This window comes from Nesoenas mayeri (assembly GCF_963082525.1).
Source record: "Nesoenas mayeri genome assembly, chromosome: 2".
NCBI lineage: Eukaryota > Metazoa > Chordata > Aves > Columbiformes > Columbidae > Nesoenas > Nesoenas mayeri.
The window spans coordinates 24639793-24783971 of NC_137543.1; the positions used below are offsets into that span (position 1 = coordinate 24639793).

General features: G+C 40.4%; 4 protein-coding genes across 6 annotated transcripts; 2 read left to right on the forward strand and 2 right to left on the reverse strand.

Moving 5' to 3' along the window:
* Positions 1-282: 282 nt before the first annotated feature.
* POP1 (POP1 homolog, ribonuclease P/MRP subunit) lies at positions 283-23802 on the reverse strand. 2 transcript variants are annotated; one of them, XM_080339270.1, is made up of 15 exons: positions 23512-23802; positions 20839-21021; positions 19839-20014; positions 17229-17477; positions 16581-16668; positions 16097-16272; positions 15224-15474; positions 15000-15093; positions 14097-14208; positions 12998-13117; positions 6587-6702; positions 5051-5242; positions 4004-4158; positions 2814-3158; positions 283-1988 (listed from the first exon to the last, which is right to left on the reverse strand). In XM_080339270.1, the coding sequence occupies exons 1-15, from the start codon at positions 23615-23617 to the stop codon at positions 1331-1333; spliced, it is 3021 nt and encodes a 1006-aa protein (XP_080195396.1). In that variant the 5' UTR covers positions 23618-23802; the 3' UTR covers positions 283-1330. The 2 variants fall into 2 exon arrangements, with proteins under 2 accessions (XP_080195396.1, XP_080195397.1); XM_080339271.1 differs by lacking the exon at positions 17229-17477.
* A 199-nt stretch (positions 23803-24001) lies between these two features.
* Positions 24002-32379, forward strand: RIDA (reactive intermediate imine deaminase A). 2 transcript variants are annotated; one of them, XR_013921846.1, is made up of 7 exons: positions 24002-24126; positions 27899-28004; positions 28585-28639; positions 29441-29509; positions 30769-30824; positions 31251-31489; positions 31808-32379. XR_013921846.1 is itself a non-coding variant. In XM_080339594.1 (6 exons), exons 1-6 carry the CDS (start codon positions 24062-24064, stop codon positions 31311-31313), a joined length of 414 nt encoding a protein of 137 aa, XP_080195720.1. In that variant the 5' UTR covers positions 24002-24061; the 3' UTR covers positions 31314-32379. The 2 variants fall into 2 exon arrangements, 1 of the variants encoding a protein (XP_080195720.1); XM_080339594.1 differs by having other exon boundaries at positions 31251-32379.
* Positions 32380-55813: 23434 nt separating this feature from the next.
* RPL30 (ribosomal protein L30) lies at positions 55814-59811 on the forward strand. Its single transcript, XM_080340338.1, has 5 exons — positions 55814-55917; positions 56005-56055; positions 56992-57137; positions 58256-58386; positions 59639-59811. Exons 2-5 carry the CDS (start codon positions 56035-56037, stop codon positions 59686-59688), a joined length of 348 nt encoding a protein of 115 aa, XP_080196464.1. The 5' UTR covers positions 55814-55917; positions 56005-56034; the 3' UTR covers positions 59689-59811.
* A 597-nt stretch (positions 59812-60408) lies between these two features.
* On the reverse strand, positions 60409-121260 carry MATN2 (matrilin 2; the record flags this gene model as incomplete). Its single annotated transcript, XM_080340337.1, has 26 exons — positions 60409-61679; positions 64086-64172; positions 64418-64525; positions 65091-65162; positions 69034-69186; positions 71702-72115; positions 74943-75065; positions 75230-75352; positions 75491-75613; positions 75815-75937; positions 76110-76232; positions 76311-76433; positions 76528-76650; positions 79194-79316; positions 79525-79647; positions 79739-79861; positions 80222-80344; positions 80514-80636; positions 82155-82277; positions 83418-83540; positions 88210-88332; positions 90687-90809; positions 97361-97483; positions 101707-101829; positions 106873-107442; positions 121107-121260. 26 exons carry the CDS (start codon positions 121258-121260, stop codon positions 61627-61629), a joined length of 3825 nt encoding a protein of 1274 aa, XP_080196463.1. The 3' UTR covers positions 60409-61626.
* Between the last annotated feature and the right edge of the window lie 22919 nt (positions 121261-144179).

Here is a 144179-nt window from a genome sequence, read left to right on the forward strand (position 1 = left end):
TGCAATCAGATGCTCTCCCCCTCTTCCCTATGTGTGTGTCATATTTAATCCAACAATGGCCCTAAATGTTAATAACTGCAAAGGTAAGGTACTCTCAATCCTTCCTCCAGCAAACAGCACCAACCAACATAAATTTGTTCACCCAAGACCTTTTCTAATGAAACTGTGAATGCAGGAATTAATTTGCAGACTGATACTTAGAAAAACTAAGTCATTAACTGATCCTTATTTAATTTCTTAAAAAATCAAGATTGGTCAGTAGACTCCTGAATTGAGAATAGATTAAGATTTTTATTTGTACATGATCATTTCAGGGTAATTTTACCAACTGGTATCTATTTGTATCATGCTGCTACTAAACTACAGTGTATTATTGTAAACTTTGTTTTCAGGCTGCTTAACTCAAGAATGGCTAGAAGCTGAAGGCTATCATTAAAAAAAAACAAAACCAAACCCAAAACAACACCAAAACCAACCAAGCCACCCTGCCCCAGCCAAATCAAACACGATTCTCCCCTCATCTCTCCAGCATACGAGTTTTACAACTGTTTGAACATTATTAAACCATACCGTATCATGAAGAAACTTTCAGTCCTAGAATATTGCATATAAAAATAATCTTATGCTTTAAGGAACCAAAATATCCCATATTATTAACAGAAAATGTATGCTGATCCACCAACAGCAATTTGCATCAGAAAGAGACCAACGTGCTTTCCAGTTTACAAGCTCCAGTTGCTACAATTCAAGATTATATAGCCAGGTTATATTTTATTTGCATTCCATTTAAGCATAGAGCTTTTACACCAAAGTAAGTACCTTCCTGATCTCTGTGCTAGGTTTGTCTGCTGAGCTCTGTTTCATTGCAGGCACGTGTAATCAGACATGAGGAATTGGGAAAAGCCACTTGCTATATACATCAGCCTAGATTGCATGTAGTTACATGTGAAAGTGCACTGGAAAGTTACAATCCATCTGACCAAAAGATTTACAAAAGGTAAATAATGATTTTCTGTGTATTGTTATACTATCTACTGCTCTGAGGTGAAAAACAAACACTATGCTTCTTTAAAGATAAATATGATGAGGATAATGGATGAGTTATTGTTAGAAATCCTTAGCAATGCATACATCAGAAGTAATACTAGGTCTGTTTATGCATTAGTTATTTTCATGAATAATGCTACAAAGCTTATTAATTATTTGCATAGTCCTCACAACATGGTTTGGGCTCAAAAACACCTCAAATTTGAGACATACCAGAAAGGCCACAGAAGACATAACGGACGTTCTTTGGTATATTTGGCATTCTACTGCATTGCAATGACACTTAAACTTCAATATTAAGTCTTGCAAATCTGTACTGGAAAGATGCTGGAGTTCTTAACAAAACAAGCCCTTTTTTATCCGCTGGCTGGTTGTGTAACATATAAACTAACCCAGTCACGCTAACAAAACCCTGTGCTTCTCCATAGCCCACAGCCAATGAAAAATCCCCTCGAGTGACATATCCCAAGAGAGTTCTGGAGCAGTGGGACGTGACATCTGGGAGAGTGTCTGACCAAAGACCAAGAATGAGGTCTTCATGCTCCTCAGTTGTTTCTTTATCTGGAACACTTGGAGAGTCACTTTCTAGAGCCTTCATGTTATCCTTTTTCTTCTTCTTCTCCTCTTTTAGTTTCTGTACTTTTTCCTTGAATATATCACGATGTTTGGGTTCTTGAGGACCACAGAAGAGTTTGTCTTTGCTTAAATGCAGCAAGTCGTCTTCTGTTGGGATGCAAATCATGGCATGTAATTCAGGGTTCCCCTTTCTCAAGAGAGATAAGTTGACCCATACGAGAGCCCTTGGATAACTCATCAAGATTGGCAAGAAGACATCTTCAGTCATTTCCTTCTGTCCCAGTCGAGAAATAAGGCGGATTCGCCGATCTTTTCCAGCAGTGGGATAGCACCAGGCTGATAACTGCATCCGTAGTTTTTCACTCCTATTCATTTTTTTTAAAAATAAACATCAAGGATAGTTATTAACAAGTATTAAAATGGAAATCCAGCACCACACATATTTGCAAGAGCATGATTTAAAAAAGCCCCAGGGGCTTCTGTAATATTCCAAGCTGGTATTTGTATCACTCTGAGCACAAAAAGAACGCGGGTGAGTGGAATTCACGTGCAAGGCTATTTCTTCAGAAGGAGACATTACTCGTTCAAACCCTAAAACCTGTTAAATCACAAATGCTCTAAAACTTTCAGTGACATTAATGCAGTCCAGAACTGCCAATGTTTTCTTCCACTAATAACTACACAAAAATGAAAGACCTGAATTCAGGCACTTTCCAAACACTGTTGCTGCCCTCATGCGTTGCACTGGAGTGCCAGGGATTCTCTGTTTTCTTTAGAGACCTTACCAAGTACCATGAGAACCACCTGTGATTATACATTAGAAAAGAGAATGCAAGCTGATTTACATGGCAACAGTCTTAAAATCACAACTACGAGCCTCTAAAAGTTTCACCCACCCAGAAGCAGACAGAACATGCCAATTCCAAGAATGTACTAAACTCTGGTGTTAAATTTAACACAATTTAAGACATTCACTTTGTCTAGTCATCAAGTTTGCTGGGGAAAAGCAGGAGAAGGATTTCCACTCAACAGCAAATTCTGATCCATGACAATAATATTTAATCTCCTCATTCTATTTGGATCAAATAGTTCTCTCATCTTAATAATCAAGGCAGAGCTCTTCCTTTCCCCAATTCAATAATTCCCAATATAAAAATAACACCTCACATGTGTTTATCATTTTGACATACCTGAGAACAATAAAGTCACTTCTTGTCATGGTTTCACCTCTCTCACCAAAGTCTTGGGTGCCTGTAACATCCTCTGTCTTCAGGACACCTTCAGAGCTTGTTATTTCCATGGTCTCTTCTACTTCTCCAGTCTCAGAGGAACCTTCTTTGACCATTTCTGCTTTGGGGTCACAAAGGCTGTGCCCTTCAGTTGCACAGTGCTCAGGATGTGGGGAAGAAGAATGAACAAACTCTCCTGAAGCTTTCATTCTTTCTTCCCAGTTCTTCGCCAGTTGTTTCCAAGGACAGACAAAAGGGGACAGAGTGCCCAGCTTGACGTAATTTGCCCTTTTTGCAGGTGGACGTCTGAATGATAAATCAAGTAGGTAAGAATATTTGTTTCCTGGGCCCTTGTTCAGTCCCTAGCACCTGAAAAGGTTGTCTGCTTTGTTATGCTAGTCTAGTAATGTTTTCCATTTTCAAAAGTAAGTAGTTAGAATAGAAAGTTAACTGTACATTCCCATTGCAATTTAATTGAGCAAGGATTTTCAAGTTTTACTTCTAGACAACACTGCTCTATTTCTGACCACCATATATCCTTTCAGCCATATTGGATATTTCTGTCTACTGTGACTGACACCACCACCCTTTCCTCTAAACTTCTCCTACTTCTCCCTCCTAGCTGGAAGGGGAACCAACACCAGTCAGTGCACAGGATACTTCCAGCTAGCCCATACTCATAGTTGAGAGTTCTGTCTTTGATGTAGTGAAAATAAAGGCAAACTTCAGAATACCTGGTATTTAAAAAGTGGACACTGAAATATACCTGTTCATTCACTTTAACACTTAGTACATACTTTGATATTCTGCCTTTGCCTTCTCCTACCTCCTCCCTCATTGTCTGCTAAGGCAGCTTGAAATAGCTTGCTTTATTTTATTATCATGCAGCCTTCTTACAGCCTTAAAACTGAGCATATCTGTGGGAACAGAACAGTTTAGTTCATTTATATGCCCTGTTTAACAGAGCTTTTCTGTTAAATACATCTAGGATTCTTTGCTTTTTTATACTACTAGGACTTAAAACACTAGTGAAAGATCTTAATATATTAAGTCCAAGTCTAAATGAACACAACAGCAGATAACGAAGGCAATATTTTAAGCAGCATTCTTTTTTTTGTTGTTCTTGTAATCAATTTTAAAGTTAATAATACCGTTTGAATTTTTCAAGAAGACTCATTTCCAGTTCTTTGGCAAACTGCATTCCCGCCTGGCAGTCTGGGAAATCATTTGGAGTGTGAGGTGTTCTTTGATATTCAGAATGCTTTAAAGCCTCTTGCAAACCACCGACTCGTACACCTCGATATATCTGTTATAAAAACAAAACCCAAAAAAGCAATGTTTGTACTGATTCCAGGTTCCTAACAAAACATTAACGCTCCAGAAGCTACTGCCTTAGAAAACGGAAAGTCTACCACTTTAGCTTTCAAGAAAAATAAACTTAAGTATGGTTTTCACAGTTCTAGATGCTCATTTCAACAAAAATGTTAGTCACACTCTTTAAATTTAACTCTGAAAAACTATCAGGAAAACTGAAGAGAATTTCACAGGTTCGGATCTTGTACATTGCCAGGAATGTTGTATTACTTCAAGAAAGTTACTGACCAATTTATTTTAACAGTACAATTGGTATCATTGCAATTAATTGCCCTGCACATTCAAAAGCATAATGTTAGCTGCAGAAAGACATTAAAACCGCCACCTAAAAATTTGAAGTAGGATACTCCAAACAGCACTAGAGGAATATCCAAGTTTAACTCAAACTTTGTGTTTCAAGCTGTCTCCCAAATAAGAGGCAACCAATTTATTAAGAGAGTGGAGGAGATAGCCAAGCTGCAAATGGATTAGCACCAGACATGAAATTATTTCTCTTTAGAGATACACACCCTTAGGAACACAAAACCAAAGAGCTACGGCATCAGCTTTCTGTCCTTACTCCCCACTCTGATTTCCTGCTTTAGACTGCTATGTGGGCACAGTTATACTCAACAGAAGATATGGAAAGCTGTTGTTTACTTTTAAGATTTTAACACCAAACCTCTGTCATCAACCAGTTCATACACCCTCTTTTAAAGTATGATTTTGACCCCGTGATTGTGAATTCGTTATATGCTGTGAAGTATACTCTCTAAAATCGATTATTTTGAACCAAATTATATACTTTGTCAAATTTATTGGCCATTTCAATGAAAGCCACTTACAAAAGGAATCCAGAAGGCCATGCCCCAGCCCTTTGGGAGATAGATATCCCAGCCACTCCCCCATCCTGGTCGATCTTCTCCAGCCATTTTCCCTGGCTGCTGCACCAACAGTATGGGAATCTTAGATTCAGAAGGACCCAAATCTAAGTGTGATCCAGGTACCAGTAACTGAGCTCTCATATGGTTTAAATCCTGGAAAGGAGGAGACATTTTCCATAAGTCAGTAACCAGCTTTCCCTCTTCCAGATACCCTTCCAAGATACAGAGAGGAGGTGAGCTTATAACTAGGAAAAATACACTAGTAATACGCTACACATTTGAACTGACCTTCACCAAGGCACGAAAAATGTTTTTAGAAAAAAATTACTAAGCACACTTTTTCTCCCCTTCTTACTTCCATAGACCTTGATGGAGGGCAGGTACTGAAACTCAGAGCAAAAATGTACAGCACAGACGAAGGAGGAAAAGCAAGTCTTAAAACTTGGTACTTTACAGATTTGTGCACAAGACCAGACTGAAAAGGCACTTTCAGACAGCATGTCAATACATGGAGCAAATCTGAACTACATCCAGGGAGATGGGAACAACATTTGGTCACAAAACAGTTTCACACAAAGCATGCTGCCAGCAAGGCTTTGTCAATCACCAGTTGTTATACTTCATTGTACCACACTAAGAACACATTTATAAAAAAAACAGACCATCAGGCAGCCTTTTCACATGTCCCTTCTAGATCAGCTGTTTTACAAGGTAAACATTACATTTCATGACAGCATGAAGAACACTGTCACATACAAAAAGATTGTGCTGATAACTGTCATGCACTAGCATAGTAAGAATTCTGCTTTTTCACACTATGGCAGCCAGCAGAAAACTCATTTTCAGAAACAGAATATTTAGAGGGATGTTTCTGCCGTACACATGTTTTTCTCTTCTTGAGTACCACGGTGCCAAAAGTTTATCACCTCTTGTGACTAAATCATCTTTTTATCTATGCATCTGACGGGTTGCTCCTCCAACAGAATTGTCATGACAGGAGATTTCAAACCTGTAACAGCACATTTAAAGCTGTCTACAAATCACAGGTATTGTCCAGAATGTTCACAAAACAGTGTGCTATAGTTCAGAACCAGAGAAATTTATTTCCTTCCAACTTCCATGATTCTTTTGTCAGGAGAATTGTCCTGGCTATGACTGAGGAGTGAATTGCCAGAGCTTCTCTGTGTCATTTCATCCCTTTTATTTGCTGCACAGCAGTCAAGACGGTGCAGGAAAATCCAATTCAAAAACCTTCTGATAAATATGCCTACAACTATATAGTCCTGTAGACAATCCAAAACAGCTTCCTTACTGAATCATGAACAGTGATTGTACAAGAACATTACACAAAATCTACAAAATAAACACTTCAGCAGCTGGATACTAAGACATTAGGAAACTACTGCTCTTGGATTTACACCACTTTCAAGAGTCACAGTCTATGGACTCTAAGGACCATTAGCCATTTTCTCCACAGCAATCCACCTCCTTAGTTACCTGCTCTGAGATTTTATTTTCAGTGACGTTCTTACAGATGTCCCGGTCCCAGATAAAGCTGTGAGCACATTCTACAGGTACACCCTCCAGGTACAGCTGCCTAACTTTATCATAATCTACAAAAGAAGAGAAACTTAAAACAAAATTCACACAATTTTTGTGACTTAAGCATTGAATTACCAAAACCACTTCACTATCCTAAGTACAATGAGCACACAACTAAGGAATCAAACTACTAAAACCTTAATAAGCATCACTGCTTCTGGAGTATCTTACTATCTATCACATGTCTTTCCAAATACAAAATATAAAATAAATTGTTAGTTTTAGAAGCAATAACCTGACACTGTCTTACAGGCATTTCTTATTACAAGTGACATCACCTTTGGCAATGTAAGTTACACCTTTAACATGCTGCCTTTAACATTCTGGAATCTGACCTTTCAGGCAGAGTGTAAAGCTCAACAAATGTGGTAAGAATCAGAAAGAGCAACATTACAAAGCCTGAAATAAGTCCCCTAAGTAAACCTGTAAGAGAAGCAATGGTGACCTTTACGAAATGTACATACAGGAAATATTTTAATGGATACGACTAGCATGCAACTATTTATTTAGCACTAGCTTCCCACTCTGGATCTTTTCAGGCTCTGTACTTCAAGGAAGGGACTATTTTTATTATGTCTGCAGAGACCAACAGTTGTGTGCATTAGTGAAGACAAACACTTACTTTAAAACTGATCACTGAGGCATTAAATAACATACATCTTCTTTGGCCCTGCAATCTAACCAAAGCAGAGAAAACGTATACCTACCTTTAGTGATTTATAGATCTGAAGCCTTCAGTGTGTCATGCATATTGATCCATATTTTAAGTGAAATAATTCTTACCAATAAACAATACAGCAAACCTATTAATAGTACTGTGATTAGAGCTTAAAGAATCTGTTGCTGCTCATTTTGTCACCTACAAGGTCTTCTATATTAAAGGAACATAATGCATTGGATTGTTTTTTAAAATCACTTAGTCTTTCAAGAGAAGATTCAGGTAATTTTTCCAGTTAATGCTGACAAAGACTTTGAGCACAGAAAATATGGATTATTCAGTGGTATCAACAATTCAATAGGTACTGTCAAACATAAATGCAATAGTTATTTATTTTAAATCTATAATCTTTAAGACGCCTCCATTACTACGAGTTGCAAAATCCTTTAAAAATTATTAAATATGGTAGCACTCTAGACAGTTTGAAGGCATTATAAAGCTGATACTTATTAGGCATTCTTGCTGATGAGTTATATTTACATGGGAGAAAGAAATATTAAGGAAATTAATAGAATCATGGAATGGTTTGGGTTGGAAGGAACCTTAAATATAATCTAGTCCCAAACCCCCTGCCATGGGCAGGGACACCTTCCACTAGACCAGGTTGTTCAGAGCCCCATTCAACCTGGCCTTGAACACTTCCAGGGATGGAGCATCCACAGCTTCTCTGGGCAGCCTGTTCCAGTGCCTCACCACCCTCATGGTGAAGAATTTCTTCCTTATAGCTAACCTAAATCTACCTTCTTTCACTTTGAAGCCATTACCCCTTGTCCTATCACTACATGCCCTTGTAAAAAGTCCCCCTCCAGTTTCTTTGAAGCCCCTTTTTAGGGACTGGAATGCTGCTATCAGGTGTCCCCAGAGCCTTCTCTTCTCAAGGCTAGGCAAGCCCAACTCTCTCAGCCTATATTCACAAGAGAGGTACTCCATCCCTCTGATCATCTTCATGGCTTAGCCACCTCCCACACCACTTAGACACACACGTCTATGGGGCCAGATGGGATCCACCCAAGGGTATTGAGGAGGTGCTCACCAAGCCACTTTCCACCATTTATCTGCAGTCCTGGCTAACTGGGGAGGTCCCAGTTGACTGGAAGCTGGCAAATGTAATGCTGGCAAATGTGATGCCCGCCCCCCCCCACCCCCCCAAGAAGCGCTGGAAGGACAATCTAGGGAATTACAAGCATGTCAGTCTGACCTTGGTGCCAAGGAAGGTCATGAAACAGATCATCTTGAGTGCTGTCAGGCAGCACACACAAAATGACCAAGCAATCAGGCCCAGTCAGCATGGGTTTATGAAAGGCAGGTCCTGTTTGACCAACCTGATCTCCTTCTATGACAACGTGACCCACTTAGTGGATGAGGGAAGGACTGTGGATGTTGTGTACTTAGACTTCAGTAAAGCCTTTGACACTGTTTCCCACAGCATTCTCCTGGAGAAACTGGCAGCTCCTGGCTTGGACAGCCATGCTCTTCATTGGGCTGGGCTGTCAGGCCCAAAGAGTTGTGGTGAATGGAGTCAAATCCAGTTGGTGGCCAATCACAAGTGGTGTTTCCAACAGCTCAGTATTGGGGCCAGTTCTATTTAATATCTTTATCAATGACCTCTCTCTGCAACTACCTGAAAGGAGGTTGTAGCATGGAAGGTGTTGGTCTCTTCTCCCAAGTAAACAGTGACACGATGATAGGAAATAGCCTCAAGTTGCACTAAGGGAGGTTTAGATTGGATATTAGGAAACATGTCTTCACAGAAAGAGTTGTCAAGCATTGGAACAGGCTGCCCAGGGAAGTGTTTGAGTCACCATCCCTGGAGATGTTTAAAAGACATATAGTTGAGGTTCTTAGGGACGTGATTTAGTGCCAGAGTTAGGTTAATGGTTGGACTCGATGATCTTGAAGGTCTCTTCCAATTAAAATGATTCTACAGTCCTACACATAATTACAAGCAAACATAAGGAAAGTGACTTCTCCTTCTTCTGTACAGAAAGCATTTGTGAACACCAGAACTGCTTTACGTTAAATTATTTAGACATGTTCTAGTCGTTTCAACTCTAAATTATTCACTGTAACTTCCTCTGAATTTTTTTTACCACTTCTTTCTATTACCACAGTTTAGGAAGTCTATCCCTGTCATATTCTTGGTGTTTTTCACAATTCCTATATTATATAATGGCATGAGTATTTTTTTTTCCACTTTAGAAAGCACTTTTAAGTCAGTTTCTTTCCATCATCACAGTCCATCCAACATCTCACTCATTACCGTAAAATATCCTTCTCTAACTTGGGACATTCTTTCTCCTTGAACCGCATTGAACTTGGAAAATTTAATCTCTCTCCTAAACACATTAAAATTCAAATCATAATCCCAAATCCTCACACCAGTCATCTTTATTTCTTACGTCTCTCCTATTTTCTTCAGTCCGCATTTTAAGATTGCTGGGGAATTAGCCCTACTGATGAATAAGTTGCAGATGACAGTGGAATTAAGATGTTTCAGCTAGTGTAGGAAACAGGGAGCTGTATTACTAAGCACACAAAGCTCAGTGACACTCAGTACATTATCTACTGCTGCTGTCAACGGGTGGTGCTTAGACAATACAGACATAAGGTTTTCTTCCATTTCAAGCTGTTTTTCTGATTTGCACAGTTGATTATCTTACAAGTCTTAAAAGACAAGCCTAAGAGTTCTTCTATTGGAGAATTTTCCTTCCCTCTGTGAATAAATAGCAGAAAAAGCACAAGCATAAACACTGCTAGGGAGCGGTTTCAGCCATATGTATGTAGCAGTGCACGGTACCAGGACAACTGATGCCAGACACCTAAACCTCTGCAAGAGGTGCGTTTATAGGCAAGGACCCAGGCTCTGCATCTGCAGAAGGAACTCTACCTCACTTATCTTTCATGATGCATTTTCCTTTTATGTATCTCATTCACCAATTGTTTAAAAGCTCCACCATACTTCATGTTGAGCAGTTTTTAGGGTGGTGAAATTTGCATTCTCCCACAGAGGTCAGTAAAAGCCTATCAAGATGCTAGAAGTGTACATTAAAATGGAGAAAAGAACAGCACTAATTTTCAGTCATGTAAGCACTGACTTCTTACTGGGATTCTTGACTTCCAGAAGGCAGAAACCTGCTGAGAAGGCAGTGAAAAGTGATATATTCACGAACTTTCTATCCCTCAGCCTGAAGAAATGAGGACAATTCTTTGATTAAATCCTATCAGCATTTGTCTATAATACACAGCTTGCACACATGCATATGCATTCGGGAGTGAGAGTAACCGGGAAAGAGTGAAATGATCTGATTTGTTAGCATGTCACTCACAGGGGTAAAACTGCACAGGTGTATCTTAGAACAGCATTTTGAAAACAAAAAAAGAGTGGGGGGGGATATGGACAGATGTGTATCATTTCACAGACTGTATGTATGACCATCGACAAGAAAAGATGATGGCTGTAACTCACCTAAATTATTCACTCATTTCACAAACAATGCATATTTAAATTAGCAAAGATTTCCTAATAAAATCAGTTAGCTTTTATGCAACATTAAAGAACAAGAGAGGCTAAAACACATACAGAATCTACTAACATACATGGTGCCATTTCGAATCTTAATCCCAATAATATTTGAATGTCCAGGATGCAAAAAGGTAAAGAAGTATAGAATACAGCAAGGGTTCCTTTTTGTTGCTCAAGCAACATGACACATCATTAAGACAAATTAATGACTACTAACACTTCTTAGATAAAGATTAGCTCACTATATTATCACATCTGAGTATCAGGAAGTCACTCAGGTGGGTAACGTGGAAAATAGCAGCCACTTCCCCTGCTGAAGTGCTAGTTCCCCCTATTCTCTCCTTAACTGCTTCTGGTAGGAAGGCTGCTCTCTCCTTTTCTACTCCCTTACCATGATGTCCTTTTCATTTTCTACCAGAAGAGAGCTACATTGCTTGTCTTCTTCCATCCTTCTGCCTACTCAACTTATTTAGCAGTGACATGCTTGTGTGACATCAAAGCCTTTAGCAGAACCTAAATTACAAGGTATCATGCAGTTTACCTTTCTTTGCTAGCTGATCAAGGACCTTCTCCCTCTCCCGAATAAAAGTTGGAGAAGGCAGATGCAGTTTTGAGTTCATGATGAAACACAAAAACAGTCAGAAAGGAACCAGAGAGCAACTCCAGATTTTCTGAATGTTTGTAGTTTGGAAGATTTTTTACATGTGAAGGATAACCCCAAATAGAAAGGTTTTGAAGATGGCCATTTCTAGCCAGCCAAAGGAAAAAAGGCATAGGCATTTTCTTTCTCTTGACTACCTACCCTGCATCACTACCTCTTCACCATGGCCCCCCTTCCTGAGGGACAACCAGCTCTGGCAATGGGAAACTACTATGAGACATTTCCAATGCCTAGATGCCTTCTGCTGATCTTGCCTTCTTGAACGCATCTTCACAGATATGACAAGCAGAATGAAGGGGGGCAAATCATTTCTTGTTGCTAACTCCTTTATCAGCTCAAACCAGCAACTGTAAACAAGTGCTCACCTTACTTCTCAGCAGGAAGGAATGAAAGTAGCGGTCATGTATGCTGCAGAATTGCCAACAGGAACATTAATGATGAGAAAGTTAATAAAACAAAACTAACAGGAAAAAGGCTGTTCTAGATACAGAGGGTAGAATAGGAGGATGTACGAAAATCCAAATAACAGAGTTGTGCAGAGAGCTAAAAGACAGTAACTGAAATAGACTTTCAACCTGATTTAAGTGAAAGGTAAGGCTAGATGATTCTAGCACTATCAAAGAAATAAACTATTTTCAAGTCTCTGGAGCCTTCAACTTGTCCTATTTGCTACTGCTTACTAGCTGGCTATTATGTTTTTCATATTAGGTAAGGCAGTTCGTGTCCAGTCAACCTAACTGGAAATGCTTACATAGCACTGTACACAAACCCCACTGTATACTGTATATGCTCTTGGATGTTTTTCGAGGACATTGAAATTCAACTGAATTTCAATTTTGCACTGAAATGTTGTAGAAGTCAGCATTGAAATGAAAGCTTTAGAATTCATGCATGCATTTTTTATTTTTTAACATAAGCAGCTCTTGGCCACCTGAAATGTTAATCTTGCAATGTAATTTTTCTTTTTTCAGTGGAATTGCAACTTTCATCATTGTAGGACTATAAACCAGAAACAGCAGACATCTTCTTGGAGAGATAAACAGCATCAGGAAGACTAAACACCAAACAGAAATTTCTAAGTAGCTTTTAGCACCTGGTTGGCCTTGCCAGGATTCGAACCTGGATCATCTGTATGGTCAGACAGAGGCTTCCACCGAGCACAAGACCAGCTTTGGTGCATATCCCTCCCTCACAATTGCTGTGCTAAAACCTATGCAACTTTCAAGCTGTTTCTGTTCTGCCAAGGGTTGTGGAAAGGGGAAGGAAACATTGTAAAATCCAATGCTAGATGAAAAGAGCAAGAGACAATCAGTAGAAGATGACAGTAAATGAAAACAAAAGGGTAGAGAAAAACTGAATCTCTTGCCTTTGGTAGCTCCAGAGAACATAAGCAACACATTTTACCTTGATATTTTTCGAAGTCTGGCATGGCTTTTGTCTTCTTTTTTGGCAAATTGACTCGAGGATCTCCAACAGTGAGGCCCAGTATTGTACCTGGTGGCATTTCTGATGGTGAACTTAACCCTTTAAAAATACAGAGATTAATATTGCCATGAAACTACCAAATAAGTTGTGATCTTTCTCTGCACTACTGTTTCATGCATTTTTGCCTGCAGGGATGTGACACCACTCTAAGGCAGAGAAGCAATCCAGAATACTCAATTCAACATGTTTTGAAAACTCACCAATGCTTGTTAAATGCCCAGTAACAAAAGACAACATAGCAGCCTAAGACTTAGTTTGCAATTAAATTTTTGCTTAGCGTAGAAGTGAGGTCACTCTCACAACTTACAGACTCAATTCATCATTTGCATTCACTACACCTCTTGAAGAATAGCCAGCCTTTGTTTTATATTTGCCTTCTAGAGAAAGGAAATAAAAAAAATGTTTTTTTAAAGTTTTACCTCATTTCTGCTTAACTGCCACACATAGGACAGCCCAAGTATAGTGTGAGATCTACCAAAGCCAGTTCCTTACCTGCTTCAGTGCTAGAAAGTGAGGAGATGTTATCTTTATGACAATTTACAACTCGGCCAAATATACAACTCTTCATTAGAAACAAAAATATATAAAGAAAGTTATAATGCTTTTAGTTTGGGTAGGAGACTACCGTTTTATCTGTGGAGGTATTGTACAACTTACTGCCTTAATTCGATGTGTATATGAGGGGAGAGAGTTAAAATATATGTCAGACTGTATATCCCATCAGCAAACTCAAATCTAAGTTCATGAAGATAAGGAATAAACAGGAAGATACAGTTTATCTATTAATAGTTTTGACTGCAGAGAATATTAAAATTCCCTTAAAAGAACTTAGTGTAACATTTCTCAGATCTTTGACATGCAACAGTAAATACCTAAGCACATGCTCAATGGCATCAATCTCTTGACCAAGCAAAAAATAAGCATTTCCAAACTGAAGTCAACTTATTAGCATGCCAGTTTTGACCACTAGAGTTTGAGAGTTTCCCCTTCCTCCCATAGCACCCACGTGCCCAAGTACCTTCTAAAAGCTCAAAGATAGCAGTTTGACGTTGATGAAGAGATACTTTTTCAGAGTCCTTGCAGTTTTCTACCCACCAGTTATTCAACTCTGTCTCTGAATCCGCCATCTCCTGGAAAAACAAAACTTCTAATTAAACTCAAGTGGTTATTCAGTATTTTCTATCAGTAAGAATTCACTCTCAGTTTGCCTTAACCACTAGTCACTTTCTTCCTCTTCAGTTTTCAAACCAAAATTTTTGATGCAGTCTATTCCTATACTCCGCCTTACAGTAATCCCCAATAAACTGTTCAGTTTAACCTGTGTTCCAAAAAGAAACAAAGCAATCCACAATGCTTCCTAATTCTGTCATTAATTATTTCTTACAGAAAGCTAGAGATTTCTTGGCCTCATCATGTTTGCTGCAAGAGACAAAAAAGAGCCCTTTAAAACCACAGTGATGCTATGTGCCAAGAGGTGGACAAAGTACTAAATCATAGAGAGATCATGTATTTGATTGAAAGCACAAAAGTCTTCTACACCTTGCATACCTTGCTCTTTAGCTCAAGGTACTCTAGCTCATTGCTCAAGAAACATGACCCATGGTTTGTCTACGATAACATGAATTGTTCTGGACCTCTCAGCACAATACATCACTGCAGTAGAAACTACACAGCCAGCTCAACATCACTTTTGCTTCTATCTTCTTCCTACCTACACCTAAAATCCAGGTAAGAGTACTTCCTGAGATCAGTGTTGGTCTAGAGGCTCAACACAGAGAAGCTCACAGAGTACAAACACATAGATTGGCCTTCATAACAAGTAAGGCTAGACAGTTCATGATTCTTTCTAGCAAAAACAAGCTTGCACATTCTAAAAACCTTATCAAAATTACAGTAATATCCAAACTGCCAATTTCCTTACTGTTTGGAGAGAAGCAGCTTTCAAGGTCTCTGTAAGGACAGAGTGTGATAATGGGCCAATCAGCCGGTACCTGAGAATCTCCATAGTTCTATCACTGAAACAGAGGAAATTTCAGGTGAATGTACAATTGTGCATCACATGATTTTTCCCCCAGTACTGTTAAGCCAGAATTCAGCTACATTAACTGGTAAAGGCCATACTTTCTAACTCCACTATGAACAAACCTGATCACAATGCCAGTAGCCTGTGAGATCCAAGAGTAGGACTGGAATGGATCTCTAGTGCCATCACCAATTATTTTTTTCACTGGTACAGCCTTTTCTCCTTCTTTATCCTCCTTCTTTCTTTTCTTTCCAAGGCTCAGAGCAACATCTATTTGTTTTTCCTCTTGCATTGATGTTTTAACAGGCTCAGGAATATAGATTTCTTCAGGTTCTGAACACTGAAAAATTGCCTTTAACTCTCTCAGTATGTCCTTCCAAAAAATGAGAAGTTTGTATTAGGATCATAACAAGGGCATCACAAAGCTTAAGTACAGTTTTAAGAATTACACTCTACTATTTTATTTTCCTATATGGATGTAAGGGAATAAACTTCCTTCTGCTGAAGTCCAAGGCTTGCAATAAAGAGCTGAAAGTAATACCAAGTGCTGCTAACAATTTATTCTCCCTCAAATTAACATAATAAAAATTTCTGCTACGGAAAATTTTACTTATTTTTATTTTTTAAAAGTTCACAGCTAAGTGTCAGATTATGGTTATCTGTGATGACACCAAACGTAGCCTGACAGGGGTGTCAGTGGGAATGATGTGAATCAAGCAACATCCTATTGCAAATATATCCTGACGCAAGTCACACTAGAAAACACACAAGCTCAAACACTAAAAAGCCCTCAGAGGCATGCACCTTCTGCACAAACTTTCTAAAAACAAGCTGCAGAACATGAATATTGTTAGAGTGGAAACAGTCTTCTAACTTTTAATTCCTACAGTGAGGTATTACATCCAGCTCTTCTACACCTTCCAGAAGGTATTGTCAGCATTAAATATGTGCAATGCATAAAGAAATCAGAGTTCAACTAGGAAGAAAAAAAATACCTGTTTGAGAGCTGGATGTACCCAAATCCACAACTGTCTGTTTTCAGATCCATCCCTGGGTTTCCAAATAAATGTAACAGGACCAAGCATATCCTCAGGATAGCGATCTGCTCGGTAAAGATTCAGGGAACCCTCAAATCTTCCAGACAGACAAGAAGCCTCTTCAAATGTTAATCCTGAAGAAGAAGAAGATACTTACTGAAAAACAAAATAATCTCTTGTCTAAAAAATAAAAAATTGAAATTCAGTCTGGCTGCTGGGACAGTGTCAAAAAACATGCATCACAATTAGTTCATTAATAAGCAACTGAATATAAGAACATCTAGTTCAAGACATTTTAATTCTGTTTTTGAACAAAAATCATAACTAAGTATCAAGTCTGTTACTACTATTGAGATTGTCAGGATATTAAAAAAGGAAAAGGATAGATCATCCGTTAGCCTATTCAGAATTTTAATTTTATTTTGAACTACATAGATTTTACCTGTGTCATTGCTACATATTCGAGCAAGTTGCTTCAGAAGTTCATTCTCTTTACCAGTCACCTCCAGGCAACAATAATATGATAAGTCCTAAAACAACAAGATAGTGGTAAAGTGAGACTAACTCTTGAAAGCAAGCCTGGCAACAAAGGACCAGACAAAGCTTCACAACTTGAATGAAGTAGTAACTTTTCATTTACTAAAATTTGTATCAAAGAGAAATGAGTTTTCTTTTTGAACTTAAAATTGTTAGTTATAGGAGAGCTGCCAGGCATTTCTCATTTGAGGTCCAACCTCACCTCTCAAACCAACAGACCAGACAAGGCATGGAACAAAGTGCCTGCCTTTAATAGCATCCTTTAACAGCTCATGAAGATGATGCATGGATTCACTGCATCTCTTAGCTCTTGAGAAGACTGAAGATGATGTATTTCAGTCATAATTATCATAAGGCTTTTATCCAGGTTCATCTTGTTCTCTCTGATACTCAGCACCTTTCTTTACAACTATGAAATCACTCATTTCATACTCAACAATTATTAACAGCTGACACAACAGTACTTCAAATAGACATAAACATTCACTACAACTGAACAGTTGATTACTTCACCTCAGTAAAATAACAAAGAAAACAGATGTAAATGTGGTACCTGAAGAAGGCAATGCTTTGTCATGGCTCGGTAACAAGCCCTGTAGCTTTTCTCCGTAGGGCTATCTCCTAAACAGTATCCCCATTTTTTTACCATATGAAATCTCTTTGCATGCCAAATATGCGTTTCCAGCCAAATATTCTTTCTTTGCCTGCGATTAAACTCTGCTACCAAATTTATGTGGCGCCTTCTAGCTTTGCGGCATTTAGCCTTCGACTGTTCTTTTTTCTGATGTACAGCTTTCTCTGCCTGTTTTTAAAAGAGAGGATACTGAAGTAAATCTCAAAAGGACAAACTTCTGTAGAAGAAAAAGACTGACATACATAAGGATACAGGAAGCATTATCATTAAGTTATACTTTATTCTGATGTTAGCTCTCCATATTTCTTGAGGCTAACTAATGCTTTGAAACTTTATACACAAGCCAAATCTACACAAGTGGTTCAAGGTTTGACTGGAACCCATAGACAAACCAAAATCTCCACACACACACAGAAGCTTACCAGTGAACAGTAACATCTGCTACTTCCTGTGCGAATTTGAGCATCAGTATATACCCATGAACAAATGAACGTGACATTAGGAATACCTGGAGATCTGAGCAGCTCAGACTCTCAGGCTGACAGGTAAGACCCTAAAGATTCTGCAATGTGTAGGAGTGAACAAGAAAGGACTGTGGTGATGTCTTGACCAAATTCTTGATAAATACCCGGTCGAGGTCTGAATTATTACGGATGAATGCATGGCTGGAGGGGAAGGCTTAACTCAAAGTTTGATTTGTCTTTTTGTGAAGAGAAGTGGTAAAAGAAATAGGCACTATAAGACACACGCACACAAAAAGTTAGGATGTCCTTTGTAAGCACACCAAGGAATAGTTGACAACAGACCACTGGTTATAAAAATAGCAAAGAAATAAGAGCACGGAAAACACTGAAGCAACCCACGACATCAAAATAGAAAAACACACACAAAAAAGAAAAATGTTCCCACCAGAACCATCATTCCACCACAGAGTAGGCAATATAAGCCACTGGATCAATGGTGATTGATTGGATCAGAGAGTCGATTGGAGAAAAAGGGACGTGGTATTGTAGATGAAAAATATATGTATTTAAGCTTATGAAGAGATAAGAGATGCTCGAGGAGAATGTTTGGATTAAAATGGTCATGATAAAAGATCTAAGAAAAAATAAGAAAATGCAGCAGAATTGGAACAGTTAACTTTGAAGAAGCACAGTCCAGACACTGAAAAGAAACAGGCAAAACCTTTACAAAAGGAAATAGCTTAGGAAATATGACAAGCTGCAAGAAAACACAAAGCAAAACAGCTTGTGCAAACACACAAACTAAACCAAAAGACCTAAGGAAAGAAAACATAGCAGAATTCAGCCACACCAGCATCAATTAAATAATCTAAAAAAACCCCAAGAATTACGTAAGGAGCGGAAACAAAGATGCAAGAATAAGAGTGAGCATGAACAGAGAACTCAGAGAGGCCATCACGTGAAAGGGACTAAAAAAACAGAGCATAAAAGAACCAAGTATAAACATCAAATAAAAACAGATTTTTTATCAAGGATAGAGGATATCACTAACTACGCAAAATAGCCCATGCCGTCTTCCTTCATTCTCAGGAAACAGGACAAATTGCACCTTTTGACATGACTAATAAAGCAAAAAGAATGCCAACCAGAGCAGTAAAAGGAGAGATACAGGTTATGAAGATCCAATAAAATACCCTCAGGAACATGTATGGAAGCACCCAAAGCAATTTCTGAATCATGGACAATTATCCTCAGGAATTCAGGGGGTACGGTCTCAAAGAACTTAAAAAAGACAATGGAAAGGAAAAAAATGATGCCATAAATACATTACTCAGACAATCTTAATACATAGAAAACTTACCAAGCAAACTCACTTGATCACTTTAAGAAGTGTCTCCAGACAATAAAGTGATCAATGCCAAACATCAGACAGATCATACCACAATGAAACCCTGCTGAACCAATTTATCTTTTTTTTAAACACACAGGAAGGCCACAGTGGGTAAGGAGCAAGTAACTCCAAAAGAGCATTCTAACTAGATGTTGAGATACTGCCACAAAATGAGAGTTTCATCAGTAACGAGGAACAGCCAATTAGCAAGTCTTAAGCTGCATGCAGCCTGCCAACAACTCCAGTGTACCTCCCACACTGAAGCTGTAACACATGAACCACCGTGTGGGTCACGAACAGGCTGTGCTGGCTTGAGGCTGGCAGGGTCACAGCTACAGCTGTGGTGGCATGAGAGGCACACAGGGGATACTGACGATTCCTGCCTCACCTGGGACCAATGCACCGCCTGAAGAACCCCTCCTGCAGTAGACATCTTTTGAAGATGTCAAATAATCACAAAGACAAGTGGTTAGTGAGATGTACTTGAGCTACCATCTAAAAGTGAGGAGTTCCTGTGTTTTGAATCCAAATGTCAGTCAAAGTTTGAGAACTCGTGCACGCAGGGAAGCTTTGCAGATAAGCTCCGGTCTGAACATTAATAAATGTAGAGCTGAACACTGTGCATTTGCTATGCCTGCTATATAGTTTATCAAATACTATAAAGTGCAATTATACCTCTTTCCTGGCCATCTCTTGGAGCCGCCTGGGCAGGCGTTTAATATTATGACTCATAGCTCGCCTTCGCATGTGCCTCGGTAGAGTCTGGAAAACCAGGGAGTTTGAAGACTTCTGCGCAACTGCTTTCAACATGGCATTGATCTCAGCAGCACGAGCTTGAGCAAAGGTGGACACTGGAATAAAAAGAACTGCATCAGAGCATGACAAACAGAAAAAAAAAAAAAAAAAAAAGAAGGGAACACTTTACATAAATTACTGAATTCCAGCAGAGTATTCCTAGTACATCAGTCTAATGACTTCTTGCAATATAAGCAAATACTGTATCCTGTTACTAAAGAAATTTCAGTTCTTTAGGTAGTCTGAAGCTTACAGATATGGTTAAAGAAATACTCAAACATGACAGAATCTTGAAGCCATGGTATAACCAACAAGTTCTATTTGCATTAAGTACTTCTTTATTAGAGTAGCAACCTTTTCAGATGGTATTCAGAAATGAAAAAAGCTTCAGTGTGGGGGAAAAAAAAAAAAAGGAAGGAGTAATCTTCTTACAGACTGTTTTAAAATGACCCAATAAAAAAATCCAGATGTCGGTCTTTTTTATGCTTATGGAAGTGTATCTACTATCACAGCACTGCCACATTTTTAAAAGCTAAACTCCTCTCCTAAATGAAATTTCTGTTAGATGAAAAGTTGTTTTTAACTCACATCATGGGCAAAACCAGTTTCAATGGGTTCACTAAAAGCAGATGACTGTCAGTATTCATTTTACCAGCAAACAGAAACAAAAATGCATATCCTTCATTACAAGCAAGTACAATTTTTCAACTCACAAGTCTGAAAGGACAAATATTTCTGTATTTTGGAGAAAATCAGGAAAAACAGAACATAGTAACAGTTCTAATTTTTGTTCTTGAACAAAAACAAAGACAGACAGCAAACTTAATCCTAGCAAGCTGCCCTGGACATATAAATTATGACCTCTTTATTATGTACAAACCTGTTATGTATTTTGGCATTTCCTCAGAAACATTCTGGCGTCCTCCTTGCCATCCTCCTCTTCCTCTGCCTCTCTCTCCTCTGTTTTGCCCTTTTTGAAAACACTGTTCTTTCCTGTAAGTAGGCCCAGATGACTGATTCGAAAACTTCTGCTGTTGATACTGCTGCTCAGAACGAACATCTCCTGGAGGGTTTAGAGATGAACAGAGGTAACAGAAATGCAAAGCAGTCTGAGTAACAAATAACTACACGCAGTCTTTCCTAATAAGATTCCATTGCACATTCCTCCTATTATATTTATCATATGTACCTGGAAAAGCCACCAGAAATCAGAAGAATTAAGTTTTTCTTTTAAAGGAAGAAATAAAAATTTTGCACTGTCCCACAGCAAGCGTGCAGTAGATCAAGTAACTTTCGCACATTCTGAAAATAGTGACCCAATCCAGGCATTGCCTTCAATACTCTAACAGACCCAATAGGAAAGACATGACTAAAATTGGTCTATGAAACATCAGTAGTTATTTTACTATTGCCTAGTCCATGCTTTGGTACCAAATCAGCAAAGATAATATTTTTCCTTCTTGCCCCTTGATTTTTTTTCCCATAAGCAAATGTACTTTTGACTCACTTATATGTATTTCTGTTACACTGATAAATAAGGCAAGCATGACACATGTATGTTGGTGCAGTAAGTTACCTCTCTGGTAGAGGCATTTAAATCAATATTTAAATTAAATAACTAAAGTCTATAGTCAGCTTCCTAAGGTACAGAAATACCTTTCACCTACCAGTACTTCAAGTTTAAGAGAGCCTTGAAGTCCATTATAAAGATTAGTTTATATTCTACCTATTCAGTTAAGTCTTGGTTACGATTTCTACTACAACTCAAGATATGGTTCTCAGGCAGCTCATGTCGGACAACTGCACTGAAAGGGCAACAAATTAAAAAAAATCAGTTTTCAGGTTGATCAGCTTCTTATACAAGCCTATCATATTGTCCCAAATATGCTACCACTGGTATGGGGAGCCAGGAGCAAATTCATCCCTGGTAGCCTCAATTTAAGTGAACTTAAAATGACAGTGAACCTCCTTTTCGCATTTCAAATAAGCATGAAGGTGAAGTTTTATGCTCAGCAGCAATGCTGTTGCAGCCCTGGTGCAACCACACATTATGCAGAACTGCAGTAACCCAAATTAAAAAATAATTTGGGGTGGAAACAGAAGTTACTTTTTATGCAGAAGAATTCCCTGATGTGAGCTCTCCACATGGCTGAGAGCAGCACTGTCCAGAGAGTGAAACGAGGAGATATCAGGGAGAAAGGGGCAGATGATGCCTCTGTCAGCAGATCTGTGTAGACCTACAGCCCAAATCAGTCATGGGAAGGTGACTGGACAGCAATTAACTTGTACCACAAACACACCCTTTCACTATCATGTTAGCCTGAGAAGAGACGACCTAAATATTTTAATCAGAAGATGCAAGAGTGTTTCAGAAGACAGTGACTGACTCAACACCTAAAGAAAAATTAAATTATTTCAGGTACTACGTAGATCCAGAGTTTTAGAAGCCCTATTTAGATTTTTTTCTTTCCTGTTTCTACAAAATAGCACTACAAAACCAAGATATTCACTGACATTGCAGAAGAATGTCATATGGATGAAAATGTGTGGTATTCAACAGGAAAGAAAACCATAACCATGTCATCTTAGAAGTTCCCTGCTACAAAGAAAGTTAGAAAACAGTGTTTAATCTGCCAGTAGCCCTTTAATGATATTCCAGAATCTTCAGACAGGGCTTACCATAATTTGCTATGTCATTCTGCCTGCATGAGAACTCTTCAGTCACTCAAATACGCAGTGACACCTCAGCATTTTTTTGTTCAACCACAAAGATGCAATTGTTCAATTTCTGAAGGCCTCACAGTAGCAGTGCCTATGCTTGGGGTGTTTTTTTTGGTGTTTTTGTTGTTGTTATTGTTTGTTGGTTTGGTTTTTTCTCCTCAAAACAATACAGGTAAAAAAAATAAAAACATGAAAGGGGGATAGGGATGGAACTTAAGTTCAACTGAAGCACACAGGATGCAGGCTGAAACACAGACCGAAAAAGCATCCTGCATACAGGTTGCAAGGATCCTTCGGTCTCCAGCCGCACAGTTACCTGTGTATATAAATGCTCTGACACTGACCTTGCAACGCTGCCATTTTAAGAGAATGCCTTGCTGCCTCCTGCTAATACTCTTCCATAGATGCAGGAGCCACAAGCACCAAGAGGCAGATTGATCTGACGGAAAACCAGTGCGCTTATCACAGGGCCAGCACGGTAAACCAGCTCCTCCTGCAGCTCCTGGGTCTGACAGGAAGAGCAGGGAGAGCACTGGACGGACGGGCTATAACATCTAAATTCACTTTAAGGCTGGAAACCGCAGTGAGCAGACCGGGATTTGTCGTGTAACCGAAGGGATGACACAGAGAAGCGTGTGTTAACGAGCTGTGTGGCAGAACCAGGACTAAAGAAGTCAACAGCAGGGGACGAAGCCCTGGCGTGTTCCCACACCGGGTTCGCCGCGCCGGCTGCCCAGGCTGAGGGGACAGCCAGCCAGCCCTGGGGACCCACACACATCCCCCCTCCGCGTTCGCTCACCCTGGCCCTGGGTAGGGGGTCCCCCAGCCGTACCTCTGCTGCCGCCGCTGGGGAAGGGCCCCGGCTCGGCGGGAAGGGTGACGCTGGCCGGCTGGTTCCTCATCTTCTTGGCCCGCTTCTTCTCCCTTGCCCCGGACATCTCCGGCAGGGCCCGGGCAGCGCGCGGAGAGGAGACTCACACCAACCCGCTCCTCAGCCGGGCCAGAAGGCGCCTGGCGGGAGCTGCCTATTATCTCCGTAGCGGGACAGAGCCGGGGAGACGGGGCGGCTGGGCAAGCGGTGCAGCAGCAGGCGGAGCGGCCTCCGACACCAGGCCGCCACGCACCCGCGGCGCGACCTCCACACGCGGCCGCCAGACCCTGAGCACCGCGCACGCGCACGGCGCAATGACTCCGCCCCTCCGGACTACATTTCCCAGAAGCCTCCGCGAGCCGTTAGTGGCAACGTGCGCGACGGAATCACCCAGCGTCCCTCCCCTCGGAGGACTACATTTCCCAGAAGCCCCCGCGGGCTTGTAGCGGCAGCGTTATATTGGGCAGGCGGGGGGAGCCGTTGGTATAGCGCTCGGGCAGCAGCAGCAGTTATGGCCTCGCTGGTGAAGAAAATAATCAGCACTTCTAAGGCGCCCGCTGCACTGGGCCCCTACAGGTACGCCTGTGAGAGAGCGAGGTCTCTCGGAAGAAGCAAGAGTGCGTGAGCAGGTTTTGCCGCTTGGGTTCGAGGCGGTCCCTGGAGGGAGGTCTGTCAGGCGGCCCAAGGGGGCTGCGGTGCGGGGGCCCTCCGGACAGGGACTGGTCTGCTCCCCGGGAACCCCTCACGGACAGCTGGGGCACCAAAGGGGTTGCGGTGCCAGCGGGAAACTATAGCCCGGCTGCCAGGGGTCCTGGTCGTTTTAGGAGAGGTTGTAAGATGTTTCTCAAAAAGTAAGTTAGGGGAAATAATTATGGAATTAGTGATGAGCAGTGAATGGAAACAAATGAAGCAAACAAAAATATTCAAGAGAAAGAATGATTCCTCTCAAGGGGAAAAAAAAGCTTGCTTAGAAAAAAGCAAGTTACAGAGGCAAGCTGGCAGTGCCTGCTGGCTCCGGAGGTGATGGGCAGTGAAGGTCGGACCCGACCCAGGACGTGCTTTGGCAGCTGGAGACTTCGCTGCCTGGGGACTGCAAATCTTCCCTTATTTTGAATGTGGCTGCCAGCAGGTTATAAATGCTTTTCCATCTAAAAATTAACAGCTGTAAAAATACATGAGATGTTGTTCAATGTTTTCATAAGTTGTTAGCACCAACAGCTCTGAATGCAGTAAAAAAAAAAAATCCCTATTTTAATTGGAGAAAGGCTTCTCTGCTACCTGGATGTGAAAAAAATGTTCAATAGCTGTGATAGACTCTTATATCTAAGGTTCTGATTGATTTTTATCAGGGCATTTTCTAAGAGTTTTTAATTTTGCATTCAAGCTTTGTTTTCCTAATATTAACACAGAGTCTTTTGGTTTAAACTCTTCTTGTAGCATTTTGGTGCTGTCCAGGTGTGGGTTTTTTGTCTTCATTACTTTGGAACTGAGCTTTTAGGGCTTCAAACTGTGTGTCCTTTTAGGAATCATAAAGATTGACAAATACAAAGTGTAGAAGCAGAGAGACATGACATGATGTTTAACTTCTGTAAACAATAAACTGTTGGCAGATTGCAGCCAGGGGCCTGGCATCACTTGTAGTTAGCAAAACATCTAAGACATGGGAAAGCCACAGTACTTTAGCTGCACAAACACACACCAGCTGGCCACAAATGCACCTCAACTGGCCTAGCCTGCAGCATAGCACCCCACTTCTATGGTAACTTAACTGCACTCCAGCGTTTTGTGTTTATTGGTAGTTCTTGATGAAATATTGCCTATTATGTAGGCTGTTAATTGTGTAACAGTTCTAACATCAATAAGTTTATCACTAACTTAGTTTGTCAGATTTTGGCAAACTTGTCAAAGTCCAGTGAGCAAAAGTTGCACAAGAACTAACTGCTGCATCTCTGCTGTGGACTCTGAGCATGGTAACAGATCAATGAGGTTTTAATATGGAAGGGAAAATTGGCATGTATGGGCTGCATTCCTGGTTCAGCTACAGCCCTTCAGTATGCTTTTTGGTGACCTATTTTAAATGTATTTTTGTATTTGCTTATTGCATCCGATTTCCAGTAACTTGAGATAGGTAGGTAGATATATAAAGACTCATATGTGTGAGTATGTATGTGTGTGTGTGTGTATATATATATATTTCTCATTAATTGTATTAAACTTTTAAAGAGATACTGTTCTTGTATTTGTGTTAAGAATATCTGATTTCTTTGCAGTCCTTGTCTTTAAGAGTGTGCTTCTTAACACCCTCTCTCTGATGGATGATGTTCTTCTGAGGTTGCTATGTCCATCCAGATATGCACTTAGGCATACTGAAACCTGAATTACTTCAGGCACATACTCAGATCTCTGCTGAATCAGAGATTAAAGAGTAGCTACAGCTGACCCTAGTTATAGGATACATCTGCAGTTAAGGTCTGATTGTGGTTTGTGTAGTTGAAGTTTCTCTGAAGTTCACTCATGCGTTTGCTTACAGTAGAATGATGCCCTTCAGCAGGTAAATTGTTAACAGTCTCAGTGAATGGAGGATTCCACCTTTGAGCATATCAAGAGAAGAAAGCTGGGGAGCAGGGGAGGGGGACCCAGTAAGACTGCTGCAGATGTTGATCAGGCAGTGGTATCAGAAGGCTTCAGCTTGTCTTTTCTCCAGTTATTTGTGATTTAGGACTGTCGAAAGGCCTTTGTTGGGATAAATATTACATTGTGTCATTTGCTTTATAATAAGCTGTACAAGACAATCTTCTTTTAGAGTGCTCATACCTTCGTGTTGTGTGGTTCTTTGTGCTTCATACTGAAACAGAAGCTTGTGGTCCAAAGGCCTGTGCCTCAAACAAAGCAGGACGTGGTAGGAAAGAAAATAAATTAAAGAAGCCTGTGTGTTTGGTTCATAAATACATTTTCTATCAACAAGATAATATCAGGTAGAAAACCACTTCACTTGTTTCTCTTCTTTAAATGTTGTAGTTTTGTGATTTACTCCAGTTCTGTTAGTTGGTGATGGAATTTTCACCATATGAGATATTTTACTATATCACATGAGTTACTGACTATTTTTTCCCCTTATGAAATTACAGAATAATGGGGTAAAAGGAAAGATGGGAGTGATGGTGTTCTTTGGATTGCCTAACTGTAATCATTTTACTAAGCCCCTAAATTGGGTTGGTCCCCTGTGAAGTCAATGAATTGAGTCAATCTCAATTAAGAGGAGAGATGTAGTAAAATTGTTCTCTGAAAGAGTCCCTTCCTTCCTTAACATTAAAGGGAAGCTAACCTTTGAATTTAGATACTTAAGGGAGGTGTCTAACTCTAGTTTGCATAACTTGAGAGGATTGTTGAACTGTCAAAACAATGCATTTCCGTGTGGAATGGGAAGAGAAAAGATAATAGTGCTGAAATATCATGAAGGCTTTCAAAGAATCTTTCTCGGATTTCTTTGCAGAATATCTTTAATTACTAGCTGAAGGGGAGTAAATTATGTCTTTTGCATAATGTTCGCTAGATAGTCCAAATCTTTGTTTTGGTATTTTAATCTCTTCATGGCAACCTTAATAGTTGCTGACTCTACTTCAGCAAAAACACACGACACTTACAAAAATGTTTTGCAAATACCTTGAATTCTGCATTCTTCTGAGTTAACCCAGCCAACAGGTCACTTGGGTTATTTAGTGAGAATGATTGTTGTGAATGGAGTTGTGAAGGTGTTGTGCTGACTGGCCAAATTAATAACTCTGGAGGAATACTGCCAGAGAACTAGCGTGCAGGGCTTCACCTCACAGCTCTAACTCATTATCACGGTACCTGCTTCAGAAGAAAAATGTTGAATTTTCTAATCAGCCCTCATAATTTTTCTTTCTGGTGGTGTTGATTTTTTGTTGGTGATGGGTTTTGTTTGTTTTCTTCATTGCACTGCAGCTGAGATGTGGATGAAAGGTATAGTCTGCCTCTTGAACTAGGATGGAATATTTATCTGGGCAGGTGTAAAAAATGTGTTTATTTACTCTGCCTGCCCTCTGTGCTATCTGCAGTGCAAAAGCTCTGTAGCTCAGTTCAGTGTTGTGTCTTTGTGAGAAACAGGGTTTATTTCCTCAAAACTAGAGCTATGTGCTTCCATAGGTCATCTAATCCCAGCTCTCCCAAAGCATAAGCAGACAGAATGTCCAAACCTGTACATGCGTAACCTCAGTCCTCTTTCTGAGATATTATAAACTACTGAAGAAAATGTGAAATGTGCTTTGAGATAGTTAATTGTTTTGATGGAGAAACATTAAGCCTAAAATGTCACTTATGTTTTCAGCCAAGCAGTGCTGGTGGACCGGACGATGTATATTGCAGGACAGATAGGAACAGAACCTTCCACTGGGCAGCTTGTCCCTGGAGGGGCAAAGGAAGAAGCTAGGCAGGTAAGATGTCTTCTAGCAATAAACTTCTCATGATGTTGGCATGTGCTTAGTTGAACATGGACTCGGGAGAAATTGAAGAGGCCTGAAGAACACATTTCACAACTTCCAAGATGGGGGGAAGAGCAGGAGGAAACAATTCCATCCTAATATTTTTTTTTTTTCCACTCAAACAATTAGAGGTCAGGAGAGGAATCTGTATTTTGTGTAGGAAAGAATTGGTGTTGGTAACAAAGGTTCAGACCCCAGTTAAAAACCTTGGCTTGAGTTGGGGAAAGATTTGTTCTCCTGGCAGCAAAGAGGTGGTGTGAGGTAAATGGATGATGCAGCTCCATCTCATCCTATTACAGGTAATCAATGGATGGTTCAATCCTTGTTTATTAGAAGCTCCCTTTGATTAGTGTGTTTTGTTCTTTTTTCTTGCCCGTTGAGGACCATTGAAGATTTTCTGAGTGAACTTATAGTATAACATGGATGTAGCCAAGTTACAACTCATATTTATATATTATTCATATTACATATTACTCATATTTACGTATTTACCCAGCTGGTATTTAAAGTTTTATGTCTCATTTTTCATTAGGCTCTAAAGAACATGGGAGAAATCCTGAAAGCTGCGGGCTGTGACTATACCAATGGTAAGTGCTGCTCTGATGGTGGCAAACCTAGTTGTTTTCACCTGGGCTAAAAAAAAATGCTGTATGCTAAACATTCAGTTGTTATCACTAGCTGGAAGAAATGAAAGGGATCATGGGTTAAAAAAATAGTCTTTGCAATGGGTATTGATGGAATACTGCCTTTCACCAAAAGTTTCTGCCCATGGTGCTAGTATTTTAACTCTAACTGGGAAAGCTCAGGCATAGACAGAGCTGCAGCCAACTGCAGGTATTTCCTAGGCTTTGCTCCAGGTAAAAGAAGGTTTATATCTATGGTGTTAATATTCTAAGCACTTTCAATACTTTTTTGGGGGGAGGACTTTGTGGAGCCAGACCAGGATTAATGGTGGCTTGGGCAGTCATGGGTGAAACATTCTAGCATAGACTATATTTTCAGGCCTTTGTTGGACTTTTCTTTTGACAGTAGATATTATATATGATGTAATTTATTGCCAACAATTGGCTTACAACAGCTTTTTTAATCTACCTGCTTTACCGATTTTGTGCCTCTTGGAAGAATTTGGTTTAGACTGAAATTTAAAATGGATATTTTTCAGAGCTGGTCAGGAATGTTTAATTCCTTAAAGTTTTATTATGTACTAAGCATTCAGTTTTTTTTTAGGTGGCAACTATCTAGGTGGTCAATATCTGTATGCAAAACTTCTAGAAGTGTTTAGAACACGCAAGAGAAACATTTAATAAAAGCAAGAAATGCACTAAAGATTTTCAACTTTTGCCTACAAGTTAGAGGTCTAAAAATAACTGTGGTTATGTAATTTTTAGTTGTGAAGGCTACAGTTTTGATGGCAGACATGAAGGACTTCAATGATATTAATGATGTTTACAGACAGTGTAAGTAGATTTTTGTTGTTGTTTCTGTTTGACTAGTATTGCTTGTGTAACAAATTATATTCACAGTAAGGAAAATGTTTTAGTGATTCAGATGATGTAGTTCCAGACTTTTTTGAGATTTCAGTAAAAATAACATTAAAAAAAATAATTGCGAGCCCCAGTTCAAGTACAGCCTAATTTTCTTTGCCTTTATGTCCTACCACACCATGACTCACTGTCATGCGAAGATCAGCCCCTGCTGTCCCTACAGTTTGATGTTCTGTGCCTCTAGCTTGGTAGATGCTGTGTTGTCCCAATATAATTCTACTGTAGACACCCTTCAAATACTTAATTTTAGATTTTGTATTTCTATTTCTTTAGAGTCTGTGTGTATCTTTGAATTATTTCTGGGTTATTGTTAAAGGTTTCACTTTTTGTACAAGGATGAGACATGCTGCTCCACTTGAGAATAGAAGAATAATGCTTGTTTTACAGAATTGAATGTAGAATGAAATAGGTGATTCCAATGAGCCATATTATGCAAAGAATTTGGGAGAGTATGCGCATAAGCTCCTTATTTATATAGCTTTGGGTTTTAATTAGATAGCAATATCTGGCCTTGAATGACATCTTGTATTGTTGAGCTACCAACAGAGTGTTCTGCATGTCAAAATGGAATTGTGTTTAAGCAGGGTAAAAACAGCCCAGCTGGATACTTACTTGTTGCCTCCTACCTGTAGTTCAAGGAAGCACTTAGTTGCTGTTCTTTGATCGTGGGTCCAGGCCTAATTAGGAATGGAGGAGTAAGTCAAGGGGCTGTTTTTCCTCTGCTTTCATTTAATATGAGTAAGGTTGCCCCCCCTGTTGACTTTATATAAATTTCAGATCTTTGCTCTTTTGGCAGAGGGGCATCTTTCTCCCTCTTGCTCTCTGAAAGAGCCCTCTCCCACTTCCTGGTGTTTGTGATTGGATGATCACCTTTCTGATTTAATCTTTCTTTTTTGGCAAAATTGGTCATGCTGTGTCAGTAGGGTGCAGGTTATTACTGGCCGTGAGATCATGACTGTAGCTGGCTCCTTGATGATGAATGGTAGCTTGCTGAGATGTTAGAGCAGTCAGTGACAAAAAAAAAAAGCAGGGAGGGGAAACAATAACTGGCACAGAAGACTATTTGTCTTGTAGCCTTGAACTCTGATGACTTCATTTTGCACAGATGGCTTTGAACTGTGTTTTTTCAGGCAAAGTAAAGTGATTGGTGGATGTTTCTGTTTAAATTGCAGTTTTTAAGACAAACTTTCCAGCCAGAGCAGCCTATCAGGTTGCTGCTTTGCCAAAAGTAAGTGTCACTTTTCTGCCTACAAAAAAAAAAACTATTCTGAAACTCTTTACTTCTGAAGCATTCTGACAGCTTTTCTTATTCTGGAATAGTTTCAATTGCAATTGTTGCAATAATAATCTTAAGTATTTAGCTTTTGTTTCTACATAAACCTGGCTTCTTCCCACAGATAAGAGATCTGATAATGAGACATTTCTGTATGGTGGAAGATGGCTACAACACTAGAAATAAGGGGTTGTGATACTGAAAGAAGTGTAAAGTGAATTTTCAATATTACTTTACATTGCCAAATTAGTAATACAACTGTCAGAAGTATAATCACCCTCACATGCCACTCTGTTCTTACACCTGTTTTACAAAGCAACTGGATGTATAACACAACCTTGTATTAAATTCCTAATATGTTTCTTCACTGTATTCTCACAGGGTGCTCGAGTTGAAATTGAAGCTATTGCCATCCAGGGACCCCTCCAAGATGCTTCAGCCTGACTATAAATAGAGACTGAATATCCTACAACAGCAGTTTTAGATCTAATACTTCTGCCTTACATCCTATTCCTACAATGACTATCAGCAGTTACATACAGTCAAAAGCACTAAACTTACCAAGGAAAGGTGCTTTCTTCTGGATTGTAGCCTTGGATTCTCTAAAGTCTGAGTTTATGGTGAGTTCTCTGCCAGCAAAGCCTGAAACCTCTGGGAGGTTGATTGCAGGACAGGGCCCTTGCTTTGTGATGGTGACTGGATATTCAGGTATTAAAGTACACCTTTGGGTGAGCATATGACAGTTATACTGCGAGTGATCTGGACATGAAAAACTGTAATGACTTGTAATAATGGATCTTTAGTAACTATTTTAAATAAGAAAAAATGACAAATAGGAAAATTGAACACTTCAGTTGCTTAGTATACATTTTCACTTCTGTATTTTGGAGGATTTTGCTGTATTTGTTTCTGAACTGTCTTAAATGCTTTCTTTACAGAATAGATTACTGTTGGGACTCTACTCATATTTTGTTCATATGGAATCAATTGCTTAAGAAAGTCAACACTAATTTCAGCGATAAGAAATTTATGCTGTTCTGAAGTGCTAACTTTATAAATCAGCTGCAAATGAATCTCTGTAAGCTTTTCCTTACTCTTTTTCATAGCAATTCAACTTTGACTATATTTTGATTTTTTTTTTTTTAAAAAGACATTCCATGTGTATGAGGGAAGATATCCTGTTTAATGAGAATAAATAAATAAATGATAATTGAATCTGTAAAAAATGTGCTTGTCTCTTCTGGGAACAAACTTTTCCTCATTATGCTCTGATACTCCATTACAAAAAAGTCCCTATCTTGCTGCTTCAATAAGAAATCATTCAAACTAAAAGAATAGCTTTATCTCCTAATACCTAAGGATGAAAATAATCCTTCAAGACAGGAAGCTTTCAGCTACCATGGCACTAGTTCTTTGCATTTTTCTCTTCATTAAAGACAGAACATCAGCTTGATGGGGTCATTAAGCAATATTGAGAAGTCAGACTGGTGATGCTAGTAAGTTATCTTTGCATTTATCTTCTGTCTGAGCAAGTAGAAATGAATACCATATTTTTAAAGAACTAGTTTGAATGTCATCTGTCTCATGGTAAAGTTGATTCCCTGTCTTCTACACAGCAATATGCCTGAGCATAGTATTGGTTTTATTGATGGAAAATGAACAGAATTTCTCTTTGCTGTCATCTGTTCACTTCAACATGTTGTGTGTTTTTTTTCCTCTTCAGTCAAGTTGGCCATCTAATTATATATAGGTACAGTGACAGTAGCATTATCTCATGTCTTCACTTTCTTTTTGTAGAAAGCAGCCTGCAGAATGTACTATTTCAGTGGTAGGGAAGTATATGGGCTTTATCAAATGTACTGTAAGAGGGAACCCTGTAGGCTGCTCCTGGCAGAGGCTGCTGTTTGTATGTGAGAGGGTTGTGACTTCAGAATCTGCTTCTAGTCCCATATTGTGTGACCACCTCACTCAGCACAGTAAGCCACAAAACCAGCACAGTAAGCCACAAAACCAGCAATAGCAAGGAGAGGGTGTAACACTGGTTTGCCACAGGTCAAGACACAATACTTTGAGTTCAGCTGTCCAACAACTGAAATCCAAACTTCATTTCTCATGAGTGCATGTCATTTGTTTTCTGTGTATCATGCCTACCAGTGGTTACCTTGTGTAGTCTTTAATTTGTTGATGATTTTCACATGGTAAGTGTGCAGGAAAAATCCAATCTGGCAGCACGGTGTCTGCCCTTGCATGGCTAATGCAGTTAGTGCCTTGTCTGAAAACCCCCCTGCACTCAATACCACAGCCCTGTTGTGTGAATTATCTTCCATCCCTGGATAAACCCTAAGTGTCCCACTTGTGGTTTCTCACCTTCCTGCTTGTAAGATGTGCTTTCCAGCTCTTGCACTTCAGTTACACTATTTCACTAATTCTATTTCATATTTTTCATGCATTCCTGGTATCACTTCAGCATATACCAGAAAGGCAGTTAGAAAGCTGTGAGAAGAGTCAACCCTACTTATCCCTTCTAGATTTCTACAAAGCTTGTAAATTGTCTTTTTTTCTATACAGACTAATAATGAGACTGTGACAGCATGTAAGATGGATGGATGGATGTTTTACAGCATTATTTTGCTTTCCCTTGACAAAACGGGAGATATTTGTGTTAGAAGCAAAGCAATGCTTTCAGTATTTCAAACATGAGCTTCCAAGCAACAGTATTTGAAAAGTACCTGACTTTTCTGCATATAAACTTCCTCTATGTAAACTTTATTAGTCTTGGCTTCTGCTCTTCTTTTCTCTCCTCAGCTATGTTATTGTCTATGCTCTATAGCTCTGACTTAAGAAGCAATCCCACCTAAGAAAAAAACATAACCAGAATTATAGAATAGTTTGGCATGCACGGGACCTCCAAAGCTCATTTAGTCCAAGACCCCTGTAATGAGCAAGGACATCTGCAACTGGATCAGGTTGTGCAGAGCTCCTTCCAGCCTGATCTTGAATGGTCTCCAGGGATGGGGCATCTACCACATCTCTGGGCAAGACCTTAGAAAAGAGCCCATGCTACCATGAGTATGACTTTTTAGGAAATGTAGAGCAGATGTTGCTTCACTTTGTCAGTTAAGAATAATTAATGTAATTGAACTGAGTCAATTTGAACAGGTTCCCAATCTGTATTTGTGTTCCTCTGTTACAGTTTTGCTCACATATAATTACTTTGTTGGAATATATTTAACTTACTTGTAGCAGATTTAATTAAAATTCACCTTCAGCAGATTTCAATAGTGTTGAACCGGAGCTAAATTCAGCCTTGTGTCCTTGCTATGGTTCTCCCTTCTTACCTCTCACATTATTCTCCACTGTGATATCTGCCTGCCTTACTTGGGTTATGCTGCCTCTTTGCCAACCTAACACTAGATGGCAGGTGGGGGCTTGGGAGGCTTTTTGTTGTTTATTTTTCCTTTCTTTGTGCTGACTTGTTCATTTGCTGATGTAAGTCCTTTGTCGAATTCCTTTGTCTTCAGTGTCTTCAGTGGTACAAGGGATGTGAGTACCCCATTGCTTTACCCAGTAAGGTAGAGTTGGAGGCTGCAACGTAAGCGAAGCATCTGAAAAAAATGAGTGCTGGAATGCAGCTAAGAAGACACAACAACTGCTGCTAAAAATGTTTGTAGCAGTTAAGTAGGTGCCACTCAAAAAAAAAAAAAGTCGGGAACTAAAATCCACTTTTATCTCCATGATTCTTTAGCTTTTAGCTGGAGACCAATTGCACAGTTTCCTGAATGCCTGAGGCCTAAATATGTATTCTTCAGGTACAGGATTTCTAGAATAACTGAAAAAACCTCTTATTTACAGCTCCAACATAGCAGTTATTAACATGAACAATCAGCCTTCCAAAGAGATGTTTAAAAATTTTATTTTTTTTTAAGGAAAGTTGTATTATTGAATTCTATTATTTAAGATAGAAAGGCTAAGTCCCATAATGACCCAGTATGACAAGCAAGTATTGTGGATATCCCCTTAGGTCTTATTTCAGCAAAGTATACAAACATTAAAGAAATCTCTGTCAACTAGAGCTAAGTTAAACTTAGGGGTTTTTTGTTTGCTAGACTGAGCTGTTGCATGCAAAATATGAAGTTGCAATTCAGCTTGTGGCAAACTAATCTCACCATTTAAAATTTGGTTTAATCACATATAACTTAAAAAAAAAAAGTAGTCCTCTATTTCTGTGAAAGTAAAATAATGCTTAAATTTGCATGTTCTATCAGGTGTTTCTTTTAGTAATTTTTTTCTCCAAATGATTGTATTCTCTACAGATTAAACAATGCAAAAAAGAAACCTCAGTACATAATTTCAATAAAATTTTGTTCTCTGCTAAAACATATAGCCAAACTTAAACTGCCCTAATCTGCTCCAAGCACCTTGCTCTTGCTCCAGTTTTTACCTGAAAGCAGTTCAGCATTGAGTGAAAGAGACAGCCCCAGCCAGGTTGCCAAGTACCTTCCCAGATCTAAACACAGCATGCATGCACCTGTGCACAGAGCTGACAGGGTGCAAATTTAACCTCTTCCTGTTCTAGGGCTGTGTTTATTGGTGACTGAAACAAAATTCCTTCTAGAACTTTCTTGTTAGCTTGGAAATCGTTCCTTCAGCTGACTTGCCCAGCACACCATGCAGCATGGAATGATTACCTCTGCCTTAGATGAAGTTAAGGGCTGAAGATTGTCTAGTGTTTGCTAAACAGTTCTGAAAATGGGTTTGTATTGTGATTATGGTAAAAAAAAAATAATAATAATTTAAAAAAATTAAAAAGCTAGGGCATATTGCCCTATCTCTGGAGGTATATCTGGTAAATACAGACATCGGAGCATAACCTCTTCTCAGCCTTTAACATGAGAAAGCTCTTTGAACCACAGACTAATTTCTGCCCTTGTCAATCTCGGTGATGCCTGCAGGTTTGCAGAGGCAAATAATCTCACACCTTTTGGCCCTTTATGCATAGTATGTGCTTTGGTAGCTCACAATGAGGTACACCAGGCCCCCAAGTAGGCAGGAGTGTTTAGCATACATCTAGCAGCCAAATTCTGATCTTGTGGTAATCTAAGTGATTTAGCATTTAATGTTTAGTACAGTGTCAAGCATATTTCATATTTTAGAAAGGAAAAAGCAAAATAGCTTTAATATGTTGTAATCACAGAATATGTAAGGACTGAAGATGACTGTGAAGGGCTGACACTGTTGAGTCATTGCCTGGCTTATATTCCTCTTGTTTCCAATAAGCATTGCTTAATGATTTGAAAAAGTCGAACAGTGAGGTAAGAACATATATTGCCATCTGTCTGCCCTATAACAACAGTGGCAGAAAGAGGTGCTCTGAGGTGAGCAGGTTATCTTGACTCCCTTGTATCTTCATATTTTATTTCCAAGTGCAGTCTCCTCTGTTGCTATTAATACTACTGACCTCTGACACAGGACTCCTCATGGTTTATGCTTTCAAATTGTCCAGTGTAGCTGGTCAAACTGGAGCTCATGATCTAACATGCAACTTGCACGTAGTCAGTAGGGCTGCCCCACTGATTTCATGGCCTGTGTTTGGGAGCTGGGCTGGGATGGTGCCTGAGCTGAATTCCCAGCTTGCAGAAGGAAACCAGCCATGAGATGCAGCTAATGGCTGAAGTTCTTGGGGCCTCCTGGGCCCTGGCTGTGCCCCCAACTTCTATCACCCTGGTGAGACCACACCTGGAATATTGTGTCCAGTTCCGGGCCCCTCAGTTCCAGAAGGACAGGGAACTGCTGGAGAGAGTCCAGCACAGGGCAACATAGATGATTAAGGGAGTGGAGCATCTCCCTTATGAGGAAAGGCTGAGGGAGCTGGGTCTCTTTAGCTTGGAGAAGAGGAGACTGAGGGGTCACCTTATTAATGTTTACAAATACATAAAGGGTGAGTGTCACGAGGATGGAGCCAGGCTCTTCTCAGTGACAAGCAATGATAGGACAAGGGGTAATGGGTTCAAACTGGAACACAAGCGGTTCTACTTAAATATGAGAAGAAACTTCTCAGTAAGAGTAACAGAGCCTGGAACAGGCTGCCCAGGGGGGTTGTGGAGTCTCCTACTCTGCAGATATTCCTGTGTAACCTCATCCAGGTGTTCCTGCTCCAGCAGGGGGATTGGACTAGATGATCTTTCGAGGTCCCTTCGAATCCCTGACATTCTGTGATTATAGAAGGCTAGTGAAAATAAAAACTCTGCAACATCCACCTACCAAAAAATCCTAAAAAGAAAAAAAAGTATGCATTTTGGTTCTAAAAGTTCATGGTGTTTCCTAAAGAAAGGTAACATTAAATGAAGCTGGTATTAAATTATGCTGACAGGTTTGTAAGAGTGCTGATAAGCAGAAAACCTTAGATTTAGTGATTTAGCCAAGGAATATCAGCTTATAGAAGAGGCTGATAGGCCAAGGATATCAATTAGATTATTTAATACAAACTGAAGTTAGCTGGGGTCAGATGTGCACATGCAGCACAAAAATGAGCTCATACAGGGGATTTGTATAATTTTCTGGTGACTGTAAAAATGTTGTGAAGCCCTTTTATACAATAAAGCTAATAAAATACCAATATGTGCTTGTCATTTTTAGATAACTGACCTTATCTCTTTATGCCAGAGAATCCTGTAAACACAGACCCCAATAATGATATGTGGTGCCTTTACAACATTCACCATCAGAACAAATTTCTTCTCTCTGTCTGATCCATAACACCAATTATATTCAGGGCCTGTTTTCGCAGAAAATTTGTTTGCAAGCTTTGCCACGCATCTTCAGCTCCAAAATTATTATTTAGCATTTTGGAAAATAACCAAGACAGTCCCTGATAGCTTACTTCTTCTGGAGGACAGCATTACAGGGAAATATACTAGAGGACTTCTCATTTGGGAACAGGCTTATATATGTCTCTGGTTAGAAATCTATCTTAGAAGCTACAAATGTGTATGAGGAGCTACACAGCTAATGACAGGTTAATAATCACAATGAATGCTAACAGCCGTCAAGTTTTCTTTATATTTTAAGGATGTTAGAATTTATAAGCCTGAAACATCCAACTCATAGTTAAAAATATCCTCTTTTCCCTGTTTGTGCAAAAGCCACCACATATATTATACTACTAGCTGTGCTGTGCGATAAAAACGTGTTAAAAATGGAGAGTGAGCAGCAAACACCCAGTTGGTTCCTGGACATTGCACCTGGTCTATATTCCATTTTCTGGAAGAATAACCTCTGCATTTAGTTACAGCCTGGTAGGTGGGCACTTTGATCTTCCAGTCCTCTACATGCTTTACACTTCAGCAGCTCCATACAGTAATAGTACAGGCACCCAAGAAATTGCCTGCATACTACCATTAAACAACAACAAAAAAGCTACACTGTATTCTTTACCCTATAGAATGCTGGTTTAAAGTTTCGAAGGTTTGAAGCTAGTTATCTGAACCTGGAAAAAATACTAATTGAAAACTAAATGGTTATACTGCCGTTGGAAAATCATCCTCCTGTGCTAGCTGTGTACGGAAGGGCCTCCGGAGCAGGCAGGTGAAAGTTCAGGTATTTCAAACACTTGAAGTCTTGGCAGCTTGACTTCAAAAAATACATATTATATAAAACTTTTTCTGATGCCTCTTGCCTGTGGCTTGTGGCTCAATCCATAGAAGCTTTTCTATTTTCCCAACCCAATAAAATTTAAAAGTGTTCATGTGGACAGAAGAGCAGGCCCAGGATGAGGATGGTCATAGAGACATAACTTCTATTTCTTGTTATTAGCTGTCTCTGAAACACATGGAAAAAATAATTTGACAATTAATTGAGGGTACAACTTGATATTCACTAAATCTTACAGGAATTCGAAGTGAAGGCTCCTTGGGAGCATCACAGGATGAAGGGGATATCTCCTATCTACTTTTCTCCCACATCTGTAAGGATGTTCTATGTGGACCTGAAGCAGCCCCTGGCTCTGCTCCCTCCTCCTCTGTCTCATTCACACACAGCCTTCCCCTTACAGACATTAGCATCACCTCCGTGCAATCCAGTTATGCTGCAACAGTCTTATGCTCCTCCTCACCCTTCTGCCTTTCCTCTTAAACAACTTTTGAAGTCACTGGGTAATTTCAGTCATATTTGACATGGAGGTAGAGATCTCACGGACATTAAATCTTAAATAAGGACAAAGGGCATAAGTTCAAGTACAGGGTATTCCATTTAAGTGTAAGAAAACCTTTTTTTTTTTAAGGACAATTGATCAATTGGAACGGGCTCCCACAGAATTCATGGAGTCTACACCCCTGGGGATATTCAAAACACAAGCAGACAACATGTTCCAGCTGACCCTGCTTTGAGCAGAGGGGCTGGACTAAACAAGCTCCAGAGGTAACTTCCTACCTCAACTATTCCATGACAAGGTGTGATTGAGGAACTCCACCCAGCCCCTGAAACTGCATGTTGGCCAGAAGCAGCTAAGAAGCTATAAGTCTTCCTCGCTTTCTTTATAGCTATAAGATGGTACCCAAGGGGATGAGTGGCAGAAAGCATAGCGTCGTACTGCTCCAGCTCAAGGTACTTCTTTCCCAGCGAGAAGACCCTGCAAGGATAGGCTGGGAACATGGAAACATGAGATTTCCTTGTAGCAAATGATGGTACTGCCACACGGCTGGGTAGGGAATACAGGGAAGGTGGCAATTCTGCAGCAGAATACAGGTGATGGGAGAGAGACGTCCAACTGCAGTGACTCTCTGTGACAGACTCTGACATTACTTTGCATGAACATTGCTAATATAGTGTGGAAAAAAATACCCTTTAGTTGTTTTGAATTCAACAAACTTACTGAATTGGACCTCAGCTACCTTCAGAGCAGTATTACACATGCACTAGAATCAACTCAGACCCTCTTAGTCATGCCCTCTCAGAGGCAAGGCTCTGAATGTTTCTAATCTCTCTCAAAGTAAGAATTTTTCCATTCCCTTTAGCGATCTTGCTTCCCTGCCCAGAATCTTGTTCTAGTTCTTCAATATCCTTTCAAGATGGAAGAATTGCTCCCTTATACAACAGCAACCTAGATTTAAATGGCCACTGTTCTGTTCTTAATGTTGTTTGCTTTTCTTGCCCACAGCTGTTCTCTGAGCTGTCTGCATCATACACACCTACCATCTGAAATGTATTATGGACATAGAAGCAGGGCTGCTCTTTCTGCTTTCTTACAAAACTGTAAGTGAGAATATTGTCAAAGCAGGTACATGCAGAAAGTAAGTATTTAAATAAAGCTGTAATCGCTACTTGATGAAATCTCTTACTCTTCAGGAGCAGGATGCTGTTCTTTGAGGTTTCCCAGAAGCAAGTTAAGTGCCTTGCTGAACTCACAGAACAGACAGATAATTACTTGCAAAAGCATACAGGCAACACATTAAAAACCAGTAGAGCCGATAAACTTTTTCAGGTTTCACAGACAAAGCTATATGGCATAAGTATAAAGATTCTGCAAGAGCACAGCTGCCAATGGCTGACAATAGTTTGTCTTCACAGGCTAGCTTGAAAAGTAAAAGTATAAAGCCAATCAGCTGTTACATAGATGAGAATTTTAGGGAGGTGAGTGCTTGGTTTTGGTTTGGTTTTTTTGATCACTGCTTATCTAATTCTACTTGAGTAATCACAAGGTCATAAAGGCACATACGCCTTGACCAAACTGCCTGACCACCACTCTGCTGTTTTTCCAGGCTGCAGCGCTCACGCTGCAAACCTTTTTCCTTTATTCCACAGCACAGGTGGAACATGCTGGCTTGCTGCTGTCAGCTCAAAGGCTGGAGCAGGTACTGGCCCTGAGAGGAACAAAAGACGTCTCATCCCAGGTGCAAGAGGTTCATCTGGAAGTCATGAAGGTGCTAGTTTAAGGTATGTCCCACCCTTCCTGCTGAAGCTGTCCTCTTCCGAATTATAGAAATAGCCCAGAAAAATTTTGAGCACAGCTACGTAGGCCAGTGGTTGGGAGGGAGGGGAGAGGGGAGAAGTGGTTTCAATCATTGTAGTAACATTCCATGGGGGAAGGGAAGAGGTCTCTGCATTGCTCTACTCATCCTTTTCTACATTACAGCAAAACGCCAGGGTAACCTCTGCCTTCTGGGGCACGCAAATACCTTACATGGTGAACTCAAAATAAATGCAGAGGGTTCTTAGTGAACGTGGAGGAAGAAGAAATAACCTTTGCAGAAAGACTGTGATGACAGAATTGTGAACATCATTTCCAAATCTGCTGCAGGGACAGTCCTATCCCCTTGAATTCTTCTCCTCATTGGTGTGATGATTTTACAAAAGCACTTTATTTGGCATGTGACTTTTTCTTCCCACCATGTCACTGCATTTGCTGTGCAATGTGCTTTCATCTCAGCCCTACATTGCTGATTTCTGCTGATAAAGAGAATGAGGGGATCTAAAATGACTGTCTGGCACGGAATGGAAATCACAAAGCAGTGTTAAGACATTAGTCTGCAGATAATAATGAGCTGAATCATGATTTTAACACAGGTTTTTATTTTCTAAGACTGCATGTTACAGTCTAACGTTCTCCCCAAAGTGGGTTAATTTATCACCAGTATCACTCATGGTATTATAGAAAGGCGACAACCCATGTAAAAAGCATGACTTCCGATTGATTGCTTCCAAACATATTTCTTAATGTAAACAAAAATATTTATGATTCTCTCTCTTGTGTTAAAATGCAGAAAGCAGCTGTAAGCCATCAGCAGGATGGCAAGATGTACTCATTAAGGACAACACAGTCTCTTGTGTCTCCTAAACAATAACCCATGTGGTCCTTCCCTCCTCTGTCAACATACCTATCTCTGTCGCTGCTGCATCATCCACAGCTTCTCCTGTTTCGTCTTCTTTTGTTTCAGGCCCTCCACTTACTAACTCACTCAGCAGCTCAGTTTCCACCTGTTCTCCCGTCTCACCTGGGAACAGTAACCATGGAGATCAAATTAGGATCCACTGAGAAAAGCACCAAGTGTCCCCGCTCCTTTCTGGAAATTGACTTGACTTTGTCAGCTCTCCAATGTCCCTTGCCAGGGTACCCCCTGAACGAATCCGTAGGGAATGAATGGGATGCTCCCAACCACTTTCCATCATCCAGCTACATCCAGCCTCATGCCCATAAAGTTTTCCTGCTGCTTTCACAAAATCCCCTTGACGCTCTATTCAGTACACATCATGAGTACTATTTCCATACAAATAATTTCTCCAGGATTTTATTTGATACATGTGCAGTTTTATTTGCAGTTGGAACAAAACAGAAAACACAGTAACATGCCAGTCTGGCTGAAACTGTGCTTTCCCAGAGAGGCTGCTACCTAATTAATTTACTTGCACAGCTACTGAAAAATAAAGGAAAGCAAAACAAATGTTTAGTATCATATTCACCACAGCATAAAAATGGAAGGTCCCTTCTTCATCACGTACCTCATGGAAAGAAAATGCACACAAGTTAAGATATTACTTCTTGCTTGGAACAAATAGGAGCAAAACTCTTTTTCCCAAAAGCCTTGTTCACTTTTAGCGCAAGAGCATGAACTACTTGATGGCCAAAGCCCCATAACTGATCTCCAGGCAAATGGTCATTTGTAAATGTGTTTCCATGGACATGAGGTCATACCACAACATCCAGGGCATACTGCTGTGCCTCCAGCACTGTGCCCCAAAGCTTAGTAACGGTGATTAATGAAATTGGAATTTCCAGCTAGGCAAGACTACGTGTTTTATAGGTGAGCATCCAGTCATTTGCTGCTTACATAAAATGAGACTTCAAAGGATAGGCGCCCATTTTATGTAGAGGAAACTTCAGAAGTATTTTGTGAAGAGACATAGGACAGGACAAGCCAACTGCCACGCTCAGCCACTGGGATGCAAAGAGTCAGAGTTACACAGCCAGTTCAGAGATGCACAGAGCAGAGACCCAGGGTTGGGGCAAGTGCCTGTAACTGGCTCTGGGCCTCACACAGGTCAGTCCTTCTGCATCTTGCACTTCATCCAGGCAGATGTGGAGCGAGAAAGGCTGCTGATACCACAAATAATTATCGTGTGCTTATTTCCCAAAAAAATGTTCCCCCTGGAAGTATCTAATTGCTCACTGAACTGCTTTGCAACATTTAGGAGAAATCTGATTCCTTCTGAGAAGTGTTCACCTTCTGTGTGTGCAGCCCATGGGAGATTCACTAACCCAAAGATGAGCACAGCCTGCAATCTCTGGCAACGACCATGCCTCCCAGTAAAGGTCCCTCTCACAGCACACAGAAATACCTGCCATCTCAGACACCACTGCTTCCTCACGCAGCCTTCTTCCCCAGCTAGTCAGCTCCAAATATTTTTGGAAAGCTCATCCCTATGACCCTTCACTACTACTTCTATTCTGCTTGTGTAGTAGCCAGGCTTCTAGGACAGGCTGAATATGCAAAGGGTGCATCCAAGAGATGCTTTCTCTTCTACATCCAGACATGCACCCTCCAGCTTCATGTGCACAGGCACAATTGCTTTATAATTAATACATGTAACTAAGTAATAGAGCCTTTAGTCTCTGTAAATATTAAAGAGCAAGTATGAGCTACACAGAAACACAACATTTTAAATGAGGAGTATAATGGGGCATTGTACCTGCTAAGAATAATAAGAGCATGGAATGAAATAGCAGAGATAATGACTGGAAATGCAGAGATAATGACTGGAAATGCTGCTTAAATTTACTACAGCTTGGACTTGTGAGTCTGAGGCTTCCTCAGCCACATTCTTCTACACTCCACATTGTACAGACTCCTCAGACCAAATTCTGACTCCAGAAGCTCATGTGAAGCTCTCAGTAAAGTCAAAAGGACCCATGCACAAGTCCCTGGAGGCAGAATTTGGTCTCCTGAATTTATGAAAGCACAAATATTACCCTCAATGAGGTGGTCCTCTTCAGTAATATGTACTTTCTCGATGATTTCCACTACAGAGCTGTCACTGCCCTCTACCAGCCCACTGTCCTCTGCTGGTCCTGGTGATGGTGACCCAGTGTCTTCTCCTGGTGCTGGTGGTGAAGGACCAATGCTCTCCTCTCGCCTCACAGATGGCAGCTCAGAGGTCTCCTCCGCTCCTGCAGGCAGGGGCTCGGTGCCCTCCGGCTCCTCCCTTTTACCGACCGAATCAATCTTTCCTTCCAGGGCTGGAACCACAGCTGCAGGCTCCTCTCCTGGCAGATGCTCACCCGGGTTTGTCTCCTCAGAGGCAAGACTCACATCCTCCAACGGGTCCAACTGCGTTTGGTCAGCTATGGTTTCATGATCGTCTGCAGTCGGGGTGTTCTCACCTGATGATGCTTTTAGTTACAGCAGGGCAAGGAAAGAAAAAAGAGAATTACAGATAGTTGATGAATGGGCATGTAAGCTGGATGAGAACTAGACCCACAGGTGATTGCACAAGCACTGCTCCCTCCTGTCCTTCACCAGATCTGCTGCTCATGGCTTCATGTGCAGTGTATGCTCAAGAGAACAATGACTTGATCTTATATGAGAAGAGCTGACCTGTTTACAGGCCAATGTCCTATTACACTTTGCCTTGCAGATCTGAAACGTGCCGGAGGTTTGCCAGTGATGGGATGCTATGCAAAGAAACACCTTTCCCTGCCCCAAACCAGGCACGGAACCAATGTGTTGAGCAGGAGGGAGCTGCTACCCTGGGCTGCATGGGAGAAACTTCTGGTGGTGCCTTCAGGTGGCTGAACAAAAAACACCAAAAAGAACTTTCTCATCCCAGAGGGTGAGCAGTGCTTATTGCTTAAAACAAAAACCTGTTTGTCTGTCTTTTAAAACACCGAACTACCATTCACAGTGCGCTTTGTCTAATAAAACATCCAACAACAGGAAGCCTAGCCAAATTTAACCTTCTGTTTCTGTCATCTTCCATCAACTTATTGGCTATGTAAAGCAATGGGCCTTTTTGGCAGATGAAATTTATGAATAAAGAAATGGCAAAATCACTCTGACAGGTATTTAAGGATAAAAGGCAAAGAATCAAAATGAGCTATACCTACCTATCAGGCTGACTTAATAACTCTCTGATTAAATTCAGTTTGACAACAGCTTGTACTTAATCTTCTCCAAAGGAATGTAAAGATGAAAACCCTGGGAATTCATGCACAAAATCTGTTTATATAATAATTACAAAACTGGACAAATTGTATTTTCCGAGAAAATTATTATTTCAGTGTCAAAGTCAGTAAAGCAGAACCATATGATACTTCATACACACATAGATGAACAGTGAAAAAATGTAATACATCCTGCTTTTAGGAGCAGCTGCTTGAATACTGCTGCTCTTAAGATAAATTCACAGTTCTTTTGAGGGATTCAAGTAAAACACTTCTCCAGCAAGCATCACCTAGTTAGCCTGTGCCTATGGACCCAGGGAAGGACAGCTAAGCCAGAAGAAGAACAGGAACCAGGCAGCCTGGAGGGTCAAGACAGACAGAAACCAACTTTGACTGTGCAATACATAAAATCTCATTTGTCCTGGGAACTGTAAAACCATCGAATGTCCAACCAGCTTCTCCAAATCCATAGAGGTGTAGCAATTTATAATGCAACTCAAGAAAAGGAGGTAAACTCAGCTACACACATCAGACCACTGATCCACCTGGGGCTGCACCCTGACAGCTGCCATGGGGCAGTGGAAGGGGCAGAGGGACCCAGCCCATAGGGACAGGTCTCAGTCCATCTGTGGACGTTCCTCTGTGAACCTGCCCAAGCTCCTTGTCAATCATTTACGCCCTTGACCTCTACCATGACCAGTGACAATGGGGTATACAACCCACTCACACCCCCTGTAAAATACATTATTGCTGATATTATGCCTGCTGCTGGTCATTTCACCAAGTGACACAGTTCTTGTGTTACAAGGAATAGCAAATATATTACTCTGTTTACCTTCCCTGGATCTCTATCACACCTTGTCTTACAGACACTCCTTTTCCTAACACAAGGCTCGATGTGAAACAGATACCCAATCAGAGTAACAGCAAGCACATCTGAAGCTATTCTAAGCAATGACTAAAAAAAAAAAAGCAGTGTATGCTTGGAGATCATAGACTTGATGTTTTCATGTTTTATTTTTTATCACTTTAGGCACTTCTCATGTCTTCACCTTGCTTGGTACTGGGTGGACAGGGAGCATTTAAAACCTACAGACAGAAATAAATGAGCCATGAAAACTAGCATGTTATACAGAGTTTTCAGCTGGTGTTACCATCTAGAGAAACAATTCAGGCCTGTTATTACTAGGGATCTCCTGCAGCTTCTATAAACATCAACCGCATAACTTCCAGGTAGTCCTCTCTTCATCAAGATGTTTTATATAAACTGGATTATAAAATACTGCCATGCAATGCAAGACTCTCACTGCTGGAAACCCTGGGAGCATTAATCTGCTCTCATCTGAAATGCAAAGAATTCTCTAATATGGAAAAAATAAATCCTCCCAGTAATCGGTTCAATACCTTTATCCCCAAGAAGAATGAACATCAAGTGGCAGTCAACATTCCTAGGATGCCTTCCAGTTTTGTTTCATTTTTAAATTTATAATTTTTATTTTCCCTGCTGTAGACAATTTTAGCTTGAGAAACAATCAAAAGCACAGTCGACTTCAACAGGTTATGGCTACAGTATTTTTCTCTTTGCCTTTTTTGGTTTGGAAAAGCCTCACCTTTTTGTGAGTTACACATCAATGGAAGGAAATTAAATACATTTCTTTTTCCCTATTAACACATGTAGAGAAGTTTATTTCAAATTATCGACTCTTATTAAACTAAATTAGCAAATAACTAACATACCTGGCCGGTAACTGCCCCATTAACATAATTACAAACTGCACTTTATCATTACTATGACATTAGCTTATGTATTTAGTACATTTGATAACCCATCCTAAGATGAACAGGCCTTTAGACAGAATTCCTAAAATACTCAGAATAAATTACTTCAGTTGTTTTCCTGAGCACTTCAGTGTTCCTGTGCAAATATCTTTCAGCAGAGGATGGAAAGGCAGAGGAATATGGTACATTGACCAGGTAAACAAGACAGTGGGTACAGCATAAAGAGATTTCTGTTGATATTTTCAGTGAGGCTCCTTGGTTTGCAGACATCTGCTGGCTCTACAGTGGCACAGACAATGCTTTCCCCATACAACCTGCTGTCACCTCTGCAGTCACAAACCACAACACAGCAAGGCAACAAATGGAAAATAAACCCATACAGAAAACATGGATGCTGCAGCCAGAATAACAGCAACAGATGATACTTATTACTCAAGAATACAGGGAAGAAATCCAGTAAAATGAAATGCAAACAACCTTTACGTATCTATCTTCAGGATGTATCTGTCCAGAGAGGCCAATCTCTGTATACAATAGCATTCAGGCTCTTATAAAAGTGTTTCCAAACCTCCCTTGGAGCAAAGAGCTAAATATGGAAACAAAGTTGTATTTAATTTCACTGAATAGCATGCATACTCTTATGAAGCATTCTACAAATATACCTTGCACCCCAGATTAATCTGCTATTACTTGACCCAAATCAAAGTCACAAGAGTATTGCTGGTGCTATAAACGGTGTTGGGGTGGATGTATGAATTTTATAAGAAAAAGGAAGGATTGCGGGGTCAGGTATTGCTAGTTCACTATTATTTTAAAGGGAATAAACAAACAAAACACAACCCAAACCAAAAACATTGAATCTATAAGGTATTACACGAAAGGACCAACTGCAGGACCTGTCTGCAAATTAAATAAGTTGGAGGGAAAAAAAAAAAAAAGTGCAGAGTGTATGGAAGCCAGCAACTGATTAATGTAAAAGGATCAGCGGTTGAGGAAGGCATCATTCCCCAGGCGCAGCTCCCTGCTCAGTGTGGGCAGAATTAAGAGCCTGGAGCATCCCGCCGGGGTCCCGCCCTCGGGGTCTCCCGCGGGACGCCCACCCGCGCCGCCTGCCCAGGACGGGACCACCGCCCCAGCTCACAGCAACGCGACCCCGACCTCAGCCCGTCCCGCGGGAAGCCCCCGGCCCGCCGCCCCCTGCCCGGCCCGGCTCACCCCGCGGCGGCGGCCCGGCGGCGGCTCCGGGGGGCGGCGGCTCCGGGAGGCGGCTGCGGGCGCTGCTGGAGCAGCCCATGGCGCTGCGGTCGCTTCCCGACTGCCCGGCCCGGGGCGGAGTGAGGAGGGGCTGGAGGTGCCGCCGTGCAGCACGGAGTGACGGAGCCGGGGGCAGGGGTGCAGGGGTGGCCCTGGCAATGGTGCCTTAAAACACTCCCCGCGGCCGGCGGGGCTGCCCAGAGCAGCACGGGCCACCCGTGTGGTGGGTTCCTGCCCTTGAGACACCGTTCTGTGCTACGTCTCAAAAGGTGTAAGTGGCAGCAGCAGAGAAAGGGACGGCAGGTCTGTGTGACAACAACTGGAGACCCAATAATTTAATCTTGGATGCGTGTATGTGTATGTAAAACTCACCAGCAAACTTCAAGACAGGTTAGCATCGAGTAGAGGGAGACCCATGCACCCAGTAAGAGGGTTCAGGGTCTTGGCAGGGGTACTAGACAGACTTGGAGGCCATGCTGACGCTTGAGGGTCCATGAATGTGCTTGTGATTATGAACCTGAGACTGTGAGTGTGAGTTTCTGTAGGGAACCCCAGTCTGAACCAACCAGAGAGAAGCAGTAGGACCGAGCTGTCATCGTATATGTGGTATATGTAAGTGCTACTAAGTGCAGTGCTCTGTCTTAGCTTGTGCTTGAACACACACAGGGGGCTCAGCCTCGCTACTGGCCCTCCTTGCAAATGGGAACAGCAGTGATGCATCCACAGGATTGGGATAGGGAGACCTCTGGGGTCTCAGCAGCTGGGAGGCAAGAAGGAATCTCCAGGTTCCAGAGTCCTCTGAATTCAGCAGCCACATGTTCACCATCAGCCTTAACGGTAAAATACTATTTTTATATTTCTATACAGGCAAATTGGCAGATGTCCAGTGAAGTCCAGGTGGCTTAGAAACTTTCCAAAGAGTAAGAATGAAGAATGTTTGCCATATACTTGCTTGCATAAACAAGTCCAGTGTATTTTATTTATTGCACCCAAGACATGTTTCATTATGTCCTCTCAGATTTAGAGTAATCACCCATTAATCTACGTAAACATTTTTTATCCATCCAGAAACTTGTCCAGACAAATCACATTGGTTTTGGACATTTGTCCAGGGTTTGTTGATGTCCTGCAGCCAAGGTGGAGCACTAGCCAGGCTGCAGAACATGTGGAAATCCTGGAGATGTGGTATATCATACGGTATGTGTACTATCACTATAGCACAAGTGTCAAGCTCTGGTGCACCTGGGAAGACTGATGCAGATAAGGTATGTATTGTATGGATACAAGGGGTACCCTGGAGCTGTAAAGTCTTGCTGCATGTGCAATGCACACTGCAGCTGGATCACTCCAGGAAATCACCTGGCAAACGTACATGGAGTAACACAGGAAGGAATACCCCATGTGAGCCTAAACCCATTAACTTCTGCTCCCTCAACTTGAGTTCATTTTTAGGACACTTTTAAAAAATAATAGAAAAAAAAAACAAAACTGTAAGCTGTATAGATTTCTCTGTGGGTATCTATAAGATTTCTACTAGACACTGGTCAGTGAAATGCTGGTAACTTCAGTATTAGCAAAGCACAGTGCTGGGTAAGCACAAAAGCACAAGTGCAGCAAAGGGTTTAGTGACTGAAAAGTCAATTTCAGACATACCTAATGTTCATGCTGCAGATGTGAAATCCCAACAGCTCTGTGGTGGGAGCTTGGTTGGTTCCTTACACAGAACCTGTGGGTTCCCTGTACAGCACAGATGCGAGTGCCTCAGCATCCGAGGTGGACATGTCCCTAACAACTGGGACAGGCTCTGCTAGCACAGATAAGAAAGTAGAAGTGCCTAGTGCTTGCAGAGGAGTCCCAACAGCTGAGGAAGCTGCCTGCAGACAGCACATATACAAGGGAGGGACGGCAAAGATATCTGACATCCCGCCTTTCTTCTATGATGTTCTTTCAGAGAACACAGTAAGGAGGTTGGACCACCAGGGCAGACTCTTTGAGCACTGGGCATGGAGAAAAATAAAAAAGGCAAGGCTACATTCAGTTCCTTCTCATGCCTGCGGAGCTTTGTACCTGCTTCCCTCCGTTTTCTAACCAAAGGGTAAGTACCTACCATCCATCTTACTGGAACAGTGAAGGAAGGAATTCATGATTTACGAGGCCAGAGAGAGGGAACTTGTGTGGGCACGTATTGGCAGTCAAGGGCACTCACCACTGGGGGGGCAGGACTACTGTGTACTTCACGTTCTTTAAACAGACCTTGGGTAAGGTACAGAAATAGGAATGAGAACCCAAAGGCCATTTGGCAGGTGACTCCTGACATCACTAAATAACAATTTTATGGTTTTCTTCCCTCCTCCCATGAGTAAAGGAGAAGTTGCATCTTTTCAGCAGGAAGACTGGACACAACAGAGCCAGTGCTGGAGCTGGGCCTAGGTAGGGCCATGGTAGGACAGGCTGCACCTCAGTGTATCAGCTGTATTGCCATGTATCAGGTCAGGCTTGGACAATGTGTGTCCTCTGCAGATCATTCAGCACAAACACATTCCCACAGGACAATGTGCTGCTCTACAGCTGCCTCTGTGCCACTGTACTGCTGTGCTGGTAGCACCACGATGCTCACCCCTCCACCAAAAGCAGTAACTCCACAGGTTTACCATGGGGGCAGGTTAGCATGCTGATGTAGATGAAGAGTTCACTGGGCAAACACGAGCTGGTGCATGCCTCTTTCTTCAAGCCCCTGTATGTCCAAGCAAACATCACTGAGGCCAAGACAAGGCTGGAGCTGATGACAGTTAGGCTCAAACTTTTTATTTCTGCTTTCTAGACAGCATGTATCCTCGTGTCAGCATGCTCACCCATTTGCGAGGGCAGGTGGTAGTGATACACACTTTCCAGTGAAGATGCAGGGTGAGGAGCTTTGGAAGTAAGAGTCTCAGGGCTGGGGAAGTGAGATAGAAGTGTGAGACTGGAAATGAGATGAGGTTTCTGGGTGTGTGACAGGTGGTGGGATAAGGCAGGGGCAAAGAGGCAGAGGGTATGGGAGCAGAGGTTATGGCAGCAGCACTCACAAGCTGTGCCCTGTCCTTGTAGAGAGCCCCTAGAAATGATTGCAAGTGATCCAGTGGCTGCAGAGTGATGTTGGCAGATGAAAATCCTTAGTAGCCTTCCCATCTCTTCCCCTGGGCAGGGCACCTCTCCCCAGACTCCCTGCCTTCTCTGATCTGAACCATCCTGATACTGCCCCAAATGAAAGCAGTATCAAAATAGCTAAAAATAACCTTGAACAACAAACAAACTAGATGATCCTCTTGAACTGGTTATTTTTACAAAGGAAAACTATTTTACTTAGGAATATAAATTGTGAAATTAAAATAGAATGTAAACTGGGAGTGTTAATTGAGAGCTGGTAAAGCAACAAATATGTCCTCTTATACACACGCAGAAATACACTTCCAAAAGCAAACTTCTTAAAGATTTCTCTAAGTTCCTGGCAATTTTAAAATTCCCCAGGCCAGTACTACATAATCAAACTTGTTTCACTCACTACAGAGCTCACTAGCTGTTAATAATTTTGAATATTTTAGATATTATTCCTACTGCAGCTATTAAATTTCTATCTATTTTCTGACACAACTGAATCCTGGGGCTTTCCAAATCACATTAGACTTTTCAAAACATCATATTAATCATGTTTTCTTTTTTAAACTGTGACTCCTTTTCTCAATTCTTTGGCTATTCTGTACAAAAAGACCAATACTGAACAGGCAATAAAATATTCTAAATTGTTTATTGTGGTAGATAATTCAGGCTAAATATTCCACCGATCCTCTTCCCTTTCCTTTCCTTCCCTTCCCTTCCCTTCCCTTCCCTTCCCTCCCAGTAAAGCCACTGCAAGGGTGGCCAAGGAGAGGTTTGCATCCAGACCCAGCATATCTGTGCATTACTGGGATTCCAAATTCCCAGCAATCGGAAACAGAGAGTTGCATTTGTCTGCCTGACAATACAGGGGATAGTTTGGTGCATGACCCTGTGAAAATCAGATGAACATGTTTGCATTTGCTGTAAATGTAATGATTACCAGAGAACACTGTCTGTCACTCTTAATAGCCCTGACAAGTGCAAAAGGAGAAAATAATGCTGCAGGTGTTCACACAACCTTGTTGTGTAACTGTGCAGAGATTTTGATGGGACTAAAAATGTAAGAGAGAACAGGACTGTATTTTTGAATATTTTCATTCAACCAAAATAGTATCCTTTGGTCATGTTAGTAAAATCAAGATGTAGGAGGCCTAGCTTTTCTTTTTTGAATTGTATCCTGTCTTTCAGGGTTAGCATGAGGCCTCTGGCACCTGAAGGACAGCTAGAGGTACACTGCCCCCTCACCCCCCCACCCTGCAGTGGCTTTAGCAGAGGTTACAACTGGAAACATTCCCTGTCGCATCACACAGCATTTCCTGGTCCTTTGCTGGTGACAGGTCAGTACCTGTGATCTTCTCAGCAGCTCTGACAAGTAGCAAGTCTTTAACTCTCCCCAGTGCCTGCTGGTGCTCAGGGAAGGGGGTACGCAGTGGTACAGCTTCAGATGTTCCCCTGTGTCCTCGGATGTCAAAGTGATCCCCACTTTCTCTCAGGGTCAGCAGTACTACCACTTCAGATTTATAAAGATCTCAGAAGTTCAGAGAATTTAACAAAATGATCCACCCTAGGCTGTACCATAGTGTGTCCACTCACTCATTTTTTAGACTTCAGTATTATTTTTGCTTTTCTTTCCAACTTTGTCTTCTTTCCAACCTTTTCTCTCAGTTAACTATACACCATCTACAACAGCACACCTAATAGCACATGTACCTCTTTTCTTAGTGCCTCATTTTACTGTCATTGGATTACACATAATTTTTCTATGAGCAATGAGACCATTCTGTTAACAAGCTGACAGTATTATTACCATGGCATTTGAGGGGGCCATGCTTGGGGTTGCATAATATGGATTTCTCCGCAGAAACTCATGTGCCCATGCCGCACGGACGGGCCTGCATCTGCAGTGTGCCCAGAGCTTACTTCTTGCAGCTGAACTGCAAGAGACCCCATGAGTGATCCCAGTGGTAAGAGGAACAAAAATCTTTTAGAAACCCCAAGGCATAACGTAGCAAGATTAAGCATAATGTAGCAGAAACATATTAGAGAAACAGTAGCTCTATAGGGACTGGACATGAGACAAAGTGGTATGTCCTTGGTTTGCAAGCTGGGAAAGCAGAACGTTCCACTAAAGAGCTACATGATTTTTGCTGTGTCATAGCACAAGATGACAACATGCATGCTCAAGAAATTAGGTCAATAAGCCAACACAGGGTGGGCACCAGGCTGCAAAGACCACCTGGGATCCCTAGAGACTCCTGATGACGACCCTCAAATACCAAAGATAGACTTCCAGCAAAGGGCAGGATTAAGTAAATAATTTATGTTTAATCCATCAACTAAGCAGTAGAAGCAAACGAATATGCAATAGGTATTTGTAATAAATACCAAGAAGTGTGAGTCATGTGCACGTTCCATTAGAGGAACGATCCATCAAACATCCAGAGTGCTTCAATAAAAGTGCCTGCTTTTTCACACTTTCAAAACAGTGTTAAGGAGTCTTTTTTGCCGACTTTTCGGTATCACCAGCCACCCCCATCTGTGCAGGAAAATACATGAATTTGCATGTCTGTCCCCCAAAATTAGTACACCCGGCGAGCATGGCTTGCACTGTTGTCTGCTGATGTGTTGGCATCAGTGTCAGTGCTGCCATGGGAGCTCCCTGCCTTGCCCTTTCCTCTCCTCCTCCCGGGTCACACATTTCCACCCCAGCAGGACATCCCACCGGCTGTATCAGTTCTGCTATGGGTTTGTTACCAATTGAAGCACTGATTTGACTTAAAAGAAACTCTGGAAAGAAAAAAAAAAAAGGCTAGGGGTGGGAATTCCTTCAGCTGCCATCTCTACTGAAGTCAACGTATCATGAAGTTATGGCCCTAGCTAAGTATGGCCATTAGACTGTTACTCCAGTCAGGAATCTGTGATTGCATGTCCAGACTCAAAGAAAATAAGGTTTCCACATGATCTTAGATATTTTGCATCTTCTAGATCACTTAGAATTTTTCAGATACTCTGAGTTGCTTTCAGTTTCCTCCAGAATCAAATGATGAAGATGCTTTTCAATTTTTGGGACAGGTCAACATTCCATCAGTGATTTTTCTGGCAGTGCTGTCACTCTCCTAATTCACTTTGCTAACCAGTGCTTTATTATACAACCTTAGCAGCATTTTAGGTGGGGAGAGGTGGTGAGAGACCTTCTTCAAGACCACTGCTCTCCACATTTGAATTAAATTATCTCCATCTCCTTTGGAAACCCTGCCCTCTCACCAGGCAAGTGCAGAGTAAAGGCCAGGGTGGAGAAACTGTGAGGGAGGAGGAGTGGCCCTGCTTTCCCTGTGCTTTTCCCTGCACGCTCTACTTCATGGCGAAACAGAGCACCAGCCTGCAGAGCCCCTGAATCAGCCTTAATACCTGGGTCAGCTCATGAAGGAGGTGATCTCCTGGGCCGTGTGGCTGGTGGGGCAGGCAGGAGCGCTGGATGTGGCCACAGTGCCGGCTGCCAGGACTCAAAGAAGTAATGCTGCTTCTCCTGAGGTTGCCACCTGCTCCCTGGATCTCTCCATCTTGAGACTTGTTTGTTCGAGATGGAGAGGTTGTCTGCCGCTTCTCTCCCTTGCTTTTGTTCCTGCTGTGTCATGGCCTCCTCATGGAGGCTGAGCTCAGCATCCCCTGTGAAGGATGCCTGGGTGCCAAACCCTGCCTGACCTGCCTTCCTCCATGCTTCACTTCTGCACCTGCACTGTGAATGCCCACCCGCCCCCAGCTGCTGAACTTAAACAGTGACTGTTTCATACTGTTTAAGGAATTTTGGTTGGGGAAAAGCCTTTTCTTCCTTCTAGTGTTGCTTTCATCTGATTTGGACCGGCCCTTTGCCTAAAGGACATTTGGTGGACCACGGACCCCCAGGAGAGACCTTCACAGCCACATAAGGAAGATTTGGGGGGTGAGAGACCATGGTGCCCATTTCTGCATGTACTTCCCCCTACAGATCCTTATTCCACCCAGATTTAGGGACAGAATTTGGGGTCCAATGCCTGAAGTGTCTGCCAGAAAGTTCTTCAGGAACTGCATGTGGGTTTTGGTTGTTGTGGGGTTTTGTTTTCTGTTTTAGTTTTTTTTTTTTTTTTTTAGAAAAACCCACATAACTGGAAAGAACTAGTTTTATAAACTCTTACGGAAAGTATTCTATTCTCTCCTAATCTGAGTGCAGGTTGCAGGGGTACCCCTGAAATCAGCTCCCTCTTCCAGAGCCATTCATGGCCCCCACATTCTGCAAGGGAAAAGATGGCAGAGGTGAAAGGGATGGCACTGAGCTCGCGGCTCTGCCTGCAAGGACCTTCCTTCACCCGCGCCTGAAGCCTCCCGCAAGGCCCTGACGCGAAAAAGTGCATTTAAAACCGCTCTGCAGAACACGGCAGGCTGTCCAACTGCGGAAAGCAGGAGCTGCAAGGCAGCGCCGAGCCGCGGCAGCCACGGCGCGGCACCTCACGGCTCGCTGGCCCCGCCCCGCGTTCGGCCACGCCCCGCCCCGCGCTCGGGCAGGCCCCGCCCCCGCCCCGCCGTCCCGCCCGGTCTGGCCATGCGTGGTTGTGCGCAGGCGCATTGGTAGCCGGAGGGAGGTCCGGGCAGGCCGTGCGCGGCTCTCGCGAGAGCTGCCGCGCGGGGATCCGCGATGCCTTGTGGGAGCTCGCTCCTTTCTGGCTGCCCGGCCATCTTGGCGGCGCGTCTCCGGTGAGCGGGGCTCGGCCCGGGGCTGTGGGCGGGCGCGGGGGCTGCTGCCGGGTGCTAACCCGTCCCTCCTTCACCCCTGTGTTCCAGGTACCGCCCGACCCCGCGAGAGGCAGCAACATGGTGGCCGCGAAGAAGACGGTGAGTGGGAGCGGGCCGCGCCGGCTTCACGTGGTGGCGGCCCGGCCTGCGGGCGCTGTGCGGGGCGGGTCGCCGTGAGGCAGAGCGGGCCGAGGCGGGGTCCGAGGCGGTCACCGGAGGCGGCGGCCAGCCCTGGGCGCAGCCGAAGCAACTTGTGGCGGTTCTCGGAGCTCGGGCCTTGCCCTCCCTGAACAGGCTGCCAGCCGCGCCTGCGGCCGCCTCACACCCACCCGCCTCTGCCCTCGGTTTCCTCCTTCGCCATCCCGGGCTGCTGCTTACAGGGGCTCTCTGGTTGCTGGGGTGTGGGGGAGCTGGTGCTCGGTCCTTATGCAGAGGGAGCTCGGCTGTTCCATTTCCTGCTGCGTTCTTGTCTTTCTCTTAGAGCGGCTCTGGCAAATATGGGTTCCTTGTTAGATGATGGTGTTCGTCCTTGCAGATGCATTTATTGTCGTGAGCATCGTGCTGTCTTGCTGGAGTGTCAGCTTGTATTGCATTTGATTACTTGTTTTTGCTGACCTATATAATACTGCTAGTGTTGCTCTGGGAAGAGACATACTCCAAACCTGGCTTAGATTTGCAAGACAGAAGCAGCACTTACTTGGATTTGAGTAGCTAAGCTTTAGTAAAGTCCTGTCAAATACACCAGGACATTACTGATTAAGATGAATAGCAGCAACAATGCTTTAAGAGGTATTTTCCTGTTGTAAGATGCATGAGTAAGAGTTATTTTTATGAACTTGGAAAAACATAGTATCAACCCCCTTATGCACAAGCTTTCTTCTACTTGTCTGTTAGACTGGTTTTCTTATTCTGCATTGCAGATTATAGGGGAATTATTAAAAGATTGCTCATATTTGGAATTCTTTCATTATCATATGTTCTCTGCCATTTTGCAAAATGTAAAGTAACATAATGCTTTTCTACATCTTTTTTCAGAAAAAGTCCCTAGAGTCCATAAACTCCAGGCTTCAGCTGGTTATGAAAAGTGGTAAATATGTGCTAGGATACAAACAGACTCTGAAAATGATTCGGCAGGGCAAAGCCAAGTTGGTCATCTTAGCCAACAACTGTCCTGCTCTGAGGTAAGCAGATGTACGAAAAAACAATTATCTTTAAGGCAGGTTCGTTGTACAAAGACAGTGTGTACTTCATGTTAATCACTACAGTGAGTTATTACTGCAGAGTACTTTGCTGGCATATTCCAGAGTGCCATGAAACAAATGGGATGGGTTGTTAGGTGTGTAGTGATTACAGATTTGGACATGTTGAAGTGCTTCCCAACGTTTTTCTAGCTTTCCAATTCAAAGGGTTTGTGCTAGTGAAGACACTGTAAGATTTTCACCCTGGGATAGCATTCAGTAAAAGTATAATGGAGCTGAATTCCTGTGCTTTTTAAAAGTAGCATACTGGAAAATAATTTTACAGGTAGAAAAACTGGTAATTAACAGTGACGTAAAATACTTGAAGCACACAAAAACTGCTTCCAAGTAAGTTAAAAATTTAGGTTCGTGGCCACTGAAATTGCTTTTTTTGAGAATTAAGTCTTTACTAGCTCCCCAACATTTTCTTTGTTGAATTTCTGTGCTCTTTTTGTCATAAAAGGATATTGATGGATTCAAGAAATTGCAAATGCAGAAAACCAAAATTAAATGCTTGAGAAATGGCAGGACTGTTACATAGACAGTATGTTAGTGGGGATCCCAGAAGTGCTTGAGGAACAATATTCACCACTGAAATCTCCTGGTGGAAGTCACAAGAGAAAGGAATATAGATTTTTGTTAAGAAAGATACATAGTTTCTTGCATAGGAGCAGTCAGGTCTTTGGTCAGCATCTGGCCACTGGCTATCAGCATTAATAATGGTCATCATTTATGTACTTTGGCTTAGCTCCTACAAACTTTCGGAAGCCTGAAAGTCTTGCATCCTCTTCTTCCCTGTAGAAACGAGCATGGGTAGGAGCAGCCTCGAGGATTTGCACTCCAGAAGTGTGTTTGCTGTTACATCTCTTCAGTATAATGCTGGATAAGGGAGCCTGAGCCACAACACAATAGTGATGTTTGACAAAGAACAGATGTGTTTTCCTGGTGGGAGGGAAGCCTGTGTAAGGTTTAAGTGTGACTGGAATTAAAGCTGCTCTCACTGTATTACAGTCAGTCAGAACTGTTTGTCAGTACCGCAACACCTGGGTTTTGAATTTCAGAAAATCAGAGATCGAGTACTACGCTATGCTTGCCAAGACTGGCGTCCATCATTACAGCGGGAACAACATTGAATTGGGCACAGCATGTGGAAAATACTACAGAGTGTGCACACTGGCCATCATTGACCCAGGTATGTCTCTTGAACAGTGTAGTGACCAGATGGGGGTGTGTGAGTGGTTCCTCTGTTCACCTGTGAGTAGCAGCACTGAGCAAGTAACGTGCAAGAGTGATCACTCACCTTGCTGTCATTTTCTGTCAGTTTTAGCTCTCAATTACAATTTTTTTTTTTCACCAAGTTCCTGTTCTTTTTGAGTCCCAGGTTCTCAGAACCTGGAGTTGCTGCTACTTATGTTTACACATAGCTCCTTTTACTGCCAAACCCTGTGAGCATGCGTTGTGTCTACCTGTCAGTCTGCAATGAGGTTTCAGTGGCTGGGAAGCAACTTATGGTACCTGTTTCTGAGCCCATCAGCTAGAACCTGAGCTTGTGCAACATGCTGTTTGAATCAACCTTATTTGACTGTTCTGAATCTAAGACAAAGGACCATGAGTTGTCCTGCTTCCTAGAATAATATATACAAAAATAACCTATATGCAGGTGGATACTAATCCAGGGCTGAAAGTTACATGTTTTATTCTAAAACTGTAAATCTGTGTGTAATTACTATGCTTTGGTAGCACTCTTGGTCCTGGAGAGTTGCTCAGGTTCCTCATAAAGACTGCTTACTAGGTGACTTCTCATGCTCTTTCCAAAATCTTATAAGTGAAGAATCAATCTTTTGTTTTACTTGTTGACCAAAATGCATACACATGGATTTAATGATTTCTGCAATAACTTTAACCAACTGTTCCCCAAGTGACATTGGTTTGAATTCACTGTTTCTTCAGAAAACTTCATTTAGCTTGTTTACATTCAAATACTAGCTGTAAACTTACTTTTGAAAATGTGCAATTTAGGTTTGATTTTGGTGGGGGGGGCTATAAGTAAGCTAAGGAACTGCAAATAAATCTTACCTCTGTGTAACAATGCGAATATTCTCGCTGTCCTGATGTTTTCGTGATCAGGGGAGGCTAGACATTCGCTATATTAAGACTATGCATTGTGTCCTCCAGGACTAGATTTTTGCTCTAGTACTGGCTTTGTAAATGCTAGTGACAGGTACACAATTACCATAAAAAATAATGTGTATGGATTAGCAAAATACAGTTACAGGTATTTTTTTAATCAAGCCACTGTTTCTAAACAGGCTGTCTTTGTATTGCTTTTAGGTTGTTTCCTATTTGTGGAGTCAGTGTGTTGTGTTTTTTTTAACATTTTGACTTATTCCTGAAAACAGATCTTTCTGTGGGTCCTCTTGTAACAATACATTTTTGTTTCGCAGGTGACTCTGACATCATTAGAAGCATGCCAGAACAAACCAGCGAGAAGTAAATTACCTACTGTAAAGGTGTTATTTCTACAATAAAACTGGTTACAGATCTGTTTTAAGAAAAATTTGTATTATACCTTTGCTGGTTTTAGGGAACAAACTATATAAATGAAGATTCATTACCACTCCTGTGTTTCCTGTTGTGTTAGAAAAAACCTTCACAGGACAAAACTTGCATGTTTCTTTCTCTAGAAGTTGTGGATCTTGAGAGGTAAGTGGAGTAACACTTGGTCATGGCAAGTATGATGCCAAATCCCAACAGGCTAGTGCTTCCTTAGGTTTTGTTTTGGAGTGCGAATGCAAAACCAGGTCATAATGCAAGGTACAGTAAAATGTTTGGGATGTTGGGATGGGGGGGGTACTGCAGGGGGTTTACTGACTCTAAAAAAAAATCACACAGTTTTTCTAAGTCAATCACAAAGTAGTAATGCAAACTATCCCCTTTGTCTTTTCATTCGAGAACGTATATATCAAATGGCAAATAGCATAGCTGCTAGACATAATGTATAACATTGTACTTTAAATAAGATACCAGTTAATTTCTCAAAGCTGATTTTAAATTTGTCCTGTTTTTTTTAAGAAGTTATGTTAGAGACAGATGAGTTGGTGTTCTCAAGTCAGTATTGCTGAGGACGTTGATATCTTACAGATTTGTGCCTGTTTTGTGCAAGACCATGACTGCAGGATGTTCCTTATAACTTGATTATTAATTGAGGTGCCAGTGCTTTGCTGACGCAGTAGAAGAAACACCTGAAAACCAGTATGTAGTGGTAACCTTGCAGAACTTGCATTGTTTGCCAAAGTATGCCAAAGCACAAGGTACCTTAAAGCTTGCCATTATTTGTCCATGTTTATTAGCTTATCTGGGATTGCTTAATCTAGTTTTCCTGCTTCTGCTGTAAGATGGATGAAGTTGTGTATTTCCATTCAGAGATAATGAAGGGGCAAGCTGATGGGGTTAAAGCAAAGGATGAAGTGCTGGTGTCTCTATCAAACCTCAGATTTGGATCAGTTCAAGAGATAGTTTACATGCTGCACTTAGTGTGGAATTAAAGCTAGCAGAAAAGTTCTGTTGCGGCCAAGGGGAAGGAGTAAAACTTGAAGTCACTGCAGTTGGCCAGAATAGTTGGAAACAATTTGCTGATTTCATTTGTGTCTTAGTGTTTTACAAACAGGTGTGCAGCTAGTTGTATTGCCAAAATAATATTTTCATCATTAAAATACTTGTTGTATTCAGGAAAGTTAGGGAGTCACTGAATGCTGACCAGGGAACAGTAGGGTGAAGTTATATTGTCTGGATGTGGTAACAGAAAAAGTACTTAAAACTTCAAATTGTGATACCCTGATAGTCCAGCTGACATCCCACTTTGCTCATTTAGTTTCATCACAGCTTCAACACATGTATATATACCTGTTTTTATTTTAAACTGATTTCAGTAGTGTAGTCTTGTTGGAAGGATATAAGTGAGACCTAATTGCTGTGAATACTGTCCCACTTGTTCTGTTTTTATATATGTATGTATATATAGAAATATGTATCTCCACACAAATAAGGTGCTTAAAGTACTAGCACAGTGAGTGGAGGAGGGAAATAAAGAAAAGCAAGCCAAATAAATTCATACCCTAAAAGTACTTCAAAACATAGAGGTTTCACTTCAAAAACAACAGCACTTTATTATTTTGCATAGCTTATTTCAGTTGTTTAGTTCTGCTTAAGAATTTTTGCTAGTTACTGAATCATTTGTATATATATATAAAGTTTTCAGTATTTATCTGCAATCAATGCAAGATAGGACGTAGTATATAGATGCAGGGATCCAAAATATTATTTTCAACTTCAGACAAGGATTTGTTATTTTACTTTGAACCTGTTTAAGAAAATAGCTCTGACAAGTTTGTATGTATAAATATACAGTATAGTGTACACTTTTACATTTTGATCAGTATTTTAGCCTGTTCTCCAGGTCTTCCATTCTCTTCGTCATTTCTTCCAGTAGACAAAAGTTAAGGAGAGAGAGTTACTGATGTCATGAATTAAAAGAAAAACAGTGTCAGCTGCCTGATTGCTATGGTCTGAAAACTTGCTCTTGTTTCTGCTCCTTGTTACCCTTTTTGACTCTCAATAGTTTCTGATATAATACTTGACTGCGTTAACTTATTCTGCTTTGATCAGCTGTGTTGAGAAAGCTGTGTGAAGCCCTGTTTGTTAACAGACATGTCTCAACATGGAGTTCAGGCTGCAGCTTATTGCAGAGGCTGGTGGTTCTGAAAACTGGCCATTTTCCTGTATTTAAAGGGAAGGTAAATGTTTGTGCTAGTTAATGCTGTTTAAAAAAATGTTTCACTTAAGCATATGGTAAGCTAACACTAGATTGTAAACCCATATGTAGCTCCATGACTGCTGTATGAACGTCTGCTGATCTTATATGGCTGCCCTATGGTGGTGTAGCGTAGGGTACTGACTTTACAAATCCAGTGTTCCAGATAGATATGGAGCAGAACACAAGCTCCATGGGATCTGGGGCTGTCTCCGCTGAAAGTAAGAAGCTGTAGCAATGCAAAGCACTGTACAGCATCGCTTTGCTGAGGAGTACCTCCAGCTGACAGGAATGCTATGTCTGGTGTAGGAGGAGGCTGAATCAGGACTGCTTACCTGACCACCTCTCTCCAAGAGCCATGGTAAGGCTGGAGCTAGGGGAAGCTGAGAGGAAGAGGGGACCGAGCATCCTTAAAAGGACTTAAGTTGCTGTACTGCACTCTTTGCTTGTGTTTAGTGTCTTAATTTCAATGTTTTTGGGACTTGCACAAGGGAAAAGCAAGAACTGGGCATGTAAAATTTGGATCTTTGACAAGGGGTTGATAGAAATTGAGTGGGGTGACAGGCCAGAACAGCTGTGTGCAGCCATCCCATGTCACAGTGACAGCAGGAGGATCTATCCTCTTGCTAGTAGGAAGCAAGAGTGGGAGTCCCACTTTTGTGGGGACCAGCCTGCTGTACATCAGGTTTATGTTTATGTTATTCCTCAACTGTCATGCAGAAGGGATTACTATATGGAAGCTAGCATCATCTGAGCTGCTTTCTCTGTAACATCAATGTTTCTTAAGTGTTTATAGAGGCAAAGTTACAGCAGTAGAAACTACATTAATCTACTGGTAGAAAACGATGTATCTGGAGACGAGTCATTAACAGTTTGGATTGGTTCCCTCTAGATTTATATTCAGTAGTTGGAGCTAGTTTTGTAGCTCTTTGTCCCTCTTGCCTCTCCCCCCAGATCCCTGGGATGGGGACTGGCCAGCAGAGTCTTCAGCAGTTATCAAGACCTAGTGAATCACTCAGGATCTAAGCTGCTCTTCAGATTTGGCAGGGAAATGAATTTTGTAATGGAAACAGAGTAGTTCTTATTCTGTTCTAAGCAGTGGTTGCACAGTGCTCTGGGCAAGTGCTTGGTGCTGTTCCTATCCAAATGTGTAGGTCTACAGCTTGGCGTTAGTCAGCTTTTCCATCACCATGAGTTCTTCTTGTACTCTAAGAATCACGAGGTTGTGGAGGTATTTCAAAATCGTGTAGATGTGGTGCTTAGGGACATGGTTAAGTGGTAGACTTGGCGGTGCTAGGTTAATGGTTGGTCCTGATGATCTTAAAGGTCTTTCCCAACGTAAATGATACTGTGATTATGATTTGATTAGGCAGGAGCAGATTTTATGAAGAAAACGTGTTTGCTGCATAAATTGTGCATGATGCAAAATACTACAGAAAGTTGTGTTGCCAGTTTGCTGCTGTTGTCTCCCAGACATCTGGTGGGTGTTACAGATACTGTAAAGGGTATTGTACTAACAGCTCCCTTGGAAAGACAGACTGACTAACTGGGGAAGGTGGAGCTATTGGTCTGCACTTAACTAATTTTTATCTGCATGGATTTTAATGCAAAATGAGTTAGTCCTCTGTATTCTTCTTCATTTGAAGCATTATTTTGAGTGACTCGCGTAATCTGTTGCTTCACCAAGCACTTCAGAAGTGAAACATCTCCTGCATACTGGCTACTCCTGTAGCCAGTAAATGCTGTTTTGGTACCATCTGAAGAAATAACCCAAAGCAAAGAGTGTTAGTCTTGAATTTGACCAGTCATTTCTTTGCTGGCTCTGGAGATGTTTACTGTTAGGGATTATTAAAAGTTAAGGCTCTTATTAATATCTTGGTCCCTTCTATGAAGGAGAGGCAGTTTTCAAGTATTAAAAGGCTTGCTTCTTGGAGATTAATATTATCTATTAAGTCGTTTAACTTTTCACTACAGTAGACTGAACTATGGAGACAGCTTAGACCTGATGTGTTATAATTATAGTTTCTTTTAACCTGCTCCCTTTGTCTTATATGTAAAAAACAATTATTCTGAAAGGATATATCGCTCGGTGAGTTTTCTTACTTCATTGGTTGCATAGTTCTGGAATGTCACAAGGTTTTCACATTTGCACTGGTCTTTATCTTTTGCTGAAAAAGAGGAAAAGTCAAGCATGGACTAAATGCTGAATAAATTAAATGGGATAGGGGAGGAAATGACAGAGACTTATAAATGCAGAGCAGGTTGAATACAGCTGCCTGTCCTCAAAACAGGTCAACATCCAAAGGAATGCTTTGGGGCAGATTTTGTAAATACTGCAAAGTAGTACGCAACACTTAGGCGTATATATTCAAAGAGCAACCTGGATTATTTGAAACAAAAGTAACCTGATTACCTGTTGTTGTTGAGTGAGTGTGACTGTCTTCAAAAAGATACTTGTGGTGTATTGCAAGATTGGGACAGGCAATGACGTCTGTGATGGTTGTTGTGGTTGATTCAGGTCCTGCAGGAAACCCCCAAAAAGTCTAAAAATCAAACCCACTTTACTTAATTATACAGTATTGTTTTCTACTCACATGCACAGAGTTCTCCTTAATTATTGAGTAATCTCACTGATTGCAGTGAGGATCATTCATGGAGAGGACTAGGGATACAAAGATGTGAGGGAACCAAGCTGTAAGGCTGTATTTACTGTATACATTATTTTAAGTTCTGGGTTGCAGAACTGAAAAGGAGTTGTGAAGGTTCCTGTGAGAAACAGAAGTGATTGAAAGCTGTGCATGCTTTAAAATATCAAGCACAGTGTTGAAATACGAGTTTCCCAATGAAGTGATTCATTTGGATGGTGTAAGAAGCATGCAACCGTGTGTTTGTTACAGTGCATCTCAAATTTTTTGTACAAAGCAGATTTGAATTGCAGAAAGCAAGGTGGCTTGGAGGGGGGTGGGAAGGGGAATGGGATGAAAACTCTCCCATAGGTAAATTGCTAGGATTCTGCACAGAAGGCAACATGAAGAGGCAGCATAGCAATGATCTGGAGGGACAGGAGGACACTGAGAAGAGCCAACCTGAAGGTTGTGAACCAGTCTTGCGAAGCTTCCCGGATAGTGGATCCTGTTGGTGAGCTGACTCTTTCAAGGCTAGTAGACAGAAATTACCAAAGGAAATGAGATCACAAAAGGAGCAATAAAAATGTTAACGCTCCCTAGAAACAGAGCTTGTAAACACCAGTAACTTGGTGTTTGTCTCTCCTGACACATGGAGAATGCCTCATACCTGTGCAGTTTAAAAGAGGTCCAGTGTTGATGGAAACTCTAGGACTCACCCTTCAACTCAGACGATCAGAGGAATGCTTCCAAAACCAGAAATGCTTTATGGATAGATTAGTAGTAAAGCAATCTGAAATGACAGTAATGTACTTTGTGTTCTTTAGTGAAAATTCTTGCATGTTTCATTGTCATCCATGAGTCCTTTGGGGTGAGCTGAATAGGAATAAAAACTGCCTGGCGAATGAAGAAATTTCTTAATGTCCTTCATGGAAAACATGATCAGGGAGTTGAGTGTTTAGGTGAGAAGGGTGCAGTGGAGTTTTTGATGCACTATAGTTATAAGCAAAAAACCAAGTTTCTAATTTATGAAGTACAGCGTTTAAAATGTAGGTATTTATTTCAGACTCCATGTATCCATACAGTGTGTTTGGCGAGAAATGGAAAGTGTTTTACAGGTAGGTATCACCACCTCCAGGGTCATTTTGCGCGCTACCCCTTTCTTGCCGCAAGAGGGTACTGTAGAGGCAGCTGTGGTTCAGAACGGGTTCCTTTCTAGAAACGACGCTTCACCTTCAATTAACTGTGGAGCCTGTAAAGGCCCAGATGAGCAGAAGAATGTCCATTTAACAATTGCACACGTTGATCAACTGTGCTGGGGGGGTGAATGGAGCATCTGGGACTCCCTCCTTGGGATAAACCCCAAATTCCTTCACTGAAACTGAATGTGTGAAGGTAAAAGGTGATGGTGCAAACTCTCCTGATAATACCATCAAGATGCAGGAAAGAGGCAGAGAATGTTCCTGGGCCCCACAGGTTTGTTTTAGCTGTTGGGATGTCAGTTGGTCTAGTGCATTTTGACAGATGCACAATAATATGCAGTTGTGCTAAGCTGCACTGAGTGAGAGATGAGGCACTGGGTGGGGGGCTGGAATGACTGAGCCCAAGGAACAGAATCAACAGAGATGAGTGGTTGAGTAAGACCAGAGTTCAGTGGGCAGAACGATGATATTTATATATATCTCAAAAAGCCTGCAGGGGAACTACCTAGTGGAAGGAACACAGGTTTTGGAGAAGAGTTTGGGGCAGAGAGGTGTGGGATGAGATCACAAGGAAAGAAACAAGCTGGGTGAGGAGTCCAGCAGAAGAACAACCAACTGTGAACAAGGATGGTGAGACTTCCAGGAGGGAAGAAACAGGTAAGACGAACCTCCAGTGTTAGACCGTGGCTAGTGACTTGCTCTGGGAAGTTGTTTAAGAGCTGTAGACTAATGAAGCTGTCTAGGAAGGGCATAGGAACTGACCTGAGAAGTCTGAGCTTTGGACACTGGGCTGGGGCCCAAAGATTCTCATCTCATCACTTACATAAAGCTGTGAGTAATGAGACAAGTAGTGACAGAGGCTGCTAACCTTACATGAGTCCTGCGGTGAAGTCAGTGCAATGAACATAAATACTCAAATTTACTGGGGAACAATACTAAAGTTGTCTGTTTAGTGTTCTGTTTTGTAACAAAACCGAAGTACTTTCTTAGGAAAAACCTGTGAGGAAATGTCTTCAAAGCACTGGCTATTTGCAGCAGTGATAATGATCTGCAATTTGGAAGGAGAACAGAATGTTAACCAGCAGGCTGCTGAGTACTGTCATCTGATCAGGGCCAGGGTCTTGTGACAAAAATAGTATGTGACTGTGTAATTAAAGGCTCCCATAATATATGTGCCCAGAACAGGGGTGAAGAGGCAATCATGATGAGTGGCTATTATGGATGACACTGCTGTAGCCTTGTTAGTGCTTCCAGTCAGATGAGAAATTAATATTAAGCAAAGCAATGAATGGGAGGCTTCTGGCTAAACTCCTCTTAATAAGAGGCAAAAGAAAAAAGACTTTTTTTTTACTAGTAGTCATAAAGAATAATTAATAGTAATAATCAGCTATTCTAGAAGGGTGATGCTTTCTTGCAGAATAGAAGGAAAAAGCCTTATTTCAGAAGAGATTTGGGGGCTGCTGCTTTTCTTGGACACAGCCCATTAACAGCTGAAACTAGGGATGAGAGGTTTTTGTCAGTGAGCCCATGAGGTTCAGAGGGTCTCCCACTGCCATCACAGGCTGGAGCCTTGGAAGTCCTCAGCTCAGGACCAAGACCCGAGTTAAAATTACTGCTGATACAAAGGTAGGAGAAAATTTAGGCTGGAAACCAAAACAGAGAGGAAACAAAAATGAACTTTCAGCTTGTGTAACAGGGTTGGAGGCAGCATTTCTGGTGGAGTGAGTTGATAAGCAATAGGTAGTCCTGGAGTCTCCAGAGGTCAGTCCTCAGTGCACAGGTGTGAGGCATTGCATGTCAGTGACAGAGGAGGAGGACAGAAACTGAGGCATCAGCTCTGCCCAGTTACTAGAGGTGTAGTCTAGAAACTGCCACAAAGGGGCAGGATTCACTTATTTTTCATATGGTAAGTAATGTAGTTTAAAAAAAAGGTAGCTAACCCCAGCTGTGGGTACCTGAAGGATGCATTTCCATCGCAGAGCTCTGGGGTTTGCTAATGAGTGAGAATTTTTATACTGGTTGCCAGATAGTTTTGGCTTTGGCGTCCCCCCAAGTTTTTAAGATGACATGCTGTCATCGGCACATTATCTGCCTAGTAAGATGGTTAATGAACAGACTTGGTTTCATGTTTTCATAGTATTTTGCATTTCAGAAAGATGGTGCTAGAAGATTCTTAGGACCGAGAGAAACACAAATAAGATAGAATCTAGGTAACATTCTCAGATTCTTCCTTGACATCTGTATGAGGAAGAAATGCACGGCTTCTAGTCAGCCAGTTTTACACAGTAATGTTACAGAAGAAAATGATACCTGTTTGCATTTATTTCCAAGAAAAACAGCCAAATAAAATCTAGTGAAAATTAAATCATGTTGCACCATTCTAGTGCCTATGACCAATGTTATTCACAGTGATGTTTCTGAATTTTGCTTCAGGTACCAATTTGAATGTACAAATAATACCAAGTCCTGGGAATGTGTGAGTGGGAAAGATGTGCTGTCGTCCGGCTGAGCAGCTTTCTTCCCAGCTCATATTTCCCCCTTCCCCTTGCAAAACTTCAGCTTGGAATGTTTATCTAGAGGCTGTTTGTGCCAGAGTGAGGAAGGGTTCTTTCTAGAACAAACCACCTACATTTGTGCAGCAAAACTTAAAGCTTATGCATAACTGAAATCCCGTCTTTATAAGCTGGGAATCCATGGTCAGTGAACTATTTTTAGTCTTTTATAAGTATACACAACAGCTCCTGATCATTTGGTTTTATGCATTTTGGGGTTTTTACCACTGATATTAACAGCAATTTTTTATTCTCATTAAGAGATTACAAATCCCTGATTATTTTCCCACATTCCTAATGAAGTAGATCATGCTTCTTTGGAGGGGTGCGGTTCAGTGCATGCCTGACTTAACTGTAGAAAAAGAAAGGGGAGGGAGTAATTGATTCTTCTGGGCACAGAAGTGTACATTTAATGCCACTGTTAGGAAAATAAAGGAAAAAAGAACTATTATAGATCTTGGTGATAGATTAAGGGTATAGATTCCTCATATATTAAAGGGCACCAAAATTACCATGAGTGACTTATGCCTTGCAATATCTGACACCAATGATCTATGACTTACACTATGACACTAGTTGTCCTTTTAGGCCTGTGAAAAATCTCTAAGCATTCATTCCTCCTTGATCTCAGTGAAAATGGAATACTGTTACCTTCACAGATTTGGGCTCTTAGTTCTTCACTTATGTCCTCCATAGCTGTGAAATCCTCAGCATAGAAGAGATGTTTGTATGATGGCTCAGAAGCAATTTCTAGCAGTTCTTCCTCAATTGCTTTTCCTATTCCAACAGCATAGATAATTATGCCTAGGTTCAAAAGAAGTTGCACAAAATTAATACATCAGCAATTCTAAACCCTGTTCCTCTACAAAAGGAAAATATGAGCATTAGTCATTTTAGAGAGAGAGAAATGGAGAGCACAAGAAATGTATACGCTGTGTGTATTTTAAATTGTGTTCAAACAGGCTTTAATATGCTTTATTTATTTAGAAGATGTGTAGAAACTCACTACTTTGTAATTTAACAGCTAGTTTTTAAATTAGAGAGATGACAAGTTGCCTGGCCACTACTGATAGTAAATGAACCCAGGAAGAGTGCTGCAAAACACTCAAGAGGATCACACAAGTCAGCCTCATGGTTGTACTGAAAGTTCCTGGTTTGTGCATGTCTGTGTACTGAAGGTATGTGCAATAAAGGTATTTACTGGGTTGATAGGGAGCCCCATTATGTATCTGCAAATGTGACAGAACCCTGAAAGATGCCAGTACTCTTTTAGAAAAAATATAACTACCTGGCGTTTCATCAGAATCCTCAGGGCACATGGAGACTAGATTCTTATGCTCTAATGGATAATAGTGGGCTGGGTACAAAGAACAGGGGAAAGAAACTAATTGTGAGGCTTGGAAAGAAAGAACCTTACAACAGGGATGCTCAGTGTGTTTCTCCAGCAGAGGTGCCAGGAAGAAAATAAAAGAGGATTCACAGTTTTCTTCACTCTGACAGTGGGGCAGAAGGAAGCTGTTCACAGCCCGCTCACCACACAGATTTTAAACGAAGAATGAATGCAAAACATAGTGATCTTCAATGTCTCCCTTTTCAACAGTTAATAATGGACTTTTTATTCTTGTGAACATGTGATCTGATAGAACATTTACATCAGTTCTGGTTTAGAAAGTGACCACAACTAGTACTGATTCCGTGATTCATAATACAGCTATTAGCTGGATTATGGTGAGGAGGTTTGATATCTTTTTTCTATCACAGGAAAATAACAGCTACACGTTGTTTGAATTGCAACTTTAAACTTTTTGCTGAAGAATCTTGGGCCTAATAACATCATAAAATATACATTTTCCAACTCTTTAACATTTAACATAAGCATCTCCTTTTTGTCATGAATCTGCTTTCCACTGCACTTTAGTCAGGAAAGTAAAACATTCACCAGAAATGGATTCAATTTAATGAATGGACCAGTCATGCTGAGGTCTGTTGCTTTTTAAAGACTTGGAGATATCAGTGATAAAGCATTCAAGGCCAATTTCGTATTCAGCATTACTACATTGCCTATGCTGCAATTACACAAGGGATGGATTTGGCTTGTAGCATTACAAATATCAGTGTAAGCAGTCTGGAACGGAGGTTTCATTCAGCAAGTAAGCAAGGTTGGCTTGTACTTCTTTCCTTCTCCAGTCCTATAAATGCTCCACGTACTTTCCTACATCTCATTAGTTAGCATACAAATATTTGGATTTGGTTTTGATATTTAAAAAACCCCCACTTTGTTTCTATTTCATTGTACAAGCACCCTTGTTAGCACACGCTCTTCTCATATCCTTGGATGTTTTTCTCCTTACGCAGAGGTATCAGCCCTGACCAGGGCTTTACTAATCATGCATCAAGTCATGATTGTTTTATGGAGACAGTAAAACAGATGTGCAGCATCTCCTAAAGTCTGGCTGTTTTCTCTGTGGTGTGGGACATCAGCCACAGTTCTTACAGCAGTTTCTCAGAAACATTTTGCAAACAAAAAGGGATCCTTTAAAGGTTGGACCTGAAGCTCCTTGTGGTCCCTTCCAACCTGGTATTCTATGATTCTTTATTTCCTTTAAAAATTTTCAGATAATGCTGCTGAACAGCTGAAAAATCTCTGCTTTGTAGTACAGATATCCTAGAGGATGGATTTCTGTGCCAGACATACTGTGTTAAAAATCACCAGTTTTCAATTACATTTCAACATGAGCTATCACCTGACAAGGCACATAGAATGGTAGACGTTGCTACAGCGATATCCTTTTCAAAGGATGACCTTTCGGAACACGATTGGCAGTATAAAATTGGTTAAAAATACAGAATACATGTTAATAAAAATATAACCAATTATTACCACAGTATTTCTCAGGAGGATATATTTCTGTATTTTGAAGAGATATGATTGGGATTTTTTTTGTTGTTGCTTTCTTAGTGTCTTCTTAGATTTTTTTAATGAAGTACCTAGTGTTCCCCAATCTCTGTATGAAATGTGTACCCTTAGTGGATATGTTCGGAGCTCTGCATGGCACGCCAGGCAGGTAGCGCTGCTCCCTGTGGATTGCACGGAGACATTCATCACAGGCCCCACAACAGGGAGGACGTGCACACCTTGTAGCAAAGGCTCCTGTGAACACCAAAGATATGATGTTCTGCTGCCGTGGTCACTTACTAGCTGGACTGTATGGCAAACACTCTCTTCATTAGCACGTACTGTAGTGCATTCATGCTACTCCTACATCTTATTTCTAACAATATTTGCCTTTTAGAGTGAGTCAAAACCATCTCCACTTACCACTTCGCTTTGCTCTAGCAGCCCACTCAGACACTTCATCTTGGGCTCGTCCGTCTGTAATCACAATGGAGATTCGAGGGACGTTTGCTGAAAATGGTCTCGCTCCTTCTGTTTCAGTGAAGCTTCTCTCAAACATTTGCTTCAGGGCCAGTCCTGTCATGGAACCTCGCCCCATGTATTTCATTTGCGACACAGCTTTCTTCATGTCTTTGGCTGAGCTGAACTGCCTTAACGTAAACTCAGTGCGAACTTCAGTGGAATACTGAAGCAAACCAACTCGAGCAGCTTTGGGTGAAATCTCAAGTGCATCCAAGATTCCCAAGACAAATTGCTTTACAGTTTCAAAATTATCCTCTCCGAGACTTTTTGATCCATCAATCACAAACACCAGGTCAAGTGGGCCTTCAGTGCATGCTGTGAAATGAGCAGAGTGTTCAGATCATGAAAAAACTCCACAAAGCAGAAAATCGGACCTAGATACCCAGGGACTGTATAAACTCAGACATCATCTGCAGTACCTTGTTCCTGGCTCAGCCGGCCTTGCCAGTGTGTCTAAAGATGTTGTGTAAAGTCTATATCAAAAGTGAAGAGTGTGCCTATGGCTAAGAGTTTAACAAAAATATAATCACAGTGAACACTTAATGAGACATACTGCTTTGTAGAATACTAGAACTCTTAAAAATACACCAGCAATCAGTAAATTTTAAGAATGACTGTTAAGTAGAGAGAACTGTATAACTGAATAACATCGCTAGGATATTGAGACAGAATTGCCATTGTTTTCTTCCAGGGATAGGCCAGTATGCCAATTTTGCATTTGCGTAGCTGACCAGCATTGAAAGACATGGAAAAGAATCACTGGAGCTGCATTTGTGTCACAGAAGTAGCAAAAAGGTAATGGTGGTACAAAGAAACAAGTCAATGAAGTCACACTTGTATACAAGGTGAAATCTAAGAGTCATATTTAGAGTGGCAGGGAACAGTGAGGCAAAAGCCAAAGAGCTCGGGGAAGGCTGAGCGGTAAGAGAAGGGTTAGGTAGCCTGCCCTGCAGCTTAGGATGAGGTTCAAGTCTGGCAACATAATTCAGACAATGCACATGTTTTTTTATAGCACATACGTAAACCTCTATTGGCAGAAAAAAACAGCTAAAAACTATAGGTGAGAGAGGAAATGCTAGAAATGTGCCTAGCTGCTAAACATGGATCAGATTTTTTTTATATACCTTTTTTTGATTATGACTCTAACAATCTTGTAATTAGGAGACTTATGTATTGCTGAAACTAACCTTTTCTAGTTTAGCCATTAAAGCTGGGAGAGAATCCAGAAGACTGACAAATTTAGAGTTCTCATACTTTTTGGCAAGTGCACATGAAAAAATCAAAGCAGTTTGTAGGCACCCTGTATCCATTACAAGGTTAGGAACTTTAGGGCCTGGAGAATGTCTTCAAAGCTGCAGACTGGTTCTGGCAGGTGTTCTTGTATTCTGGAAAGCAATTGCCTCCAAAAGGCATAGACTAGTGCACCCTGTGCAAGGGGCTGGCTGCAGAGATGCTCAGCTCCGATTTGATCAGTGTAACTTCCAGGAAGAATGTGCTGTACTAAGGAATGTAAGATTTGCATCTTAGTCTGGACCAAATGAACTTTGTATCATAAAATGCTGTGAGTAGAACGCAAGAGAGAATTGTGCAGCTGCGTTCAGTTGTTTCCAAGTCTCAGATGAATACAGTCCTAAGCTTTGGGTATCATCACCCTTAAAGACAAACTGGAGAGTCCTGAGTTTCACAGCAAGAACAATGAGATATTTAGAAAACGGGACACATAAAGAAAGCTTGAAGGAGCAGAGATTGTTTGCTTAAGGAAAGATTAATATGAAGCATGATAATACCCTTCAAAGGTGCAGAAGGGGATAATTTTAAACAAGACAACAAATCAGTTATTTTCATGTGAATAGAAAAGGTAGCAAGTGGCTTCATCTGCTGTAAAGATAGTTGCTTGTTAGGGGAAAACAATATTATAAAGGTAACAGCATGGAAACAGACTACTTGGGGCACTGAAATCAATGACACACTGTTATTAGAGAGTTTTTGAAACATTACTGAAACATCTATCAGATATTATTAGATACATATATGCACTATTTTTCTGCCTCAAGCATATGCCATGAACTAGATCACTTCTCAAAGCTACTACAAGTGCTCTGTGTGCCTTCTATCATGGAAACTGGCAATGCTATTTTTCCTGTAGTTTGCAAGGTTTCTTCGTGTCTGCGCATCATACAATGTAACTGGAAAGGTCTGTAACATTTCTTATTATTTAAGCTGACTGCAACTACACTAACAGAACCTGAAGGTGACTGGAGGACACTGAGGATTTTTATCAGAGTAGATCTCCCACTTATGCTCTTTCCACATTTATTTCTGCTTTGACTGCAGAAATTACTGTAAATGTCTGTTACCAAGTCAGTGTAGGAATAAGGAATTTTCAACTTTTAAGCTTGAGCTTTTCTTCTTAGACAATAGCTCTATTTTAGAACTGCTGTCCAAAAATTCCTTTCTGCAGTCATCTGAGGAAAAGATGTGTCACATGTACTAAGGTAATGGAAATACAATGAATAGGAATATCAGAACCACCTCAGTATCATTGCGTAAGTCAAGACAGGGCAGCAGTTCATGGTGAATGGTTTTAGTTAGGATTGAGATCAGCCATGAACGTTACCATTCTTTTAGTAATAACAGTCTCCGCAATGAAAGCATCCATTTTTGCAGAATGAATGTTTTTACTGAGTTCCAGTAGAAGATCTTCTCCAAGTATTAAGAAGAGATCAGATAAATATATGTAATTCTCTAAGCATGTCGTGTTAGAAGATAAGCAAATAGAAGTAATGATACTTTAAAATGGAGTATATAAAGATAAAAGCTCCACAGTATATGAATCTGATTAAAGTGCACGTTCGTTGATAATAAGATTTTACTTTGGCTTTTTTCATGAAGTTTGGAAAGAATTTTATTGTACTTGATGCTATACCAAAACAACTCTTTCAGTTTGTTAGTTTTTTTGCATATGAGAGCATCAAGTTAATTGCTCGAGACATTTTCCATCACACTCACATATGCTTTGGGCTTTCAAATATTATATAATTTTTGAAGTGAGGCCTTTTTTTTTTAAGTGAGGCATTTGAAGTGAGGTCAAGTAATTCTAGAAATCAAAGGAACAAGTGCTTTCTAAATAAAATGTACTTACTTCTGCATGTTTTCTGATCCTCTTTTAGTACATATCCCTCCGGGCATTTGCAGATGTATGAATCATCATTATTAACACAAATATGTTCACAACCATGGGCAACTGATTTGCAGACATCTTTACCTAGGAAAAATTGAAATATTTATATGTATTCTATTTCACATATTTATCAATCAAAAGATTCCAAATATGATATTTGAAGAACGTATGGCAAAGTAGTATAACATCTTTGTTCATTTATGTAGTGATGCCAGAGAAGACTGGCTGACAGACATATTGTTACTTACTTCGACATGTTTTCCCGTCTTGTCGCAGGACAAAACCCTCATGGCACTGACAGCTGTATGAATTGTTATTATTAATGCACACGTGTTCACAGCCATGGTCGATGGATTTACACAGGTCTTTATCTGAGAATTGTTAAGAGAATGTCCTTATTAGAGCATTTCTCAAATGCAAAACTGGCATTAACAAGCTTTGAATGAATTTGTCTGTTATTTCTTTATGAGTCAAAAGACTTGTTCCCCATAAAAGTTTCAGCTACTCACTCCTGCATGTTTTCTTGTCTTGCCTCAGTACAAATCCCTTGTGACACTGACACGTGTATGAATCGCCAGTTGGAACACAGACATGTTCACAACCATGGTTGACTGTTTTGCAGATATTTTTACCTTGGGATAATGAAAATTATATTTAGCACAATTAGCTAGGCAAATAACTTTCACAAAATGTAAACATTATGGCAAAAATCTTCCATGAAGGAGCTCACTTCCATGAATTGGTTCTATATTAAAGACAAATAACGCACTACTGTTGCATAGTGTGTTTCATTGACAGACCAAGAAGAACAAAACAATGATTAAACAACTTACTCCTACAGTTTTTCCCATCTTCTCTCAGTATGAAGTTCTCATGACACTTGCAGATATAGGAATCATTGGTATTAACACAAATATGTTCACAGCCGTGGTCAACTGAGTTGCAAACATCTTTATCTGAGAAGAGTGAATGGAGTTTGTGAGGTGAGGTTTGTTAGGGAGAGAGAATATCTTTTATTAACCAGCTCAAATAGTTAGAAATCACAAATATACACTTGTGCAAGCACTCATGGCCACAACACATAAAAGCTTCAAGTGAAAACATACTTTTATAGCTCAGGCTACTTACATCTACATGTCTTCCCATCCTCTTTCAGTATGAATTTCTCATGACACCTGCAGATGTAGGAATCGTCAGTATTCACACAAACTTGTTCACAGCCGTGGTTGACTGAATTGCAAACATCCTTATCTGCAAACAGAAGAGCTGGTAGTTGACATACAGCATCAGAATGTGTAATTCATCACATTTCGTTTTCATGATACTTACTTCTGCAGGTTTTCCCATCTTCTCTCAGTAGGAACCCATCATGGCATTTGCAGATATACGAATCATCAGTATTCACACAAACATGTTCACAGCCATGGTTGACTGATTTGCAAAGATCTTTATCTGAAAACAGATGACAGCTCTTGCTGCTTAATGCATTTCTACACAAGCATGAGCTGCAGATAAAAAGTATGCTGATAAATATCAGTCTACTTACTTTTGCATGTTTTTCCATCTTCTCTTAGCAGGAATCCCTCCTGACACTTACAAACAAATGAATCACCAGCATTAACACAAGCATGTTCACAGCCATGGTTGACGGATTTGCAAATATCCTTGCCTGGGAACAGTTAGATAATATTTAATGTAGTTTGCTACTTAAACTTTTTTTTTATAAATACAAAGACTGGGGGGGTAATCCTATCAGGAAAGAAAGATGGAAGCCTGCAAACTGAAAGCACATCTCTGGCTAGTTAAATGATAGACAGCTTAGTTTACATTGAACAAAAGTTCTTTACCATCTAAGCAGAAAGAATTGCATGGTTTGGATGGCCTCCTCCTGTCAATAAATTATTTTAGGATTAATCTGACTAGATTAACGAGAAGGAATTTACATTAAGATCAGCAAGACCAACAGAAGGGAATAATGTAATACAGACATATAGCACAAATTCATGCTGGTAAAGACAAAATTAAGCAAAACGCCACAGGACATGAAACAAAATAATTCTTTAACATCCTTAACATGCCAAGAGTCTGCATAAACAAACCCCAGAAGAACAGGAAATACTCATTTAAGAGGATAAATGAAATCTAACTGGTATTGCTGAAAAATGGTGGGAGGATTTGTACGACTGCCGTGTTAAAGCCAGTTGGTTAAAACCTCTCCAAGAAGGATAGATGGGGAGAAAGGACAGAAGGAAGTGGAGCGAGCTATCAGCATTCCCTGCACTGCAACACAAAAGAAAATATTCTCAATTGCTAATGGAGAACTTACATTTATGTAGAAATTGCAATAATACTGACAGCCAAGTTCAGATTGAGTCTGAGAAAAATACTTAGCTTTAATGTGTAGTGAAAAAAACGCTTGTATTTTCACAAGAACTTCAATCTGAGCCAAATTACCTGGAGCTCTCACGCTGGCAATACAAAAATGCCAAAAAATATTACAGCAGACAATCTTCTAACTCAACAAGCATTATATTCAAGACACAGCAATCTAAGCTAAATCACATTATAACAGATAAAGAAGAAATGATCATGTAAGTAAAAATTAGCTTCAGCTTATACACAACTGTGTACAACTCAGACACATTGTTTATAAACAGAATCAAATAAAAACCAGCAGCAGACATGGCAATTACTTCAAAAGGATTAATTTTACACAGCTGAATGCCAAAGTATTTTGAGACAGGAGGGGAAATAATAATAATAATAATTAAAAAGTGAATTATGATGGCACTATTTATTTTACTAGATATCCCCCCAAAATATGGTCTCTGTAGCTGAGCAGTTTCCATCCCCAGTGCTTGCACACACTCTGAAAAAATAGTGCTATTCCAGTGTTTGAAAAGGGTGACTAGTTCACTATAATCCTGTCAGCCTGACATTGATTTGCATTAAAATAATGAAATAGATAATGCAAAACTTGATCCAGAATAAAATCAAAGAATGAAAATTAATATAAATCGGTATTAGGGAAAAATAGAACCTGGAAAACTAAGTATCTTTTTTAATTGATTATGAGGCTTATTCACAAAGCTCATGCTGTTCATGCAATGGAGCCCTCAGTAAGGCAGCAGTCTTGGTATTTATTTTGATTAAGAAAATGGACTACAGAATCAACTTTTAATAGATTAACATTGGCTAGAGAGGGCTTCAGAGTAAATTGTAAATGCCTGAACATCAAGTAGTTTTCTCTCCAAGAATATGCTGTGCTCCTCTGCTACTTAACGTCCTTATGAACAACCCGAAAGAGAACACAAAATAGTCACTGACAAAGTTTGTAGGTTACTCCAAGTTTGAGAGAATGGCAAATAAAAATAGAGCAGCTGTGATAGAAGGACACATGAATCTTTTTGCAAACTGGGTAACAGCAAACTGTCTGTATTTTGAAACAGCCAGAACTAAGTCTATACATTTAGAAACAAAGAATGAAGGCTGTACTTAAAGGATATGGGACACTGATGTGACTGAGAGTCTTAAAGACCTTATGATCATGGTAGATAACTGATTGAACGCAAGCGCCGGCAGAATATTTTGGTCACAAACTAATGCTATCTTTGGTGATCCAAAAAAGATAGATTAAAAAAAAGATAAAAGATTAAAAAAGGTAGATTCAAATAATAATTAGGTGACTTATAGTTCCTGGACCCAGCTGTGCCTCCTATTAAAACTTCGTATCTCTCTGGTGTTCCCACAAGGATGCTGATGAATAGCAGAGGTTTTAGGGGAGCAGGAAGAGACTTAGGAAAAGAATGAAAAACAGATAAAGAGCCTGAAGGAGTTTCATCTGCGTATCATTTACAACAGGACATGGTAAGAGGTTAAGGAACAAGTTAAGTCATGGTCTGAATGAATATACGCAGAACAACACAGGAGCAATTAGAACATCAACGCATCAAAGTAAACTGTATCAACATGCTATGCTGAAGATTGATACTTGGCATACTGAATCTAGAAATGAAGTTTGCATATTTTAAAAGCTACATTAAAACCTTAAAATTGGCTGATTTTCTGAAATATATCTTTAGTTCAACCAATTAACTAATAGAAATCTTATGATCTATAGAGAACAATATTCCATTCTGACCACTATGAATCAGTGAATAATCTCCTAATAAAGGAAAATGAAAATTCTTCTTTTATTCACAAACTACTTACTTCGGCACGTTTTCCCATCTTGCCTCAGTACAAATCCATCATGGCATTGGCAAGTGTATGAATCATCATTATTAACACAAAGATGTTCACAGCCATGAATGACTGATTTGCAGATGTCCTTATCTAGGAATAATTTAGATTTTATTTACTACAGTTTGATGAATGAGAACATTTCCAAAACTTTGAAGACTAAAAGTAATAAGCTCCTAGTAAATAATTTATCTTCCTTTTTGTCAGGTAAAATCACCTGTAAGAATATCTGCCTCTAACACAGTTTGTTTCTTCAGTAGACTTCTGAGTGCAAAAAATATAGTACCATCAAATAACTTACTCCTGCACGTCTTCTCATCTTCCCTCAATACAAAACCCTCATAGCACTGGCAAATGTATGAACTATCAGTATTCACACAGACATGCTCACAGCCATGGTCAACAGAATTGCAAACATCTTTATCTGGAAAAAAATAAGATTTCTGGCGTTTAAAACATGTCTACAAATGCACAGATTATAAAGGAAATTTTCTATTAAAGGTAAGGATACTTACTTCTACATGTTTTTCCATCTTCCCTTAGTACAAATCCCTCGTAACACTGGCAGATGTATGACTCATCAGCATTAACACAAACATGTTCACAGCCATGGTCAACTGAACTGCAAATGTCTTTATCTGAGAACAGTTGATGGTGTTTGGTTAAAGCACATCTAAGGTGAATGTATAATGCAGGGAGAAGTAATAGCTTTTATTAGATCTACTGACATCATTGGAAGAAATGTGCAAAAATTTAGGGAGCAAATACTGCTAACTCCTGGTACCTGACAAACTGTGGGTCTTTTTTTGTCCCAAATCATATCAGTTTGGCTATTATAAGACACTATTTCTGTCCACAGAGTCTCTTAAAGGCTCCTGGCAGGTTTAACAATACTACTGTATTATAATAGTAAACTACTGAAGGGGTATTTGTTAGAACAGTTCCACAAGCCTACATACCATAGATAAAAGTCTATTGGTAATTATCAGAGTACTTACTTCTGCATGTTTTCCCATCTTCTCTCAGCTGGAAACCTTCGTGACACTTGCAAACATATGACTCGTCTTCATTAACACAAATATGCTCACAGCCGTGGCTGACTGACTTGCAGATGTCCTGTCCTGGGAATGATATAAATACAGGTTTTGAATCGTAACATGCTAAAAAATGTCGATATCAACAGGAAGGCTGTTTGGTTGGGTTTTTTTTTTCCAGTAAGAGGTGAAAAATCCCTTTCTTTCCTTGCCTGATGCGCATGCAAAAATGTTCAATAGATAACTGGTCACTCACTTCTGCACGTCTTGCCATCTGCTCTCAGTACAAATCCCTCGTGACACTTGCAGGCATAGGAATTGTCAGCACTAACGCAAACATGCTCACAGCCATGGTTGACTGATCTGCAGACATTTTTACCTGGGAATAATTCAAGAGATAAAAAATTGTGTTAGCTAAGGGTAAGATGTTCAAAGTCTTACAATTCCCAGCTACTGAGTGTTCTTGTCCTAGCTGGTATACTGGACTCAATCCTGCAAATAATTTTGAAAAAAAAAAAGAAGCTGGGATGTTTTTCTTCTGTATCAAAAAGATACATCTTTGTCCTGCTAATTTTACAACCTTACTATTAAGGAAAAGTGCACTGTTGCAGTTCTAGAGGCTGTAGAACTTCACATGTCCCTAGCATGCAGACGAGTGACCCACGGGGATTTCCAAAGTGTGAAACAGATCTTTCTATCATCATCTTCTCAAATTCAGTAATAAACCTGCTCAAACCTGAAATAATTACACTTTTTTTTCTCCCTGTGCTTAGGTTCAGAGGTGTTTGTCCCTTTTTCGTAACATAGGTTTGCAAAAGCTCAGCGTATGCAGTATTTCACAGTAATGAGAAAGACAGATTGTATGATCCTGTGAAATTCTGGAATTGTCAGCTGTAATTGGGCAAGGAGATTTTCAATGGGGTTTTCTGATACAGAATTTAGCTACAATTCATGTTTCAAAATAAGATAACACCTTGCTTTCACTTTTTTCCCCTTTCACATCCTTTATTTTCCTGCAAGGATTTCTGCAAGGGCAGAAAAATTCACTTGCTTTTAGCCTTTTGCAAGATGAGAGTGTCAGCATTTTTTGAGACAAGCAAAATGTCTCTGTTTGCATGGACTAACAAAGTAAGGTGTTGTGACACACAGACTGATAATAGGGATCTTTTCATTTGTTATGGTAGTATCTGGATGACTTCCAATTTTTTTTTCTGTAAATGCTTTTAACAGCAGATGTTGACGAGATCTGTGGATATTATTTGAATTACCGTCATAAAGTATTTCATGCCTGTGTGTTTTTCAGGGATTCATCCATGATTCTTCTTTGATCACTTAGTGAACAAAACTATAAAACTGGAGAAAAATTTGCAATGATTTTTTTTTAATATCTGCCACTTTTCATAACTGCTAATGCAGTCAAATATGGAATGCAATTATGATATCTCTTTTGAAATCATCCTTACCCCATGCTGAATGAACTTTCCGTTAGTAATTCTGCAAGGCTATTCATGCTATATAAGACTTCACAAACAGTATCTATTTTTGCCTTGATTTGAGAATAAAATTACAGTGGTCCCATACAGGGATGTAAGTCAGAGTAAAATAGTTTTGGGTTCCTAATAGTCCAGTTTCAGGGCTAATTTTTAAAAGGCAAAGACATTTAGTGTGTGATTCAGGTGCCTAAAAGTATATATCCAGTGCCACTATAGATGCCCTAGAGTATCCAGGATACTGACATACTGCTGGCAAATATGACACCAAAGGGGAAAGCGCAAACTTTTTGAATCCTTGAGCATTTAAAATGACACTGGATGGCAATGTTTAGGCAATCAAATCCTACCTGATGGATTTCTTCTATGTGTGTAATAAAAATCTGAGTTGCTGAACAATAACTTACGTTTACATGTTTTCCCATCATTACGAAGCCTGTATCCTTCAAAACACTGACAAGTGTAAGATCTGTCACCATTTACACACAAATGTTCACAGCCATGATCGCTCAGAGCACAATAGTCAACTCCTGCAGGAGAAATTTAAATTATTCAAAAAATAACCCCAAAATAATTCAATTAATTTTCATCTCTAGTATTTCCATGGTATATAAGAAGTAAATAGATTGAACTGCTTAAACAATAATCCAGTCCCTTCTCTGATAACATTCATATACCTTTAATAAAATGTAAGAGGGCCTTATGGTGTACCTTCCATTGGCTGCTTTATGCAGAGTTGAGAAATCACACTTTGCTGGATCTGACATAGCAAAAAAAACTCTCAGGGACCTCAGTGGGTTTTTGTGTAGATGATTCTTTGCTTTTGCAAAGAATTGCAAAAAACAAGTACTGTCAAATATGGTCCATTTTTCATCTCAAATTTCCTAAATGTTTCTTCTGTCTAAGACACAGGAGCCCTGGGATCCTGCAGACAGCACTTGCCCCAGTCCATTGGCAATACACACAGTGTCACTCATTTTTTTGTAATTAGTTGTCAGAGCAGAAATCTGTTTACCATTCAGGTGTTCCTGCAGCTGTCTTAACATACTTGTGCCTGTGTATATGACACCAGAATTGTAAATCCCAGATGTTTTCCCATTAGAAGTGGTATATGATAAATGCTAATCCCTGACATTCAACTGCTTATTCAGGAAATCCCAAAGTGCAAAAACGCTTTTCATGATGGCCTGAAAATGTCCACGAGATTTCAACAACTCATCTGAAGCTCAGGAATAGGCTAAGTCTCTTTCCTCAATATATATGAGGAGAGGGATTCGCTGGCAAGAAAAGGAGCTATTCAAAAGGGCTCAGTTTAATTGCACAGAGGGATTTCAGACGCCACAGCACCATGATTCTGCTGCTAAGTCTTCAAGTATGGCCTGGAGAAAAATAACTCAGAGTGAAAAAACACCTTTTTACTACAAAGTAAAAGGAATTTCCCATGTACAAGTTGACAAATCTCTATAGTTTGGCTGTTTCTAAATTTCCAGTGGTTCTTGACAGGTATAATTTCCTAATTCCTCTTCCTGTCTGTTTCTGCTTTCAAATCATTATTAAAGTATTATCAAAATGCACTCTAAGAATAAATTGAAGGTGTGTCCTCTTCCCTGTACAAAACCAGAAACTTTTCCCAGGTGAGCTGAGATCAAGGAGGTTCTCACAAGACTTACGTGTGCAGGTTTTTAGGTCCTCATTGATGACAAACCCTTCAGAGCACTCACAGACGTAGGAGTCACCAGTATTTCGGCACAGTTGCTCGCAGCCATGATTGCTTTCAGCACAGTGGTCCACTCCTATTGATTTGTGTTAATAATTGAAGAAATCACACTGGAGCCTTAGATACCTACACTGTGACACTGCAGTTAGTACACAATGCCTTTGCGAATCAAGGGAAAAAGATCATTATAGCTTTTTATTTATGCAGTATACCCACCTATTTGAGTAATCTGAGTCAACAGCATCTAAGTGAAATTAATACAACAACCCTACTTGGCGGATAACAAACCTGATGAAGTACAGATCTCCCTTGCCAAAAATCACAAGGGGAAACTAACGCAAAGTGGAGTGAAGGGAGAACCTTGAAGACCTGCCTGGTCTTACCCACAGAGTCATGCCTGCTTGCTTTCAAAAGCAAGACTCTCTCTTTTGTTCACCATCACATTTTCTCAGAGAGCAAGTATGAATATTAGTAACTCTTGAAATAGAAATTATGGCTTTTAGATTATATCATAAACAATAAATTATTTTTCAACAGGATGAGAAATCACCAATTTAAAACTTTAACCAGCCAACAGGTTCAAGTGGTTAAAGCATCGTTGAGGACAGATATAAGTTATCAGTGGCTTAATATGTTCCTTTTCTTTGATTTTCCTATTCCAAACAAGGTAAAATTGATTTTTTTTTTTTTCCAGTCTTGTATGCAAGTGGCTGTGTGAAAGATGAAGGGTGAGGAGAAGGGAGAGAGAGGTGTGAATCAGTTTTAAAAATTATATTGTCAAATAGAATGGATAACAATGTAGTAGGGTGAGATATGTGCACATGCAGATGTACTATGTAATCTATTGACTCTGTAAGTACAGAAAAAGCACATTTTGGGAAAAAGGCTTTACTCTGAACTTCCTCATAATATTTTATTGCCAATCTGTTAATGGCTATTTTTAGTTATATAGGCCCAAATCACTTTAGCTTAACTCAATAAAAGATAGTGGAGTTCCCTCAGACACAAACACAGTCTCATATGTCTCTATTTGAAAACCATTTACAGATGTGAACAGGCAGGTCTGCAGCTATTTGTTTACATTAAAAAAAACCTGTACTTAATGTAAAATTACTTAGTTCTAAATATTGCTGTTCATTAGTTTATTTAACTAAGCAACAAGTTTGCAGTAATTGGTCCGGATTCACCATTACACATAGACAGCGATATCGTTGGCTTGAGCAAGTGAAGCTGAGGTGTCAGTTTTTACTAGTTAACCAAGTTCCAGCTGGAACATTCTCCTTTTTCCAAGAGTTTACATCATCATGAAGAGGCTTGTGTAACTTCTCAGAGCACACAAAAACATGGAAAAAAAAAAAGAAAATAAAAATCCCAATTTCTCTGTGAAAAATCGCATCTGTTTGGCACCATCTTTTACAATACAAACACGGACATTAAGATGAATTTTAACATTTAAATATTTTGGGTCCTCATGCAGAATCTTTTAACACACATTCAAACAGCGCAGTAATCACAAAGCTGCTAATTTACCAGGCTTTAGAAATTAGTATTATTGTAAATTGGGTCATCATGTGTGCTTCATTCCATGTGTAAAAAAAATTGTAAGAAGGGGAAGGGTTACTCTTTTTAAAAATAATGAGTGTCTTGGGATGTATCATTTTTTAGGTATTCAACTTGTGATAGTTTAAAATCACAATTGTTAAAAAGTTCTGAGCTCTTGCAACACACCCGAATTTCTTTAAATATGGCTTTATCACAAAGAGTTTATTTAAAAAAAATTACTCCCTGGCCTGTAATTTTTTTAAATTTTAGTGACTGAGTGTTTCCTTGGAAAAATATGTCATAAATACATCAAGGAAAAATGCTGCCAGTATTTCAGATGATGTGCAAAATGGTTCTCTGCAATAAAAGCATATTTTAAAAGCTTCAAGTGGGCAATGTTGTTGGGTTTTTCTGGTGCAACACTGATCCTTCCGTTAGAAACATTCATCTTAAAAGAGGACATTTTATTGAACAGATCACTGAAAGTGCAAACATATAGAAGGGGGAAGTCTCTACTTATCTCCACACATTGACATATATCAGTATTATCTTTGCTGCAGTTTATGTAGCACATAGCAATGATACAAATGTTCAACAGTGAGCTCTGCCTTTGTGTTAATACACCTTGGCTGAATGCATTTTCCCCAGTTATTGGGCTTGGAGAAGATGATGCTTTAGTTCTCACAGAATTCTCATGAAGAAGCTGGCAGCTCATGGCCTGGATGGGTGTACTCTTCATTGGGTAAAGAACTGACTGGACGGCCAGGCCCAAAGAGTTGTGGTGAATGGAGCCAAATCTAGTTGGTGGCCAGTCACGAGTGGTATTCCCCAGGGTTCAGTATTGAGGTCAGTTCTGTTTATTATCTTTATCAATGACCTGGATGTAAATTACAGACCATGCCAAGTTGGGTGGGAGTGTTGATCTGCTTGAGGGCAGGAAGGCTCTACAGAGGGATCTGGACCAGCTGGATGGTTGGGCTGAGGCCAATTGTATGAGGCTCAGCAAGACCAAGTGCCGGGTCCTGCATTTGGGTCACAACAACCCCAGGCAGCACTACAGGCTCGGGGAAGACTCTGTGTCCTTTTTTACTTAACAAAGCAGAAAGTTCAAAGGTTCACAGTTTTCAGAAGTTATGCTAAGCAAACTTATGCTAAGTGAATTCTGGATAAGCTGTTTCTAAAGAAGTTCTATAAGAAGCAGTATACCTAATAATTCAATAAGCTCAGGCATTCTATTCCCTAACACAGTACAAGAGGAAATGGCCTCAGATTGTGCCAGGGGAGGTTTAGGTTGGATATTAGGAAAAATTTCTTCACCGAAAGGGTTGTCAGGTACTGGAACAGGCTGCCCAGGGAAGTGGTTGAGTCACCATCCCTGGAGATGTTTAAAAGCTGTGTAGATGTGGTGCTTAGGGACACGGTTTAGTGGTGGACTTAGCAATGCTAGGTTAACAGTTGGACTTGATGATCTTAAAGGTCTTCTCCCACCTTAAGAATTCTATTATTCCATGATTCTTTACTGGATCAGGGATCTCACTACAGCATTATTTCACCAGGCCTGGCTCATGTTGGACTTTACAGTAACATAGGTTTGCATAGATCAGAAAGATCTCAAAAAGGACCCAGGAGCATTTTCTCACTCTGTTCACACCTCGCCCTGCTGCAGTAACTAATCTCTGTAGTTCATAAGACACACTCATTTCTGCATGTTTTGCCATCATGTTGTTGGGCGTATCCAGGATAACATTTGCACACAATTGACTCCTCAGTGTTAACATATTCACATTCACAATCACGCTGACCTAAAGTACCAAAGTTTACTTCTGTGGAGAGAAAAACAGTGAAGAATTCAAGCCAGCCATGACTGTTTCTGAAGTAAATGGCTTAGAAAAACTCACTTTTCCTAAACAATGCTGGATCCTGTGCTTTGGGCACCTGCTAAAGCTGACAGTGAGCTGATGATCTGAAAGGGATTGCAAATATTTGGCTATTCAAGACTTCACTTTGAACACCACATTCATCAGAAGTCATGCATTGTGGTGAAGGAGGAAGGCCTGATGCTGGTTGCCAGTGATACATTTTCTCTAATTTATTAAGATGTTCTGCTTTATTTTACAAGCTTATCTAACATGAGCCTTGTTATAACAAGTTTTGGAACCAGAGCTTAATCCTGGAAATGTCACCAGGTTTACAGCCAAATCCAAAGCCCCCTAAGGTTAAGGAAAAATACACTAAATGGGAATCACAATTTCCCTTTAATTTGCAATTGCATCCTTGCCAATAAATATTCTACACAATACTGTTCTTTTGTTCCTGTACCCACCAATGCACATGCAATCTATAAAAACCTGAATCTATTAAAATATCATATAGATAACAAAAACCAGAATAGCATGGATCGCTGTAAAAATAGCAGTGTGGAGACTTGGATGCTTCATGAGAACGCATCTTTAAGACTGAAAGAAAATACAGTTCCAAAACCAGATAAATTTTATGAGCATCTAGAAATATAATTATGTTGCTCCAGGCAAGCTCTTATTCATAAAATATCAGCAGTACAGCTCTCCCTCCACCAAGAACTGAGTCACGCACTGAAGCTAGTTCACTTTGCTTAATATATTCTCCTTAAACTTTAACATTACATTGAAAATCTGCTGTGATTCCAGGCCTCTACTCAAGAAGTGCAGTAACATGAAAATCTTTTTAAAGTAAATAGTACATGTTTAGAACCCTGACTTTGCTGTTTTTTCTTTTTCTTTTAGGAAATTGTTGAGTTTAGTGTGTAACTTCAAATTGATTTTAAGAGCTACATTACGTATCTAACACTTTCCCAAGCTAATGAAATACATCTGTCCTTGGCTAAACCAACTGGGCAAAGAAAGGCGATGGGTTTTTTTTAAGGTTGTTTGTGTCACTACAAGACAAGGTCAAAAAGTTTCAAATAAGTAATTAACTTATTGGTTTTGAGTCACTCTGGTTCCTGTATTACTCCTCAGGTTTCCATAAATCTCTTCAGAAAACATCTAATATACAATCTGGTCTATAAAACAGAAAACAATCTATTTTTCCAGCATAACTGGCTCAGTTAAAATTCAAGTTTATAAAGAAACATTTGTTTCAACCTTAATTATAAAGAAAACTTTCATCCTTTCAGAAGGGAAACCATTCACAGCAGGTTTAACACCATCCAAAGGATTACTCACTTTTGCATGTTTTCTTATCTGGATTAAGTCTGAACCCTTCTTGGCATCGACAAAAATAGGAATCATCTGTATTAACACATTCCTGTTCACAGCCATGGTCCTGAAGAGCACAATAGTCTGGTCCTAAGTGGGAAAAAATTGTGTCAGTAAGCCATATAATTGCTCAGAAATAAGCTAAGTAAAACCCAGTTAATTTGTTTTCTTTTTTCTAGCAGCAAGAGTGGCAAGAGTCCCCTTAACAGTTAATTCAGTACCTAGGAATGACCTCTACCCGCCTCACTTGTAATCTGAATTTGCTACTCTCTTCCAGCCACACATGGAGTACTCTGCTGGTGTTGGCAGGGTTGCACTCCTGAGCCGTGCTCCTTGTATTTCATTCTGAGAAGTCTGGAGTAATTCCCAGAGAAAACATTTGTCAGATATGCCTGACCATACTGATAACATTTACATTTTCAACCTCTTCTTTGTAGCCATGAGCATGAAAGCTTACTTTCTATTTTTGAAAGGAAAGCCAGGATTCTGAGATAATCATGAGACCTCAGGAGCTGGCAACCCAGGCCCAGGCCTGCTCGCTGATGCAGAGATCTGCTCTGGCATGGGTGTGAGTTGGTGATCATCCCCAAGATTCAATATGTAAACCAAATATGTAGAAATTTGTGGTAAAGATTTTAAATTTACAACATTTTAATCCAGTGATCTGAAGTTTACAGAGAGTGTGAGCTGTAATCTGAGCCAACAGTGTGCTCTCCCTACACAAAAAGCAAACCTCATACTGGTGCACTGGTGTACTCAGCACTGATTATGTTGCATTTGACATAGTTTGTCCAGTTCTGGAACAGTCCCTTCCCTTCTCTCCTCAGTTAAGGGGAATAAAATGAAGAGGGCTCAACAGAGCCCTATGAAGGCTGTTGGTACATAGTCCACATGGCTTGTGCAGAGAGCTTGAGCAATCTGGTCTTATTTAGTGTGATGAAGAGAAAGGTGTTTCACTGCAGCCCACAATTTCTTGTTGTAGGTGATGGAGCTAAACCCTTTTGGTAGTGTCAAATGATATAAGAAGGAACAATGGTCATCACCTGTGGTTTGGGTAATTCAGGTTGGACATGAGAAAAATTTTTCTCTAGAGGGATAGTACAGCAGTGAAATAGGTTGCCCAGAGAGGCTGTTGACTCTCCATTGAAGCTTTTTGAGACTTAGCTAGATAAAATCACAACTGACCCAGTCTACAGTCTGTGGCAGTTCCATTTTGAAAAGGAAGCTAGAGTAGATGACTCCAGAGATCCTGTCCAGCCAGCATTTGAAATTAGGTGTCTAGTCTGACAAGTCATCCAGATTTCCCGCATAGTAAAGGGAAGTACAGACACTGCCATGAATTCGTGTCAAAGCTGTGAGCAAGCACTTTCTAGAAGTACATGTCTCTTTCCCTTGATCATAAGGTCAGATGTCCAGCCTGGATTAGATGCCTTCTAAATGTTAAAATGAAGTGAAATAGATATCAAACATAATATGCAATGTAGTCTATAGGTTAACATAGTTTCTCATCCTTAAGACTGAAAGGCCTCCAAGGCTGTAAAAAGCACAGAAATGCAGTTCTGTATTGATGCATTTTTTGAGAAATAGTATCTGTACGCATTATTCAATAATATAAGGCTAAATTCACCACTGGCATCAGCAGTTCCACTCATGTAAAGCTAATGGAGTTTGTCTGCTTACAGACACAATAGCAACATTTCTTTATCAAGATCCATATTTTTTAATTTTGTACTAGGAACATACATTAAGGTTTTCCTTTCACACTTTCTGAAGTGAGTTATGACACTGAACACTGTGGAGGTTGTAGTTTGTTTTCCCAAGTAAGGGAATCCTTGGCAAAAGTACTTTCTGGTCTGTCAGTTCCCTTCCGCTTTATATTCCCTCCCAATTCCAGTCATTTTTGAGCTTGTTAGCCCATAACAATCAAATTTGACAAACAACAAACAAGCAAAGCTATGAAGTTGTTATAACCTGGTTGAAACATGGAAGCTATTGAGAAAAATCCATAGAAAAATAGGCTGCAATGTTTCCTCTGATTGTGAAACTATTTAATTTTAGCTTGTCTTACAAGCTGATTATAAATTGTCTCGTTCAGACATGGTTTTTTACCTAGCTGGGGAGATGACACTCTAACTGAAAAATCTGGATATCAAAGAAACTATGCAAGACAAAGCTTTTGATTTTTACTATTGAAAAAGGAGCCTGGTTTCATGTTAAAAGCTTCCTATTCACAGAAGAAAACCCTACTTCCTCCTCCTCCCCAAAAAATTACCCCCCAAAACAACTCTCATTGCTTTCATGACCTTTGGCTTGGAGGGTACTCCAACATTTTTTGTACATGACGCATTATTCAGTGTTCCCAGGACCAGTGGGCAGATTACTGCTGAGAACTGGAAGACATAAGAAGTACAAAGTGTTCATAATTTAACCTTATCACAACTTACTTCTGCATGTTCTTTTGTCTGGATTTAAAATGAACCCTGGGTGGCATCTACAGTAATAGGAGTCTTCAGTGTTAACACACTCATGTTGGCAACCTTGGTTGTCCAAAGCACAGTAGTCTACAACTGAAAAAGAACAAGACCAACACGTACAATTAGAAAAACAAAATTAGAACTATTATGTACAGAGATTATGGTACTAGTTACACACAGTAGCTATAGAAAAAGGAAAAGCTGATGTAATTTCTGTCCTGAAGAGCCTTTCTGCAAAAAGCAGTATGTGCTCAATACCCATTGGTACATCTGATTTGTCATGAGTCCTGGATGATTTCTCCTACCCTTTGAACATTTATCAACTCTTGGATTGTCAGAAGCCTTCTCAACATGTCTTCTCAAATCTGGAAACCATGTCTCAGTTAGTAACTCTGTCCAGATGTTCACACTGTAGACCAGGGCATAGCAGTTTGATTTAGTTCTGTCTCTCCAGTCCCAGTCCTGGAATTGCTCTGCTCTTCCTTAGTTCCCTCCCAGTTGTACTAGTTCTCAAGAGCTGTTCCCGTAGCCTGAGTATGGAGGAGACCCATGGCAATACCTTCTACACTGGGGACTCTCACAGTACATTCATTCCCTCTCATGTGCTCCAGAGTTACCTTGTGCACAGCAGCTGTGAAGCCTGAGAGCTTCAGGCTGATATTGACCACTGATATTGTGCTTACATAACGCCTTTTGCATGAGAGAAATAAAACATCATAACTAGTCCAGTCACTTATTTAATAAGTCCAGTCATTTATCACATAAAATCATATTTACGAGATTGATTGCTAAAAGGGTAACAAGGTAATGCTTCAGAGCTTACTCCATTCAGCCCATTCAAAAGTGCTGAAGAAGTGAAAAGAAGTGAAGAAGTGAAAAGTGAAAAGTTTTTTAAAAATTTCTTTGCAGGTTAAGCTGTTTCTTCACAGAAGTCTTAGAAGAAACTAAAGATAAGTAGCAGGCAGGTGTTCTCTCCCCGAAGAGCTGCCAAGCCCACATTAGGCAAGTTTACCTAATTCTTTCTGCAGAAGACAGTAACTCGCTCAGCTTCACACCGACATTTAACGAGACAGCTTCCCCTTCTTCGCCAAGTAATTTTTTCATTACTTTATACTGCTGTGCCTCCCAAATTGCTTTAAGAGGCAGTAATTTGTTTTAATGAAATCAGTTCCTTCTCCAATAGCTCTGACTTTGCAAATCATGTGTATACTTAGGTGTGTTAAGGTCAAAGTCATCTATTCAGGAAGGTAGATAATCAGTTTAGTTACTTTGAAAGAGCTTCTTTTAGCCCTCCAGAATATTTGTGTTGAATCAAGTCCCATCAGACTACTTACTGGCTTTTATGTGAGACCATTTTCCTGGCAAGCACCTTCCTCTTTCCAGACTGAATAACTTCATAGAAAAACATATTTACTGAATATATATTTCAAGGATATAATGTGTCATACAGTTAGTCAGCCTTCCTCTTAAATTAATTCTAACCACATGCATATTTTCAAGTGTTTTAGAAGATACATTAAGATATAAGTAGTCTAAAGAATAGATATATTTTTTCTATCCAGCATCATATCTGGGAAACAGCCCATATGGATCGCTCCATAAATTCACCTCCTCTTCTGCATTTCAACCCTACTGAAATGTGAATAGGATAGGATAGGATAGGATAGGATAGGATAGGATAGGATAGGATAGGATAGGATAGGATAGAATAGAATAGAATAGAATAGAATAGAATAGAATAGAATAGAATAGAATAGAACAGAACAGTTCCAGTTGGAAGGGACCTACAATGATCATCTGGTCCAACTGCCTGACCACTTCAGGGCTGACCAAAAGTTAAAACATGTTGTTAAGGGCATTGTCCAGATTCCTCTTAAACACTGACTGGCTTGGGGCATCGACCACCTCTCTAGGAAGCCTGTTCCAGTGTGTGACCACCCTCTCAGTAAAGAAATGCTTCTTCATGTCCAGTCTGAACCTTCCCTGGTGCAGCTTTGAACCATGCCCACATGTCCTGTCACTGGATCCCAGGCAGAAGAACTCAGCACCTCCCTCTCCACATCCCCTCCTCAGGAAGCCGCAGAAAGCAATGAAGTCGCCCCTCAGTCTCCTGTTCTTCAGAACAGACAAGCCCAAAGTCCTCAGCTGCTCCTCACAGGACATTCCTTCCAGCCCTTTCACCAGCTTTGTTGTTTAAGAGATGACTAAACACATCTTAGAAAGCTTTATTATCAACATTTGAGCAACTATGACCCTAAGTACGTTTAGATTACAATCTCTTGAGGGAGGAACTGTGCCTTCTTATAGCTATGCAACTCCTGACATACTGTGGACCAATAGGGGGAAAACAAACAAACAAACAAACAAAGCCCACATAAAACACGAACAAACCCCACACAAACAAACAAACAAACCAACAAACCCACCACCAGCAACAAATACACACAAAAACCCCACAAAACCAAAATCACCACAACCTCATTCTTCCAGGACTGCTTTTTCCATTCACATTAATTCTGGGGACCTCTTACTCACAGTAGTAGGTCCGTTGCCCTGCAAGAATAATGAGCATATCAACTTAAATAATGCCTTTCCACTAAGACAGTTAGGAAGTGAGAACATTCTCTCTTGACAGTTGCTTTTGAAGATAAGTATTATTTGCTTCTTTCAATAATTTTTTTACACAAATTCCCCTAATTCTGGGCAGGCTTAGCCTTGCAGACTGGCACTAGTCCTTTACTTGGTTTATAGAAAATATATACAATTTGTATAAGAGCAAAGCAGAATAATATTTTCCCATTTTTTTAAAGTTTTGTTATTTTTGCATATCTGTAATGAGTCATGAGATACACATTAGAATGCGACCATTACATATCTCACTGTTTTTAATGTTAACCCATGCCTATCTCAATAAGAAACTTTTACAAAGGATGAATTAATTACCTTTTTAGTGAGCAAGCAATTAATTCAGTTGCCATCTCCCCATGTCTGTTGCACCTTGTTTTTCTTGCCTGGAATTAGTTGGCAAGTGATGAGAGCCATCTTTTGCTTCCAGTGACCAGTTCTACACTCTTTGTGCTTACATTGCCCTTTGAACTGTGGACAGCATGGGTCACCTTTCTCTTATGTTGTTGTTTTACTCCTGTGATGTTTATACAGGTTACTCAGGCTTAGGAGAACGAAGTAAGAAGAAGGGTAGAAAAAAAGGGCAGGAAGAAAAGGCAACAAAGTACAAGCATAAGGAGGATGAAAAAGAATGTGAGAGAAGAGTAGGGCAGACTTACAGAAGACTCATAAGAACCTAGAAAGCAGCCCAAAAATGTAGCAGTGCCAGGACTGTCGAGAGGTGTCAGCAGCCAAACCACTGCCAGGAGAAGAGGTCCCAAGCCCAACAGCTGCAGCAATACGAAGACAGTCTTCCACCGGTTCCAGGAAAGAGAGGACAGCATGTCCAGCTGCACTATGAAGGTGGAGAGACTGAGTGTCCAGAGAAAGAATAGCTCATTACCACCAAACTTCAACCAACAGGATATTTTTTTTATTTGAAAGGAGAGCAGCTAACACGGAAAGCTGTTTAAAAAGGCAAAGTGATAGTGCTCTGCCAGCCATACCTGTCACTGAGACAGTTTCAGACAGTTTCAAATATCATTTAGTTTACAAATTTGCTCATGAACTGTGTGTTGCAAACACTCAGAGTGGTTGGCCATTCAGCGGTCACTTGGAATGGATATGTTGTGAGCTTCTGGTTATGAGATTTTATTTAATTATTGCCATTCAGGTAACTGGGCAACTCGTGTGTCAAGGAAGCAATTAGTATTGCCTTTGATCCTTAACCAGAGAAATTAGTCCATCAGAAAAGAGGAAGACAACTTAATAAACCTGCCTGTGAGAAGAGTTTTCTTCACTTTCTCATTTACTTTTGCTGGAGTTAAAATTTTAGAAGTCTTAGATATCTTAAAGAGAAACCTTTGGCTCTTTGAGACGATGATGTGTATGTCCTACTGAAATTCTCTCTCCATTCTCTGCATGAAGAGGACAGAGTAACCTTAATGAGGTCACTTCCAATCCCTAACATTCTGTGATTAAGTCACTGCTTTTTGCAAAACTGTTGTTGTACTTAGTGATCTCTGGTATATGTGTACATCACAATCTTCTTATGATCCTGCTCATTTAATAATAAATAATTCACAGAAAGGAACAGTTAACTAGCTTAAGAGTTATGAAAACTGAGAGTTATCACTACTGATTCAGTACTATACACAGTCTCCTTTACAAGATTTTCAAGCAAGGATGGTTATTCATTGGTGATCACATCTGCAGAAGCTGTACTTCCTTGGTAGTAGCATATTCCTTAAAAATATCAAATTGTTCAAATCTGAAAAGTAAAACCCTGGAAACTGACAGCTACTACCTTTCACAGAAAAATTAGCACCAAAACTGCAAACTACCAGACAATCTTTTCCTGTTCAGGAAATGTAGCAAGGCTAAGTTCTTAATGGGTAAAACATGATTAACATACATTGAACTGTTCACATGCATCAGCAAGAAATGAAAAAGTTAAATGGTCAAATAAATGCAAAAGAAAAATGAAAAACAGAAGTGCTAATAATATGCTTTAAAATCACAATTAATACTGCTAATTATTGCAGGGATATGAATAGCATGAGTACATGGTTTTTGATAAACCAAGTATAAATGAATAGAAATCAAGTGGAGAGGAAAGACAGCTATAAAATGCAAGATACCATAATAAACCCATGCATGAACTGTATTTTGAAAATAACTGAAAATAATAGAGAACATGAAAGCTTCAAATGTCATCAACAGAACTTAAAACAGGCCTATATCTCTACATATCAATGACAATAAGTGAGGAGGTATAAAAAAATGTTAAAGATGTATCACACCTTCAAATAGTTCTCTTCAGACTTTGCAGAGAATTGATTAACAGGCCAAAAACAAGTGATACTGCAAGAAATATAATAAATGTCATAGAAGTATTTTGAAGCTTTTAATAAGAAGAATAGACTTCGTATTATAGAGGACAATATCAGGTTTGATATACAAAGAATTTTACTAAAATTTATTTTTATCGCTACAATGCTATGGTATCTACATTCCTGGTAAGAATATCTTGGGCTGTAAAGCACCTCCAACTTGATGGAGAGAAAATAGCAACAACAGTTGATGACAGTAAGGGTGAATTATTTCAGACTAGAATATATGGTAGGAAAGAACTGAGGATGAAAGAAGCTGCCAAGAGAAGTACAAATCAATAGCAGAGAAATATATGCTTTATCCTAACATATGTAAAGGTCATGAGGATTAGCTAAGGTTATTTTATGAACTTCTGTGGAGCATTAGATGTAGACATTTGGGCCAGAACATCTAACAGGCCATCTTGCCTAAACAGTCATCATTAGCTACATTTTCAAAACAATTCAACTTCAGAAAGCAGGTTCGTAAAATGGTATATTAGTGTACGGGGGATAAATTATGTTGAAGAATTTAAACACTCCTATACTGAGATAATGAAGCTACAAGTACGAGAGACACTTTTGAAGAGTAAGTACAGAGTGAATGTTCTTCAAAACCACATACGTTATCCTAGGTCTAAAAAACCTCAAAACCTCATTTGTGTGTCCCATTTGAAACTGCATGCAGAAAGTTCACTTCCCTAAACTGTCATCTATTTTGCATCTCAAAATAGACTTATTCTGCAAGGTAATAGCTCTGTGAAGGTAATAAGAGACAGATTACATAATGTTAGAGTTCTTTAAAATGACAAGAAAGAGCAAGCTGCCTAACAAGAACATTGTGGTGGCCTGAGGCAGATTTAGGGTGAAGGATTCACTTCCAGGGATTTTCAGCATGTGTTTGAAATTAAGCATGCATTTAAGTGCTTGCCTAAAGAGAATACCTAACAAATAAGGCAACCAGGACTCACTAGGGATTTTCTTGTGGTGGATACCAGAAGACAATATTTTACCAAAATGTAGCATGGGATAAAAACTTCCTGAGAAGGCTAATAGCCTAGTAAAAAAGTTTATGCTAAAAATATTTACTGTATATAAATGTGGAAGAAGAGTGAGCTACTTATATGGTAGTAGAGTCCTTTACTGCCTATAGTGAAAACTAAAGGCACATAGTGCTTGGGCTCTTATGGAGGGCTAAACTTTCCTTAAAGTCATCTTCCCCAAAAGAGCTGGAAATCTGTCCTGGCATGACTATAAATGCAAGTGAGAAATGGCAAGAAATTGTCTGCTTTCAAGTTTCTCCATGTATAACTTCTGTCTGAAGAGGAGCTACCAAGTTTGTCTGGATTTGTTTGCTTTTTAATGGTCACGTATATCATGCCAGTACATTACTGGCCACCTACATGGATCTAGAATAAAACAACTGATGTGTTCAAAACAGCAATGTCACTTTCTGTGTGAAATTCGTTGGAATAATTTTCCCAAGGCACCATTCATTATCAGTAAAGGTGTACATACACACCAATTTGTGTTCTTCCTTATCTACCACTGATACAGGAGATGAGAGCTTCCCATCATTGTCTGTGGCTAAACTGGGTACTAGTATACATTGAACTTCCCTTTGGTTTGTGTGAAGAGAGAAACGTGAATTGCTAAACTCATACTCACCAATACAATTCTTTCCATTTGCATGAAGCTCATACCCTTCGTAACACTGGCAGACGTAAGACCCAGGTGTGTTCACACAAATCTGCTCACAGGCATGTTTCTCCACAGCACAAAGGTCCTGAGCTACAAAACATAATTGCATGGAAATGAAATTCTTTTATCTTCTATAATGCACAGGCAGACTAGAGATCACAAATAAATTTCAGGAAGCTATGAACAGCTTTTTAGAGATGAGCTCACTCTAACACAGATTATGCCAATGTTCTGTTAAACAGTGAAACTCTTATGCCAGCAGGAACAACCATTCAAAGCTGAGGAGCTTTGATAACATAATAACAGAATACCAGTGGTGCCTAGTATAGTTGCTTGACTGTATATTTCTCTACAAAATCTGAAGGACATTTTTGGTTGATTTTTTTGGGTTTTTTTTGGGAAAAAAAAATTAAAAAGTGTTTATTTGTGGTGAAAACACAGCACCAAAAGACTTGGAGATATTTCATTTCTGGGTTTTATAATTTTTCAGTTTTGTGCAAAATACCATAGCAAGTTACCCCTCCCAAGCAAAAGGTCTCATTAGAAAAATTACTATGACAAATGAGGTCAGTTCAGCACCTGACTGAATGAAGCACATTGGGCTTTCTTTTCAATAGACTAAGGTTTCTGAGAACCCCAAGCTCCCCCAGTGAAATCTCTGGAAAGCAGAATACTTTGTGTTGCTCAGGATTAGGCCCAAATACTGCTCAACACGTAATGATCATTTACATCCACAAAGAAGACTTTTGGAACATGTCTGAAGAAACTAACCAAGCAAATATGAATTTTCTTTTATAGCTGTCTGCTTCATATCAAGCGGCATGATGAACAGCATAAACAGTCCTTTAACTCTCTTGTTCTAGTACAAATATCCACAAATAGATAATTTTCCAGCCTGTTTCAGCCACATTTCCTCTTTTGTACTATTCTATGTACTAATGTAAGATTCGAACATCTCTAAAGAAAAATGGAAGAGATTATGTTAAACAAACAAATACAGTGTAATGAGTAAAGAATAGCTATTATCTGACACAAGCACTCTTCTCTAGAAAAGTTAGGCCAAGTTTGTGAAAGGAGCATCCTTTACATGGATCAAAACCATGTTCATGGAATAAATATAAGAATATTTCAAGTTGAACAAAATAAATTTTTCCCTTAGTTTCCCCTAGTTTTATCCTGGAAGATAGCTGAGTTGCTTTTTGATTCCTTCAATGCAAGGAAATAATTGTTTTGGAAATAATGTTATAATGAAATGTTTCAAGAAACAAAACTATCAACTGTTCAACAGAGAAATGCACCCTTTTCCAGACTGAAGCATAGTTACCAATTCATTGCTGATTGAAACCATCTGGTTGAGAGCTTTTAAGAACTGGATACTTACATGATGTTCTCTCACAACATAAAAAAGGGGAACAGAATAATGAAAAAATAGTATAAAATTAGGTACATACCGTTCATCTCTTCTGCATTGTTTAATTTAGAAAGTGTTAAAATATACATGTAAGGAAACTATTTGTTCATGAAAGAACTGACAAATACATCCAAACCTTAGATAAATACATCTGGTTTATGTTGATCATTTATTGTACTAAACATAAACACAATGAAGATTTATTTTACTTAGAGGTCAAGTGAGGAACATGTTGTCTCCGTGCACTTGTAGGCAATCAACACACAACGAAGGTAACTAAAATAGTCACAGACTGTGGGTTTTTCTGTCGCCATCTTTCCCTTTATCCCCAGAAATAAGCTGTCCAGCTTGGCCAGGCTTGGTGCCATTTCCTAATGAATTTTGTTACTTCTCTGCAGAGTTTTTCAACATAATGGTCTGACCTTGCCTTGGCTACTACTGCATCATCTTCCTCCACCTATGATTTGCACCATCCATTTGCACATTTAAGGCCAGTTTGATGGCTCTCAATATTAAATTTCCAGTACTAATTGTTAAAATTAGTTTATAGGTTGGTGATGTAGAAAATGTCCATTAGAAGTAGGCTACAAACACATTGAATGATCCATTTCCCTTTCATATTTAGCAAACTGCAATCTAGTATTATCTGACTAATCATCAAAGCAAGTCCACAGTCAAGCAAATAATGTGTGACAGGTAAGTGGGGAAAACTAGTATAAGACTGAGTCATAGCTAGAAAAAAAGTAAAGCAATGCAGGAATGGGCTTTGAAAAATGGTAGAAAAGGAACATTTTGGGGGCTGCTGTGCGTGGGTCACCAGTAGGAAAATGACACACAATTCCAAAACTCTCTTGGAAATTAATCTGTAATTTGAAGCAGCACAGTGCTCAAAAGCTGAACTACTGGCTGATAAAAACTATGGGAAGGTAACACAAGAAGAGACACAGTAAAGAAAGATTTTTTCATACTTGTAATTAATTTTTTTAATTGACTCAAAAAAATCCAGTTGTCAAAGTTGATGTTAGGGGCGAGGACGGGGAAAAAGTGTGAGTGGAAAAAAAAAAAAGGCAATTTTGAATGTCAAATAATTTCTGGAAAATTGAAAGCAAAATATTAATTTCTTAGATATTCCTTAAGAAAATAAATAGCATGAGAAGGCTTTAAAATAAAGGCTTAAAGGATACGAAAGTTTTAAATGAGAAGCATGGTAAGAGGGACACAATGGGAAGAACAGAATTAAAATGTGATTACACAGTTGGAGCCATCATTTGGGATCCTGACCATGCTCTTTCTGAAGAGCTGTAGCAAGTATGCAGAAGCAGAGAAAATAGGCAGTGTGAAAAATTGTTCTTGTCACTATTCTTGTCTTGGCTCAGTTGCTAAACCAAATAATAATTAGGAAATATTCCAGATTGGACTGATTTTTTTTTGCATTTTCTTGAAGAAACAAAAACACAAATTAAATGTTGAATTTGATCCATTTAACACAAAACATTCCCCTATAATTCACACATATGCATGTGACAGATGTCTACATTTGGTGAAGGATGCTGGTGAGGACTAGAAAACAGAGATTCCTAAAAGTAACTCAGTCTATAGCTTGACCTCACAGGAGGTGAACAGCTCAAAAGCTGCTGTAGCCCAAAGGGTTTGAAGACACTTCCACACAGCAGTGAGAATGCCCAAATCACTCTGGTGCTGATGTTCTTTTGCTCCTATTCCTCTCGACTAAGGCTCTGACTGAAACTGTGTCTCACTGCATGTGCAAGGACTCTAATACCCAACCTGCAGAGTCACCTCAGATACTGACACACTCCCACTTTTTCAGTGGTCATTAAGCATTTGACATAAAATACAACACTAAGCAAGAGAGACTCAGAACCCTCTAATCCTCAGCTACCTGATTATTTTACACCACTCTCCTGAGATGTGGAACATGTGAATTCAAACGCAAGGATAGGATTTGAGCCTGCACCCTTCAACTTAATTCTAAATTATCAGTTGCGAGGGTTCCATCCTATGCTCTCACCGTGACTGTTTCCAGCTTTTTGAAGAGGTGTTTTCCAAATCTTTTCTTTTGGCTAGAATCAGTTTGGCAAATTTTACTTCAATCCATGCACTAGCATGGGATTAAAAAACGTCATTTTTGGAAATTAGATTTTCCACAAGTAATTAAAAACAGTATTCTATAATTTTCTTTAAAAAAATGGTGGATACAGAAATAAATTTGGCATACCTATCTAATGTAGCCTGCTATTAATCACTAGGAAGCAATTTAAAATGGACAAAGAAATATTGCTTACAAAGATCACAATTGAAGCGAAATACAGTTTGTTATTATAAAATTTAAGGCCAGTAAATTAGAACTGAAAAAAGTCAACCACTTTACATAAGGAATTAAGAGCATAAGCTAGACTTAGGAAACTATTATTTGAATGGTTGCAAACCTTTATACTTCAAGCAGCAGCTTTCCAGGAAGAACCTTCCAGAAGGGCAAGTTATTTCACAGTTCTCTAGTATGGGGTTTACTGCACCTTAGTACTGACTGCTATCTAGACCAATTACTAAAGCAGCTGGATTCACTTGATGTGAGATGATAAGTCAGTTCTTTCTTTGACTGTTGCTTCACTGTTGAACTTATCACACTGATAAAATTCAAATGCAATGTTAAGTAGTTACAGTGTACCTCTGTAGAGCTGTGTATAAAAATTAGCTTCACATATTTCAGAAGGCTTTATAAAAACTTCATTTGCACAAAATAAGAATTACTTCACCTTTTCAAACACTTTTGGATGATTACCATTAATTATATACTGAGCTCAGCCCTTCTTTATGAGCCCAACATGTGACGTTAAACACTTTTTGGGAGCACAAGAGCAAAACGTTAAGAAAGACAACATACTGCTGCAGGTCTTCTGGTCAGCATTCAGAATGTATCCCTGTTTACATCTGCATACGTAGGAGCCAGGGGTGTTTATGCAGAAGTGATCACAGCGATGCTCAACTATACTGCACATATGGGGCACTGAAAAACAAAAGTAAAGGGTTATTAACTGCTGGTCTAACTTACGTGTGGTCACAACTAAAACAGAAGAAAAACTGGTGCAGAAAATTTTACTGAAGTAATTTATAAATTTCAAATTATGTGTTGACAATAAGGACAAAACTGGAAGCTTAAGCCTGCAAGACTGTAAAAAACAGTGACAAACAATACTATGTATAATTCCTAAAAAAAAGTAGGAATTTAGGGGAGTTTTTGTCTGGTTGACATTGATGGCATGGTTTTGGACATGAAATTGCATGTGTAATGGAGATATAAACAAAATAAAATTATACAATAGAGTATATGGAAACACTAATTACTTGGTGGTCCCAAGAAGACAATGAAATAAAACTACCACATTCAAATTTAGAAAATAAGTGGAATTTAAATACAAACTGTTCTAGAGAACATTTAGTTTATTGAATGAAGGAAATCACCACACAGCACAATACTAAAGAAGACTGAGAACAAAACAAATCTCCTTGCCTATTTATTGATGTTGAGGAACATACAAGCAATACATGATGATGCTGAGGTCATGCACCTCCAAGATTCAGTAAGTGGGAGCTGAGCTACACTCCAGCGTGTAAGTCTTCCTGAGTTTATTTTTAATCTGTTTGTATTTTATGTCTCTAATAGCAAGTAGTAAAATGCAACAGACTGAGACAGTAGGAAAGAAAGAGAGTCATGGAACCATTCTGTCAAATTTGTTGCTGAACTATTTTTCTCCAGGTCAGTGTTTGGGAATTTAGAAATCTCCTTGATGTTTTCTTTCCACTGGAGCATTGCTTGTATGAAATTTCTGTAATATATAAGTGAGTTACTTTTCAGAGAACATTGGAAAACAATTTCTTTTGCTCAACAACAATTAGGGACTGATGTGCTCTTTATTGCACTAGGTGGACAAAGCTCAACAGTTACAAAATAGATACTAAAACTAATCTTCTAGCAGCCACGACAGAAGCCTGATAAATAACATGTGGTATGTGTGGTACTTGCAGAAAAAACCCAGTGGTTTTGAGATGCATACTGTGTATCTGATCTTTGGAATGGTTACTGGAGTTATGTCTTTATTACTAATATAAAAACCACCACAATTCCCAAATCTCTTAATCAGCTTTTTGGATCTCATAATTTTCTGCCATAATAAAACTTCTCAAGTACTTATATTTATGTGAATACAGACCTGCCAGGACTTCTTGTCTTTTCATCTTTCTGGCATTTTGAAAATGAAGTTTATGACCTCTCATGCTTTCTAAACAGAAGTTTCCTCCTGGCTATATTTCACTAGCTTTCAACATCAGGCATAGCTTGTTATGACCAAAGAAGCACTTTCAAATATGACACATTAAAAATATACTCATTTCAGTAGTTTCAGCATCAGAAAATCTTACCATATACTAATGCTATAGAATGTAAATCTATATGGTTGGAAAAGAGTACTAAAAACTAAAGAAAAAAAAAAGAAAAAATAAAAGAGAAGAAGAAAGAAAAAAGAAAAAAGAAGAAATAAGAAATTAAAGAAAAAAAAAGAAGAAGAAGAAAGAAGAAAGAGGAAAAAGGAAAAAGAAAAAAAGAATAAAGAACAAAGCAACGATAGGTGTCACATTACTTCAGTCCCTTCTGAGAATATATTGTTACCATCTGTTACCAATCTTCCATATACTATCTAGTGAATTTTTTTACAAAGTGTCTCTGTTGCACCCATTTCAAGGAATCGGTGCTCTGGTCATCAGTCAGATTTCTGTGGAGAAGGAGGCTGCTGCCTGCATCATTTCTGCAACTTCATTTGTTGCAGGAGGTGTTTGGTGGACACAGCCAGGGACTAAAGTAACAGAAAGGGTGATCTCATAGTTACGGGATTTGAACGGGAGCCTTGTGAATTTGATTTTATGTCTATGTCACAGGGTCCTTATTTGATTTTGGGCAAACCAATAATATCAGTATCCTCAAGCAAACATCAACCTTCACACTGTATGTGTTCAGCTAGAGACTCCTGAATCCGGATTTGCAGGAATGCAGGGCACTATCAGCTGCCAAGTGAAGGGTGTAGAGCTGTGACTGGTATGTCATATTAGTCTAAAAATGCTAAATGCCCTAGAAAATCAGATGAGGCATTGCACTCAGCCAAATATTTAAAGTTAGTGGGAAATTTTGACAGTCTTAATCCTGTTCCTGTGCCTCCATTCCTCCCATGTAAAATGGAGATGACACCATTTTCTACTTTACAGGAAAAAAATAAAGAATTTATTTGCTTTTGACTGCTCCATCCCAGTTTCTGTCTTTCTCACTCCTATTCACCCTCCACCTCCTTTCCTGGATTCTGTTCCCATTTCTGCTTCTCTTCAGAGTTTTCAACTCCTGTCTCATTTCTCATGCCTCTGATTTCTCAGGATGCTGTTTAGTTCTTGTTTACCTTTCTGACTGGTAATAAAAAGAGGCCTCTGGGATCCCTTGGCTTCAACTGCTGGTTTTGACACCCCCAAATCTTTAGCAGCCAAAGGCAGCAACTGTATGGAAAGTCTGACTCAGCAGAGGATGGAGTGTAGCCAGTTTATATGGATTCTTCCGTGAATACAGCTGCTAGGCACTGGGTAATCTCTGCCATCCATGGATAAACAGAGGTTAATTTGGCTTACTTTTATTTTCCTCACAGAGCTTTCTCACTTGGCCAGGTTTTTCCCTTCACAGGAACCATGAAGACACAATCTCACAGACATAAGGGCAATCTAGACACAAGGACAGCTCAGATACCAAGGTCTTTTCCCACAGCATGAAGCCCAGCAGACCACATAGCGGGAGACTTGACCAGTGGGTACCTTCAGTTGCTCTGGCAAAGAAACCACATGTACAGATGTTCAACTCAGCCTCTGGGTCCACACTGGGGAGGACTTATAAAACCAACCACATTTCCTAGGAGGAATGTAGGTGCTGTAGGGAGCAGAGGCTATGCGATGCTTGGATTGCTTTGTTGAAACTCAGCAAGCTGAACACATTTTGTGGCCCAGACTCAATAATAAGGATCTAATCTGCAATTTAATACCTTAAAATCAATAAGATCCTAACAGCTTAAATTCCCTGTTGATTCTGGGCCTGGGTTTTTAAGGGCATTTCTGGATCTCACCTTCAGTTCCTGACATAGCAGATGTTGTGGAGGCACTCCCTGAGAAAAGGAGGCAGCAGCAATCCTTGTCACCCCCATACTCCTCCATCTGCAGGGAGGGTGGTTTTATTGAGGATCACATGTATTTGGATTAAAAGTGAGCTATAAAACTGTAATACATTTAGGAGACATAGCCTAGTCATTAAAAAAATGAGTAAGTGGTGTTTGTATGGGATTTGTTTCTGAAATGCAATTACAAAAATCCAATAAGATGAAGTTTTGTAGCATTTGCAGTTCATTCCATTTAAAATCTCGATCCACGTATCTTACTACACCAGTTAATAATAAGCCAAGGAAGAAAGAGGAAAAAATCTGTTATCTCATGAATATCAGTGATGGTGCTTTGTGCTGATGAAGTTCAGCTGGAGTCCTGTTGCTCTTTGAAACAATTTTGGAAAAGACCAAGTAAGGAAAATTCTCCAGACTATCCTGACAATAAGCCCCAGTTCTTTTCTGGCAAAAACAACCCTACAGATGAGTGAGTATTCAGTCTCACCATGCATTCTTTTTCTGGACTCTGCTGAAAATGCCTCAGTTTAATGCCAAATCTGTATGAAGATCTTTCATATTTATCTCAGGAAAAAAGTGAAAAAGAAAAGTATATTAAGTACACAGATTGGAATAAAATTCATTACATATGCCAGAATATTTGTAAAAGGTAACTTCTTATCAGGGAATTGGAGATGGAAACAACTTCTCTGTTGTAAATTAATACTTATTAAAATATTATTTACTTTGTTGTATGAATGAATGATACCACTGTAATGGCTTTTCCTTACTTTCTGTATTTAAAATGGATGGCCTAAAACCACTACCATGTCTTCATGTTTCACTTCCAGTCACAAGGCATGCACAGAGATAATTGTTTGCATAGAATTAATATGTAAACTTTGGAAGAGGAATCCATGAACTTCACAGAATTTTTTGAAGAACGAAGACTGTTTATCAGTTCGAAGTTTCAGTACTAAAGGAAATGTCCTGGTTTTGGCTTGGATAGATTTAATTTTCTTCCTAGTAGCTGGTACAGTGCTGTTTTGCATTTAGTATGAGAAGAATGCCAATAATACACTGATTTGGTTGTTGCTAAGCAACGTTTATACCAAGTCGAAGACTTTTCAGCGAGGAGGCTGGTGATGCACAGGAAGCTGGGAGGGGGCACAGCCAGGACAGCTGACACAAACTGGCCAAGGGATATTCCACACCATATATATTATGCTCAGTGTATAAACTAGGGAGAAGTTAGCCAGGGAACTGGCTGGGTATTGGTTGACAGGCAGTGATCAACTGCATTGTGCATCACTTGGTTTATATATTCTATTATTATTACTACTATTTTCCTTTTCTATCCTATTAAACTGTCTTCATCTTAAACCATAAGGTTTACCAATGTTTTTTTTTTTTCCCCACGATTCTCTCCCCTATCCCACTGGGGGTGGGGAGTAAGTGAACAGCTGTGTGTGGTGCTTAGCTGCCTGCTAGGTTAAACCACAAAAGGAGATAACATTTAAAATCAATAGATGAAACAACTTATCTAATATTCAAATAGCAGAGGGTTGTAAATATATTGTTATTATGCAACGAATAGGAAACTCATGATATGTGTGTTCGCCTCACTGCTTATGACCCCTGGGAATTACACCATATTTTATGATGCTTAGCAGTAGAATTAGTTTTTCCACATGTATGACTGCTATTCTGAATGTTCTCTGGCTAGTCTCCCTTTTTTCAATGTACACATTCTAACAGATAACGTTCCATGTAAAAAAAAAAAACCCAAAACAAACACCACATAATGGGAATGTGTATTTTTTTCTGTGTTTTACTTTCACCTATACATTCAAATCTAAAGATAAAAGTCTTACCACAAAGTTTAGTCTGGAAGACAGAGGTCAGTGTTTCAATCTGACTGAAATTAGCAACCAGAAACACATGCTCTTCATGCGGTTCACTCCCAATGGACTTCAGCGTGTTCATGTCTACTCTTCCCACTCCAATGGCAAAAATCAGGATACCCGAGTTACGAGCTTTAGCAGCAATCTCTGCCACTGGATCCTGAGGTCTCCCATCTGTCACTATCATGATAATTCGGGGCACATTCTGTTTCAGAGGTCGAGCTCCTTCTGACTCTGAAAATGCAATGTTCACTGCATACTGAATAGCCAGTCCAGTCATGGTGCCGGATGCCAGGTGCATCATCCTCCTCACTGCTCTTTCAATATCCTGCTTCCTCCTGAACGTCTTCAGCGAAAACTCCTGTTTGACCGTGCTGCCGTACTGAATCAGACCTACTCGCGTGGCATCAGGGCTGATGTCCAGAAACTGCAAGATGGTTAAAATAAACTCCTTCACTTTTTCAAAGTCGTAAGGACGTACGCTGCGAGAGCTGTCAATGATGAAGACAAGGTCCAGATCTTTGTTGCTGCAAGTATTTTCTGGAAGGCAAAATGCAAACAAAAATCATTTACAAGAATTTCAAAATGCAAATAGGTTCAGGCTGACCTGACGTCTCAAAAATGTTGTCTAAACAAACACTCTGACAAGTGCTGGGAATATACATGAAAAATAGGAGATGCCAGAACTAAGGCTACTTGGGTAATATAACTTTGGCCTCCAGTAAATAACAAATGCTGCCTCTTACACGATCATATGTATGTGTATATATAACTTTTTTTTTTTTTTTGTGGTGAGATCAGTTCCCAGAACGATTACTGATAGTGGAATGGGTACCTTGTGCTGTACTCTGTTTTGTCATTGTTGTTGAGATTTTGATCTCATACACCATGCAGGATAGAAAGCCCCTCTGAATTACATAGTTACTACTCAAGTGGGGTGCATTGTGATGTTTTTTGTGGTACTGCCTGAGAATTAGAAACTGATGAGGCAGGGTGGTATCAGTTCTCCATTACAAACATGGAAACAGAACACAAAGAAATTCAGGTCAAAAGCATCTGTCAGTTGCGGTCACCAACGTGAGACATGAAGAGACTGATTTTTCAGGGAACTTGGCATCAAGCAGGACTTTGTGTGTACAAAGTACAGCTCTCAATGACGTCAACGGCAGCTGTGAGTGCTCAGCACTTCTGCAAATCCAACCCCATGATTTCAAACACATAATTAATGGCCATCTGGGAGAAGTCTCATCTATTGGACTAGCTCAGCATTACACAGAAATTCTGTGGCTGCATCAGAGATAAAATCCTGTTGTCTACAGTGGCACTTGACTTGGCCAAAAGACCACTCATTCACTTCCTGAAATCTGCTTCAGCCATCAACAGTCCTTTTATTTAAGAGCCACGGAAGGTATGCCTGTATCTGACAACTGCACAGTCAGGCAGGCCAAGCTATCACAGATAACAGCAGAAGGGAAGGCTGGCTGCCTTCTGGGCATGCTGTCAGCTTTCTGGGACTTTGGGTATACATCCTCTGGCTTCTGCTCAGCATCCTTCCGTTTTGAAAGAATAGGTGACATAGGCATGAGTTGCATTGTAAGAATGGATAGGGACTGAACCACTCACAGCCAGTACATAGCAGACTTAAGGCGAGCAGGGCGAGGTGAGCCACGTGCCTTGTCACAGAAGGCAGCATATGGCAAAAGATTAAAAGGCCTTTAAAGGGCTTAATGGGATGCTGGTGAAGAGAAATCAATGGAGGTTTAATATTTACATTAAAGACCCTTCCAAATTACGAAATTCCTTAGCCACAAAAGCATGGCAGTTAGGGGAATACTTGCAGGTAGTATTGTCTTGTTCTTGAACTTTTTTGTATGCATCCACTTTTGACTGCTGTCAGAGACAGGACACTGGGTTAGATAGACCTATGGCTCCAATCACTGTGTCTGTTCATGTCCTTAGATTCCTGTGGCTATGAATCAAATTGTGAGGTAGCTAGTTGTCCATTTGTCTGCCTTGCTTGAAAGATTACAGGTGGTAAGAATTCTCATCAAACAGCAGTGGTGTCCTCATCCTACTAAGCTGAGATACCCCTAACCAGTAATCTTCCCTATTGCCCAACCCAATTCGATTCCCAGTGCACTCTCATCCATCTTACGCACTCAATGAGGCAAATGCTCAGTAGAAAAGTAGTATTTGACTGTACAATTAAAGGTCATGTCATACTGCATGAGTACAAGTGGGCCAATCAAAGACTCAACAGACAAGTCTTTAGATGCGTTCACTTGTGAGTGCTGATGAATGTCAACCATGTCCTTCTGCTGAGGCAAGATGCCTGTTTTCACTTGTTAACTCAGAGACCTCTTTCATAGATTACCAAGAACATTTGTGGGCACAGAATAAAAATGCTCTCTGACGACAATAAAAATGACTGCCTGGATTTATTCATATGCAGTCTACAGTATGGCTTTATTCATAAGTGTTCAAGTTGCTTATTCTTTCAAAATTAGAGGATGCTGAATACAAGCCAAATTGAGCAGAAACAAAATTCCAGTTCTAATGGGATACAGATTTCCTGAGATATTAACTATTTTCCATCTTATTATCCTAGTGGCAGACCTAATTATTAATGACTTTTACAAATGTAACACGAAATATTACAGCATGGTTATAATACAAAGATAATGCTAAGATATGATTTGTGGGAGCAGAGCAAAGGGAAAGAAAGATAATTACAGAAAAAAGGCTAAGAATAGGTATGTCTATATGAGGGGAAGGACAGAGGAGGGAGAAAGGGTAAAATAACTACCATTTTATTTCCCTTAAAACAAGTCAAAACTAGAGCCATGGTGCTGAATCCTTTTAAATTGAACATAAAGATTTGGATCCTAGTCTGAAAAGAATCAGTTACATATTTTGAAGTCAGGCGTGAATCTTGGAGGGAAAAAAACTGGACGGCATTAGTGGATAGTCCTACCAGAAACACAACCCCATTGTGCTAAATTACTTAAGAAAAATATGTCAGTCTAAAAGCAATACAGTATATTTCAAAACTACTTTCACTAGCAAAATTCTATCTATAGGAATACCAAACATTTCCAAGTTGAAATGTATTTAAAATATTTGTCTTCTGACTTGGGGATTTCTAATAACCTTGTAATTATTAATGTTGATTTAGCTGAAATGGGCTCAATGAAAAATAAAGTGTAACTCTTTTACCAAGCAAAACTCCAGCTGGGTGATACTTTGAGGAGTAGCAATCAGTAATGACTAAGAGATCTGAACACTCATTTCCTCAGATAAATGTTCAGCGATACCTTTTTAGCAGTCGTATGCTTTTGCACTTGCCCTGTAATCTATAACCCCTTCTTCCTACCAGTTCTCACATTTAAACAGAGAACTTTCTCACAACTTTGGCAAACATCCTCGTACCCAAAAGTAATTCCCTTCCACTCTTCTTATGAAAAGTGACATACTCATTGAAAAGAGCTACTCATCCATAAACCTGCTTCTAAGTCAGCAGAGGTTTTGTATTGCCAACACAAAAGTTAAAAAAACCCTCCATGTGAGTTGTATTATCCAAAGGCAAGGGACAGACAGGAGAGGCAAGACAAGAACAGACAACGTAAGGGAAGGTCAGGTCAATAGTAAATATATTCTCCTCCTCCACTCAATATCCAGTTTTTCTGTAAATGACAGTTACAGTGATGCCAACTTCACAAAATTAACAATGAAAGGAAATTTCAGTTCTCCCTGGAAGAATCCAGCTGGGATCCAATTACCTAGATACATAAAACAGAGCTTAAAAGAATATTTCACACTGAGCATCTTGATATCCTCTAAAACTGAAAATTCCATTAAATTATTTTCTCCGATCTCTGCAGGTTTCCCTCTACTCCTTTCTCAAAGCAAATTATGCTCTGTCCTGAACCCCTGCTTCAGCTTTGACAAAGTTGACACTGCTTCGATTTAGCTCACCCACCCAAGGTCTCTGTCTGAGACTGCGTTTGTACCCTCTCCGCGTATTTCTAACTAATGCTACATTGCTTTAATATAACTAAAGCAGCACCAGGGAGTTTTCCTGGGCATTCAAATTGACTCTTCTAGGCTGTCAAATCATAGAACGGTTCCTGCTATTGTTTGGTCTAGGGCAATTAGCATTTCTCAAGCAATCCACAGGCATGATGCAGAAAGTCTCAGGAGCCAGGGACCCATCCTAATAAGCAATGTGGATGCAACCAGTCTGTGAGCAATCTAAGACACAAGCTAAGCTCAGAGGCCAGTTTACCTGCATACACAGAATTAAACACACCTTCCCACTAAAACAGAGAGGTTGCACGCAAGCTGCCTACTGGGAATAATCCCTGTCCCCCTGTAGCCTCTGAACCACGCACAGGGATTACCCGGAGAGTGCTAATCACTGCGGGCCATAGACAACTCCAGCAATTCAATAGCAACAATAACGGCGGAGTCCCAGTGCCCAAGAATGTCCCCTGGCACTGTTTAATTTCCTCAGACATTTCTATTTTGAGATATTCAAACTGAATACACTCAAAGGACCCAAGTTTAAGATGGTGATTTTTCAAAGGTTTTAGCAAGCCAGCTCTCTTGAAAAGACTGTTTAAAAATCAGTTCTTTATTTTCTATTGTCCTACATCTTTATGATTCCTTAATACTTTTATTTTTTTAATCTGGATTTCACTCATTCGGTTATGTAGGTCTTTATGCTAATATATGAGAATGGATTAATGTTAAAGAAGTCTATTGCTGTATGCAAAGGAAAAGGTTAGCTCGATCTGGTAAATATTACAGCTCAGACATTGAAAAAGTAATTTATACCTATTATTAGTTCCATGAAAATTTTGCTTATATACTAAGACAATTTATGCAAAAAGGAAGGATGAGATCAGTTAAGAAAAAATTATATCATAGAAAAATTATTGCCAGAGCAGGCAATGCACTAATGGCAATTTTAAGACTCAATATATTGTGTTTCTTAGCTCATTCCACAGTAACGTATACACAAAAAATTACAGCCTGCGACACTGCCAACAAGAACACGAGATTTATTTTTAGATTTTATCTTTGAGTAACAGAACAAAAGTCTTCACTCAGAATTAAATAAAAGAGGAAAAATCTGATCTTCCAGCACATTATAAAACTTCTTCCTAATTTTCTCTCCTTTCTTTGCCATTCTGTTTATTTTATTTTTCCTCTAGCCCTCAATGTTAATTGCCTCACCTTACAGCTTCTTTCTTTATAAATCTCAGTATAACTCCTACCAAATTTGTTCAAAAACATATGAACTTGCTGGGTATCAAACATTTGTTCTTAAAGTCCAGAATTCTGGTTTTCCTAGCTCAGTATATAGCCAAAAAGATTGGATTTGACAGGTTCTCAGATATTTCCAAAAGATTTCTCAGCTCATCGAGAAGGTTTGATCTTCTTGCCATACAATCATACAAGTAAAGAACACTCAAATTTGCAATTTGTTCATAAATATACCATGAGCAAAATGGTCTCATGGGAAGAAAGACAAATCTATGCATCACATACATACGCCTTCCAGGAAACTGCAGTAGCTGCATTGCAAAGATCAAGCAGGAAGTACATAGCAGTTAATGTAACATTGTTCCTGTTTGGAAAACACATTTTGCGGTTGTTGCCAAGAAAGCAGTAACATATAGCAGTAATTCCAAGCACTTCTTGGCTCTAGTGAGACATTTTGTGCAAGTTAACTTCCACCCCTTTTCTTTTGTAATTTTAATTTAAAGAAGGGCAAAGGATGGTATGGTGCATTTCCGATATAATCACACCTAGTTCCCGAAGTGAACATTAGAAATGGCTCAGTACCCCTTTCCCAGCACACACATATGCTGCATGAGGTTCTGGAGGTAACCCAGTCTCTTATCAGCTCTGGGACAGACCCTCGGTCCCAGTCCTGCCTCCGTACTCCCTGGCCCCATCCTGGCTCTGAGCCTTTCCCCAAACTCACAGGCTTCTGGCCATAACCCAAAGATCCATTATGAGTTTGGCAGCTTGCTCATTCCTCCTTACAAATTTCTTCATCTGGGAAACTCTGTAAATGCAACACAGCCTCCAGACATTTCTTTATTGCCTCTGACAAAATCTTTTCAGGACTTCCAAAATTTCTGGGAGAATTATACAGCAGTAGGCTCTTTCCATTTCCTTCCACATGCAAGTGCTTCATTATCAGTCACTGCAGGAGGGTCCATTATCTTGTTCTCATTTCACCTCATTATTTCTATTCCTTCCCTGTCATCTTTTCCAAAATAATAAGGTCATTGTCAATATTAAGTCTCTCTAATTCCAGAGTCTCAAAACTGATTCCTAGTATTTCTCCATCTCTTTACGGAGACTGGTGCTGTCTCTAGCATGATGCCAAAGTGTAGTGTAGGGATACTCTCAAATTTTGTGTGTGTGTATGTGTTTTTGTTTGGTTTGGTTGGTTGGGTTTGGTTTCTTTTGCATATTTCAGCTGTTCTAAGATGGAAACTATTTGGTTTAAACCTCCTTTTATGGTCAGGAGAACCAGAGAGTGGGATGCATTCCCTTGCAGGCAGGGGAACACCTGAACAGAGGAATGAAGCATCTTTTTCTCTCCACACCAGTCCCAGCAGCATCGACATCTGCCCAGCACTTCCTAATAGAAACAAATGTTACGTGCTCTCAGCTGAGCACAGCTCACACCCAGGAGAGGAGGAATTAATTTTCTGTGCCCTGATGGAGAAGCCTCATAGTACACACAGTTAATGCTACTTTGAATCCAGTTCCCAAGGCCAGGCAGGAGGCATTTACTCTGCCTGTGACTCTGCCTCTTCCTGCACACATCTGTAAAACAACAAATCACAACCAACACACACACACAAAAAACCCCCATGTGTGGTTGCATGGGAGAAGATGATCTTCGTTTCTTTCTCCATGAAGATCTGAAGCTCCTTTCTTGCCTGAGCTACCTGGGGCATTGCTGGAAGGACACAGAAATTATTACAGAAGGAAGAGAGAGAAAGGAAAGAGCTGTTAGTAGTAGCACACAAAATTTAGTGAAAAAAATGTGACTTTACTGAGTTGTGCTGTTTCCTTTCAGGACATTAGCTTAACATTTTAAAAACTCCCATCATCATTTTTTAAAGCCGCCCATGTCTTTGTTTACAGAGAAAGCTGTTAGCAACTTCAACATTACTCATTGATCAGCTGACCCGAAACCACATATTTCTATCCATTGGTAACAGTCTAAGTATTAGAGCCTTTTCCAGAACAGTTACAGAAACATCACCGTGGGATAGTGCCATACACCATTTCCCCTTACTCCCCAAAACATGTGGAACATCACACCCACTGGCCAACTATTAGTTCTACCACTTCAGCAGTACTTAAGTAAGTAGATGGTGTCTTCTGGCTTCCAAGGCAATTTAAAGGCATGTTGTCTTCATTCACAATAGTGTCTGATAACCCACTCACGCCTACAAAATGAGACGTTCCTGAAGTTATGAAAATGTTGTTTCCAGGATTTTCAAGTTAATTTTGCACATATATGCTTTTTTAATTATTAAGCTAAAGTACTGACAACAAAGCCGAAACCACCACATTCAGTGTTCTTTCTTTTAGCCTGATCTTCCTTCAAGACAAAATACACAAAAAGGCTTTGAGCTCTTTGAGAATATACACACAAAACCAGAGTCTGTAATTTTACTCAGTGAATTATTGTCAAGGCAAACTTTTTCAAACAGAAATGGTATTTCACAGTAATTTGTGGGGGTTGTAAAAAACAATTTCAGAAATACAAAGATCATTTTCAGTTTAGTACATGACTCAGTTTTTTCTGTAGCAGCAGATATTTTTTCCTCCTTTTGTAAAGCTTAGAAATCACTTAAAAAAAAAAAAGATGAAAAAAGGTAAAAAGGGGAAAAAGATAAAAGAATAAGAAAACAAAAAGAGAGAGGAAGCAGAAAGAAGGGAAAAGGCTTTGCTAGAGGAAATGCTTACACATTAAATACTGCAGAAACAGAAAATGTGCTGCTAGAAACAGAATTATATACCATATAACATTAATTAACAAACTGCCCTTGAAGTGACTGAAAATTTAATGCTATTTTGATACATGACTTGAAGATCAATAACAAATACTAAGTAAGACAGCTGGTAAGTGTAACATTGTTATATGGTTAAAAATCACCAACACAGACCAAAATCCAAACTTTCTGGTCTCCATGACAGCTGGCTGCAGATGAGTGTACTCAGAATAGGACACAAATCCCTGGGGTCTGTCATGGTCCCAGCGAGCCCTCATGGCTCACTAGCTGGGTGTGCTTAAAGGATAAAAGCTTCTGCAGGGAACAGCTGGGTGGGCAAGGATATGATTGACATTCAGATCTCATATTCTTGGACTACAGGACCGCTGTTAGGGGCTGGGGGGGCACAGCCTCAGCACAAGCCAGGCTACCCAATCTCAGAGCCACAAGAGGGTTCCTCACTGTGAACAAAATCCAGAAATCTGAATGAGTGGGATGGTCTGAGCAAGTGGTCAGTCGTGTTCCTGGTCACAAATGGTGCTCCCCAGGCTCAGTATTTGGGCCAGTTCTCTTTAATATCTTTATCAATAATCTGGTTCTCTTTAATATCTTTATCAATGATCTGGATGAGGGGATTGAGTGCACTCTCTGTAAGTTCACAAACGACACCAAGTTGGGTGGGAGTGTTGATCTGCTGGAGGGTAGGAAGGCTCTACAGAGGGATCTGGACTGGCTGAATCGTAGGGCTGAGGCCAATGTATGAGGTTTACCAAGGCCAAGTGCCGGATCCTGCACTTGGGTCACAACAACCCCAGGCAGCGCTACAGGCTTGGGGAAGAGTGGCTGGAAAGCTGCCTGACAGAGAGGGATCTGGGGGTGTCGGTCGACAGCCGGCTGAACATGAGCCAGCAGTGTGCCTAGGTGGCCAAAAAGGCCAACAGCATCCTGGCTTGTATCAGGAATAGTGTGGCCAGCAGGACCAGGGGAGTGATCATCCCCCTGTATTCGACACTGGTGAGGCACCACCTCGGATACTGTGTTCAGTTTTGGGCCCCTCATCATAAAAAAGATATTGAGGTGTTGGAGAGAGTTCAGAGAAGGGCAACAAAGCTGGTGAGGAGCCTGGAGCACAAGTTTCATAAGGAATGGCTGAGGGAACTGGGGCTGTTTAGCTTTGAGAAAAGGAGGCTGAGGGGAGACATCATTGCTGTCTACAACTACCTGAAAGGAGGTTGTAGCATGGAGGGTGTTGGTCTCTTCTCCCAAGTAACAAGTGGTAGGACAAGAGGAAACAGCCTCAAGTTGTGCCAGGGGGGGGTTAGGTTGGACATTAGGAAAAATTTCTTCACCAAAAAGGCTGTCAGGCATTGGAACAGGCTGCCTAGGGAGGTGTTGAGTCACCATCCCTGGAGGTATTTAAAAGCCATGTAGATGAGGTTCTTAAGGATATGGTTTAGTGGTGGACTTGGCAGTGTTAGTTTTATGGTCGGACTTGATGACCTTAAAGGTCTTTTCCAACCTAAATGATTCTATGACTCTAAGTGCAAGCTTCCTCCTACTGTTTTAGACCCCAGTCAGGTGGATAATGGACAATAGCTATTGCAGAGAAGAGGCCGAAAGCTGAGACATTAAGATGAAAGCTGAAGTTTACATATTTGGCATAAAGTCCACGGGAGACCTCTCAGCTATTGAGGCAATCAGTACTGGGAAGCAAAGCACACAACTGCTAACACTGCCCTGAGGCACAATATTTGTGAGATGTACACACACACCTCAAAAGGAAGAAACAGGTGGATTACCAGACTGTAAAATGCTTTGCTCTCTCTCTTTCCAAATATAACACATCTATATTTATATAACAATTTTATATTTTAGTTAGAGAGTCTAAATTGATACCTATTTGATTACCTTGTATTGTTATAAAAGTTTGGCTACCTTTTAATTATAAATGATTTTGCTTATATTTTAATTAAATATGCAATAATTCAAAAGACGTAATTTTCAACCTCTTCCAACCTTTATCTGCTGCCTCAAATAGTTTAGATCTCCCTGAATACTGTGACAGCATAGTATGTCAAACACATGGTAAAGTTATCATGACACAATTCTGACTTCAACTGGGATGCAGACTTCAGTTGCAATGACTCTACTTAACATCTCTGAGGACAAAAAAACTTGGCAGGGTTGCACTTATATAAAAAACACATACATATGTTGAAGCTGTGAATGAGTCTCTTAGAGCAGTTATCATCCCATGTCGGATCAGCAGTCCATATTAGCAGGATTTATAGATTTCAGGCCAGCTCTTAGTGTATAAATGTACAATGAATTCAACCAAAACTAAACAGAAATATTACCTGCACTCTACAGAAGCATCATGGACCGGACTCACTTCTGTCACATATTTTCCCTCCTGATTTCCAGCTAAAATTTAACCCAGAATGGTTAACCTGATAATGTTCTTGAGCCCTAAAGTTACATACACATAAGTTTAAGAACTGGATTGGATTTAAGAATGTTTGGAATAACTTTAACCAACTGTAGTGAGAGATTTATAAATTTAATGAATGCTCTGTGTACTTCATATTACTTCCTTTCTTATTATTAGTGGACTCACATACATACAACCAAGAGATAAATTATTATGAATTTTGTTGCAAAATGTAATTTAACACAGGGACATTTGCATTTAGCAGCAGTTTCTACTGAACAGGAGCCAAGTACATTTCCTTCTTGGCCTCCCTTCCCCTCTCTGTTTCAATTTTGTGCAGTATCAGTTAATCTCTTGTAGTTTCTTTCTTACAGTATCATGTAGTATCTAAAGGAATGCCCCCTAAATTAGCTTTTCTCCTTACATAAATAGCTACTTTCAAAACCAGGTAGATAATGGTTCTATATTTCTAAGGAACAGAAGGAATGTTATTGCTTAGAATATTATTCTACAGGTAATTCAATTATTCCCATGCACCCACTTCAGAGCTCTCCAAAGAAATATGTCCATGTGACATGAAATACATGCCCAGTTTACAAGAACAGAGTTCACCAAGAAAAATATAAACAAAAAAGTGTGTTTTTTTCCATAATGTTGAAATTTTACTTTGCTTTGTTTTATAATAAATGATTAAGATGCAGCTGGACATAGGTCCCAAATCCCCTTCACCAAAAAAACCCCACATCATCAAACATCATAAAAAGCTATATCTTGCAAGGACTGGGTATGTGCTGCTTCTGAGCATGGAACCTGCTGAAAGGTGCTGTGGACCTCTGACCATGGCCTTGAAATCACAGTACGGGAGTCAACTCTGGACAACTGACACAGCTCTTAATTCATTTGTTTAGGTGCAGAAGTCCATTTCAGCTCTATCTGAATGGAATTAGCTAATGTAATAGACACAATTTTATCTTTAAAATCATGTAGCCAAGTCTATTTCCGTTACTGCTTTTCTTTAGTATCCAAAAATTAATGCTAAGCCAGCAAACCGGTTTCAATGATCTGCATGTAATCTAATAAAGCAGCTGCACTCAGCAGGAACACGGATATCGTCAGAGAGCTAAGTAAAAACTCTTCAGAGCTCTGACAAAGCCTTTCAAATAGAAGATTCTAAAACAAGAATCTAAGTTTCCTTAAGGAATCAGGATAAGGCCAAAGATCTAATACTCGGGATCAAATTACTGATCAGCGTAAATTTAGTGGCAAAATTTAGTTCATATGCCACTTAAAGGGAAGAAGCAACTGCAATCTTCCACAGGAAAGACAAATGGACCATCCTGTTTCTTTCTGTTATTTCACAAGATTTTGCAGGACTATGGAAACAGACCTTTAAAACATAAAAACACCTAGATTAAAAAAAAATTGGTAAAATGAAGAAAAAAAGGATTTAAATTATTTTAATGCTACTAATATTCACATGGTGTAATCCTTCATTTTAGTCCTAAAAACAGAGAACTCCACCCAAAAGAAAACCCCAACCTGAATTTTTATTACTTTTCCAGGTGGCTGTTGCTTCTTTGCAGCGATATTGCTCACTTTCTCCTGCCAACCAAGTCCTTCACAACAGCAGCAACTGTCATTGCCACCACTACTTAGAATTCTTATAACATATAATATTTATAACATATTATATAGAATGGAACAGTATCTAATCCCTGATAAACTGCTATAAATCTGGAGTGATTTTATTAAGTCAAAAGACTTGACATCACTGAGATCATGGTTTGGCCCTGTTCTTTCTTATGTACTTTAAGGAACACTGCAGCTTTCCAGAGTGTGGCATGCATTTTACACATTCTGTTCTTTACAGAGAGGCACGTTTTAACCATGCCACTGTTTATACGCACTGCTGAATTTGAAGCAGGTGACCTAATTCATTGAACAGAATGCAAGGCCCAAGAGTCTGACTCCAAACTGCCACGTATTTTTACGGTCTGGACCAGAGAATGTCCCAAGTTTCTTGCATCATTTAATGTCTTGAAAGGTTCTTTCAGTCAGAGCTGCCAGAATTGTTTGCGTCCTGCACACGCCAAACTGAACAGGGATCCAGAATTTTCCAAATGCAGGGACCACAAATTGCTTGGCTTTTGAAAGAACGAAATAATCTAATCTATACATTTTGATTTATATCAAGTGCTAATTATTTTACTGTACTTTCCACTATTTAAAATATGAAAAAGAGGCTATAAAAGCAATTAAAAAAAGGGGGAGGAAAGGCAAGCTGGAAAACATGACACCTTTTTGTTTCTCCAGATAACTACTCGCTATTCCATTCATCTTCTAGAGAGATAGGTTGTTTATTTCTTAGAGTAATAAACTCAGGTATTTCCTGGGGACCCCAAAATATTCAAGAAGGGCTGCTATTTAATCACATTTTAGAATTTAGGATTTTAGAAAGTTTGAGAATCTTGTTGAGTAAGATGTGAATGTGGTATTTCTCTTTGCTGTTCCACATCCATGTTTTTTGATGGACTAGATCTCCAGAGCTCTGGTTTTCAGCCTTCAGCTGCAGAACGTCAAGTATCTCAAGATCACATCTATTAATTTTGAGAAAGATTAATAAGAAAGGGAAATCTGCTGTCATTTGGCTTAAATTTGCTCCATAGTAATTGAAAACTAAGAGTTTTAAGTTAACAAAGGATAGATTTGGAATGGTACTTTATAGAATTTTAGATATTTAAAGAATTACATTTTGTTTGGAGAAGAGTTTCTCTGATAAAACTTGGTTGTCCCCTCTCTGTCACCCATTCTCATGTTCTGGCTTTACTTCTTCTTCTTTCTTCCCAATGCATCTTCTGCAAGACATTTCACATGTCTCATGTTCACCTAAGTTCAGTCAACTTCATGGGGAGGCATGCCACTTAACATCTCCCAGTGGCTGGAGAGAGAGATCTGATCAGATCTACTGCTGATGTGCATCATGAATGCCTAATGATGGACCATGTCCAAAGCCCCATCCATGCACTGTTCTCATAATCTGACAATTGTTTAAACAACGAGCAAAAGAAAATGACTGTAAGTCATGAACTGTTAGCAGATGAAAACGTTGACCAGTGAACTGCCTGATGACATACAGGCAATCATCAGCAAGAGAGAGAAGAACCTTTTGTTTTAAAATATGACAGCCACAAGCTAAAACGTCTAGATCCTGCCCTTAGATTTTGGCAAAAGAGCAAAAATGTGCTGCTCATTATAAATAAAATTATCCTAACAAAATGAAGGGATTAACATCAAGTAATGTAATGACAAGCCCCATCTGAATAGCCACTGATTTCCATTAAACCATTCAACACACACCACATACACGTAGACAGCTAAAACTGTCTGGCATGGTAAATGGCAGCTTTGACAGAGAGTCCATGGGCCAATATGTATTCTCTCTAGGCAGAGAATATCTGATCTTTTTTCCAAGATAACAGTCCTGTAGTAAATATTTATTTCATACCACTTATAGAAAGTAGATCTAGTACCCCAAAAGTAAACACCCTCTTTCAACAGCTGCTAACTGGTCAACAAACTTCTCATATTCCTGCTTGCAAATGGCAATCTTCTTTTTATTATAAACTAACTCAGCCAAAGTTTGGCCAGCTGCTCATGCTTTTTATCATTTGTATTTGAGACAGCTTTTGGTGGTGGTCTTTGGTTTTCCTTTTCTTTTGTGTGCATGTGTGTGTATAACTTACCGAGTAGAGATTGCGAGTTAACATCCCTTCTTCGGGTGAAACGTCCTCCAGGGAGATCTTTTGCCATGACAAAGGCAGTGGAAAGCAGAATGTGTCCAAACAGCAGAAGGAAGTATGCAATCATTTTCTTCATCTTCAAGAAACAGAGGGACATTCAGGGATATGAAACTGCAATGAAGGACAGAAGGCGATGAGCATTTCGATTACATAAAAAAATACACTGAAACCACGTCAGCCACCCAGCTGCATTGCTTCCCTCCCATCACATCCAAACATGCATATACTGACACAGAATAACTGCATCTTCAAGAAAGAAAATCTACATCATCAAGTAGCAGTTAGCAGAACCTCCATAGTGTTTATAAATATTGTTAGTTGAAGTTCATAGTTAAACCTAGTTAACATTTAAAATGTATTGACTTTTACAATCATTTATAACAATCAAGAAGTATTTTTAAAGCAGGAAAAGGAACTTTGTTTCAGTCAGCCTGTCAACATAAACACACTTGAGGAGGACACGAAAATATTTTCATTATTCTACTCGGCACTCTCTTGCATTTTTTCAGAAGTTTAATTAATGGCTTTTGTAGTCTGAGGAATACTTGCTTCAGAAAATCTTGGAGAATTAAAACAAGAGAAAGGAATATATTCCAGAAAAAGCAACTATAAATGTGAAAGCTGAGACAGGTGACAACTCATGCTTCCAGAAGACTGCCCATCATTGCAAGCATGAAGATAACACTGCAGAACGAATCTTGTTTACTCATGGAGGCTTCTGAGGACTGTCAATGAGCTTGCCATAGGGTATGGAGAAGTTTTGTCATACAGAAGAACAAATTAACAGGCAAAATTTCTACACTAAGATACGATTCCTGCCCAGGGGTTTGTTAAGGCACCATCAAAAGCCACAGCTGACTCTGCCCACAAGCAGAAAGCTAAGACTGACATGCTAAAGGCTCATTTTCTAGCCATGTCCACTGTTGGTGGCTTCCATTGGATGGCAATTCCTTCTACCTTCCTCCAAAACTTCATTGTTGTGGGTTGTGAAGAGAACATCTCACAGGAGATAGATTCAGCCTTGGAACTACTGATACAATGAGGCTTAGTCAAGAGCTCCCGTAGGTGCATGAGAGATGGTTAAAACTACCCACTTTCACAACAAAAAAAGTGGAACCTTTAAAAGCAGTGTGAATTTTAACAGTAATTCTTGGTTAAGTAACTAAGATGTTGAAAACAATTTTAGTATGGTCCTAAACCTGATAAGAAGACAGAACCACAGATCTGTAACATAAGGCAACTAAATGCCCCAGCTCAGAAAGAGTATTGATTTTTTCCCACCATGAGCTATTCACTGGTAGAATAACAAATTCTGGGTAAATACTCTTTAATAAAGAGATTTTATACATTATTCTTCAGTTTGTCCCACACAACCATTACACATTGGTCCATTTTTTCTGTCTATCAGTCTATTTTTCCTTTTGTGTGTCCTGCTCAGCATCCCCAAATACAAACACAATGTTCTGGTGGATATGCCAGAGAGCAAAATGAACTGAGTCTTTGCACTCAAAACGTCCAGCTTTGCTTAAATATTTAATATTATCCAGTAACAGGCAATATGTGATTTAAGAACATTCAAACTAGGAAAGAGATGTATGTAAATAGTTTACACTTGTAATAGCAGCCACAAAAAATCAAATTTTTGGTGACCTAGCAGCATGGACACCTGGATGGTATTATTGGTAGAGTGTTTCCAATGCTCTAGTCAGAAACAGATGGACACTGCAAACAGCACACACCACTGTAAATGGGGCAAAATTTTGCTGGGGGCAATTGGGCTTCTCCCAGGTTGTGTCCTCACTTCTCGGGACATCAGCAACAAACATGGCGCTGTGCACGGGGCCCTTCTCCCTCTCTGGCCTGTTTCTTCAGCACACAAAGATGCACACGCCAGTTGTAGCACCAAGGTTTTAGAAACATAGAAGCCTTGCTCAGAGAGCTAAGGAGTGTAGAGAAATTCCTCATACTTATTCGCAAGGCTGTCAAAGAAACCAGGCATTAACTCACCCCTTCTTTCCCATCCATCCTGAACAGCTGTGTAGATGGGGCTAAAGCCACTTCACCTGTTTCTGATGGCACATTAAAGGAGAACCAACAACATTGCGGCAAAGCACCCTCACGTGTCGCTGAACCATTTACTACAAGCATGATGTCAAAGAAAACCGAGATAAAGAAGTGACAGTCCTACCAGCTTTGCAAAGTACCCCCCCCAAAAAAAGTCTCACATTCTGGCACTTAACGCGTTTTATACCTTTGTAGCGATTTTGGATGTTTGGTAGCAATTTCAAATTCACTAGACTCATAACTGTTCCCAAGCAACTTCAGAAATTTAAAAAAAAAAAAGTGAAGTGTGTTTGCTGTGATTTTTAGTCTTCAAATTCTGTTAGGAAAATGTTTGCATAGCATGTAAATATCATATGATTAGCTGAACATATCAACCAAAATGCCTCAGTAATCATTCATTCCTTAGGTGTCACCAAATTCTGAAACATATTAAAGCAGAAAATTTTCAATTTTGCATGATTTTACCAGTCCCAGTACTAAAGAAACAAAAGTGATGATAATAGTGCCTAGTTTTTTGGAGATCTTTTTATTCAAAATTAACATAACTTCTATCATTCAATAGTATTCCATTTTGATTCGGAGACCGTGGATCCTTAGATGTGAAAATCTTTACCAGCCTGTTAACCAAGAAATAGCTTACCTACAGTTCCACCAAAAAAACTCAATTCTCATAAAAAAAAAAAATCTATTATCAACACACTCCTACCCTCACAGTGTTCTAAAACACTGTTTCAAAAGAAGGCAAAGCTTCACAGTGGAGAGCTCTAGTTGACTCATCTTACAAAATTTTATGGATAAGATAATCTGAAATAAAAATTAAACTGAAATTGCATCCATTTTCAATGAGAAAAACAAAACAAAACAACAAACAAACAACCCCCCCCAAAAAAAACCAAAAACAACAAACCTTCCCAAAGCCAAAGGCTGTGTATGCAATATCACACAGCAGTGATCCACACCTTTTGCCACGCTTTCATCCACACTGAAAGCTTCTGTGCTGCTTTCCTGAGGTGATGAGAGTCTGGACTTGAGTGCTTTGCTCTAGCTCATGTCCACTGCTCTTTGCATTTTTAGATGACCAGCTTGCACTGTGGTTGCACAGCTTCGCCGCATACAGTCCTACCACAGTTCTCTGTGTATTTCCTGGGTCTTCTGCAAAGTCCTCTGTCTTCACTGTAGAAGCTGGATGTTGTTTATTGCACCACACTTGGTATTTAGCACCTCATTTTCCCAGCAGGTTAAGTTAGGCTGCTGGCACAGCCATGTTTAGCTTCACATTACTATCTAACCCTTGCTCCACCAGCTGAGAACATATTCCCAAAGTTCCAAAGCTACAAACACATATTTTTGTGCCTATCTGGAAAATATGTTTCAAGCACTTCAATTCCAGCTGTCACACCAGGAGTATTGAGCATTATATCATTGGGAACTAATTCCACAGGGTAGACCCAAGGCTAAGTCACTGTGTGACAAACATCCCAAACACCTCAAAAGCAAAAGACACCAAGAAGAGGTGTGGCAATCCATGGGGCTCAACCAGGTTGAGCACTGGATGCTCTGACTTCCACTACTTCATTCTTCTGCCCACGGAGAGAAGAAGGTCCTATGCAGGGCTTCCACAGCAGCCTTGGAGAAGTCAGCGCAGCACACTGCTCTGCTGGACACGTGGAGAAGCTCCTAACAAAGAACAGGCAACTGCTGCTCACAGAGGTACAATGTGGTGATGGCTGCTGCAATACCTGCAGCCATTTGGAGGAAGTCTGGTATAAAGGAGATTCTCCTAGAAGATGGGGAGTAAACAGATAGGCTCTCTTGGTCTTTTCAAGCTTCTCTTGCTCCCTAACTGGCTGCTAGTCAAGAGCTAACTATTTCCATGGTGTTTTCTTATCAGTTTTATCTGTGCTTGCTTAGCCATATGCCCATGGAACAGAATAATTTTTCTGATGCATCGTTACTGATTTTCATGAAATAGTGTAATAAAGAATGCAAGTGCATAAAGGGAAAACATTCTGAAGTTCTTTCAGCACTCATTATCTACCCATTTTAAGATTACAAGAAACTGCAATCCAACCAAAAGCTTTTACTGAAGTTGAAGCAACTGCAAGCAATCTAGATAAGTCAATAAAATCAGAGTCCATGTCCCCAAGTTAGGAAGCACAGCGAGTTACTTGGAAAACCAATGAGCTCTTATTACATGAAAGCCACAAAATATGTCATTTTCAATCCCATCACCTCAGAAATTAAAAAAATCAATGACGGCAGGCTCTGAAAAGCCCTGTTAACTATCAGTTACAACATGTTTCAAGGTATTTTACTATCCACAAGCCAGCACATGCATTACTAGTCCATTACTCATTAAAGCCACTGTGTGTGGCATGGGTGTCAGGACAGGGTATTAATAATTTCCTCTGTCTTTCTGGACCAGATTGCTGACATGGGCATTTTCCAGTTCTGAAAAATAGCTATAGAGTCCTGCAGAGTCCAACACTGTAAAATATCTGTCCCTGGCTATGCAGGTGTTGTGTGCGGGCAGCTGGCCACAGTCAGGAGGATGATATTCAGCATATCAGCAAGAAGCACCATCTTGCCTTCATCCTTGCAAAGGAGCACTCTACTCTCATCCTGTTCCACCAAATGATGCACTGGCTTTTCTGTGACTCCTTGCTGCACAAGGAGTGCTTCCCTAGGCTTAACATCACAGGACTGGTAGAACTCCCCTAAAATTGTGGTTGTCAACTGCATCTCACTGATACAATTAAATCATAAAGAACAAGGCTGCACATGCCCTAAACTTGAAAATTCCTCATATGCCTCCCAACCCTGATGGTGGGCAATACATGCACATGAACCTACACACCACTGCACCAAGCCCTGCAAAGCAGCAGAGCAGTACTCCCCTCGTTAACACATTCATTAGCTCCTTTTAAGAGGCAAACTTTGGCCATTTGTGCTGTCAGTAGTATCGAATTAATCTGGAAAGCCTGTTGTCTAAAAGTCAGTCAGTAACTCAGGTGCATTCTGAGACAACCCAAATCCAAACACTCTCCATAACAGCACAGCAAGCCACCACAATAACAAAACCAACATTTGACTTGGAAACATCACACAGTCCTTTATCAGTCTAAAATAATGATTGGCCAGATCAGTAAGAGTAACCCAAATCTGCAGTGGGTTTAGGACCAGAAGTTGTGTACACCAGCACAAGACTGGGACAAATTCTTTTCATGGGTCCATGAAGACCTACATCCTGACAGGAAGTTTTGGGGCCACACGTCATTGTTTTGTACCTGCAGAACAGCACACCCTAACATGTGAGGGCAATTTGCTTGTTCCAGACACATCTGCACAGGGATGGGGACAGGATGACAACCACAGATTCACAAATTCTTCCAACTTTGTTTCCTATGCTTTCATACAGTCCTCTTTGTCCAGCATGTATCCTTACCTCAGCATTCCAACATTCTCTGCAGCTGAACCTCCATCAGAACTTAATTGTTCTGACTGCTGCTACAAACACCCACAGCTGAGTTGTGTCCCAGATTAATAAAAGCAGATGTGACAGGACTAAACTTACACCTTGAAGTAGTAAAGGGAAGACCTAAAATGCACCATAGAGCAGTTCCTAGAAGGGAGGAGAATTACATTTGCTAGTCAGCCAAATATTCCCACAAACACAGAACAGTACATGAGCGCTGATATGCAGAGTGCAGGTGAAGGTCCTACAGTATACAGGAGGGCAATCACATTCTGGAAGCCATCAGAAGGGTGTTGGGTATGGGAGAAGAACAGCTTGACTGTTCACACAGGTCAGACAAGCACACGTCTTGATGAGCACGCACACCGAAACACACAGCGTATCAGAAAGAACAAAGATCAGCATTTCAATTCTGCATTAAATTTACTGTTAGGTATAAATATATTGGTAAGACTTCTACACAACAGACTTGGTTGTCTCAAGGGCTGATGGTATATGCACTACATGTATAATTCAATTTTCTACAAGTCTAATGAAATAAGGAACATTAAAGGATGTATTAGTTGTTTTTAAGTCATTCCTCTAAATCACATATACACTTCCTGATATCACTGTTATAGAATTAATAACTACTAACTCATAGAATAACTGAGGTTAGAAAGGACCTCTATAGGTCATCAGGGCCAACCCTAGAAGAGCTGAAGCTGATGATTGTTTCAGTAATTTCAGAAACTTGCCATATAAAAGTTAATGGTGATACGGTAGAACAGTGCACCCATAGTGTGTTTTACTCTGCATAGTTTCCAGTGGTCAGATAGCAAGCTTTAGCAGTGGGAATTCTTATTTTATGACAGCATCAATCACCATGTTATTATTTCCTTCAGTTGCCACTTGGACAATGGACCTTTTCATTATCTTGTTCTTTTGTGGAACACTCATTTGCACGTTTTGGTTCTGATTCTGATGCAGACATCAGAGTTTCCACTAAGTTCCCAGAAAGCAGCATGGCAAAACTGAGAAGCTTTGCTTTTACCATGAAGAGTAGGTATTTATATGAAAGCATATATTATATGACATATAATACCTATGTGGGCTGCTTAGTTTTGTCTCTGTGAAGTAGTCACAAACCATAACAGACTGCTAATTGCAAGCAGAAAAGCCTTTTTTTTTTTTTACATATATATATATATATATACAAGGATACAGCAGTTCTGAAACTTTTGCAAGCCCACACTGACCCCACTACCAGCGCCAAACAGTAATTTGGGGATTAAAACCACTCCATTCCAAATACTCAGTACTCATAATGAAAACACAATCTAACGATGAGTACACTATACAAAAGGAGCTTGATAATGATGTGCAGATTATAATTAAATAGCAGTATTTAGTGTTTTACCCTCCCATGGAAACAGTTTATATGTCATGGGAGAGTATTTAGATCTGATTAGCCTTTCCCTTGTTTGCCTGGACTGATTAAAATATCTTTTACTGTTACAGCTGGAACTCAGGGACCCAGCTCATAAGCACTAGAATGTGTGTTAGTTTGCTCACGAGAAATCCCAGTGAAGTCAATGGAAAGACTCACATAGAGTAATTAGGTGTGAATATTGAGTGCAGGATTTAGGATCCAAGCTGCAGCCTTGTGTAACTGAGTGCTACATTTTCTTAAGATATAAAATAAATCAAATTTGACTTGATGAATATAGTTATAATCACATCGATATACAGTACATGAGGAAAAACTAAAAACAAATCTGGTGCTTAAAGTTGACACATCTATACGAATAGTGTATAATTCAAAAATTTTGTAGATTTTGTAGAATTTTATGGTAACGCCATATGTGTATTTTATTGAGCTCTTGAGAATTTATTATAGGATTCAGTATTACAATTTCTTCTGAAGTAGTAGGCTGCCTGACAGCAGCACAGCTATAACATGTAACACAGCATGTCACCTTTCAGATCTCAGTCGGGATCATTTACCCCCTGAATGATGGTCCCAACAGAAAAAACAAGCCTTTAGGAAGTATTACATAAATCAGTAGGTTTCATTCTTCTCTCTAAGTCAACACTAACCCATGGTCAAGCACAATGGCAGTGCCCAGTCTGACACTGAAAGTACTGTCTTCTGAAACAGGAACATGTGGTCACTAAAGATGCCATAACAGCTTTTATAAAATTAAAGAGCACCATCTAGGTTGGTTTTCCAGGGTAAGCATGTGACATGCAGCAAAAGTTCCCCACACCTTTCACCTCCAGCGAACGCGCTGCTCTGAGGAAGCCGGGGCAGTTCCACGCCGCGCGTCAGAGGTGCGAGGTGACGGGTCCAGCATAGCGCTGCCTGCGGGGCTGCACCCGCTGCCCGGCGTGAGCCGCATCCGCTCTGCTAGGAGCTGCTGAACACACCTGCAGGCTACTCACTAATGCTTCTAGGTAAAGTTTGGCTCCGATTCTGCACTGATTTTAAAATATAGTGTTGTTCATTTTTTTTCCCTTACAGCACACACACTGTTAAATGAGTTACCCAAGCATGCACGGGGAAGAGGGTATATGGGGAGTTTTCTCAGCCCCATGCAGCCCAAAGGAAAAGGAAACATTTCACCCGCGGCTGGAACGCGAGCAGCAAACGACTCCAGCAGGACCCAGCAAGCACCCAACCCAGCCCCGGACCCCGCCGCGGCCCCTTGCCCCGGCCTCCCGCTCCCCGCCAGGGCCCCGGCGCCCGCGCTGCAGCCCCCGCCGGCCGCGGAGCCCTCCCCGGCCGCCCCCTCACCCAGAGGGGCCTCCGAGGCACCGCTGCCGCGGGGCAGGGCCGTCCCTCCGCCGAGCCTGGGGTGACCGCAGGCTGTGCCGTGCCCCGGAGGTGACAGGGGTGCTCAGCCCCGCCGGGCGGCGTGGGAAGCAGCGGGGCCGCCGGTACCCGCGGGCAGGGCATCGCGGGCCCGCCTGGCGGGCGGGAGAGGCGAGGCGGGGCAGGGCAGCGCGGGCGGCAGACCGGGCTTACCTGAGGGGCTGGCGGGGCCGCTCCGCTCGGCGGCGGGCAGCGGCGGCGGCCGGGAGCGAGCGCGGGAGCGCCTCCTCCCCCCTCGGCGCGGCTCCGGACGGCGCTCCCCCGCCTGCCCCCCCGGGACCTGCCGTCTCCCGCCAGCCCCGTCCCTGAGCGGCCGTAGCCCGGCTCAGCCGTACTGATGAGGGGCGGGAGGATCCCGCCAGGGAGACACGGGCCTCCCTGCCCAGACGTCCAGAGCTGGTTCTTCCCGGGGCGGCTCCGGGAGGCAGCCAAGGGTGGCCGGGCCCCTCTCTCCAGAGCCGCCTGTGCCGTCAGGGACGCGGTCACTCTGCTTCCCGCCTGCCTCGTGTGAGGGACGCGGGCTGTCCCCCGCTCCCTCCCGCCTACCGTGAGGGAAAGACGCGGGACCGACGGCCCCCACGGGACGCCGGCCCGGCGGAGGACGCGAAACCTGCTCCCTCCCGTCAGTCCCGTCCGACGGGCGGGCCGCCGGACCCGCTCCCTCCCGGCCCCCCTGCTGTGGCGTCTCCGTCTCGGCCCCACGGCCCCGTCCCCCCTCGGCCCCGCTCCCGCCGCGCACCTCGGCCCTGCTGCCTTTGCTTCGTCAGACCCGGCTCTGCGCTTCGAGGGGACGACGGGGCAGAGCTCCTGCAGCCCCAGGAGCAGTGCCTGCCTCGGCCGAGGGGCCTCTCCCCGCAGGAGGCAGCCGTGGGCTCCCCGCAGAGGAAAGCGAGGTGGTTTGGGTCTGGCGGCTCAGCGCCGGGCCCGCGGCATGTTTCCCCGGCCGGCGCCGCGCTCCCGGGGAAGCCACCCAAGGGAAACGTCGGAGAATGGAAATCCCATTCCCCGCGCGGACCTCCCGGCCAGGGCCAACAATCCCCGGTGAATCATGCGGTGTCTGCCACCGCGGCGAGCCTGTGGGAGCCTCTGTCTGTCGGGGAAAACGCTGAGGGAGGCGGTAAATACACGGGGCAGGTAGAGGCGACCCTGGTTTGTCAGCTGTCAAGGCAGTGGCGCAATCAGGTGGGAAAAGCTGGGTGTGGGGTTTGTATCAACGCTTACAGTTTTATTATGAATGAAGAAGAAAAAAGAAAACCGCTGCTTGCTTCCAAAGCAATTGCAATTTCTGTTGTCTGGAACAAAACAGCAGCAAAAGCCAAGCTCGCTGTCACGTCCAACGGGGAAGGAATAAAATTGCCGAACACTGCCAATTCCAGCACATCAGGTGCCAGCGAGGTCTGAGAGAGGAGTTTTGTACTCCCCAGTATTGCTGGCATGGTGAACAAACTTTGGAAGTCAGCAGAGCTAATTTGGGTAAATTTTGTAAGGCACAATGACTTGTTTGTAAGGCAGGTGTACAAAATCTGATCCCTAAACTGAGTACTGTAAGTGGCAAGCAAATCTCAACCTGAAAGGGGCTGGATTCACCCATCTTTCATTCTGAGCACTGGCTTCTGAACCTCTTCTGTGGCTAGAGGAAAGGAAAAAATTACAAAGGCAGCTGAACATTGGTAGACTTTAAAGCAAAACCCGCAGAGCCATGTGCAGAACAATTCACTTGTCCTGTTTCATCCTTTGTAATGCTGCATTGGACAAGGCCCCCGCCATGGTCCAAATTAATGCTCCCTCATCTCAAAATGCAGAATCTTTACCCCTGAAAATTTCACTGTGCTGTGGCTTGAGGCACCAGCTGAGTTGCCAGAGGAAGACAAAAGGCAGGAGAGAAAGTGTTGTGGTGAGAAGATGATATGAGCGCCCAGAGGCTTGGCGGCCTGATAAGGCATCATTTCATTTCATAAGAGACAGCTTAGAAGATGAGGAGATTTTTATTTTACTTTATTACCTAACTTTGCTATTTATTTAATACTGTACCAGAAGTTCTGTGTATTCCACACATTACAGAGCCTCACTGTCTCTTCACCATTTGCCCTTCCCAAATGACGAACTTCTGTCCTCCACTTCATGGTGTGACTTCGTTTTGATTTGGGAGAGACATTGTTCGGTCTGTCAACCTGGGTAGAGGAAAGCTGGAAAATGTTAAGTTACAAAAAGCTGGAGGCTTCTATCAAGCCATGCTTTGATCTGCAGGCAATTATTAAGCTTCTTGAAGATTACTAACTGGGTAGCAGAGGCTTTCTGAGCCTCCTCTTCCCTTTCCTGGCTTCTCTCAGTGCCTGGAAGGATAGTTCTCAGTATGGAAGAAACTCCCAGTGATGTAGGCTGCTTTTGCATAATCACAGACAACCACATAATGTAAAAACCACATTTCACAAAGTACGTTCCATTTTAAAAGCAGGTGCTTAACTAAAACAACAGTGAATTGGTTTTCCTCCAGCTGTTAGAGGATTATTTCAGATCTTCCTGGTAGTTAGACACTTCCTACTAATTTCCAGCCTAAATGTATTTATGGCAATTTTTTAGTTGTTTTCTAATATCAACATTGTCTTTCAACTGAAACAGCTGCTTTTCTTCTCCAAGTCTTGCCTAGCTAGTGTATTTAGTGACCGCAATCATTTTCTCTTTCAGCCTTCACTCTTGTTTTGCTCAACAAGCAAATTCTCACTGTATATGTGTTGAGCTGGTTCCCATGCATGCTGCTTGCAGAACTGAACACGATACACTGTTTGAGCCCTCACCAGAACATTTACCTTTATTTAAAATACTTTGTCTGATGTGGTCTAGGATTTCATTTTCATTTTCATTTGTTGCATTACCACTGGTGGCTGATGGTCATCTTCGTGTTCAGTCTATATATGCAGCTGCACCTGTTTGCCAGTTGATAAATCCTGCCTAATACATTACCTTTCATTTTATACTATGGTATTTCATCTCTTGTCTTTCCTTCTTAAGATCATTCAGTTCTTTCCAGCAAGATGTGCCTTCTCCTTTACATTTACAGTGTCTATTGACTTTCCTGTGTTTTATCAGAAAACTTCCACTTTTGCCTGCCAATTTCAAGAATGAAAAACTTAAATGTTAAATAAGATTCCCAAACAGATCCTTTAGTAATTGCTAATAACGTTTTCTCTAACTTTCCCCTTTGAACACTCCCTTATCCCATTTTCCTATTGCCAATAGGTAGGTCCATACTTAGCTCACAGTCTTTCTCCCAGTTCCTATTTCAATTAGTAATTTCCTTTTTGGCAAAGCTTTTCTGAAGTGCAGACAGATTAGATCTACTGCATTTCCTTTACCTAAAAAAAGCAGGTTTGATGAGCACAAACTAATGCTGGAAAACTAGTCCTGCATTTATCACTTGTTCATGGTTTGCAACATCTTTTAATTATTTTCTTCAATTTTTTTTCTGAAGTCTTTAGTACTACTTGGATCAGAAAAAAAGCTGAGGTGGCATTTTACAAATCAAGTTGCTCTAAGGTATTAATTGTTTTTCATCTTCCAACAGTCCTGGCTCACTGGGGAGGTCCCATATAATTGGAAATTGGCCAATGTTACCCCAGTCCACAGAAAGGGCTGCAAAGCTGACCCTGGCAACTACAGGCCTGTCAGTCTGGCCTCGGTGCCTGGCAGGGTTATGGAGCAGATCATCCTGAATGGAATCACACAGCACCTTCAGGATGGACAAGGGATCAGACCCAGCCAGCATGGGTTTAGGAGGGGCAGGTCCTGTCTGACCAACCTGATCTCCTTTTATGATCAGGTGACTCACCTGGTGGATGAGGGGAAAGCCGTGGATGTGGTCTATCTGGACTTCAGCAAGGCCTTCAACACTGTCTCCCATAATATACTCCTGCAAAAGCTGGTAGCCCGTGGCTCGGACAAGTGCACTCTACGCTGGGTTAAGAACTGGCTGGAGGGCCGGGCCCAGAGAGTGCTGGTGAATGGGGCTGCATCCAGCTGGCGGCCAGTCACTAGTGGTGTTCCCCAGGGGTCAGTGTTGGGTCCAGTCCTGTTTAACATCTTTAATGATGATTTAGATGAGGGGATTGAGACCATCATCAGCAAATTTGCTGATGACACCAAGTTGGGAGGGTGTGTCAACCTGCTGGAAGGCAGGAGGGCTCTGTAGAGGGATCTGGAGAGACTGGAAAAATGGGCTGATTCCAATGGGATGAAGTTCAATAAGGCCAAGTGCCGGGTGCTGCACTTTGGTCACAACAACCCCCTGCAGCGCTACAGGCTGGGCACAGAGTGGCTGGAGAGCAGTCAGACAGAAAGGGACCTGGGGGTACTAATTGACTGGAAGCTCAACATGAGCCATCAGTGTGCCCAGGTGGCCAAGAAGGCCAATGGTATCCCGTCCTGTATCAAAAATAGCGTGGTCAGCAGGACAAGGGCAGTGATCCTTTCCCTGTACTCTGCATTGGTGAGGCCACACCTGGAGTATTGTGTTCAGTTCTGGGCCCCTCAGTTCAGGAAAGACATCGAAGTGCTGGAGCGGGTCCAGAGAAGAGCAACACGACTGTTGAAGGGACTTGAACATAAGACCTATGGGGAGAGGCTGAGGGAGCTGGGGTTGTTTAGTGTAGAGAAGAGGAGGCTTAGAGGTGACCTCATCACTCTCTATAACTGCCTGAAGGGAAGTTATAGCCAGGTGGGGATTGGTCTCTTCTCCCAGGCAGTCAGCAATAGGACAAGGGGGCATGGGCTTAAACTCTGCCAGGGGAAATTTAGGCTGGATATTAGGAAGAAATTCTTTACAGAGAGAGTGGTCAGGCATTGGAATGGCTGCCCAGGGAGGTGGTGGACTCGCCGTCCCTGGAGGTTTTTAAACTCAGATTGGACATGGCACTTAGTGCCATGATCTAATAAACAGACTAGAGTTGGACCAAGGGTTGGACTTGATGATCTCTGAGGTCTTTTCCAGCCCAGTCGATTCTGTGATTCTGTGATTCATTGGCACCATCTGACTCAATCCAATTGTTAAGAAAATTGGGTCATTTGGGGTGGAAATTGTCTACTCCCCCTTGATGTGAATGTTTTAAGGTTCGTATCTCCCTTACTTGTAGTTGCTGCTGCCCTTGCTTGTTATCCTGCCTTTGTCCGCATTGGCTGTAATAACATATTTAAAGATAGCAAAGCTTTTAGCATTGGGTACACAAGCAGAAGCAAGACAGGTTTCTCAAAGGCCTAGATAAAAGTGTTGTTAATTTCTATTGCAAACGAGAAAATATTTTGACCTCAGTAAAAAAGATTGAAATAAATACATTAAAATGGTTGTTAGTGCAATAAAAAGACTATGACTTTTGCCAGTGGAGGAATTCAGCATTTTATTTATTGACATGCAAGGTTTGAAATGCTTGTAAACAAGATAATAAAGCTGTTGTACTATTAAATGTCTTTATTAGTCTATAGAGAATCCAGACCTTATTTTTTAAATCACTTCAAAAGTTTATATCTGACAGCCTTATGGTTGGAAATGTTATAATGCATGTGTAATGTTAACTCATGTGGTTTATAAGCTACACTGCATTGCAATTAATCAAGCACAGTTTCTAATGCATATGCAAATTGGAGTCTGTCAATGGAAGCACCATCCTTAATTAAATAATTAGAAGAGGTGCCTTGCCCTGGGTCCAGTGCTCACTGAAATGAAACTGTCTCCACTGACTCCTGAAGTGCCAGATCAGCAGGTATTCAGTATCTTGGAAAACATACAATGCAAGTTCCTTCTAGTTACAGTGGGATTTTCAAATTTCTACAATGGCTCAAAAGTAAAACTCTGCCAATCTTTTCTTTCTCTACTACTTTTCCTAAATAAAGACAAGGCAGATTTTTTTTTTTGGCTTAGATGTTTGTTATGGTTAAAACTACTGTCATGTAGAGCAGGTATGTTACAGTCAGTTCGTAGCTGTCAATTACTTTATTATTCTCCAGTGTTATCACTTAAAATAACTTAAAAGATAAGGATATAGGGTTCAATACTATATCTAATCTGTTTTCCTGAAAAAATAGATAATACACTATATTTCATCATCCCGCTGCAACTTTATCCTTTTGCTATGCCTATAAGCCTTTCTACGTCAAGTGTGTACTTAACCTTGCTATTTTGACCATCTGTGCCACAGCTAGTTAACTCCTTTACATGATTGTAATTTACATACGGTACATTATATAGCTTCTGAAAAGAAATTAGGAGAAAGATTTTTTGAAAAGACCTGCTATTTTCTTACATGGATTCTTTCCGTTCAGCTGACACTTTCCATAATTCCAGGAACATGCTGCTGATTAAAAGCAAATGCGGTAAAGATTCAATCACAAATATCATGACAAAGTATGCATTTCTCACTTGTGGTAAAAAAGACTCACCTGAGTGTTAGTGATGTATTCATGATACATGAATTGCACAGTTCTGTTCATGGTTCACAGTTTGTGAACTTTATATATATAAAACCAAGGGAACTGAAAGAGATCAGAGGATTCGAAGAACTATGAATTGGTAAAGAGCGTGCACTTACTTTTCTCCCACACTTCTGTGTTGACTTTTCTGTGTTTTAGTTCCAGATGTTTGAGGATTAGGATCTTGGCTGGCTCTGTACTTAATTCTCAGAATCACTTTGTATTCTTAAGACATCTGAAAAAGGCAAATAACTCACTAGTGTGCATGACCAGACAAGATACAGCCTCAGTTCAGCCCTCTTTGTTTTGCTGTCTCTGTACCACTGCAGACTTCCATCTTTCTGGTTGCCCTGGATAGCAGCTAAAGTCACCTGCATTGGCAAAAGGCAAACATTTTGCTTATTGAAGCCCAGATGTTGCAGTTAACAAAGTTTTTCCTACTGAATTTCTCCTGGAAACTCCATTTGACTCTTTTTTTTCCAAGAAGAAAATTAGAACTCTCGCAGCTGGTACCTGAAAAGCATTTGCCTTATATGTACGTTACATCTTTTCTTCATTTTTCTCAGAAGAACTGTGTGGTAGCTTATGATTACTGTCCAGACTGGACAATGTTTACTGGTGAAAAAAAAAATGATATATGATATCAATAGAGGTGTGACTCAGTGAATTTACATGCTGTTGATAAAATACATAAAGAGTTCATCTGCAGATGGCACTCACCTACTTTAACTAGCTAAAAAATTGTCCTGGGATTGCTGTGGTGCCAACTCTATTCACAGGCTTTACTTTTGTTGTGACTTTAAACATGTGGACAGTAAAACTGAAATTTAAGCATTTCCATTGGTAATTTAAGCCATGCCATGCTTAAATTCAATGGACCTTTTATTCAGAATCTAAGACAATGGTTTTTTACTCTGTTCCTGGGACAAAATTAGATCACATGCACAAGGAGCTGAACTTATGTCTCACAACGTGATCCGTAAAGCAGGCAGGTTGGTAGCTCTAAATCAGTCCTTGCACAATGAAAAATAATGTAAATGTAGCTGCCCCCCAGTTAAGTCTGATTCATGAACCATTGTGAGGCGTAATAGGAGGCACTAAAACCTGCACTAAACGTAGATTTAAAGGAGGTTACTCATAGTCTTCAAGTTAAGCATGTGTTCAGAGGTTCTAGTGGTTTCTTAAAAAATCAGCACCTTAAAAAATATTTGAATCCTGAAAGTTTATCCTGGCAATACCTAGGTTTGTGGCAATGGCCCCAGGAAAGCTTGGTGATTCATGAAGTGCAAAAAGAAATGTAGATGTTAATTCCTTTTTTGCCAACCCTATTCCAACACCCATAAGACAAGAAGTCTAGTCCTTGCTGCTGGGACTGTGCAGAGGACCTTGGGAGCCGAGAAAGGGCGTCAGGTCTGCCTGGTCCTTGTGCTGGTCGCCCTGTGCTTTGCTCTTGGGCACATTTCCAGGGCAGATGCTCCAAGCCTCAGTGCAAGCAGCAGTTAGCAACAGCCACACCTGCAGCTCGAGCTGTCCTTGCAGAAGACATCAGGAGCCATGTCTGTGTTTTGCGAGAAGCAAATTTCTGCTGGTTTGTGCTGGGTGTAAGAGCACACAGGAGTACTCAGGTGGCTGAATGAATTCAGGGAGCTTGTGCATGAGCTGGGCACCAGCCTGCTTAGCCCTGTCCAAACTGGTGGTGTGGTATATCTAATTATCAAGTCTTTCTCATTACCAGGTCCCACTGGGGCCAAGGCAGGAGGTGAATGCCAAGCTCCACAGGCTGGAGAAAGCCTGGTCCACAATGCAAAACTGCAGGCACCAAGGGAGCAGCAAAACAAGCAAGCTGAATCATTTGTAAGGTTGGGCAGCTATTGAACATGCTGTCTAGGCATCAGTTTTGGAATTAAGCATCCAAACTCTTTTTTGAGCCTTCTACATAGTGAAAGATACAGAATTTCCCCAAATTAATTCATTCCTGAATTAATTTATGGATTGCCTTACAACAACAGCACTTTATTACTCAAACAATTGCCAAGGAGAAAAAATCCCTAACAAAATATTATCAAATTTGAAGGAACAGCAGAAATCCACCTTGTTTCTAGTCTGATTTTTTTATCTGCAGGTTTCTATCACTAGGTGCTGTTACACTTCTGTTGGCTGCTCTGAAGAAGACAACTTTTATTAAAGTTTTGTTCCCTGTGTACCTACTTATGTGATGTCCTTAAGTCACCTCCTAAATCTGAGTTATTAAAGGCACTGCATTTCCTGAGTTTTTCGCTTGATGGCATATTTTCCACCTCTCTAATGGTTCTTCCAGCTCTTTGCTAACCCTCTCCAAGGTTTTTTTAAACATTCTGCTTGAAATACTTACAGCTTTAAGGTATAGGCAAAATAGATTTTTCTTTTTTTCCTTTTTATTGATGATTTTTGCTTTCTTTAAAGTAATGGATGAAGAATTTTAATCACCATGGACTCAAAAACTGACCCTTGAAGAATTTCTCTTGAAACACATTTGTTATTGAGTATTCTTAGCTCACATACAGATATATTTATCGGCTGTTTTGCAATCTATTTCATATGTGCAATGCTGTTGCTATATCTCTCTACTTGCCTAGGCAAAATATTATATCAGGTAAAGTGCCTAAGAAATATCCAAGTGTATAATGTTTACACTTGACCACATATTGATCCCTTTCTTAGCCACTTTAAAAAAAGAAAAAAGAATAGTTTGACAAAGTGTGGGGTTTTTTTTCCCCAAGCAGCCCTGTGTTCTATTATCAGTTTTCTGAGTAATGCACTAAATGACAGAATTATGGAAAAATTTAGATAGGAAGTGACATGAAAAAAGTCCTCAGGGATGATGTTCAGCCTCTCTAAGTTATATGTTGAATCTTCTGTTATACCTTAAGTCTAAACATTTTAATTCAGCAGCTCTCCAAAACATGCTTTTTGGGTACCACCTTTGGTGGTGGTGGTGGTGGCATTTGTACCAGGTCACTGTGCATTTACAGACTGAAGAGGAATAAAACTTTGAAAAATAAGTTGTGGTAAAAGGACAAAGGATGAAAGGCTTCTCAAAAATACTGCTAGATATAGTAGTAGATATTGCAGATATAGAATATTTTACATAATTTAATGTGTTTCTAGTAATGTTCAAAAAAAAAGTTCTCAACCCTTCTTGCCCCCGAATATCTGGTAATTGCATCCAAATGTAAGATCGCGTTTTACAGAAAAAAAGCATCAGAGCAAAATTGTGATAAAAGAGAAAGTAAGAGATGCCAAAGAGGATCTGTAGTAACCTTGGTACAGTTTGCAGCTGAGTTAGAGCTGGTTAGGTAGTAAATAGTTAGCTATTACTGACACTGGGCCCAACCCAAAGGGAAAAATTGCACTCATAATAAGATTAACACACTCTTTTTGCTTCAAAAGCCAAGAAAAATCAATTCCTTACTTTGCTACCTGTGATAAGTATAGCACAGGAATACTAGTTAGGAACTAAAAAATGTCCAGAAAAGTTGTCATATGCTGGGTGTGTGTAGATGTCACAAACATGATCAGAGTCTCATCTCAAAACTTTCCCAGCTTGTGACTCTTTCTGGTCTCATAACCCCTGAGATAAAGCCAGAGTTCCTCAGACATTCGCCTTTCCCCTTTTCTCAGACACCCCTTTTTGTACCTCCTCCTCAGGCTGCATGTGTGAAATGAACTGGTCCCAGCTCAACTGGGACTGTGCTGCCCGTGCAGCCTCCAGTACAGTGCTGGTTTCTAAGATGAAAATGTGGCCACAGATGCCTTTACTAAATACCAGTATTTAAAAGCAAAAAAAAAAAAAGAAAAAGGGGGGAGGCAGTTAAAAAAATACAAACTTCAATATTTTTTAAGAAAAATGTCCCTAAATCTACTGTATCAACTAGTCTTGTTCATTAAAAACATTTTGAACTTCTATAGTTGCTTTTTCTTTATGAAGCAAAGAAGCAGGATCACACAATAGCAGGAAATTTAAGCTGGCCTGTGCAACTGATAAAGCTAATTCCATCCTCAGCTCTAGTGCAAAGAAGGAAATTAAACCCATTCCAATTTCTGAGCAGTTTGATGGGGAGAAGAATTCATGAACTCACAAAAGATAAATATTTGTAACTAATTGCCAGCTCTTGCCTTTGTTTCTTTACTTTCATTGCCCTTGCTGCCCTCAGGTGAGCTCATTCGATATTGCCAAGAATGATGACATTAAAATAAATAGTACCAATCTCCCAGAGCTTTCCACCAATGTATTGTTTATCTAGCAGTGTTGAAACGGTGTACTGGTGATACACAAAATATAACTACAAAAGTAATTGTCTGTCCAGCCAGCTTATCTCCATAAGAGACAGGACGCCTGTTTGTACTTGCCCCTGCAACAGAGAGAAGCCCGACAGATTTTCCATCACAAAGTAGAATATATCTATCTTATTAGGATGGCATCTGTACTTGCAAGAACACCTTGCTTATTCTGACACTGAATGCACTTAGAGGATTTGATGCTAAAAGTCTACCAATGTTGTACTTCTGCCTCTGATTGCATCCTTGCCCCTGTTGTCATGAAGGGACCTGACATGGGGCACTTTGGAAGAAGAAACAGTTTCAGAATTACAAGTGATCAACTCCTCAGACTTCCTGATGATAAATAGAAGGAATCTAAAAAAAACCTCTAAATTCCCCCCAAAACAGAAGTATTTGGATACCTGAGCAATTTTGTAAAAAAACCAGAAACCTGTTAGATGTATTATTATAGCAGGATACACTTAGATACTGTAATGGAGCCCTGGTTCTGGGCTGAAAAGCTGCATGTGGCTCATCCCTGCTATTGCTGGTCATGTTGACCTCAAAGAGCAAACAGAAGTCTTCTGTAATGGCTGTAGAGACTCTGCTGTGCTGTGGCTCCCTTTCTCAGAGCAGCCTCACAGCTCTTCTATCTCTGCTGGCGAGCAAGCTTCTCCTGTAAGCCAAGTAGCCAGCCCTGCTGCATGCCTGATTCATCTCCTTGCTGTTTATTCAGCCTTCCAAGTGACTCCGTGTCCTCCACTCAGACCAATTAGTTTAAGTCCAGCTCTGGCTACAACGGACAAACCTTTCATGACTTTCTGAAAACCCTCCTGTTTGGAAGGTTTGAATAATCTGAAAGAAAAAAGTAAGTTATTGCGTTAAATTTCACATGAGTTCTTCATTAAAATTAACTCCTGTTGTAGCTCATTGTCTAGAATATATTTGTAGAACTGCCTTTTGGCTTTGAAATAATTTTATATCTGCTGGCTGGGTGACAATGAGTTTTTCAGGTTTTCACTCCTGTTGCTTGGGTATTCTGTTCTGCTGGAGGTAGACACAGGCTGCAGCAGAAGGTCACAGATGTGGCTTCCACACCCTGCTGAACTATTCAGCTGAAAAACTGGCCACGTTGCAGAACCATTTTGGGTCAAATCCATGGGTGTGGAGACATCATTTACAAATACCAAAGTCCTTCCCTGAAAGAACTCTAATCCTGAATTATCAGAGCCAAGCCTCCCTTTAGATAGCTATGGCTGCTGGTTTGAGTTTCTCAGAGCTGTGAACTGACATAGTGCTGAAACATCTCTGTAGCCATAGGCACTGAAATTTTGCAAGAAATGCTTTTTTGTGGTACCTGACTTCAATTTCTGCAGCTAATAGAGACATGTAAATGGGAAGGATATAATTTAGCTCCAGAGAAGCAGCTCAGAGTCTTCTGTCAAACTAGACAGTCTGGCAGTAATTTAACCAATACTCCTTTACGTTTAGAAAAATAAATCTGTAGATGTCTTTGCCTTACAACAAGTAAGACCAAGGTGTCACCCACTCCAGTAATAAAAGTCTGAAACAGAGCTGGCATAACAGGTTACAGATGCAATTATGTTTCCTCCTGACTACAGCAGAGGACAAAGAGAGCACATAAGCCAAGCAGGTTTGTAGCAGTGAATCCGGTCAATGCAACATCATCTGTTGGTGCTGTTTAAAGGAAATACGCAATTATTTCCCTCCCATGCTCTGCCCCTCTTGCTGCTCTTCTCTCCATTCTGCCCTTATTGGTAACCAAGTCCTTCATCTTGCATATTCCAAGCATCAGCGTGCTGTCTTGTTGATAATAGCAAAATCTGTTAAAACTGTCCGTGGTGTCCCTAGTTGCTACACTTTGGCCAACAGGGTAGTGTTGAGGAATGCACTATTTTGAAAGCATAGAACCTGGAATTTCTTTCAGACTAGTTATCATTCCATATGCTTCCTTGCCAAGCTTTTCTTGGGCTATAAATTGATCTGATATGGCCTTTGGTAACATAGCAAGCCTGGGTTGTTTATACCAATCACAGGTTTTCCCAAAAAAGTACAGACCAGCTAACACCAAAAATAATAATTGTTAATAATTGTTTTAGAAAATTGAATATACTTAAAAGCATGAGTGTCACACTGCTGGGTCACCACTATGAATTCCTCTTTGCTTTCTCCAATACAATGCATGGATGAGTGTACAACAAAGGGAAGCTGTATTGTTCCATCAGGAATAAAAGCATGAGGCACAGATGAGAGAAGTGGGATTTGTTCCTTAGTGTGCATTCATTTTGTGAAGCCTGCAATGCCTTAGAACTGATATTCAAAAAATTAGAAGATTTCAGCAAAAGATCTATGTCTCTTTCTGGTATTTCAAGGCTCAGATTCCTATTTGCTGGTTTTTTGCTCCGTATTTATGATGGTCTGTGTCAACATACCTTGAAAATATTTTCTTTCCACTCTTCAGTTACTATAAAGCATTAATAATAAACTGATAAATTGAACTTTTAGGTAAGAAAACAGGAGACAAGTTGAGTAGCATATCTGGGAGAAAGTGAAAAATTCAAGGAATGGTGAAAAAGTGCTGTTAGGAGCAAGCAGTTCCCAAAGCACAGAAACCTAAGAAGCCAAATTTTTAATGGGTTTCCGTTGTCACAGATGACCAACTATTAAAAATGAATTATAGAAAAGCTGTGGTGTGAATTCCCTAGGATTAGACATGGAAATGGAGAATGAGTTCAACAACTGAGGATAAAAACCTTCAGCTGGAATTGATGTCTCTTCATGTAAACCAGAGCATCTACTTTTTGTTTGGGACTAGGAGAGCTCGTCTCCCACATGGATCCTCTGACATATCTGCAGAGCTGAACTTATGTTGCATTATCTGCTCCCTCCTCCCCAGCTGTCTATCTACAGTACGTGCAGGAATGTCATGGTTTTAATACCATATCCTCCCTACCATCTAACTCAAATTGGACAAAATCCAAAAGGTATTGGGAGTACTGGCAGGACACATGCACTTGCGCTTATGCACATATGGTGTGTGTGAAGTGTTCTTGATTCTTTACTAAGACAAGCTAACATCTACAGAAATTTCATGTGAATTAGCACATTATTACTATAATGTAAAGAAAAATAAAGCCCCAGCTTTCTGTATAGCTCAGTATAGCTGTGTTTGGTATCACACACTTCATCAGACCTGGAAAACTGCCTGCAGTTCTGGACAATGAACTAAAAGCTTGAATTATCTCTTGTTTTTATTGTACAATAAACTATCTGATAAATGTTCTGTTCTCTACTTATATAGTACAGAGAGAAAGTTGGTGGGTGGACTGAAATCTGTTGTTTAGTTAATTTACAGAGAAAATCCTGCCGTGTCAGATTGATTGGACAGGAATTAGTGTAGATTCATGCTTGGAAGACTAGCAAAAATGATTTCCATAGTCTTGAGGAAACATCCTTTTATTGTAGAGAAGTCTGTATACACAGTTGTGATGTATTTACAACCAGTTTTTCTCAAACAGATGACTGTTTAAAATCCTTCACAAATCTGTCAAGAATGAAAGAAAATTAAGCTCAGAAGCCCAGCCAACCAGCCCAAACCCCAAATTCAGATTAATTCCCAAAGATAACTGTAATGAAATAATACATTGAGTTGTTCTGAAGGAAGCAATAGGACTGTGACAGAGATCAATGTATGGACTTCAGTCAAAAGCATTGTTTAGTTTGATCTCAGAGTAGATGAATCCCAACATGGGGGACCTGCCTTTTCCCAGGGGTGTGGAAGGGACAGGCAGAAAGACCCTGGCCCTTCCTTCCTTGGCCTCTGCAAGGACAGGTCACAGTGGCAACC

Bases quoted from the DNA above. Each gene is read 5' to 3' on its own strand.
- RIDA (XM_080339594.1), top strand. From the start codon at position 24,062: ATGGCCTCGCTGGTGAAGAAAATAATCAGCACTTCTAAGGCGCCCGCT. The intron at 24,127-27,898 runs GTACGCCTGTGA...TTATGTTTTCAG, and splicing joins GCTGCACTGGGCCCCTACAG to CCAAGCAGTGCTGGTGGACC. The intron at 28,005-28,584 runs GTAAGATGTCTT...ATTTTTCATTAG, and splicing joins CAAAGGAAGAAGCTAGGCAG to GCTCTAAAGAACATGGGAGA.
- POP1 (XM_080339270.1), bottom strand. From the start codon at position 23,617: ATGTCCGGGGCAAGGGAGAAGAAGCGGGCCAAGAAGATGAGGAACCAG. The intron at 16,273-16,580 runs GTAAAATCTATG...CTTCTTCTTCAG, and splicing joins AATATGTAGCAATGACACAG to GATTAACATTTGAAGAGGCT. The intron at 1,989-2,813 runs GTATGTCAAAAT...AAAAATGAATAG, and splicing joins AGTGACTTTATTGTTCTCAG to GAGTGAAAAACTACGGATGC.
- RPL30 (XM_080340338.1), top strand. From the start codon at position 56,035: ATGGTGGCCGCGAAGAAGACG. The intron at 57,138-58,255 runs GTAAGCAGATGT...TTTGAATTTCAG, and splicing joins AACAACTGTCCTGCTCTGAG to AAAATCAGAGATCGAGTACT. The intron at 58,387-59,638 runs GTATGTCTCTTG...TTTGTTTCGCAG, and splicing joins ACTGGCCATCATTGACCCAG to GTGACTCTGACATCATTAGA.